The sequence below is a fragment of the Rhyacophila brunnea genome, unplaced genomic scaffold (assembly GCF_057557595.1).
Source record: "Rhyacophila brunnea isolate RB1 unplaced genomic scaffold, BYU_Rbru_1.0 scaffold_1, whole genome shotgun sequence".
Classification (NCBI taxonomy): domain Eukaryota; kingdom Metazoa; phylum Arthropoda; class Insecta; order Trichoptera; family Rhyacophilidae; genus Rhyacophila; species Rhyacophila brunnea.
In genome coordinates this window covers 23,090,154-23,234,332 of record NW_028232751.1, presented here as the reverse complement: position 1 = coordinate 23,234,332, position 144,179 = coordinate 23,090,154, and the positions used below count along the sequence as shown (strand labels likewise).

At 30.1% G+C, this 144,179-nt stretch overlaps 2 protein-coding genes across 10 annotated transcripts; both read right to left on the bottom strand.

Annotated features, from left to right (window-relative positions):
• Positions 1–1,347: 1,347 nt before the first annotated feature.
• On the bottom strand, positions 1,348–15,145 carry LOC147079583 (uncharacterized). Of its 4 annotated transcripts, XR_015069946.1 has the most exons (6): positions 15,088–15,138; positions 14,588–14,755; positions 3,609–3,731; positions 2,403–2,477; positions 2,067–2,235; positions 1,365–1,717 (listed from the first exon to the last, which is right to left on the bottom strand). XR_015069946.1 is itself a non-coding variant. In XM_085941950.1 (5 exons), the coding sequence occupies exons 2-5, from the start codon at positions 14,649–14,651 to the stop codon at positions 2,150–2,152; spliced, it is 348 nt and encodes a 115-aa protein (XP_085798076.1). In that variant the 5' UTR covers positions 14,652–14,755; positions 15,088–15,145; the 3' UTR covers positions 1,348–2,149. The 4 variants fall into 4 exon arrangements, 3 of the variants coding, with proteins under 3 accessions (XP_085798076.1, XP_085798154.1, XP_085798224.1); XM_085941950.1 differs by having other exon boundaries at positions 1,348–2,235; positions 15,088–15,145; XM_085942028.1 differs by having other exon boundaries at positions 1,348–2,235; positions 14,584–14,755; positions 15,088–15,139.
• A 17,569-nt stretch (positions 15,146–32,714) lies between these two features.
• On the bottom strand, positions 32,715–137,826 carry Rdl (Resistant to dieldrin). 6 transcript variants are annotated; one of them, XM_085942287.1, is made up of 10 exons: positions 137,521–137,826; positions 94,447–94,544; positions 89,546–89,613; positions 71,622–71,848; positions 50,072–50,154; positions 46,930–47,067; positions 43,493–43,777; positions 39,991–40,163; positions 38,507–38,641; positions 32,715–33,426 (listed from the first exon to the last, which is right to left on the bottom strand). In XM_085942287.1, the coding sequence occupies exons 1-10, from the start codon at positions 137,622–137,624 to the stop codon at positions 33,262–33,264; spliced, it is 1,476 nt and encodes a 491-aa protein (XP_085798413.1). In that variant the 5' UTR covers positions 137,625–137,826; the 3' UTR covers positions 32,715–33,261. The 6 variants fall into 6 exon arrangements, with proteins under 6 accessions (XP_085798413.1, XP_085798375.1, XP_085798397.1 ...); XM_085942249.1 differs by lacking the exon at positions 46,930–47,067 and adding an exon at positions 46,314–46,451 and having other exon boundaries at positions 38,507–38,644; XM_085942271.1 differs by lacking the exon at positions 46,930–47,067 and adding an exon at positions 46,314–46,451.
• Between the last annotated feature and the right edge of the window lie 6,353 nt (positions 137,827–144,179).

The following is a 144,179-nucleotide window of genomic DNA, read 5'->3' as shown; positions in this document are numbered from 1 at the left end:
ATAAATGGAAAACAGGTAGGTAGGGGCAGTGTTGGCTGTTACGAAACTCTTTTGACCGGACCATTCATACGGATGCGGTTGTTTTTGTTCGGGATATTTTGACGGGGTACTTAGTAAAAATGGAAAAATGCAAATTTTTCGCGTAATTCAAATGGAAAAACAATAAAAACTTCATGAAAAATCATGTAATTAAATTACTCAAAGGAATGCATTTGAAAAATGTGAAAAAAAAATGTTTGGTGTTAAAACTTGACGGCCATTCAAAATCTAATTTCTAGCTTAATATAAGAGATAAAAATTTGAAAGAACGTGAAAAAAGTTTAAATAAATATACATAATCGTATGCATTTAACAAAAAAAATTTAAGGCAAATTTATTGGTTTAAGTATCAAGTCACTAAATTAAAAAAAATAATATCTCTCACGATGTAATCTTGAAAACAATAAAAGCACGTGCACAAACGTAAGCCAATAATAGACAAAAATAATGACCTAATAAAAAGTTAAAAAAGTTTGTTGGGTGGTTCTAGTTAACGTTCATCAAATATTTCATATCAAATATCTCACGAACTATATAAGAAAAAAATTAAAAAGTATGCAGAATTTTTCACTAGTTATGCGACAAGAGAATTCACTAAAAAAATTAGGTACTGTTCGGTTATACCGGAGGCAGCGGAAAACGCATTTTGAAAATAGCCGATAAACTGGATTATTTGTTAGGTTAACCTAACCAAACCTAACCTAACCGAACCTAAACTAACAAATAATCCAGTTTATCGGCTATTTTCAAAATGCGTTTTCCGCTGCCTCCGGTATAACCGAACAGTACCAAAAATTATTTTAAACTCACGCAGTCAGGTTTTGCATACAAACTTAAAAATCAAATAGCGTGCTCAATATAGGTGAAAAGGCAAAAAAGAATCGTGCACTAACGTTTACTACCGACGCACAAGAGTTTACAATTTAAATTTTTAAAAAAATCTAAGTTTAGTGACACAAGTATCCAGCATTCAGCTGGGTCACCCAAATTGAAATGCAAATAACCCCCTTAATGTGCGTGCACAAACGAAAAAAATGCGTGCACAAACGTGCACTAACGATGCACAAACAAATGCACTCAAAAAAAGTTGGAGTTTTAACATTGGGTGACCCAACGTTTAGCTGGAACACCCAATTTGAAATTGGAATTTTTCGGTTATTATAGGTGCACAAACGAAAAAAAATCGTGCACAAACGTGCACTAACGATGCACAAACAAATGCACCCAAAAAAAGTTGGAGTTTTAACATTGGGTGATCCAGGTAAATGGACCTTGGATGAAGGTTATTATTTAATAAAAATATAGTTTAATTTTAATAAGTACATTTATATTTGAAACAATATGTAGAAATTTGATAGATAGTTAAAAATAAAACCAAAGGACATATCATTTTATTTTAATACATTTACATAATAAATCTTCTTCTTCTTTCACCCTGTCACGACCCAGCGTTGGGGGATAGGACAAGCACAAGTTCACGCCACTATACTCGATCCATCACCAACTCTTGCGCCTCCCGCCATTCCAGACCTGCAGCGCGTAGATCGCTTTTCTAGCACCGCTGCAGGGTGAGGGAGGGCCGGCCACGACGACGGAACCCTTGATGCTGTGCCACAAGGGTACGACGTGTCGTACTCTTTTGCGGCATTACATATTTAACAGCAGTTAGAAATAATACCTAGAACATATGATTTTATTTTATTAGAAATAATACTTGAGTACATACATAAAAATACTACTTGTCAATTCTTTCATGAAAACTATCCGGATTCATATATGGTTCATTTATCTGTGATTGAGAAGCAAAACCCATCTATCGATTAAATATGTAGAATACTGAGTTATTTTTTCTTCTCCTTCTTAATTTGCACTGGACCTCCGAAACATTTAGGAGGTTCAAGAAAAACATTATTTGCCTTACCTCGGCGACTAAAAAATATTGACTGGAATTGTTGCAAATCATCCAGGCTATTTTTAAAGACGATGTTACTAGCCTCGACACTTTTTTTAAATTGAAACCACTTCACCTGCTGGATGAACTCTTCAAGAGACTGGCAAAATCTAAAAAGATGTCTTGACTACAATATTATTATCTTTTTTCGTACAATTTCTAACTAGATTGTACCAGTCTCTCGGTCTCTCGAACTTTCATTAAGTAGAAGTGCTTGTGTATTGGTCGATGTACTCGCAGCATGTCTGCAATCAAAAAACGGTTTAGTTATCATAAAAAATATAATAGGAAATCTTTTATCTATCGATAGCTAATACAACGCCTTGCATCTTAAAGAACTGAATAAACGTTGTGTAGATACATTTATCTGAAATTAATACCCTGATTGTTTAATATGTATCATCAAATTTACCTTCATTTTCATCTTCTGAACTGTAATCATGTAGAAGGGCTCGTGTCTGGGTCATTATGTTCGCAGCTTGAATAACTGCAATCATAAAAAGGTTTTGTTATAATAAACACACTAAGAAATCATTTACCTATCTATTAATAGTGAATACAAATCTTCGCAACCTAAGCGATAGCGCTCACAGAACGCGTCGAGCGGGCGTGCAGTGTTTATTCATAACCATAATCACACGTCTCTTCCCGCGCATTACCCTTCACCTATGTAATATGCGGCTCAAGCAGCACAAAATAAATATTAATTACAGCGCCTCTCATAACAAAGCAATAAAAATATTATATTATTTCGCGGCTTGTAATTAAAATTTACGACGACATTATTCAACCAGCGAAATATAATGACACGAATAAAATAAAACAATGGGTCTCTGTTATTAAGTAATTGCTTTTCGCCCGTCCATCGACAACGCCACGAGCAGCGTATTTTGGTAGCCGTATTCAATGAATGGACTCTATTGTATTTTCTTTCATTCGTATCGCCGAGGAGCGGTGATTCGCGAAAAAAACGATGATTCATGCGGCGCGCGCGTATAATGCGTCGCCATATCCAGTGGGCGCTGGCGTATTCGATTACGTTGTATTTTCAATGATTTATGCGCCACTTGTAGAAATTTTGCGCGAGTGCGGCGCTTGACGCGTTCTGTGGGCACCATCGCTAAGGGCTTGCGCAGACAGAGCGCGGTCAGGCGGTCTGCGTTCCGCGTTCGGCGTTCTTTGTACTGTATGGACTTCATACCGTATGGGTACACAGCCGGCGGTCAGACCGCGCCGGTCAATTGGAACGCTAGAGTTCTATGCCCGGAATTACAAAGAACGCCGTACCTCCCGTAATTTGAGCAGTCACACAACATAGAGCGAAACCACACGGGGGAGTGAGTACGCAACAGCGGTGCTTTCTCACTTCCACTCGCAGTCGGAATATAGCGGTCTCGCATTATGCAGCGCTTGTGTCAGTACAACGTTTGTAAACAAATGGAACGCTTATTGTTGACCGCCACCTGTCTGCTGTCCCTGAACGCTAGCGGTCAACGGTCGGTTGAACGCAGAACTCCGACCGCTCTCTGTCTGCGCAAGCCCTAAACAATTGAATAATCCTCGAGTAGTCTTGATATATCTCTAAAATAGCATGGTTGTTGAATACCATTAAATTTACCTTCATTATTATCTTCTGAATCAGAAAATGGCATCATGGCTTCTATTTCTTGGGCTACTTTCCACTGTTCTTCTCTCCGAGAAGCATTCATTATAATATCATAATTAGTAGCCAATTCAGCACCTGCAATATCACATTCACAATCAATAGTAAATAAAGATATATAAAGCTATCTTCCCCGAAATACTATTACATAAGTACTTAAAAAGTCAATTCATTTCACCCATTGCATGTCGTTTACTACTAATGGAATATAATAATGTAATTTAAAAAGATATAATAATCTTTCATTATTATTATCCTAAGAGATTTTGGAAAATACACCAACGGCTCATTTAAGCGACATTTTATTGTTATTTTTACATCTTCACTTCGAAATGTGCGCTACCGATTCATCTACCGTTTGAATTGACCACATTTCAGAAATTTTCAATGATTTTACAGGTACGTGACGTTTATAACTGATATTTTCTCATACAGCGTATACAATTCGCCATACTTCTTTTAACATACAGCAGAATGACGTCTTTGTCGCTTAAGACCTTCTAATCCTTTATTTGACAAACGAATTCGATTATTTTTATTCAAATATCGTAATGTAGGCATTGGCGCACTTTTTTCCGGTGAAAAAACCATAATTTTGGTACAATTTAATACATATAATATCTTTTGACAGCGGGGTACGCCACTGACGGCCATTTCATAGATAATGTGATATTCCAAATTTGATTTTTTTTAAATACTTTGTGGCTGTTCACCCACTATTTTTGTTATTGAATAATTACCTAGGCTACTAATTTCCATACTAAAAAAGTTGCCATTGCAAACAATGAAAGAAATTAATACGAATTGTTATAGTTATCAAAATGTGTGATATTGTATAATATCTACCTATTTTTTTCGTCCCTATCATCATCAATCTTGACCTATACACTGCTGGATGAAGGCCTCCTCAGCCTTATTCTACTCCTTACTTACACATGAATTGTTATATTTATCAAAATCAGTGATTTAGACACCGGACATCTGGAGTCCTTTTTTTTTGGGACGGACTCGAATATTACAACATTTTTTAATTAAAAAATGCGTTAATAATTTATGGAACCTATGTTTTTCAGAAAAATAAGTTGTACGATGTAGTAGGTACAATGAAATATGAAATAAATGATATTGATAATATGTGCAAGAGACTTTATCGATACTTAATTATATAGAAACGCTGCTATTAGTAGATATACTATACTATTTAGAAAAATTAATGAAGCGCTTACGTAAAGAGTGGAAGAATTAGTTGTTAATAGTAATATCTATAATATTTAATAATATTCCACTTTTTATATACCTATTATTGAAATCAAAGTTTAAAATTTCTACTAAACTACTTTTATTTTCACTATCAAATAACAAATCACACTTGCTCCCATAATGAGAAGGACCTGACAGCTAGTGTATTATTAAAATCGTACCAAATCTGAATGATTTCGTATATTATGTTCATACTACGAAAATATATAATATGAAAACATATTATTATATTATATGGATTTATGGATAGGTGAAATGGGGAATATCGGACCTACGTGGTTAATGAAACCCTTTAGAAAAAGTTTCGTACGAAAGATACTTCAAATCGTACTTTTGTGTTTCAAGCAAGTGGTTGGACATATTGAGATATTCAATTTTAATATATAGGTACTGATGTTGTAATGTTTTTTTTGACATTTTTACAGGCCATTTTCAAACACTTTATATTCATCATGCAAAATATGTAAGGACATGCGTTTTCTGTTAATTGCTACTCCCTAATACTATAAATTATATATCATAGTATTATTTCAATGAAATATATAAACCCGATATAATTATTTATTTCGGAAGTTATCAAAATGATACAATCATAATTAGTCGACATTGATACATTGTGTATATATATTACCTAATACCATTGATAATAAATTATTTTATCAAGAAAATATTAGATATAAATAGGTATAACACAGTTGCAGTGCATACCATTTGCCTTAACAAGTTGACCTTGGTTCTAATAGTTCATTGCTTTATCCAATCTGGGAGTTCACACATGAAACTATAATTTGATGTTATAGTAATATGGTAGAAAAAACAAAAAAAACTTAACCTGCGCGTTTGTTAACTGATCTACGTATTTTCTTAAAATCCGAGATCACTTCAGTTTTGACGATTATGGATTATAGCTTAAAATTGTTTATTTGTTTTTAATTAGTGAGTAGGTATATTTCGTGATATTTCACATTAGCTGGTTCCATTGTTTACGGGAAATGACGTTTTAACGGGCTTACCTATTGAATGTATTAATAGTATGTAATATATTCATTACGAGTTTTCACAAACACTTCAGATAATCAAAATTTGTTTTTTACTTGATCCTTTACTAATAGGTAAGAAGGTTTTAACAATCTTTTATTATGTCAATGTGCATTTACGATCGGTGAGTGCGCATAGTGCACGAAGAAGCCAGAAGGCATAACCCGGTCGTAAATAATGACTAATAGAATACCTAGTACAAAACATAAATCAATTGGAATTTATTGATTAATATTTTTGCCACTCGTACCCGTTAGATATAGGGACCATTATACCACTTTCCTCTAGAAGGTATATAAGGTACTTTTAAACACTTTGTACATTTTGCATTTTTGTTTATTGTTATTAAATCTTAGTTGATATTATTCTTTTGACTTATTAACTTAAAAATAACAACAATGGATGAAATATAATATTCCTAAATATTATAATATGTCACATATATAATATTGTGTAAGTATATAATATATAATTATCAAGCCTCGATAGCGAAGGCTGCGTGACTAGCAAATGCACTTACGACCTATGTAAACCTGCCGTTCATATTGTTTTAAAAGCACTATAGATGGTTGCACTATTATATCTAAAATGTAAACATAAATTTATATACAATATTGGTATGTACTACAGCTGATGATGATACATACTATCGTATGGAAAATAATTCATTTTTAAGTTGTGGACTTCTTGTACGTATCATGCGACAAAAGCAATAAAATCGTTTTCAAGTTTTTGTCATTGGTCGGGAACCTTTTTTGATACATACACCTACGGTAGGTGAATTTTAAACACAGCAAATTTTTCACAGTTTTGGAGTTACGCTATTTCTTAATGTATATAAATCAGTCATTTAATAAATAAGGACAAATATCACCAACAAGTTAGTTCAAGTAAACAATCGACTCCCACGTCCTCTATACTTAATTGACTTTTTATGCAATAATATGTACCTACCTATATTTTGTACTGTTATTCAATTGAAAATGTCCATTAGGATAAAATCGGTTGAATATCAACATTATGGAATAAATGTGGAAAAAGTACGAAAGTACATATTATAAAGTGTTTTAATGAAATATGTATCTAGGTACCAGTCGTTTTATGTGATGAATAGTTCTTTACACTTTATAATATGTAAGTATTTAAATCAAATACATAATATAATCATATATCAGATAATTACTTTTTAATAACAACATTTAAATATAATGCTAATTATGTCGAATGGCCACCTAATCGGCGCGCCTTTAGCGTACAATGTATTAAATGGGACGGCGGGACTTTTTTTAACGTTACACACCTACAAACTTACCTGTAGAATGGCCAAAAATGGAACTACGAATTACCATAGGACGCCATTTTGAAAATTTCATTCGAATGTCAAATTTTGTCCAGTTACTAGTCTTGATTGGGTAGTTTTCGACAATGGCTCCATTTTTTTTGTAGTACTTATTCCACTTTTAATCAATAAATTAGGACCGGTTTCGTCCGCCTCAGAGGGACATTTTCAACTGAATCTTCCCTTGTTCGGTTGAAAATGTCCCTCTGATGCGAACGAAACCGGTCCTAATTTATTGATTAAAAGTGGAATAAGTACTACAAAAAAATGCGTTTTTTAAATTAAACAACAATAAATATTAACGTAATACAATCACTAAGTGAAAATCTGAAGTATTAAATGGGACGGCGGGACTTTTTTTTAACGTTACACACCTACAAACTTACCTGTAGAATGGCCAAAAATGGAACTACGAACTACCATAGGACGCCATTTTGAAAATTTCATTCGAATGTCAGATTTTGTCCAGTTACGAGTCTTGATTGGGTAGTTTTCGACAATGGCTCCATTTTTTTTGTAGTACTTATTCCACTTTTAATCAATAAATTAGGACCGGTTTCGTCCGCCTCAGAGGGACATTTTCAACTGAATCTTCCCTTGTTCAGTTGAAAATGTCCCTCTGATGCGAACGAAACCGGTCCTAATTTATTGATTAAAAGTGGAATAAGTACTACAAAAAAATGCGTTTTATTAAATTAAACAACAATAAATATTAACGTAATACAATGACTAAGTGAAAATCTGAAGCAATATTATATTGCAAAACCTTTAGAAGAATGCAATTACGGCTTACGCAATACATAATATTATAATAGTAGGTTCAAACGAATATTTTCAAGGATGTCTCGCATCTACAGATGTACGCCACTGGTATTTTGAAGATGAAATTTCTTACGATCGATTTGATGAAATTCTTCAATGTCAATAGTTTATAATCAAATAGACCAGTTTGGGCAGAGCATCCTCAAAATACTTAAATATCTAAAGAAATAAACAAGTAGGTATGTGACTTTTTTATCGATATGTAGGTACGGTATTGTTGCTTGATAATACTAATAGGTATCAATATGATACATTTAGAACATAAAACGGGTCAGCGGACAAAATCTTCCAATATTTGTATTTATATTAGTGGTAGGGTACGCAAAAGCTATTCGATATTTAATTATGAAAAAACATATTCTACACGCATTTTATAAAAATGGTTTACCATTACTTACCTGCAATAAAACAAACCATCAATTTTGTAATGCGACCTTTTTAATTGCATTTTGCGAATTTGAATTCGTTTGTCGTTGCCGCAAGTCGCGTTATAATATTGGCAAGACGATTATCTTAATTACATTAATTACCATCGCACCTGAGCTGCCAGAAAAAACAACTGAAAAATTGTAGAAATCCATACTAAGAATCATTTGGGCAAAAGTCTCCTTAGGATATTGGATTCGTCCACCAATTTAATGTGTTTTTTATGGGTTGACGGTTAAAAACTTCAACAGGCCGGCCTTTAGATATAATATTATTATCTACCTATCTATATATAATGCCATTATTATCACGAGCCTCAATAAATCCACTGCTGGATGAAGGCCTCTCTACGTTGATTGTATTCTTGACAGTATTTAATTTCTAATGTTATTTAACTACATATTCATATCGTCATCATAATCATCATCATCATCATCAACTAGGATCAATCCACTACTGGATGAAGGGTTCCGCAACCTGATTCTACTACTATCGGTTTAACGAATTTGTGATATTATACCTATTTCTATCATTCTTATATCATCGACCTGAACCAATCCACTGCTGGATAATGGCCTCCCTAGACCGGTTCTACTCCTTTCTGTCATATGAATTGCTGTATTTATCAAAATCGGTGATATTATATTTAAAAACATATTCATATCGTCATCATCATCATCAACCAGGATCCATCCACTGCTTAATAAAGACCTCCCTAGCCTGATTCTACTCCTTTTGTCATATGAATGTATGTATTTATCAAAATCTGTGATATTATATGTATCTACACATTCATATCGTCATCATCATCATCATCATTATCATATACCTGAACCAATCCACTGCTTAATAAAGACCCCCTTAGCCTAATTCTCCTCCTTTCTGTCATATGAATTTCTGTATTTATCAAAATCGGTGATATTATAGTTATCTACATATTCATATCGTCATCATCATCATCATCATCGACCTGAACCAATCCACTGCTTAATAAAGACCTCCCTAGCCAGATTCTACTCCTTTCTGTCATATGAATTTCTGTATTTATCAAAATCGGTGATATTATATTTATTTAAATATTAATATCGTCATCATCATCATCAACCAGGATCCATCCACTGCTTAATAAAGACCTCCCTAGCTTGATTCTACTCCTTTTGTCATATGAATGTATGTATTTATCAAAATCTGTGATATTATATGTATCTACACATTCATATCGTCATCATCATCATCATCATCATCATTATCATATACCTGAACCAATCCACTGCTTAATAAAGACCCCCTTAGCCTAATTCTCCTCCTTTCTGTCATATGAATTTCTGTATTTATCAAAATCGGTGATATTATATTTATCTACATATTCATATCGTCATCATCATCATCATCATCTACCTGAACCAATCCACTGCTTAATAAAGACCTCCCTAGCCAGATTCTACTCCTTTCTGTCATATGAATTTCTGTATTTATCAAAATCGGTGATATTATATTTATTTACATATTCATATCGTCATCATCATCATCATTGACCTGAACCAATCCACTGCTTAATAAAGACCTCCCTAGCTTGATTCTACTCCTTTCTGTCATATGAATTGCTGTATTTATCAAAATCGGTGATATTATATTTATCTACATATTCATATCGTCATTATCATCATTATCAACCTGAACCAATCCACTGCTTAATAAAGACCTCGCTAGCCTGAGTCTACTCCTTTCTGTTATATGAATTTCTGTATTTATCAAAATCGGTGATATTATATTTATTTACATATTAATATCGTTATCATCATCATCATCATCAACCTGAACCAATCCACTACTTAAAGACCTCCTTAGCCTGATTCTACTCCTTTCTGTCATATGAATTGCTGTATTTATCAAAATCGGAGATATTATATTTATTTACATATTCATATCGTCATTATCATCATTATCATCATCATCATCATCGACCTGAAACAATCCACTGCTTAATAAAGACCTCGCTAGCCTGATTCTACTCTTTTCTGTCATATGAATTTCTGTATTTATCAAAATCGGTGATATTATATTTATTTACATATTCATATCGTCATCATCATCATCATCGACCTAAACCAATCCACTACTTAAAGACCTCCTTAGCCTGATTCTACTCCTTTCTGTGATATGAATTTCTGTATTTATCAAAATCGGTGATATTACATTTATCTACATATTCATATCGTCATCATCATCAACCAGGATCAATTCACTGCTGGATGAAGAGTTCCGCAACCTGATTCTACTACTATATTATACCTATTTCTATCGTCCTTATCATCATTGACCTGAACCCATCTATTGCTGGATAAAGGCCTCCCATGCCTGATTCTACTCCTTTCTGTCATTTGAAGTGCTGTATTTATCAAAATCGGTGATAATATATTATATCTATTTATATTTCTATTATCATTATGAACCTGAATCAATCCACCGGTGGATGAAGGCCTCTCTAAGTTGTTTGAATTTCTGTCGGTCATATGAATTACTATATTTATCAAAATTGCTGATATTATATTTTCCCATTCATAATATCGTCATTATCATCATCAACCAAGATTAATCCACTGCTGGATGAAGGTTATCCCAACCTAATTCTACTCTTCTTGGTCATATAAACTGCAATATTTTTTTAAATTTGTGATTTTATATACCTACCCATTTATATCGTCATTATCGTCATCAACCTGTATCAATCCACTGCTGGATGAAGGCCTTTTTAAGCTGATTCCACATCTTTAGGTCTTATAAATTCCTATTCTTATCAGATATAATATGTATTACTTCATTATTTATCAACATTTGTCTCGATATGAATGTCCCGCACCGGGAAACTATATTGTTTAAGGTTAATTTTTAAAACAAAGTATGATTTTTAAAATATTATTCTGTGGCTCCAAGCATTTATTTTTTATAGACAATGAAACAAAATAATGTTTAAATTTATTTTTTATGCTGCTAACCTTTTTCTATTATGTAAATGGGACCCGAAAGAGATTAATATTCGCGTTATATTGGATCGCTATTTATGATAATCACGATTGAGATGTATAACTATTTATCATATTTAAATGCACATACGAGTACCTACACATATATTGTATTAAAATTAAAATGACAGTGGTAGCAATCGGCGATTGCCAGCTGTTTTGCTAGGCTTAGCAGCCTGAAATGGTGTCAGATGATATTGAGAAGGCCAGACTCCAGAATAGACTACGCACATGACTCCAAATTTGTATTTGCAGTGACGACATGCATATCGTAAAACTGACAAATCAGATAAATTTTCAATTGTCTGACGTGAATGAAAATCCATCCCGAAGGGAAAACTATGGCGCCGTCTATACACACTTTACAATTATTATATTAAAATCCAACACCAAGTCACTATGATGAAAAGCTGTCTGCAAGACCTAGCGAGACAGACTGGCGAGAGCCAGCTGGCTCAGCTAGTCTCCTATATATTATTATCCTAAGAGATTTTGGAAAATACACCAACAGCTCATTTAAGCGACATTTTATTGTTATTTTTACATCTTCACTTCGAAATGCGCGCTACCGAATTATCTACCGATTGAATTGACCAAATTTGAGAAATATCCGATGATTTTCCAGAAACGTGACGTTTATAACCGATATTTTCTCATATAGCGTATACAATTCGCCATACTTCTTTTAACGCACAACAGAATGACGTCTTCGTCGCTTAAGACCTTCTAATCCTTTATTTGACAAACAAATTCGATTATTTTTATTCAAATATCGTAATGTAGGCATTGGCGCACTTTTTTCCGGTGAAAAAACCATAATCCTGGTACAATTCACTACGTATAATATCTTTTGACAGGAGCGTGCGCCACTGTCCGCCATTTCATAGATAACATGATATTCCAAATTTGATTTTTTTAAATACTTCTTTGTGGCTGTTACGCACTATTTTTTTTATTGAATAATTACCTATGCTACTAATTTCCATAGATCACAATATAGTCATATTAAACTAACAAAGTTGCCATTGCAAACAATGAAAGAAATTAATATGAATTGTTATAGTTATCAAAATGAGTCATATTGTATAATAACTACCTATTTTTATCGTCCCTATCATCATCAATCTTGACCTATCCACTGCTGGATGAAGGCCTCCTCAGCCTTATTCGACTCCTTACTTACACATGAATTGTTATATTTATCAAAATCAGTGATATTATATTATTATCTACCTATCTATATATAATGCCATTATTATCACGAGCCTCAATAAATCCACTGCTGGATGAAGGCCTCTCTACGTTGATTGTATTATTGACAGTATTGAATTTCTAATGTTATTTATCTACATATTCATATCGTCATCATAATCATAATCATCATCATCATCAACCAGGATCAATCCACTGCTGGATAAAGGGTTCCGCAACCTGATTCTACTATTCATCATTGACCTGAACCCATCTACTGCTGGATAATGGCTTTCCAATTTCAAAATTTCTTTGGATAATTGACTCCTTTCTGTCATTTGAATTGCTGTATTTATCAAAATCGGTGATATTATATTATATCTATTTATATTTCCATTATCATTATGAGCCTGAATCAATCCACCGGTGGATGAAGGCCTCTCTAAGTTGTTTGAATTTCTGTCGGTCATATGAATTGCTATATTTATCAAAATTGCTGATATTATATTTACCCATTCTTAATATCGTCATTATCATCATCAACCAAGATTAATCCACTGCTGGATGAAGGTTATCCCAACCTAATTCTACTCTTCTTGTACATATAAACTGCAATATTTTTTTTAAATTTGTGATTTTATATACCTACCCATTTATATCGTCATTATCGTCATGAACCTGTATCAATCTACTGCTGTATGAAGGCCTCTTTAAGCTGATTTCACATTTTTAGGTCTTATAAATTCCTATTTTTATCAGATATAATATGTATTGCTTCATTATTTATCAACATTTGTTTCGATATGAATGTCCCGCACCGGGAAACTATATTGTTTAAGGTTAATTTTTAAATCAAAATATGATTTTTTAAATATTATTCTATGGTTCCGACCATTTATTTTTTATAGAAAATGAAACAAAATAATGTTTAAATTTATTTTTTATGCTGCTAACCTTTTTCTATTATGTAAATGGGACCCGAAAGAGATTAATATTCGCGTTATATTGGATCGCTATTTATGATAATCACGATTGAGATGTATAATTATTTATCATGTTTAAATGCACATACCTACACATATATTGTATTAAAATTAAAATGACAGTGGTAGCAATCGGCGATTGCCAGCTGTTCTGCTAGGCCTAGCAGCCTGAAATGGTGTCAGACGATATTGAGAAGGCCAGACTCCAGAATAGATTACGCACATGACTCCAAATTTGTATTGGCAGTGACGACATGCAGATCGTAAAACTGACAAATCAGCTAAATTTTCAATTGTCTGACGTGAATGAAAATCCATCCCGAAGGGAAAACTATGGCGCCGTCTATACACGCTTTACAATTTTTATATTAAAATCCAACACCAAGTCACTATGACGAAAAGCTGTCTGCAAGACCTAGCGAGACAGACTGGCGAGAGCCAGCTGGCTCAGCTAGTGCTAAATTATTATCTCCTGAATCAGAAAATGGCATCGTGACTTCTATTTCTTAGGCTACTTTCGACTGTTCTTCAGTAAGACTACAGATTCGAGAAGCATTCAGTATATCATAATTAGTAGCCAATTCAGTACCTGCAATAACACAAACATAATCAATAGTAAACTAAGATAAAATAAATATAAAATAATCTTCCTTGTAAGACTATCACTTCAAAAATCAATTCATTATGACTGTACTAATGGAAAATGATAATGTAATCTGAAACTATAAAATAATGCTAATGATAATATGTGCAGCACTGTTGAGTAAATTTAAATATTCGTTGAAATTGTTGGTTTAAAGAATTATCGTCACTAATTATTGTAATAATATTCAGGTTATGACATTTACTTACTTGTGTTATTTTGAGACATTTCCTTCGCACGCCTCATGATTAATTCGATTCTTTCACGAGACATAGTAATAAGATTGAATTATAGCTTATAAAGTAGTAAGAAAATATATTATTACTATCAAAAATGAACTGTAGATAGAACAATAACCAACTTTAACGTTTGACAGCCTAAAACAGTGTTGCCAAGTCAAAATTTAAAATTTCAGTAGATTTTGACAAAAAAATCAGTAGATTTCATAAAATATCAGTAGATTTTGGAAAATGTAGTATATTAGATATAATTTAAGACTACAATTTAGAAGTGTAACACATTAAAAAAGATCGTGCGTAAATCATTTCAAGTTTATTATTAAAATAATCATCAGTAAACTTACAATTATGGAGAAACACAATTAATATCAGTAGATTTCTTGAATTTCGAAAAAAAATCAAAAATTCAGTATATTGGCAAAAAATATCAGTAGATCTACTGAAATTTCAGTAGACATGGCAACACTGGCCTAAAAGCGGGAACAGCAAATAGCGATGACTCGATGACGTTTAACTCGAACTGGTGTGAACAGCGCCAATGGTCGAAAGCAATACGGCGATGGCGCGATTCAACGCTGTATTTCTTTCGGCGTGTGATAAAAACTAAAATTCCCTGCGAGATGATTACATTCAACGCATTTATTCTTTCGACATATTACGAAAAATAAATCATCATTTATTGTTAATATACAAAATTTACTTACATAGCTGCGTTAATTCGACTGGTCCCTTTTATGCTTTACGCATATATGCATTATGGTTAGTTTTGTATACGCAACTCATTTTACGAAATTTCAGACTTATCGCCCTCTTCCTTTCGCACACAGAATTAATGATCGTGAAACCCTCGTAAAAAAAACCAAGCATTTTATTTGTTTAAGAAAACAAAACATTATGCCAAATCTAATACCTACCTACTGATGTAAAGAATAATTATTCTGATTGAAAGTCGTTATTATTATCATTGCAATCAATAATTATAGGTATCTGACTTGAAATAATATCGTCCTCTATTCTTTTTACCTACCACAATTTTTTTTTTAATTAAATGAATAAGTAGGTAGGTATTTTTTGAGTTCTGACTCGCATAGTCAAAATAATTCATTGTCACGAAAATAGATGACTCATCTTATAGGGGCATAATATGCTTGTATTGAACTTACGAATCTATCGTTGATGCAATTTATACGGATAATTTAAAGGCTTTCGACCGAGTTGATCATGATTCTTTTAACTAAACTGAGTGCAGTAGGCGGATCTATTAATTTTGTATTTTTTTTCAAATCTTATTTTTCGCATCGTTGTCAATATGTCGAGTACGCTGGGTGTGCATCTGAAGTCTTTCAAACTCTTTCAGGTGTTCCCCAAGGAACAAATCTTGGACCAATTATGTTCTTCATATTAGTCAATGATATAGGTAGTCAAAGCCATGGATGGAGTATAATTTTTACTTTTTGCGGATGATTTGAAATTATTACGCACCAATTCGCAATGAGTTGGACTGTTGCATATTACAGCGAAATCTCTGTTCACTTGAAAGTTGGTCAAAAAAGAATAAATTAGAATTTAATACTAACAAATGTTTTTGTATTACTTTTTCTAGGTCAAGAACGCCGATTAAATGTAATTATATTATGTCAAAAAATTCATTAAAGCGTCAATCTGAGGCGAAAGATCTTGGGATAATTTTTGATTCTTCATTATCTTTTCACTCGCATATAACTTCTACGGCTCTACGTGCGAGTAAGCTTCTAGGATTCATCATGCGACAATCCAAACCATTCAAGAATCCAAATGTATTACGTACACTCTACGTCTCATTAGTGCGTAGCATTCTTGAATATGGGTCGATTATCTGGTGTCCTTATGAGCTTTCCTATAAGCTTATTTTAGACCGCGTCCAGAAGAAATTTCTTCGATGTCTTTATTTTAAAACTTTATCTATTTTCCTTTCAATAATTCGTCAGATGATTATTTTCAGACTGCCTTTCTACAAGGCATGCTTACTTTTCATTCTCTTGAATCTCGTCGGTCTCTTCTGCTTTTGAAACACTTTTGCCTGTTATCGCTGTTTCTAATCCTGGTGTCCTAATGAATTTTAATTTACATGCGCCTGTCAATTACCTACGTGGTCGCAGCCATGATTTATTCTGGATTGGAACCGCTTCCTCGTGTCAAGCTTATCAGGCACTATTAGCGAGGGGTGCAAGATTAGTAAATGCGCTCCCTAAAGACATAGACATTTTCAATGATGTACTTTGCATTTTGTTTTTGAAACTGTATTTTTCTGTATAAAATTGTATGTTTTTTTTTTCAAAAATTATGTTTTTCTGTATTAAATTGTACTTAATTTGGTATTATTATTATTATTATCATTGTTATTATATTTTTTTTCTATATCTCTTCTCTCTTGTGAGGATAATGTTTGACTTATAATGTAAATCTCATGTTGTGTACGTCTTGAATTTAGATTTGTTATGTCCACAATGTTTATAATATAATTTTAGAGTCTGTTATTTATGATTAGGCAATTGTTCGACTGGTTGCGGATAAGATTTCATCATCATCATCATCAGGGGCGCGACAACCCGGTGTGGGTCCTGGCCTCCTCCAACAGCTCCCTCCACCTGTCCCTATCCAGTGTGGCCGCTTTCCAATTTGGTACCCCCAGAATATGGCAGATAAAATTTAGCTCTTTCAAAATGAAAAATGGGTTTAAAGCGTGAATTAGATGAACATAAATGTGTTGTTGACCCGCAGGCAGTGTGTTATTCATAATGTGACCAGACATCCCGTTTTCAGGCAGCGTGTCCCGGTGTCGCCGAACACAGCTTTGGAACGCCAAAATGTCCCGTTTTCGAAAAGAAAGAAACTTGTGACCAAGATACAGAAATATTTAATGAATATTCACATTTTACAACGTTTTTCTTAGGTCGTATTTTTATTTGTCCGGTACAAACCTTGCAATCGATTTTTAACTAACTTTCCGAATAGCTAGACATTTGAAACTTTTATTGTCAGAACACGATGCCAATCCATTTTTTAAATTCTTTCAGCCATCTTTAAGTAGAATTAAATTAATTTTTAGTTAATTCTGTTTTGTATGAAAAGTTATTTCGATACCATTATTGGTTGCTAGGGAGTCCTAGCAACTAAATTATTAAATAATATATACGTGCGTTACCATGGAAATCAATATGAAATGACATTTCATTATTCAGTATTTCTATCAAGTACAAAATTTTTTGATTGTTTAAGCTAGTCTCGTCAAGTTTATATGATTCAAAAGAAAATTTAAAAACGTTGTATATAAAAAGTTCTTTTTATCTTGTTATTATTCCTAATTATTACATTATACCGCAAAAAGTGTCTGAATGGAACACTGGGAATGTTTCAACCGAAAGTCGTTGGGTGGAGTTGTTCAAACACTTCGCGCCAATAATTTGGATCACAAAAATTTTCGTACTTATAATTAATGAATATATTATTTTATGTCTGCCCGGCACTAATGCACCAGTAGAAAGGGTCTTCCCGCTTATGAATAATAGGCCATCCATGGACTGAAACCGTATGCGGTTTCGAACCGTGTGCCATACTAAGCTTATCTTTTCTGTTCATGGAAATATATTTTCACAAAGTATATTATAAGCATCTGATCGTATCCGTTTATACCATACACTTACACTTACAAATTTAGTGAAAATATATTTTCATGAACACAAATCATAAGTTTAGTATGGCACACGGATTTAAACCGCATACGGTTTCAGTCCATGGATGGCCTCTAAGTTGTAGACGAGTGAAAAAACACAGTTGAAATGTCATTATAAAAGTAAATGCGAAAAAATCCTGCTTAGAATTTCATTCGTTTTTGAAATCAACACCAGATATACCTACTTACTAAATTTGTTCTTCAGAAAATGTAACATCAGATAAATTTTCATGTATCATACCTGTGTGTACTTTTCATTATTTTATAAAATAATATGTAGGAATATGTAGGATAATACGTACCTACTTTTTTTTAGGTGTCCCGATTTGGGAGAAAAAATAAATGGTCACGTTAGTTATGCATCAAATAACGCAGATGTCCGCACTTATGTGAAACAAGAATTTACCGAAGATTACGGTTGCAGTTTCGAGGTAAGAATTTTTAAATTGATTAATTATTATATTATTTACAAATACGTTTATTACTAGATGTCAGCCACAATAAACACAAGAAATCTTGCACATGTGTGATTAATACGAGGGTGGGTCAATAAGTCCTTAGAAAAGCCGACAGGTGGCGCGACTAGTACTGTAAGCGGTTTGTTTTCATGCAGCGGCACTACCGATTCAGTATGCTGCGAAGTTTCAATCAGATTGGTCGGGTTGTTGTGTGTTTCTCGTACATTTAAAAAAAAATTGCTTGTGGAAAATGGAAAAATGGAAAATGGAGAAAATTGAGTTTAGAGCTGTTATTAAACATTTTAATATAAAAGGGTTAACAGCAAAGGAAATAAAAAATGAGTTGGATTTAGTTCACGGCATATCTGCTCCTTCACTTGCAACTATTTATAACTGGTTAAATTAAAATTAAACGTGGTCGTACATCAACAAAGGATGAACCACGCTCAGGACGTCCTGTAGAGGTGACTACACCAGAAATGATCAATAAAATCCACGATATGGTGTTAAGTGACCGAAGATTAAAGTTGAATGAGATAATTGAGGTTACAGGGATCTCAAAAGGTAGCGTCATTTCTATTTTACATGACAAATTGGGCATGAAAAAAATTTCTGCAAGATGGGTGCCGCGTTTGCTCACAGTCGACAATAAACGCAATAGGGTGGTGGCCTCTAAAGCCCTGTTGTCGCTCATGCAACGCAATCCGGATGAATTTTTTCATCGCTTTGTGACTGTAGGTGAAACATGGATACACCACTATACTCCCGAGACGAAAGAACAGTCAAAGCAGTGGATTGCGAAAGGCGAACCATGTCCAAAGAAGGCGAAAACCGTAAAATCAGCTGGTAAGGTTATGGCTACTGTATTTTGGGATGCACGTAGAATTATTTTCGTTGACTATTTGGAAAAAGGAAAAACAATAACAGGGGATTATTATGCATCTTTATTGGACCAGCTAAAAAACAAAATTGAAGAAAAACGGCCTCATTTAAACAGGAAAAAAATCCTCTTTCATCAGGACAATGCCCGTGTTCACACATGTTTACGATCAATGGCTAAAATTGAAGAATTGAAGTTCGAATTGGTCGACCACCCACCGTATTCGCCAGATTTAGCCCCCAGTGACTTTTTCCTTTTCCCAAACTTAAAAAAATGACTAAGTGGACAACGTTTTTTTTCAAATGAAGAAGTCATCGATCGGACAAATGCTTATTTTGAGGACCTTCCGAAAACTTATTTTTCTGACGGTTTAAAAAAAATTGAGAAACGTCTAACCAAGTGTATTGAGCTCCAAGGAGATTATGTTGAGAAATAAAAAAAAAATACAAAAATAAAAACTGTTTTAATGCTTTTTTCTAAGGAATTATTGACCCACCCTCGTATAAAAATGCACGCTCGATGGAAATGTTCGAAGCATTTCAAGAGATGCTCTGCCTACCTAAATTATGTCATTGCCAATCATTGTAGGTAGGTGCTGTCTGGCACTCCTAAAGAGTAGGTATATTAATATAAATATTACTGATTGAAAGCTACAACAAATTATAATCTTAAACAGTCTACGATAGAATATTATTCTGTTGTAGTGTGTCTGTGACGCGGTAAGATCTTTGTTTTGGCTAAAAAGTATGGCCACGGCACGCCACAAAATTAACGTAAGTATATAAATTTAGACGACTATCTCTAGGCGACTGAGTATAAAAACGGAAAAATATTCTCCTATTTATAAAATATCTAAAATTGTGTATGGTTTAATTTTAGATATTTAATAAATAAATGAAAAATGGATTTTAATTTATTATCTAATATGACTAGGATTTAGGGTTTAATTGAATTATTAAAATAAAAATAGTGCGCCTCGGGGTTTGAACTACCGACCTCTCGCTTAGGAGGTGAGCGCCATGGCTTTATGCCTCATACAGACAATAATTTATTGTAATTGTATGGTTTAATGGCATAATTTTAGATGTAATAAATAAATGAAAAATGAATGTTGACTATTATCTAATATGACTTGGATTTAAGGCGATGTCTTTGCCAAAATAACACATAAAATGTGACTTTCACGTCATTTATTTATATTTAAAGGCATCTACCATGAATTTCTAAAAATCTGTTACTAAAAACTTTGGTCAATTCCAACCAGATGGCAGTAAGTTACCATAATAAATAATTATAAATAAGTTATCAGTGGAATGGAATATTGCTAGACAAAGATTCATTTACATAATATTATTTAATAAGGAAATAATATTATATTCTACTGTAATATTATTATATATATATATGTATATTCAAATATTTATTATTTTTTTTAAATAAGTACACTATTTTATTATATCGTATTGATGATTTAATGATTAAAAAAAAATGTAAATCAATTTGTTTTTTTTTAACATACTTGCCAACTTCTTTTTTCATTTTGAAGAGAAATTTAGAATACAAAAGGCCACTATCGACCGATAAAGTGATAGTATTTATTACAATTATGTGTTGAGGCATCAGATATAATTATTATTATAATAAGTCAGTCATCTAATCAGTCAAAACTGTCTCTCGCTCGCTCTAAATTTTATCACACCCAAGAGAGGTGCTGTTAAAATATAGCACTTATTGCAACAATTACAACCTAGGTACTTATTGTAATTGTTACAATAAGTGCTAATAGTTCGAAATTTAGCTTTTAACATATATACTTATTGTAAAAATTACAACTAACTATTATTGAAGTACCAATACTTCGATACAAACCTTCCTTAGAGAGCGTCTTGCCCTTGCGTATCCTTACCCGTTGGGTATTTCCTGTGCTTAATTACTTACTTTCATAATACTACACTTTTATTCTCTCTCGTTTAGTCTTCATTAGTCTCTCCTATAAAAGTTCAGTTTTGTCCCTTCGAAGGTTTTAAAGTCTGAAAAAAATATGACATTTAAAAAAAATTGAGTGTAATATTCTATTCTAGAACCTAGAATAAATGGTAGAACTATTGCTGGGCACCAGACCTATATCAGACGATGCTACGAAGAATAATTCTGTACATATTTGACTCTCTACGTCATGTTATATAATATTATGTACAAACTTTGTTGTTGAATTAATCAGTCATGATGATTTTCATTTGTCTTGGTTAAAATTAATTTAAATAGTTAGTAAATTGTTATTCTACCCATATAAAACCTTAACTCCATATAAGATGGTTAGAATTTTATATATAAAATCTCATATATTTACAACTGGTAGTTCATTCACATAATATAATCGGTTTGGTCCACTTAGGACTTAAAAGGACATTACCAACAGTTATTTAAACAGGATTTTTTTTAATCAGAGAATTATGGTTATTATTAATTTCGTAATGTAGTATTATGAATATTTTTGAATGTAGTAAAAAATAAATAATTTTGAAAAATATTGATACCTACTAGCAATAATATTGATTAAATTATTAATAATAGTAGCCGTGCGGCTTAACCGTTGGACTATCATGTCGTGGGTCTCAGGTTAGAGTCCTGGGTCTGCCAAGTACACATATTGTTTTTCAATTTGTGTGTGAGTCAGGGTATGGACCTAATAGGTTGAGCAAGTGGCTGACATCCATTTCTCGTAAAAAACAAAAATCTGTTAATACAAACCTCTACTCTGTAGAGGCCCATATGATCCTATTAGGATCGGACATGATCGGAAAAATTATTTATATTGATTTTAGAAAAGTGTAGAGTGAAAGGAGTAAAAATGTATTTTGCCGAGTAGGAAAGTGTTATATGTAAGGGTTAGGTTAGGGGTGGGTATATAACAAAAACTAATATTGTAATTTTCCATTATTTTTATTCAGGTTAAAAATTGTCTGTATTATGTCTGATTACATTGTACATTAGGAAGAGGAAAATAAAACTAATCAATTAATTATGTAATATGGTATATTTTAACTCTTATTATTTTAATTATCATGTTCCTATAGTTTTTAATGCATTGTTTCATTTCATAATTACAACATTATAATTACAATTTTCACAGTGTCGTTACGTCACTGGGCTATGCTTTTTGTTTAAATGAATTTAGAATATTTGAATGTGTTTATCAATAAGCACCCCATGATCTTATCACGCCCCAACCATCATCACTACAAATGTCATTAAACCTGTCTGTGTTTGAATTGTTTCGCCTTAGTTCTTAACATGCTATAAGTAAAAACTTCTTTATAATTACTTTTTGGAAGAATTTGAGAAATTACTACATGAGAGTATAAAATATCGACAACTCTTTACAATAATTAAACCATTCTGGTGTTGAGCGGCGTTCAGTAAAGAAACGGTCATCAACAATCACTAGAATATTTTTCTATACAAAAATATCCACCTTTACATATCGGTTTGCACTAGTTGTCTGATTGTTGACGCCTACAACATGAAACACTGACAGCCTGTTTAATTTATTTTTTAACATAAATGTCCTTATATTTCTATAGACAATATTACATTAGTATATAAATTAGTAATCCAAAAGTGTTCGTAATATAATAATTATTTTTGATGGATGTGTTTATCTTAGAAAATATCTATAAAAACGTTAATAGTGCTGAGCATTGAGGTGTCGAAATAATAAATTATAATATAATGCTCTGTCTATATACAGTTAACAAATTATTGTATACATCTAAAAAAATCCCACAAGAATTTCACACTATCAAAATATTACACCGAGAACACAAATGGACTCATGAGTAAACTTTTATAAAAATCTGCTGTGTTTGATATTTAATATTGTGAATTTCAAGGCATTGTTGTTACATAAAACATGTGAAAAGGCAAAGCAGAAATTTGTACCTTTGCTTAGCATATCTAATATTATTGAAATTATTTCATGTCACTGACCATTAAAGGCCATTTAGAATATTAAGGTGAAACATCAGGGGGATGTTTCTGGTGTTTTTTATTTGTACAATATCGAACTGATATTTATGAGGTAAATAAAATAGCATGGGACCTATTAGAATCACTACAATAACTGAAAGGCAGTTTGATATAAACTGCATAAATAAAAATTTGATTATAACAATAATTATATATACGTATTTATTATATTAACAGATTCTATGTAGAATCTGCGTGGAAAAGGGTTGACGGATGTATTAAGATTTGTTTGTCTTTTAAACATAAGGCTATCCCTGGCTTCCTATATCTATAATTCTAATATGTTTCTGTATTTCAATATATGATATATAAATTATGTAAATTTTTTTAATCTGACGAATAAGATTACTTTACCAAGAAGACGAAGCACTGATAAAGCACTGGTATTAACGACACAACACACTTTTGATTGTTAGCAAGATAATTTATTAAGAACCATTTTATTTATTAAACATCAGCTTTATTACTCCACCCCGAACGAGAGATTTTATATATAATATTACATTTTCCATTACTATGAAACAGGTAACTACCTAACATATATTTTTGTATTATTAAAACAAACATTATTGCATGATTGTATTTGTCAAAACGTTGGTTATAGGTAATACTCATAAATCTCTCGCTAAAAGAAAATATTTCGTTATCCTTTATTAAGGGTATATCGAAGGGGAATGGGACAATTGGACGCCGCACTATCGTAGACATGTATACATAACGTAGACGAGGAATTTTAATCAGTTTCTATCTACTACTTAGTAGTTTTAATTCATTTTACTCTTAAGATATTGTTTTTTTTATTGCGGATTGAGAATTACCATGCCTAAGGCTTTATACAAAATAAAAAAAACTTTTTTTTCGTTGGAACTTAAAGATATGCACGATTAAATCATTATTTGCGTGTGCATATTTAAATTCTCACCAACTATTAAGTCATAATCTTTAATAAGTAATTATCTTTCCGACCATGTCCGATCCTAATAGGATCATAATATGGGCCTCCACAGAGTAGAGGTTTGTATTAACAGATTTGGTTTTTTACGAGAAATGGATGTCAGCCACTTGCTCAACCTATTAGGTCCATACTCTGACCCACACAAATTGAAAAACAATATGTGTACTTTCCAGACCCAGGATTCGAACCTGGGACCCACGACGTGATAGTCCAACGCTTAAGCCGCGCGGCCACCGTGGGCGTTAAATAATAATATTAAATATCTATAAGTACCTAACGTCTATTTAATTTTGAATTGCGTGGCGTCCAGTTGTCCCGGCGCCAAATCGTCCTAGACCCTATCGAAGGATGTGCACGAATTGTGTATCGCCGATTACTAAATGGTTCAACCAATTTTTTTTATGTGTCGTCTCTCTATCGTTTAATGATATTGCTCATTGAATATGGTGTGATCTCACATGTATAATACATCGGACAGTCAAATACACAACTACTGAGTACTCATTACGGAATATATATATATATATTCACTTGCTCACTTAATTGTACTAGTTATTACATATATTTTTTATTCTGAAATGAGGTTGATCGCCAGATCGGCTCACTTCAAACACAGACAATATTCCTAATAACAATTTGTACTAAGCGTCAAGAAACGATACAAAATCAGGCGATATAGTCAAGTATTTACTTAGTTCCACCTAGTTGGCAATCACTATTAATCCGCCTTACAATTATGTTACAACGTGCGTGATTGTAATTAAATGGGAATACAATAAAACTTATATGAACACATCGCATGCAGCTGGTAAGTTAAGTTTAGTATATTTTTTTTATATAAAAGAACACTGTAAGAGTGATAACTGCATCGATGTATTTATCAGGTCCACTAATAATTATTTTAACTAAAATAATGTTTATTTGATTTACCGTGATCTACAACATACATAGACTAATTGTTTTTTTTTTGGGAAAGAAATATAAAACAAACAGCGATTCAAAAAAAAAAAAAATGTTTCAGCTTTCGCGATTATCCTCGTTTGGTTAGTGTTACTTTATTAATACGCCTCGTGTTCGGAGCTATATTATCCGCCGTACGCATCATACAAATTAATTGACTCAATTCTCTGACCAAGATCGGAACCGGGCGAATTTCCGAGAGATAATTTTAATAAAGCTACTTCAGTAAGATTTGTAAAGGTGGTTAAACCTAATAAACACTTCCAGGCCACAAAAAGTGCGCAATATATTATGCCGATAATTATACCACGTAATTATTTTATTTGAATATATAAATAATTATTAGCGATTTAGTCGATTGAAAATTATTAATAAGACGTACTCGTTTACTGATTGACAATGTGACTGAGGTTTATTTATATAATTATATTGCGTTCACAAAAGGCGATAAGATTAATCTCGTAAATATTTTAATTTATTACAGATGTCACATTATCACGTACTTGATTGTTTAAAATCGTTAGTCCGTGGGAAAGTAATAATACTGCAACAATGGAATAATATGGTACCTACTAAATATATTAATAATTGTGGCTGTAAAATGCGGTGTTAGCAGTTTAAACGCACCTTCAGTCGGTTATATTATTTCATAAGATAAAAAACGTTTACGATATTAAAGGAGTGCTGAAGTAAAAAAGGGAATAACGTTGGATTAAATAAACGTTTATTATTGACCAATTCGATAATATTATTTACGTGCTTTCATGTAATTTAGTATTGCTCTATATGGTTTCTTAAAATATTAAAACTGTTATTTTTGCCGTTACTTTTATGTGCCTAAGTTTAAGTACTTAAATGCTCACTAGTACCGAATTGTAAATACATTATTTGAAACTCAATTTATATTGTACGTAAATGAGTTATCATAGGTTGGTCTCAGCTGCGCGTTTCACGTTATCAGCCAAACGTATGTCTCCCTAAACTGTCTATTTTATCTAGACATCAGTAATTAAAAGTCCTTTTCATCTAGATTTTAGTAAGAAATATTCGTGAATCACATATGTTGGCATCATAATAAAGACGAAACAGTCAGACATCGTGTTGAGCAACGAGCTGTGATATCACAGCTTTTGAATGTGTTGGAATTATTGTTTGTTTGTAGGAGTCAGATGTTTCTTTAGAAAATATCAACTATGGCTAGACTAATTATATGATTATATCCTTTATACGGTATAACGAGGTTAGGTGCATTGTATGATATCCCGAGCAACGGCTTGCATGACTTTCGCAGTGGCGTCGCGACGCCACGGGACACTGGTCAGAGTGTCCGCGAGGAGTGAGACTACCCGTTGAAGGTCTCGCTAGGGATTGTTTGCATTATAATAAGTTTAGCCGAAGACGGTCCGATAAAGCTTTGAATATAGAAAACATTAAAATTATTATCGGTTTTATTTTAATTTCTACTCCATTTACATTTTTCCAGTTAGAATGTTGACACATCCGTTCGTATCAGATCGATCAGTATGAGATGTTATTTTCTGTACACTTAAAATTAACTTGGGTACATAAGGTAAGTATATATAGAGGATAGTAATACATTTGTTTCTTCTACGTATGCCTATCTATAATACTTTTCCTTATAATAATTACCTATTCAATTTTCCTTACATATTTATATTATTTCATTTATATTAAATATCAGTTTAGAATTTCGTGTTTGTCACGTAGAAGAAGTCGACTGAGGTAGACAGTATTTGCGCGCAATTTTTGTACGTTTAGCATTTAAACTGATGAAAACGTCCAACGTATGAAAGGGATTAGAATATTGCCCGACGACATAATTAAGTGAAGTGAAATTGGAAAGTTGGGACAGTGCAAGCTTTACTGGTAAAAAAGTAGAATAGTTAAAGCATGGTTTATATGAAACGGTCGACCTGTCGACCTCTTCTTAGCGCAACCATATCCTACCTATGTTATATTTATATTAATTTATAATATGACAATGAACTCGAATTCATTTTATGCAAATTACATTACAGAGGATAGGATAATATTGTTAAAATTACTCAAAGAAAGATTTATTTTTAATTATTCAGAGTAGGGGCATTGCTGTCAAGATGGACCGTTCGTTAAAGGTTGTTTTACAAATAAAAAGATGCACCTATATCCTTCTATACAACGATGTGTTCGACACTTGAGGCTTTTTTAAAACCTTTCTAAACTTTCTGACTGTTATTAACGAATCGTATCACACTATCATAACATAATAAAACATGCTTCATCTTCATAATTGTATAAAATTTTGATTAAAAAGATTTATAGTTAAACTTAACATTACAGTTTGGCAAATAAAGTGGTTCGATAAAAATATATAGACAAACCATAAAGTGGATATTATGATGTTTAGTTGAGGCAAGTCCAAAAGCGAACCATCACTATGGCGACGGGGCCATGGTCTCTCATGGCCACTCTAAATATACATTTAGGGAAACTCATGTTGTGTTGCAAATTAATGAATTCGGTTAACGCCATCGTCCGCAATATTTTTCTATGTATTAGTGGAGACTCTAGCTAGATATAGAAATGGATATCATAGAAATGTGGTGCATTTATTTTTTTCTAATATTTCTATTCGTGATGATATACACCAGTACGTTGGTACAAACAACTATTCGTTACGTTTGTGACATAGTAATTAAGGTACTTATGTTGTATATAATAATAATAATAATAATGTGTATAAAGGGGGAGTGACTTTGAAATTAATTATTTATCTTCGACATGTTTTTGTTCCATTTCAATGAAGTTACACTTGGGTCTTTAAGTTAGGGGCGAGAGAACCGGTCCGAAGCGAGCGGCTCGCGGTCGATCGCTACACCGCACAATTTCGGAACATTTTTTTTATTTTTTCGCAATGATTTTTAATGAGATGATATTATTTACAAAAGTGAATTTTAATCATGTTATTCGCCCTAACTAGGTTTGAAATAGAATACATATGTGTGAACGCACACGCTCACACACTTATTATACGCATTATTATCAACTAAAATATTAATTTAAATATATATAATTACACAAAGTTTTATATTTGTTTTATCTAAGCCTGTGTGAATACATATATTTTCAAGAATTTTAATGTGATTTAATACATTTAATAAGTGTGTCTACATATATTTATTATTTATTCATGTATATGTATATTTATCATCATTCAGATATATAATAGTATAAAACTCTTCGTAGTATTTAAGAATATTTACAATTTTCGAGGGTATATAAACTAAACTTTAAAATCGACAATGAATAGAATGATATTCTGTATGGTTTTATAAAAAGTAAAAGTTGCTTAACAATTCAAAACTATAATTTTTTTTAAATAATTATCTACAACCTCTAGAAGTACATTCATGTAGTACACATGGAAACTAAAGGGCTCAAATTTAATAGACTCAGAATAAATAATGGTCTTGTTTTTTATTTATTTTTTTGTATTTTTACAGATACAAGGCCATTGCATATTATATTCTATACATATATTCAAAATTTCTAATTATTACAGGTACACGCAAAAAAACTTAGTTTACCGCCATTTTAAATTCATATTGATCGACTTTTTTACAATAATTATTAGTATTTTTTTTGGCGTAGTATGACAAATAAATATGACAATAATGCAAAATATTATTTTACACAATATTTCATCTCGATCGTTAGATTTCCATTATGTAATACATTCATGTACGTCAAATATATATATATATTAATATTATGTATAAAGTATAAATAGCTATAGGATGGAAGATATTATATATGATCAGTTTTTTAATTTTAATAATACGGTATACATTTTTATGCATACATTCCATCGACTTGTATTATTTTTTGTTCGAATGATATATATGCATAAGCATGTAATATATTTTCATTTTTAAATAATGATTTCTACTTATACATTTATATATAACGTGAAATATAATCATGTTGGTTTGACGTCAAACATTATTAATATTTTGTAAATAGTTCATTTATGTCTGCACGTAGACGGAGAACAGTAAAATAAACGTATTGTATGTAAATGAGCGAGTGTTCTCGACTACGAAGATATATAATATATATAATATATAAGTAACTTGTGATTTTTTGAACTTCTAATTACGCCGCAACTAAATTTGTGGTATTAATCATAAAATTTTAGTGGAAGAGTCTTGTCATATTGCATGCACATAGGAATATAAGTGTAGGTTACATCAAACACAGAAATGTTTAAGTTTTCATTAAAGGATTTTAGAATATTTTACGATACAATTTGTATCTATGCCTTATTTGCAGGGTTGTGTCACAGTGTTTCCACTAGCAGTCTTTGAGTTCGTTTTGACCTCACTGGCGATGGATAAGTGGCTTACCGGACAATGGGGCAGGCGCTGGTACACCTGCTGTTCAAAGGTTCGAGTCCAAGCTGCTGCACAAATAGTCGACAACTTGATGTCAATACCACCTGAGCAGCCCTTCCAATGCTCATGATCAACCCACGCACGACCACCATTGTCTACATGCTCCAACAGTCTGACCGACCATGCAATTACAATATAGTATAAGAGTAACAGTGCAGCTCAAAAACGCCTCCATTCTCATTACTCAAACGTAATAGAGGCGTTTCTGGGACTCACTCTACAAAAATGAATATCAAAACCACTAAAAACTCAGGGCGTAAATTTATGTAAATAAATTTAAAAATAAATCTTAAAAAATACAACTATCTATAACTTTTTAAAATATAGCTACGCGAAATATCTACATTTAATAATTTTTTTTTTTGATTAAATTGACACTTTGCTTAATTTCGCTAGATTAGTATTCTTACTGCAGTCGGTTTCAGCCGTATGGTCATCGTCAGTTTTGAGACCAAAATCGTCATCAGTAAAAATACAAAAAAAAAATGATAGTACAATATTTAAAACACAATAAAAATAATAAATGGAAGTATAAAAAACATAACACATGTAATATATTAATATTTCATGATAAATCTATAAATATTCTATGAACATAAGCAAAATCCTGTAAACCTACGATAACTTATTATAGAATTTAATATAGCAAATAAATATCTCTTAATATCACAAAAGAATGAGCCGATGAAGGCTTTGATTTAAAGCATCGGCGTCCGAGCACAGACTTAGTCTAATTAAAAAATTCAAAGTTCGATACTAGTATGAAAACTATTTATTTACAAGAACTTTTTCTCTAAAATATCGACATATTTCTGCGAGAAATAGATCGCGAGCCTGTGGTTTAGGACGCCGGCTTTTCTCGCTTGCTACTCCGCACTATATGCTAGGATAAAGGGTCTACAATAATAGGGGTGCACAACCTACTTATCGTGAGCCAATGGCAAATCACCTTTCAAAGACAGTTTTTTATTATTTCAATGGAATAACATTTAAGCCCCCCATTTCAATATTATTTTTATAAATTATCGACTTAAATATAATATGATAATATCTTAATTTAAAACTTTTAGCTAGATCTTTTATAACTAAAGTAAACAAGTAAATGTTTCCGAAAGAATTTTTTAAAAATATTTGAGACTAAATCACTCAAAATATAATAATATTTAAATGACGAGATAAATATTTTCACTTAGATTGACTAAAATGGTAATGTATTAACAACGAAATGTATCGTACTCGTATATAAGTATTATTATATTATTATACGTAGGTATGTATAAAATAAAATATCTTATGTAAAATGCACTATATATTAATAAACGGTTATATTATCAAGAACCGTCCATGCAATTGGCTTCAATGGTGCTGTATTAGAATAAACGGTTTTTAATTTAAATGATGAATGAAAATCAAACTTAAAAGCTTTCTTGCATCGAATTATTTTTTTATACTACTATCCACACAAAGAGCATTGAGCATAAAAATATTTTTAAAATAAAAAATATCTACATTACAAAATTACTTTCATAGATTGGTGCAAAAAGATTGGTATTATGGAGTTTTTTTTTTGTTATTTTGCCAGATTTATCACTAATGAAATTGTGCACCTCCTCTCCTACCTATCTACATGACAATGACAGATTTTCTCAACTTTTTGCTATGCAATTCTTATTACTGAAACATTCACGATACATTCCGCGATTTTTAACCATGCATACTTTATAAAGGTGTTAAAAACCCCCACCGATGAATATTTTTTTCCGTTTCTTTACATTTACGTCGCTATCATATACTCAGTCAAAACTGAAATGACTTAATTTAATAAAATCATTTTATTGCTTGTTAAATTGAATACAAGCACAGTGTATATATTATGAAATATTGAATACAATAATTCAGTAATTTGCACTTCTCAAAAAGTTAAGAATTTCCTTTACGCACTACAAAAATATGCCTGTCACACACGTGCTAGTGAATTTGTCGAACAGTGTTGAATTATTGATCGCATTGACTACTGGTATATATAATCGGCCACTTACAAACATGTTAATCACCATATATAGCAATAATTAAACATTGTGTAATAATAAATTATCGGTTGGTTATTTGAGAATATTTCAAAATTTAATATTATATAGTGTACAATTTACATAAAGAATATAAGTCAGAATATATTTTTATATAATACACCATTTATATAAATATAATGTATTATATTGAAACTATGTAGTAAATGTAAATGAGTAAGTTGGAGAAAAAAGACTAAAGTATTTGATGTAATAAATAATGCCAATTTTGACAAACGAGTCTTTGCATAATATACACATCACTACCCAAACAATAGTCATGCAAAAAACTTTAATAAAAGTCATTGAAGCTTTCACAAAAAAATATGAAGACATCACTTGACAAACAGATTGGCTTGTTGATAAAACATATTTAGATTACGATAATTAAAATATTTCTCAATAATCAACGGAAAATTAACGGACACATGTTAAAAATACCAGGCAAAAAAAATGATTTTAAATAAAGTTTATCGATTAATTTTTGAACTCTAGCATGTGTGTTTATGGCAAAGCATCTGTTAAATGGGGCTTTTTCTAACGCTAAGAATCTCCTTAAAAACCAAACAATGCCTTAAAAAATAATCAACACACAATACCGCTTTTTGGCTTATTGCTATTTTGTAATCGTTCATACTTGCTTGAAAAATTTAAAAGCCATTTATGTATAACTTAATATTGACCCTTAGAAATACATAATTTATTAAATTGGTTACATTATGATTAATTTTTCAATTGGAATACTTTATAAAATGTTTGTTATCATTTTTACGATACACGGTATATTATAAGTAGTGATGTTTTTGGAAAATTTGACGTCAAATCGTTCAATAGTTATAATACCCTATTGGTGAGTATGTTGATACATCTTTTTTGTATTTATAATGTTTTTTTTTTTAACTATTTGATTAATCATGAAGTCCATCCGGTGGTTCATTTTATATTACGATGGGTTAAGATTATAAAGCGATACTGTGTGTTAGTTACTTCTATACCGGTTTGTTTGAGTTACCATGATAAACTTGGCGAAGGCAAAAGACGGCCAAATAAGAGACACCTAACAATTCTACGAGCAGGCTTGCGGGTTGCGTGAGCATCAGAAGCGGTCCCCCGTTCGGGAGCCGGCGCCTCTACTTGTCCTCTTCCAGGAGTACCAGGTCGCTAGCCACCACGTCCGATACGTGGAGATAAATGATCCAGTACATCAGGTTGAAGCAGACGAAGCACACCGGGAACACAATGCGGGAATACTTGTCGATGTCCGACGGTGTGATGCCGAGTAACTTGTTGATGTCCTGAGATAAGATAAAGACTTATGACATATTTTCAAACATTTGGACAAAATATAAATGATCTAATATACTATGATAGATTTAAATTAATTAACCTCAATACAACTATATAACTTAAGTTTTGGACAGTGTACTTACTACAGTGTATAATATTAATGGAAAGTAATTAATTATTTTGTAATCACCAAAATTTAGTTATTCTCCTGATTATATTACGTATAGAAGAAAATAATGTAAGAGCATTACATCTAGTAGTAAAAAAACAATATATTATAATATCGAGTTACCTAGTTGTAAAAATGAGGTAAATCTACAGATACACAACGTGACAGTGAAGTAGGTATTCTCTAATTCAATATTACATATATGAGTGAATTTATATTTAATGAAATTTAGGTATACCGATACCTAAAGATTTACAAATTATACGTCATTTTTACGAGAATCACTGGCTTAATTTCATCCCTTATCTTATATTATCTACAAAATGATACTGACTCATGCCCATTAGTTCTTTATGTAATAATAAAAATCTTGTATATTTGACGTATTAAGTTTTTCTAAGTGTTTCTCGGGTTTTTCTCATGTGGAAAATATAATGCAGCGGACAATTATTAATATTTAAATATTGACACTGCTGATCGAAAATGTACTACGTCCCGATACGCTACGTACCTGGCAATGTGAATACTAACGAAAATAAAATCGTGTGTGTCACGTGAAATTTCTGGCATGTTAATTGTCTGTAGATATTAAACTATATTAGTGATTTTATTGAGGAATTATCGCACCCTCGCAACTAAACCGCCACAAGTTCAAATTTACGTGTTTTGAGTTAATTCCTACGTTTCATTGTTCATAGTATATGTACCGAAAATTTCATATTTCTAAGTCATCAAATTCAAGTCAAAACTTCATTCAATATCTCAATATATTTCAAAAACACAGTACAAAAATGCGAAAGGTAAAAACTTCAAAGCTGATTTTCTCTGTTTGACGATTTTGGATTGTGGCAGTTTAGTTGCGATGGTGCGTTATATCAATGCATGAAAAATCTGTAGGAAATGTTATTATTTAAAATAGTTTCATTGTTATTGTAATTATTCCAAAACTATAACTGGTATTTAAATTATATTATATTACACTGTTCTGAATTAAAACATTAAATGTTACAAATTTTGTAATAATAATTTAGAGTTATTTGTTATACGTGTAAGTTTAAATTTATCATCTATTTGTAAAATACCAGCTATTGGTGGATATTTTATGATATTGCTCAAATAACATCAACACAAACCTTTCAATGTAAAAATAACCTTCAAATTGGTCTATGATATTTTGATCAAATTATTCGAAACTTAATTTTGGAAATTTTTTTAAAAAAGTATTTATGTCTTAACGAAATCGTTCTTGTATTTATTATTGTTCGATCATGAATACGAAAATAAATATTTTTATTTGTAGATACATAGGTCCAATTATTTATAGTTATTTTTGATCAATGATCTTTTTTCTTAAGCCACTGAATTGAAACTTAGTAAAGTATATTTTATTATGAAATATGACATTTTTAGTATTTAGATTATAAAAATATATATTCCTTTAATAGTTAAATAGTTAAATATTTTAATTAATATAAAAATCGTAAACTTACCCAAAAATATGAAATAATTTTGTTGAAATCGATCGTAGTTCTAAACTAGCTTCTGATAAAATTTATTGTTTTTTTTTTTAAATATTTAATATAAAACTATTACGACTTACTAACATTGAGTATTTTGTTATTTGAATCATTTGTGAATTATTCTTTCAATTTTGAATTTATATAAGGTTTTATCGACATACATAATGTACTAGGAGTCAATAATATAACGTATGTAGATTATTACCTCACACTAGAATTTATATAGAATTTAAAAATAAAAATAACGCTATAAAGGAATTTATGAATTATTAACCAAATATTAAAAAAAAAAAAATTTTGCTGAATTAACAAATATCAATAATTGATCCAAGTTAAAGTTTAAATTATTATAAAACAGTAAATAAATTAAATCCACTTTTTATAATAAGACCATTAGTCGATTAACTTTATATTTTACGAATAGTATATTATGTATCACATCTATATAATTACGATTAGATAATACCTCCAGGTATTTCCCTTCTCCAGATAAAAGCTATTAGATTTGTAACATGACAATAATTATTATTTTCAGTCATTATTACGTAATAGAAAATAGTGGGCAAGACAGTTTAGGTTGAGACGACAAAGCAATTCACTTGCTGTTTTATTATTCCAGATTTTGCTATGGTGATATTAAATGAACTATTAAATATAAAAAGCTTAAAATTGTTTCACTTTTGCTATTATCTTATGGTATGATTGTGAAGGATTTTTTTATTTAATTTTTTATAAAATGTTAAAATAAATTACTTACCCCGATATTCCACCACGATACAGACTTTTATAGGAAGCAATCCATACTTAATAGTCCTTTAAAATCACCTCTGGATAGCTGACGTGTTTGAAGAATATTAATTTGAAATAATATTTAGAATAAATAAAAATGATGCTTTAAAAAATAATATTTAATTTTAAAATAAAACGCGCGAATAATAAATAATAATGGCAATGAAAATAACAAATGTTAAATAAAACTCAAAATCAATACTAAGATTTTGAAAATAAATTTAAATAACATGAATTTCAGGTTGGTAAATACTGATAACGCTATTTTTCTAAAAACCAATAAATTGTCGCAATTTTTTTCTTTTTCTTTCTTTTGACCATGTCCGATTCTAATAGGATTATATGGGCCTCCACTGAGTAGAGATTTTTATTGACAGATTTTGTTTTTTACGAGAAATGGATGTCAGCCACTTGTTCAACCTATTAGGTCCATACCCTGACACCGACAAATTCAAAAACAATATGTGTACTTGCCAGACCCAGGATTCGAATCTGGGACCCACGGCGTTATAGTCCAACGCTTAAGCCGCGCGGCCACCGTGGGCATTACGTATGTTGCAATTACGTAGGTAAATATTATTTGCAGAAATGTATGAAATATTGATTGAGTAAAAATAACATTTCATTAAATTGTTAGTTAGGCATAAATATAAAACACATGAATAGCCAGCCCGCAATAAGAGATATGCAAAGAATATTTAATGAGCAATAGCATGGAATTGAATACCGTATTGATCTTTTTTAGCAAAATTGCGGTCGTTGGTGAAATATTTTTTAGCAAATATTTGTTTAGTGCAATAATCAAAATATATTCATGTTCATCAAAAAAGGAAATACATACCACATTGAAGCAATAATCTCATTAAATCGACACACGTCATAGCAAAAATATATTTTTTAAATAAATAACGCGATGTAAAAAATTAAAAGCAATTTGTTGTTTAGTGTTTAGTGTTTAGTATTTAAGGAACGCATTGCAAATACTGTGAATAGAATATACAAAAAATGTAATAATAAAATAAAAATAAAATATATAGCACATTATAAAAATTAAGGTAAATATGGTTTTGAAAATATTTGCATAAAATAAAAAATATAATATACATTTAAGAATCATAAAATAATTTATATTACGTAATTATACAAACAGTTAAAAAAACAAAAAAAGCTTGCATGTAAATTATAATAATATATTATAATATAATTTGTTTATAATATTAATATACAAATACCAATTTGAAAAGACATAATAACAGCTTTGCGCAAAAGTTTCATAGCAATTAGAGGTTTAAGATGAATTCATATTTCAACATTAAAGCAATATAATGTTAAATATGAAATAAATACTTTGACCGAACCTAAAACTGCCCTGCCCACTATATTATGTGCTTGTGAGTGAATATTACAAGTTTTATCTGTGGGGAAATATAATTCATGGGGATTTTTAACCGTTTCTATTAAACGTTTCACTTTTTCAAGCAATACAATATAAAAAGAATAACGGACAATAAAAACAATAAACTATAAAAATATTAAGTGAATTTAAACTCATTCAAGAGGGTTGTATTATTTCTTATAATCCTTCCATATTTTAAAAACTGTAAAAAATGGTGACATAATAACTTCAAATAATATTTCCATTATCTACTTTACATCATAATTTATTCGTAAATTAATAGTATTATTATTGATATATTACTTATATAATATTATTATATATCAATGAAAACAAATATTTATTTATATGATATTAAATAAGTTTTATTTTACCAATGAAACCATTAAATTAATATGTTACTGTAGTAATATTATTCTTTGATATAATTTTAGAATGCACTAATACTAGCGAGTTCAACATATTTTTCTTTTAAAGGAATATAAATTTGTTAACTGAATGAAATGATTCTGAGTCATAAAATGAAAGATTTATTAAATACATATTTAAAAAAATCGATTCTTTATGGTAATAAAATACTAAGTCATTCATATTGTGAAGCATGTTTTTTCCCACTATTAAATTATTTATTGGGTACTGAACAAGACTTATAATATTTTAAACCAACTGTGTTATTTTCACAAAATGTACACATACGTAATACATAAGGAATATATCATAAAACCGTATGTTTAGTAAAAATTATAAATTTTTAACAAAAGGTTTTTGTTTTAATATTTTCTATTTGAAAAATAAAAACAAATGTTTCATTTTTATAAACTACTTACACAAAACTCTACGGTCATAAATTCTACAACTTAAAAAAATTACTGTAATTTTTAATAAAAATTACAGAAACTGATATAATTTATGAATTAAAGTTATGTATTATTATTTAAATCGATAAAATTTAGAATTTATCATCACAAAAATTTAAAGACTTGATGTGAATGTTATCATAATATTATTATAAAAAGCAATGTTCCAGATAAAAAATGAAATTGACATTGTTATAATATTTACTTTGTCAGTAATATTTTTATATGTAACGAGTCTTTAGATAAGGTTGGGTTAAGTTAGGTAAGGTAAGGTTAGGTAAGAGGATATGAAATTTTGAAGGTGTAATATTTGGATTGGTTTTAAGGTGTGAATGAGGATATGGGATTATTATTTACCTTGCCAGGATGTATGAGGTGAGCAGGCGGCGCGGGCGGATTCTCTTCGTCAGCTCCTCCGCGCCCTCCGTTGATCGTGTTCTCTAGGGTGCCGCCCTTGGAGTGCGCCTTCGGATCGTGGACCTTGAACCGCACCTCCTGGAACAAGCGTTCCCCTAACGAGTATCTGTGGATATGCGCTGCCTCATTTCACAAAGGCGCGAGTAATGGCACTATAGGGTGTCAGGTCTTTTTAACAAAAATAACCAACCATTACATTCCAGATTATGTATTTCAAAAATCGAAATCTATTGTTTTAATGGTATACAAATTAACTTTGAATGACCGCTAAAATCCATTTTTTTTTAAAATCAGAATCAAAATTTTTCAGTGATCATTTTTGAATTTCGATTTAGTACAAAAGACGTTACAAGTTTTTTATAAAATTAGATTATACACCTAAATAATGTAATCAAATAAAATTTATGAAGATTTTATTGTGTAAGTATAGTTTTGTTGACTAAAAGTTGTGACATTTTCTAAAGGAAATATTGATTCGTTTGCATATTATAAACGAATTGTAAAACAATATATTAATTCTCTAAAAGAGAAGCTGTAGTAAAAACTTACTATTTGTTATAATTAAATAGAAAATGTGTAATGGCTTTAATGCTTTTGATCAACAATAAAGCATCAATGTAAAATGAATAAAAAGGTGTTTTATACTTTTTATAGAATTAGTTGTAAAATACAAAAGTGGACTAATTATTCCTAAGTATCATAATTGAAATATTTGAAAAAAATATGTATATAAGTGGTATTTTTTGTAAAGCAAATGAAATAAAATAATAAATAATACATGTAGGTATAAGATACACATATTGTTTTTTTTTTCGAAATCATTAAAAGCATTGAATGATGTATTATTGTCAAATAATTTGAATGAATATTAAAAACTTGAAGTGAATTTTTAATAAAAAAAATGATAAAAACATTCCATTTTCAATATTAATTAATTGAAATGAGATACCAACCTGAAAAAAATGTTGTCGGGGTGAAAATGATTCCTCTCAAATAAAAAGAAATGGTAAAGAAAATTTTGATTATACTCAACTTACTCTGCTCGCCAAACCACCTTGCTAAAATAAGAATTGGACAAGGGACAAGAATATATAACAGTTTGGAATAAAAACATCTTATTTGCCACCATTTCATGGGTTTCGTTCAATGAACGCTTCGAAATATATTATAAATAATCGTGCAAAAACTACAAAGCATTGTTTAAAACAAAGATAAGTAATTACAACGACTATTGAGATGTGTGAATCTGCTCGTCCTACCGGGACCGGGTTTCAAGCCTAAGCTCCTCAGCTCCCAATTCGATCTTAAATTATCGACTGTGCTCTACAACAGTTCCAACATGCTGGCAGTAAAGATGTGCGCCTCAAATATTATTTCTGTCCGGACTTCATAATTATTGCGGTGTTTTTTTGTTATATACTTACAGACGATCTTCCTTGGGGTCCTTGCCGACTCATAGTGCCACCTTTGGACCCATGATCGCCCGGAGGAGGTCCTTCTGCTTGCATTTTCTTCTCAGCTGCTATTTTTTGAATAGCCAAAAATCGCTGCTTTCTCATCTGTATCCGTTTGGCCATATAACCGACCGTTGCATATTCTGAAAAATAACCGTTATGACGGCATCACGTATACCTAATCTAAAGACAAATTTAATCGAAAAGTCAACCAAATATATTTACAGTTTCTAATTACGGGTGGATTTACGAAAAAAAAAAATACAAAAATAGCGAGATAAAGAGTCCTGACTATTGAAGATACGTCTTCCATGACGTTTATTTAAGCAAGACTAATTTTGACAAAATTAGTTTTTTTTTTAGAATCTTCCAACACTGTGGAGAAAAGTTGAGAACGCATGTGAGTCAACGCACAGTCAATAAACATACTCTTTCTACAGCGTAATTATATCTCATGGACCCACGATATCAGAAGGAGATAGATATAATATCATACCGAGGAGATTCGTGTAACATAATTTTATCCCTTATGATCCCTAACAATTCTTAGGTATCGGTCAAAATATCTAAATCGCATTGCATTATTAAATTATTAAATCATTGATTCGAAGTATTATAATATATTCACATCACTACAAAGTGTAATTAAATTTTACGCTTATATGCAGTAATACTAATAAATATCTTGATATTTCCATTGTTGGTTGTCGAAAGCATCATCGCAAGCAGTTCACATTTTTATTATTGATAAATTCGCAAGCAATATAATTTATAATAATGATTAATATTTATTGAAAATATTAAAACACTTTTTTTTTTTTAAATAGTACTGCAAACGTATTGGATCTAGGCAAATCATGAGACCCTGATCACAAGTTCGCTTCAACAAACAAACTTTGGATGATTTCAAAGATATTTGTGATGTTAAGTGCTCTTATCAGAATAACCTTTGTTTAACAAGAAAGACTCTTGAACACTTTTGGATCGATTAGTAATTATTCAAAAACCGCTCGATAAATATTATAATCGTCCCTCTCAATCAAAGGTCCATGAGTAGCCTTAGTCCGATATGTCTGAAGATGCGCACGTAGATATCAGATGACCTAGAAAGCAGATATCCAAACTAAACTATTTTTTGACGTAATGCTATATATAATATTTGCTTTGTAAAACCAGAAAACATCGACTATCCGAAATAATTGGTGATAAAACCTGTTTTTTTTTTCTTCTATTTCTAACCACGATGAATTTATTACAATACAATAAATATAATAATTTCACATTATTTATTATATCACCGCGTTATACTAATTATGTATTTATTTATCCTTCGGATAGTTGAAGCTTAAAAGTTATTTAAAAATATTTACCACTGTTAATTATTTGTATGTTGTCAAAAGATTCAATACCGAAAAATTGCAATTAAATTAAATTATATATATTTTTCAGCAATTGTAAATTTACCTCTTTACGATACAGTAGTATGAGCAATTAATACAAAATGATAGCACTTGCTATATTACTTCTTTTTTATATTTATATTATTGTACAACGAAAATAAGAACAGATATAGTTATTACATTCCGAAAATCGTGCCAATTCTAGGTATTTTAGGTTTTATTGTGATCGTTGTGCATATTGATTGATTAAATAAAATTGTTGTTAAATTAATTTCATTTGAAAAATTCGGATAAAATATTTCCAACGGTATTTTGACAGCAAAAACTTTCAGTGTTTTAAAACTACAATGAAAAAAAATATTATGCGCAAGCCAACGCAGTTGAGTTGTGCAAATATTTATTTTCCTAATAAATGCAAAACATGGAGGATAATGTTGACAAAACTAATGCATAACCAAAATGAGAACAAATCGACCAATCAAAAGGAAATTGATTTGGGAGAATAAGTTCATTCCTTTTGAATCAAAAGGAATGAATTTATTCCATTGTTATACATGGGGGTCAAAGGACATGATGATGATAAGCATTCGCATTTAAACCTTACAATACTTTATTTTTTGCTATGGTGATAAATAATTTGAATCAATTGTTCACATAAATTATGATCACAATAAAGGTTTTGTACCATTCCACAGGTTTCGATATTAAACGATCGTGTTTTTGAATTTAGGCATCATCAGCTAGGAGCCCGATGATGCCAAAAGGGGAAAACAGGGTTGCTTAATACCTAAATATGTAGAATTGCACAACACATTTTCGTGTTCTTAATCTATTTGAAAAAGATTGTAGTCTCTAAACTGTAACAGTGACGCCGATACCCTTAGCGGGGTGGCCACGGCTTGGCAAAGCATACCCTCCAGCCCACTCTATCCTGACGGAAATCCCTTGCATATCTGAAACAAATTTATATCATCCACTCGAGGCTTTATTATTAGCCGACCGGAATCAATATATAGTTGTTTATTCTTCAAGGAACGCACTAGCATGTTTCCCATGAACAAATAAAATGTACATTTTGAAACCGGGCCGGCAATAATGGAGACTCAAATGGATGACAAAATTTATTTCAATTTAGTGTTACAATCTAATTCAATCTGACACAGTTAATGCTTCCACAGTTACAAAAAATAAAAAGAATCATACAGTTGAATAAAAGACTATTTAGGTTTTGTCGTGTAGTGGGCCCCGAGTGTCATGTTGTGGACAGTGGTGTCTTGTCTACTACACGACAGAACCGAAACTGTCGTTTATTCAACTGAGCTAGCAATGCTCGTGAAGCCAAGATATTACAAAAATATTCTCAATTGACAATTGAGCCTTATTTTTTGACAGAATTCCGAGCGCAATTAAGCGCCCGTCAAGCGGAATTCGTTGCAAATTTAAATTGGTGAACCACCCAAGTAAATTCTACCTATGTGAAGTTTCGTTATTGACAGATATTCGGCCCGTTAAGCCAGCACTATTTCAGGACAAATACTTTAGAATTTATGACAATCCCTCGAATGGAGAGATGATGGCCTTGAACGTTTCCATGAAACGCAGTATTGCATGATTTAATTTATGAAAATGTGTGGCAGTTGCCGCTCGACAACTCCCCAACATTTCGTCGCAGAGCGGGACTGGCGTCCAAACGGTGATGCGAACCGACCAACGCGATTGGACATCCCTCTCTGCTACAAACGGGGGCATGTATTCAAGTTGCATAACAAGAATATGAGAGCGTGTAGTGGGCAAGAATTGAATTATCATGCGTTGTCCCAACGACGCCACGCCACGCCACGCCACGCCCCGGTTAATTACATCATTGTAACATGTAAAACCAATTATATTATCATCATCATCATCTTCAACCAAATTCGATCCACTGCTGGATGAAGGTCTCCCCAAGCCGTTTCCAAAGATCTCTATCCCTGGTAAAGTGCATGGCAGCAATTCACCAGGGACAGAGTACAATTATTCAACTATATTATTGTAACATGTAAAACCATTGAATGTGTTTGTTGTGTTTTTACCCAGTAGACTAGCAAAAACCATCACGAAACATGTGCCCAGGTAGACGTCGATCGATTTGACGTATGATATCTTGGGTAGGGCAGCGTTGGTCGAGGACATTAGGGTAGTCATGGTGAGCACGGTGGTGACGCCAAGGGCCACCCTCGCAGGGGTTGCGTTCCTGTTCAGCCAGAACGACACCCAGGAAATGATGACGATCAAACCAGACGGGATGTAGATCTGGATGAGGTAGTAGCCCATCGAGCGGACGAATTGGATCTCGCACGCCAGCCTCGAGTAATTTCCTAAGGCGACGAAATCAATACAAACAACCAATTAGTTTCATACAAAAACCGTCTAATTTCTCCTTTATAATTGAACCAATTATAAACGCCAGGTCAAATCCTGTTAAAACCAATACCACGAACTCTAGCTATATCGGGGACGGTCCAAATTTTCTATATATTTTATATTCAATAAAGGACAATGTTGATTGACAAATAATACTTTCTACATTCGATCTTTATTATAATACTTAATATTATAGGTACTTGATTTTATTTTTGTATATGTACAATTTTTTTTCGGTGTACTAAAACGCATTTCTTAATTTCACAAAATTATTAATATAATTGGGGACCATCCAAATCCCCGACCGTCCCCCTACATACGCACTCACCACGGACAGGCAAGTCTAACGGCGTAAAATATTTAGCTTTAATTAATATTAATCGGTTATTATTCTAACGGGATTTCATCTGTATTGAACGCTTCAATATTTGATCAGTTTATTTATACAGAAGAAAATATCAAAGGGAGAGAGATATTGGAAATACTTTTAGGAACCAAAAATTTTTCAGGTACACGAAAAATAACTGAAGTAATTATAAAAAAAAACGTTTTTATTGTTAGGTACCTACGTAAAATATTATTTATTCTATTATTAAATTAGTAACCCATTTATAATACGTTTTTTTCTAATTTAAATACATATATACTATTCAAACTTTTTTCCGTAATATTTTTTTTTTGGTTTCACGTTGTATATTCAATATATTTCTCCCCTTAATTTTTTTTTTAAATTAAGTTGTAAAAATTATTCCGTGTCCCATAACTTAAAACTGTCAAATCAATACAATGCTATTTTTCATTCGCGCTTCAGACTATATATTATGTGACTAAAATATATTTTTTTAATTGTTCTAATCCAGTATTAAAATTTTTAATGTGTATACGGAAAGAAATATTTTTTTTAATAATCGCCTTAGAATCAATGCATTATTCTAATGAAAATTTATCAAACGCACTTTGAAAGTGTTGGAAATATAGACGTCACAAAAGCACATTCACTCGTGCTCCGTGTGATTAAACGTTTCTAAGTAATGAGACTAAGTAGTGAATACAGATTTAATGAAAGTGTCAACAGAAAACAGCACACAGGTGGGTACAACATTTGCTCAATATTTTATAGTTAAATATGTACACAGCTTCGCCGTCCGTTATGACATAACGCAGTGTATTTGTGATTGTCCAGCACAACAACAAGCTTAGTGCTATGTGCTGTGCAAAAGGATCCGGAATTAAGCTTTAAACTGGAATAATTGCAGCGAATCAAATTAAAAGAAAATGTAATTACACGCTGCAAAATTCCCGACACTAGATAAATAGACAACTTGAGCATACAAAAAAACATTTATTATTAATAAATGTTTACATGCGGAATATAATAACATTCATATTCCGCATTTTAATTGGAACTGATTGAAAATAAACAATCGTATTCGGTTTTGAAAAAAATACAATGCTTGTGAAATTAATATTTTAATTTTATTACAATACTACAGACAAATGAATGAGATTTGGCCATAATAATTAAATCTTCTTTAATATCTCCCAAAAAAAATACGAAAATATTCGTAAAATTAAATGTGTATTTTAATATTTTTTAATGGTTAATATTGGTCGTCCAATGTTTGAAATTAAGGGCAAACTTCCATGCGCACAGGTATGCTACGGAGATGAAATTGGATTTTAATTTGGAAAGAAATAAAACCATTCGATAGTACAAGCATAAAAACAAACACAACATTCGAGTCCCGCTGGCATTTTCTAAAAGCTCGTTACAGCGCATTACGCCTGTTTTACTTTTATCAATTAAGATAATTAATTAATTACAAAGCTGAGAATAGAGTGGCAAACGTCCTCGTTAGAGCCACTAGAGTGTGAATGTTGTTTAAAGTAGTATTCATTATTATAATAAAAATATGATCGGAGTCTGTTTCGCATGTTTTCTTCCATTGAAAAAATGTTTATAAATTGAAATAAAATAATGAAAATAAGAAACTATGCTAAAGCTACAATATGCTTGATATAATAGCATAATTTTCCCCACTGTTGCTTATGAATAGACGCAAAATGTCGACTGTTTTATATGCAAGTCTAATAAACGGCTTACATACCAAACGCTGCTTATGATGATCGTGAATCTGGCATAAAGTAATCAGATCTGATTAAAATAAACATGATGTTTTTTTTTAAAGATTTTGTTTTTTTGTGTTTGATGTATCTTCATCTATAATAATTTCTAGTGAATATCATTTTTTTAAATTTAAAACAAAAATTAATATGTTTATAATGTTAGATGAAAACTATTAGATTTTCTTATTTTCATTATGTTAAACTAATTTGGTAAATGAGAGTGATGTCGGTCAAAACTGTATATCAAAGTCGAGATTGAGATTCGGAAGGAACTTGATATATTTTTTGAACTTTGCAGATGATGAAGATAATATAAGATTCGACCAAGTAGATGGTTGTTGTTGTGTAATGACGCGGGCTTACCTGTGGTCAGACTGATTTCCATGGCGCGCTGTCGGTGGCCCAGCACCTTGAACTGCGGCAGTGACACCTCGTTGGAGACGCCTACCGAGTTGGGCCCTTCGTTCCACTTATAGCGGATATCCCTCATGGTGTAGCCGACTGTGTATATTTCAAGAAAATAAATAACCCCGGACCCATTTTAGTGGGTTTTGCGAAAGTATTATCGGGTTTGGGGGTCTACACTTACCTTCTGTACGATTTGAGTTACTCGTTTAAACCGAAATGAGAATAAAGAACAAAACAATGGAAAAAAAAATATTTATGTATGTATAATATTATATTATAAATAAATTGATAGATGTGCAATTTTTTATAATGAATCATTATGAAGCTGAAAGCCGAAGAAGCCGACTGACGAGCGTCGACGGATGAAGAGAATGCGACGCGACAGGGCGCAGTCGGCCCCGCGTCGGGTGTGGTGTGTGAGTGTGGTGTGTGGCGTGTGGATGCGGTGTGTCGATCGACACACACGTATATACATACGTGTGCCGGGGACGGGAGGGGGTCGCGTGGTAAGCTAATGTCGGCCTCCTTATATGGCGAGCGTGCACGTGCGCCGACACGCCCGCGGCTGTACCTGTGCTCAGATTAATTTCGGTCGCCCGCTGCCTGTGGCCCAGAACTCGGAATTGCGGTAGCTGCACTTCGTTGCTCATTCCCACGCTACTGAGTCCGTCCCGCCAGAAGTAGCGAATATCGCGCATTGTGTATCCGACTCCAGAGCCAAACGAGAGCAAACACACAAAATGCCGTCATTTACATTTACAACATGACACCGTTTACCTCACTACGGCTAAGTAATTAAACCACCGGACATCCGGACTTGCGCCCGCTCGCCCGGACCAATGAAAAGCTTTCCGAGGAAACCCTTTCATTGCGGCTCTACTGGTGTGGTATGTTCAATGTTCAATCCGGATCGGAAGCTCAAACTCTTCAATTGACATTAATTGGTCGTACACCTCAATTATTCAGCAATCGGTGGCAACAAAATACCTATATGACGCAGGTACGTGTCATTTTACTTCCGAACCGGATTTTAAATGGATGATAGAAATATAAAGCTACATTTGGCATGGAAATTTCAATAAAATATGAAAATTATCATAAATGATGTAGGTTTATCTAAAACTTATGCTTTTACTATAATTGACAAATCAAAACTCTGAATAATAATAATAATAATAATCAATTATCTGTAAATAAAAGTTCAAAAAAGAAATTATACGTTACTGAAATAAAATAATAAGATAAAGTACTTAATTAAGAGGAAAAGTGACCACTCACTCAGCCGTGCAAAGCTTGATAGCGATTCAAAGCCAAAATAGCTAGTCAGCAAAATCAAATTGAATATAAAATAAAACAAATCATGCGGCTTATAACAATAAAGTGATATTTGTGACAAACACGATGGGCGGTGAGAAAAAGCGTGCGAGGAAATGTGGCAGTGGTCGCCATGCATGCTCCGATGATAAACAACATGCTTCAAATGAGATTGAGGTATAATGTTGTATCTTTTCTGTTAGAAATCCACAAAATGGCGACTTCCGCCACGACCTCGGCGGCCGTTTCACGCGCGGTCTACAGCCGGGACCCTCTGGCGGATTCAATTCACTTTAGTATTACCATTTACCATTACTTCATACATTAAGGGTTTGATGCACAATGCAGCGATTTTCGTTATCTTTTCGTCAAAGTTTTCAAACGTAAATGCTAATATGTATTCTATATTCCATTGCCACTACTAAGGTAAAAATTTGGAATGAGGTGTTGTATTTTGTTTGCCTTCCCGTCTGCAAGGTACGGTTCTCCGTATGTTATGCAGACCCAGTTCCTCGGGCAAATCTCAGTGGTTCGCTCGTCGAATCAGTAGCGGGTTCGATAGTCAACTTGTCACTTGTTCTTTTCACAATGACCTCGCCTCCCAACCGTGTTTCGTCTTGTTTTGTGGAGACCAATGTTAATAAGAGATTGCCGTCAAAAGTGCATGGTATCGTTTAGCGATATATAGTAGTTAATCGATTGGCTAGGTATCACTCTAATTAGCGAAATGTATCAAGTCTCGAGGTGAGATGGAGGAAGTAAAGGACTATTGTAGCGGTATAATGTCGCAATATTGGTTCAGTGGTCACTGGTCACGTCATTATAGACACAGCTATCCTATAGACAGAGTCTGCCTTCCGCGGGTGCTGTATTCGAGAAGGAGACCGACATTTAACCAAATCAAACCAGAATATAATCAAAATTATACATAAATATGAACATATGACCATTAGAAATTAAACGATGTTAAAGAGATTTCGTTTTATTTTACCAATTCTCGACGGATACCCTGCTAGATATAATTTTGATTATTGATTACAAAATATATCATCTTTCCGGAATATAGAGATAGTATAAATATTCACAGAAAGGTATGTTAAGATTGAGTTATCTATTTCCGTTTATATTCTTTTTATAAATACATGGATTGATGAATTGATGGACACAGTTTAAATATTAAATAACAAGCTAAAAAAATTAAAAATATATATACATAATATATATTGTTAGAATACCTAAAAGGTCGACACCAGTCCAACTATATAATAGAATTAATTATTGTAACTATTGGTTCATGATATAATGCCATTTTAATAAATATATTTTAGTTATTTAATTACTTTAATTACAAAAACGTTATTGAATGTTATTTTTAAAAATTTCTTGATTGATATCTAGAAGAGTATTTTGTCACCAAAATGGTATAATAATAGCTCTTTATGGTGAAATTTTAATAAAAAATTTGAATTATGAGAGATAATATTGATTACGAAAAGATATTTTTGAATGTTGAAAATAACGAAAAAAAATATAACTCAATTTGTTGTTCTTCTCAATAGAAATATCGCAGAATCATGTGTTTTTACAAATCAGAGGAGAAATTTACAATATATTATTATTATTTTAAACAGGGTAGGTACATATAGTAAAATATTTCTGGCATATATTAAAGTAAGCATATTTTAGACATGGTTTGAATTAGTTCGGTAGTATTTTCAAAGCAATGGACACATATTTTATATTATTTAAATTTTGGCATAGTGTATATTTCTCAGAAATAGACTGTGTCCATTGGCATTATTGAGAAAGTAATTTTTAAAAATACAAATTGCACTGAAATGAAATTATAAGACATTGTTGATATGACATACAGTATCAAGCAATAGATTAATGTGTACATACAATCAAGTATATATAACAAGGTGAATAAATTTAATTGAAGAAAAACATACAAGATTAACGACAAAAAACAATTAGTGCCTACATCTCTAAATGACGATTTTACTATTTACTTAATCATTATGAGACACGGTTCCAACTATGCAACCTATCACCAATAATTATTAATCGTAAGTATAAAATGCTACATATTTTTTTGAATAATTAATTTTTTTTTAAATAAATTTTAATATTTAAAATAATTCTTGTTTAAGCTACCGATATTGATGATGTTGTTTGCAAAAATTATTTTCTCAAAAATGATTTTAAAAAATTTCGACTTTCCATGTGTTTCAAAAGTTTTTGAAAAATATACAACCGAAATAATGATTAAGGCGGGATTCGAACCCTCCATTTTTGTGCACATGTGCGACACTCAAAATTAAAATACAGCCACCATTGTGATACTAGGAGTGTTGTTTGCGAAGATTAAGGACTTTTTATATATCAAATATACTTACAACTCTCGATTTCTATGTGGCATAGCTGTCGGTCCATAGGAAAGTACTGCAAGTTCATTGGGCATGACGCTGTTATAGTCAATCTATGGATGAAATAAAATGAAAACAATTACGACAAACAGTTAATAATAATAAATAAAACCTCACACAGTTAAGTCGACATAATTATAGTCAATACGATTTTTTTTTCAATTAATAAAACTATTTTTAAATATTTCGCTATTTAAATTAATCGATTTCAATATTATCTATAATTAATTATACACGTTATTATCGAGTATACATTATATTTGAAAAAGATTTATTTTTTTAATAATTAAGTATGTATTCATAAAAAAATATAGCAATATTATACAAGTGAATTATTATAAAAATTTAGAATACACAGTATATTATTATAATATACTACATTTTTTTACTATAGTATATTAATTAAAATAAATATGTTCTGGTAATTATATTTTTAGTATTTACCCATGTATATATTCCAATTATAAACAACTAGTATATTAATGTATTAGTACTATATAATTGATTATTAATTTAATAATAAAACAAATAGTTTCTCTTTTGATACGATATATTATTATACTATGATTATTGAATAGATTTCTATATATACATAGTAATAAATTTAGTAGCATTTAATAGATATTATAATATTTTTTGTATTAATTTTAAAATTAGTAACCTATGAAAACTATTTAAAGTATATTACTAATTAATAATCTGAAAAATCTAAAAGTATAAAATCTTAAATCTTATTATACCAATATTACGGAGGACGTTTTAAGTAATTTAAGCTAGAATAAAATTATTATACTGAATTCATTTATCTAACGAACTTATTTCGTGATATTATATTATTATGAAGGTATATAATAACACATTAAATCAGCAAACATCAGAATAATGTTTCTTTTCAAATGAAAGGCTGGAATCGTATAAACTAGGTAATATAGTTTTTTTTTTTTGAATAATTGAACGCGAATAACTATTGTCTCTTTTTCAAGTTTTGATATAGATACTAAGACAATTTAGTCACATACATGTTGAAAACTTCTAAAATGTATGCGTAGAGGCTGCTAGTTTGATTTATGATGTTTTAATTCAGCAGTGCTTGGTAACACATTTATCCAGCAACGGATATGTCCAGGCTGATGATGATGAATTGTTTACAATACCTAGAAAATATATATAGTAACCATTCGTGAGGAAGCCCTCAGAGTTTAAATCAAAAAAGTCATTATAAGATGAAAAATAATATTCTCTGAAATGTGATTTCCAACAATTTTTAGTAAGTGTTTTGCCAAAATATTTCTAGTAAATAATGAGAATTTTTGTACATTATATTTTACAAATTTATCATGAATATTTATGTGAAAATTCTTCCATTATAGAAATCTTTAAAAATTTGCTTGAATTTATTATATGTACCTAGTTTAGTTTATTAATATAATACACAGAGTAAAAACGCTGCTACGGATAGCTTGCGTAGCCATACTCTACGGTGTGGCGTAGCTTTATTCTACGTCGTAGACCTGTCTTCATAATATAATTATTTGTTACATCTAAATCTAGTCAGCAATAGTTTATTATTGTATACATTAAAGCTAACGGCAACAATTAAAAAAATATTTTGAATATTATCATAATCAAGAAAATAATCGATATCATGTAGTAATGTACCCACAATTTTTTATTGTTATTATTTTGATAAAGTTCAACAAAAGGTAAATTATTATGATGAAATATGTAAATACCATTAAAAAGGTTCTTCAAGTTGCCTAAAATTTATATTATCTTTTTTTTTTGATTTTTTTTATTATGTATGTAAATGCCAACTAAATTAATAAGAAATAGATCGTTAGTCAGTAAATGTTAATGTTCCACGCATCACGCACCAGGAATGATTCACGATGCAATTTGAATATATGTATAAGTTATACTGATTTTTTTTTTAATTAAACCAATATTCTTAAAGACAAACATTTTCAACGATGTACTTTGCATTTTGTTTTTGAAACATTATTTTATCGTATAAAATTGTTTATGTTTATTTTAATTTTTATTATTTTCTTCTCTCTTGTGAGAGTAATATTTTTGTTATAAAGTAAATGTCATATTGTGAATGTTCTGAATTTTGATTTGTTATGTCCACAATGTTTTGTTTCTTAAATAAACAAATAACTTAATTTACTTTAGTACTTTCTTGACATATTACATTTATGGAACCAATTTAATTTGGTTTTACCTGGAAGGTACAACATAACCTTATTTACTTACTAAGTCATATAGTTATATGTGAAAAAGAAAAATATAATTAAATATTATTTTTCAATATTTATGTTATGGTGTAGGTAGTAATAAAACTTTATAAGCAATAATATAGATGTCAATATCACGATTAAAATGATTAAATTACTGATGGTGTTATGAATACTAATATTGACGTGAGTTCCATTAATCTAGTAATGTATCGTTGCATCATGATGTCATTAAAACTGAATTTGCTGGCGTAATATTATGGAAGGATAGTGGCAGATTGCTAAAACGGTGCAAGTGATGATACTCCCAATTATTGAGTTGCTTTGCAAGGAGGCAGATTGATTGTATTATAAATTATCTAAATCGAAATATTGCATAAACCGTACGTTGAATATCTATTTAAGTATTATAATATTATGAATGTGAATATATAATTTTGAAAAGTCTTAGAAACGTATTTTATAGGTATATATTAGAATAAGAAAAAAATAGCAATAAATGGGTTTCAAACACATATCAAGTCAGGTGAATATTCTTAACCAAATGATAACTGAATTTAAAAAAAAAATAGTGTAACAGGAAAACCGATAAAATTCTTTATAAAAAACTTACATAATATTATAGAAAAAGAGAGAGGAAAAACATCCGTTTAATATTTTATTGTTATCAGTATCAGCGTTGAAATATGCAAAAAATGTACTAAAAATTCAACATTTTTTCAAAGACAACCTCGTAAATATTCTGCAATATTTTATAAATCAAATAGTACACTTTGATCAAAGTATGAATTATTTGTATCGTGTATGATGATTTATTATTTAGGTGACTATGTATGTATGTTATATATTAGTGACATATAACAGATGTGACACGTTTTATTACCAATTATATAATTTTGTAAACTTACTTAACATGCATAACAAAGTCAAAAATACCGACTAGAGTGTCTTTATATATTATGTAAGTTATTTTTACAGATATAAATTATTATATCACACAGATTCCTAATATTATGTTGGTCAGTTTTACGTAAATATTTAAGAAAAGCATTTGTCACTTTATTTTGTTGATGTTTTTATTTAGATAGAAAATTATATAAGAGAATAAATGGTATATTGAGCGTAATGGTATATTGAGCGTGAGTAGTGACCTCGTTTCATAGCCATTTAGAAATGGAACAGTAGAGAACGGCATCTTTTGTCTGTCACTGTGCAAGTTTGTGTCTTTCAGCATTATGGATATGTACGACCAGACCTATTTGCTCTCTACTGTGTGATACGAATCAACTACTGAAATGGAAGAAATAATAACTTTAAATTAATTATAAATTAAATTATCAAAAAACAATTTGTAAATTAAATAACACAGAAAATATTATATCGCGAATTTATTTATTTGATTTATTGTTTTTTTTTAAAGGTGAAAGGTACTTGACTTTGACATTAAGAAGTGTTTCGATTTATTATTTTTTGTATGGACTGTACAATGAATCACCGTCTGACTTTTTGCAAACAATGAAAATGTCAACACGTCGGCATTATAGTCGGGAAATTTATCTATTTGAGCTTTATCCCAGAGGAGTTATTTCACGTCAAGAAATGCACCATTATTTTCATCCAATCAACTTTTACACATAATTTATGAACCTCCCTGTCTGCAGAGATTGTCTTCTCTTCGTAGGATTTATAAAATATCCGACGCCAATAATGGCGTACGTAGAAATAATGTGCCTATGTTTAAAAGCTTTATAGAAAGCTGCAGGAGGGGTAATTTTTTATCACCAACTCTACAATAAAATGTAGATATTTACTTGTTTATTTGTTTTTATAAGCAATGGATATTGGCCACTTACTCGGCATACTAGATATTATATTAAAATAACATTTGAAAAAAAATGCAAAAATTCTCATTTCAATGTTAAAAGCCTTGATTTTTGAAGTAAACGTGTTTATTTTTTATTTAGAAATCAACCAATAATTGAATTCATCATGATCATGATCAAGTTAGATATCAATATGCTCTAGATTTAAATATACATTAAAAATAAAATGTGAATTTGTCAGGCCAAAGATAATATGAACCTAATACTTACGACTGAATTAGTAAAATATTGGAAAAAAATGTGATTTATCATTTCATAATATCATATGTGAAGAACAACATTGTAAATAAAATTGATTTAGGAAATCAATAATAAAAATAATATCACGTCATTCAGTAATAATTTTATAACCTACCTCAAGTAAAGATTTAGCAATATCGACTGCATGAAGATATTTATAGAGTATTGATTATAATGGCATTTGATTCTTTGATCTAGTGATTATGCCTTCATAATATTAAAATGAGTTTTGTGGCAATACTATTTAGTTACTCTTATTATTTATAAGTAACTACGCGCCTGAACATGAGTTTTTTTTGTATCCAACGCTGTGATAGAAAAAGGCTTTTAAGATTGTTCCCAGGCTAGAAAGCGAGGAGCATCGAGTGGCATCAGGGGGAATCGAGCGGACGCGACGCCCTTTGTTTTGAATGCGTCGGAAAAAATACTACTCTCTGTGGAAAAAGATAGCGGTGAATGCATAGGATTGTAGCAAACTGTTCGACCGTTTTAAATCTGAAGTGACCAATTCTTTTGTTTCTTTACAATTCATACTTTACCCTCGATCGTACAATTGTGTGTTTGAGAATATTATTTTTAATCTCAGTAAGAGGAAGCATTTAAAATATAATATGCCCAAACGTACATATAAAAGAAAATCACTCTGTGAATTTCTTATTGCTTATTATATCCTACAACTTATGATATAAAATATCCATTTTATTAGTTTTCAAGTCTATTGAATAATTGATTTTGGCATTCTTATTAAGTAAAGTAAAATATTTTAAAGTATCCTTTGATAGAAAATGGTACGTTATTATAATATGTATATATAAAATATAATATATGCCTAGTAGTAATTAGCAGTTGGCATGAGATATTAATTTATTTTAGAAAAATATAGAATAATTTGTTATAATATATCCAAGTATTATAATATTATGTAAATCTTCATATTATCATATTTATAGCCCATCCATGGACTGAAACCGTATGCGGTTTTGAACCGTGTGCTATACTAAGCTTATCATTTCTGGTCATGGAAATATATTACCACAAAGTATATTATAAGGATCTGATCGTATCCGTTTATAACATACACTTGCACTTACAAATTTAGTGAAAATATATTTTCATGAACAAAAATCATAAGTTTAGTAAGGCACACGGATCTAAACCGCATACGGTTTCAGTCCATGGATGGCCTCTTACTCGTTACCTAAAATTTTCCATTCTGTATCAAAGTCGGCTACCTATATATTCACAAAAAAACCGTCAAACATATTTGGTACTAGAAATTTAGTATAATATTTTTTCGATCAAGTGTTCGTAAATAATAAGAAAACGCAATTTGTGAAATTAAATACTTAACATAAATTTTTATTAAATATATAAAAATGTGTTTAACGTTGGTTGAAAAATATTAAAAAAATGGTGAGTGATGAATATAACCGATTTTGCAATCAATCTCTGGTTTAAATAATCAGTGCTTGATTAGATGAAATCGGAATAACATAAGATATTAAAAAAAAAAACAAATAGAGGTAATCGATTTTAATACATGTAATCTTATTAATTCAAACCAAGTGATTTGCATTGAAGATGCCAAATTTTTCTTGATAATATGTGAATGTTGGGTGACGTATTCAATGATAAACTTTTTAATACTATTCAATTTAAAGTAAATAAGAAATCAATATTTTTTAGCATACTGGGTTAACAGTAATAATATCTTATTGGTCGTTGAGTTTATTTATATAAATAATACAAATTATTATATTATTTATACAAATAAAACATTTATTTCAAATGAAAAAAAATCTTTGTAAATAGTAAAATATTCCATCTCCCGCACTTTTATAAAATCAACTAAAAATATTTTATTATGATTAAGATTTGGATTTTAATTAACTAATATCTTGTTACCTGAACAAGCTTGAATACATTAATTCTGGTTTTCTAATCTATGGACACGCCGTCACTATTATTATTATCATGTAAAATAATTAGAAGATCAAATTAGCATATGTTATACACTTGAGTAGGTTGATGGTAGATGTAGTTAAGGCTTGTTAGCAGTTTACTGGTGAGAGGAAATCAACCAAGCTAATTATTATATTGTTTACAAGTTTATCTTAATGCTTCTATTCTCTTAAATATTAGTAGGATTAATACTAAGTAGGTCTAAATTTACATTTTTTTTAATTAATCAATCTCTTTTAGAAATATTAATAATTTATTAATGAATCGACAGTATGATCAATAATTATAATAATACCCCGTTTACACGTGCATAGATTTACTGCGCACAGTAAGAACAACATGTATTATCCTGCAGTTGGAAAGATTGCGTGCATGAATCAAATAAGTTTGGAAGGTTCCGAATTCAACGCGCAAGTAAGATTATTTTCGATCTGCGCCTATGCAGTAGAGCGTAGGGGCGAACATGCCGGTAAAAAAATGAACTACGCATTTAGAGCTTAACCGATTTTCAATACGACCTGTCAGATAGTACTATAAAATGATACCATCACGCCCCGCTTACTCTTGAAGAATGAAATTGGAGAGACAGTAAGCACTTTACGTGTAAACAGTTATTGTTATGAAAGTTTAAGATAAAAACAATCCCCGACAGTAACTCCATGCACGTGTACAGGCGTCATATAACTTAAAATTTCAATATTTATCGTGGTTGAACTATTAAAACCAAGATGTAACAATTTTGTCAAAATATTTTCTTTTCCTTTATATTCGCTTAGTTAAATAAGTTTCTTAAAGACATGTATTATAATATATTAAAAAAATTATAATATAATTTTGTATAGAGACTTTGAATGTAACCCCCTTTAATGTAAGCAATCATTGTATCAATTACAAATACTTGATATTTACAAGTAACCCTCAACCTGTGATTTAAATAATAACTCACTTTGTTGCATATAGACTAGTTTTTTTTGTCTCTCGTGTAAAATTTAATTTTGTCACATCGGAGGTTTTAACTTGATGCATGTAATGACAAAGGTAATTATATAAAGGCTATAATATAATATAATGTAAAAGGAAGACACATCTCTTAGTGAATATAATATGTATCGGAAAGAATTCAACGGATTTATTTGATAATGAGAAAAGTGTTCGAATGCCAAAATTTTCCCTATGAGTTATATAGTAGGTATGGTTCTGAGAATTTTCCATGATATATATTTTAAGTACGAATGCTACATTCTTACGTTTAATATAAGAGAACACTAAAATATGCAAACTTTATTTTAATCTGTGGTAACATTCAACATTTTGAAGGAACATACGAAGCGCCTAGTTTCAAGCCCCCCTAAAATGCTTTTGAAATTTTTTGTTGTTAGATATGTATTTAGATGGATATTTTGTTACATATATAAAGGGGTTGAACTTTAAAAAACGCCAAAAATCGTCAATACGTATGATCAAAAATTAGGGTAAATTTCAAAACCCGCTAAAATGGTTGGGTGTTCTTTTCAAGTACCCCTAAAATGGATAAGCTAAAATATTCTTTAGCATGTACGAAATAAAAAATACATACATAAAGTTCATAGATTTAATAAATATGAGTTTTTTTTCATTTTTCTCAAAACTATCTAAAATAATTTTTCTCATTTTTCTCAGAAATACCTAAAATCGTTTTAGAGGCTTTTGAAACTAGGCGCTTCATTAATAATATTCTCTGTATTATATTTTATATTATTTATTAACATAATACGTACACGTTATTCACAAAACCAATAACGCTTATGAATTAATAGAAAACTCGATTGAAAACAATGATTGATAATATTGTTTGTCATTCATTAATATTTTATATTATTTAATGACATAATACGTACATGTTATTCACAAAACCAATAACGCTTATGAATTAATAGAAAACTCGATTGAAAACAATGATTGATAATATTGTTTGCCATTCATTACTATTGCATTATATTTGAATGCAGTGTTGATTCATGAATCGTGTTGAAAATATATTAATCGCACCGTGAATATGTAGTGACACGGTAAATGGAAATTGACAATATAAGGCAATGGATTTTTTGCAGTAAATAATATATTTCTGCGATATATCATTGGATAGTACAGTTTTCAAACTAGTTTCGATAGTAGTATAAATCAGCGGTCCCCAACCGGTGGTCCGTGATAGAATTTTGGTGATCCGCAGAGTAATTTGAATATACTAGCAAAAACGTTCATCAGCAACAATGTTTGTTGATGATAAGCCCTTGGTAAAATGTTCTTATCTGATAGCACTTAAAATCGCGAGATGTAAAAAACCATATACGATTGGAGAAGATTTAATTAAGCCTGTGAAGAGGTTTTTGGGAAACAGGCTGTCCTGAAACTGAAAGGAATTTCTATGTCCGCAAGCACTGTGCAACGCAGAATTAAAGACATGACTGAAGATATTGAAAATCAATTAGTGATCGTAGGTATTTGTGAAAAATTCTACATTTTATTCGATTCAACTCGACAAAACAACATACATAACTAATAAGGCATTTCTTCTTTGTTTTTTAAGGTTTGATTGCCAAGGAAAATTAAAGAAAGAACTCATCTGTTTGCTATCCTTGCCGGGTAGAAAAACCGGCTCTGAAATCTTCAATGCAATTAATGGTTAATTCCTGGAACACAGTATAGAATGGAAGAAATGTGTAGGGATACACAGATTGTGCCGCGAGCATGACAGGTCTATTTTGTACACAAGCCTACTTTCGGTCCGCTACGGCAAATTAATAGATTAGAAAGTATCGATTTATTAAAACTTATTGTAACAATTACAATGAGATAGCCGTCTGAACTGTCAAAACTGTCTATATCGGTCTAAAATTTATCACAGGGAAGAAAGGTTTATGCACCTCTATGTCGACGTAGAATTCGTATTAATTTAAGTACTAATGATTGTATTGATTCTTTTTTAATAAAATTAAATTTAAAATGTTTTTTTTTGCATATTTAGAATGAATATCTGTGTTTATAAGTTTATTTATTATAATTCTTTTATCATAATATTGACATATCGAATGACAAAGTGTGGAAAAAATACGTGGTAGTGGTCCGCGGGATTCAAGATTTTAAGTTTAGTGGTCCGCGAGGTCCAAAAGGTTGGGGACCGCTGGTATAAATAACGTCAATTAAGCTTTTCATATTTTGGTTATAAATCACGGTCCTAAGTAATAATCTTTTACGCTCCGTTATACCCGAAGAAATTAATCAAATTGTTGGTCTTAAGGTAATTAATTGAATATAATTTTGTGATAAGTGTACGCAACTGTTGTTTTGAAACTAAACAACACTAAGATAATAGAAACTTCGGTTAGCAATCAATTATAGCAACGCACTACCGACCTGTGCATATTTAGTGGGTACCTAAAAGTTTAGGGAAGTTTAATTTATCTTCGCGTAGGACGGGGAGATGGCTTATTTCAGTCGCTCGAAATCATTGTTCTTCGTAGAATTCTCGAGTGAATACTAGAGTTAATTCTCGAGTATTCTTTAAATTACGTATCGGTTTCTTGGAAGTCTTTTTTGAGGAGCGTATTTTTTTACTTTACGCCTGAGTTGGTATACGGTCTACTTAATTTATTTGTATAGAAGTATCTATTGTTGTTTTTATTTATTAAAACGCCATTTTTTTGTAGTACTTATTCCACTTTTAATCAAGAGATTGGGACCGGTTTCATCCGCCTCAGAGGGACATTTTCAACTCTGAGGCGAACGAAACCGGTCCTAATCTCTTGATTAAAAGTGGAATAAGTACTACACAAAAAATGCGTTTTATTAAATAAAAACAACAATACAATGCAGTTCCACCATGAATTGACAGTTAACAAAATACAAGAAATTAGAAGTATCTATTTTATGATATAATATTTACTCTTTTAATGTTTTTTTTTATTTAATGCTGTTACACATTTCTTCGTTTTTCCCAAAGTCATACTGTGAGCATTTTGAATTCACATTTTATAAATTCACCATATTATACTGTAAAATAAATAAATTTGATTTAGAAATAATAACACATTATTGATTGAAGAAAATACATAATGCGAAATTTACTAAATTAGAAAGATCATAGACATTGTTTATAAATGCAGCATGTTAAAAGTTTACCCCGACGTGATATTGGTTTTAATTAACTCATTTAGTGCTAACACCGCAACTGGCGCGTTTGGAGTCGTTGGCCATTAGATATAATTAACGTGTTATTTAAATATGGTAATTAAAAGGTTAGCAGTGATTGGATTGGACAAATAAATATACCAAGTACAAAACAAAATCAACCGAAATATTACATAAAAATATTATTTAATTTTATGCACAAACAGAATTTAATAAAAAATATAATCTAGGTTTGTTTATATACAAAATAAATAATTCGAAAATTGATGACATTATAATATTCTTTCCTTTCTTTTGACCATGTCCGATCCTAATAGGATCATAAGGACCTCCACAGAGTAGAGGTTTGTGTTAACAGATTTTGTTTTTTTACGAGAAATGGATGTCAGCCACTTGCTCAACCTATTAGGTCTATACCCTGACAGAAATAAATTGAAAAACAACATGTGTACTTGCCAGACCCAGGATTCGAACTTGGGACCCACGGCGTTATAGTTCAATGTTTAATCCGCGCGGCCACCGTGGGTGACACTATAAATAAGCATTATAATATCAATAAGAAAAAAAAATATTATTCAATTATTTAAACATTATATTGAAATGATTTTTCATATACCTATACATTATTTTTGGAGTAAAATGAAGTTATCGTTATCATACAATATTTTTATATAATACGTACATTAGTTATCAAAATTTGACAATAAATATTGTTGCCGTATTGAAATCGTGTTGATTAATTATATATGATATAGGTAAAACTTTGAACGCTATGCAATAAATCGTAAAAACATTGCATTTCAAGCAATCATAATTATATAAGCTGATAATATTTGAATATTAGGATTATATTTTCTTCAATTTTATTACGTAGTTGAATAAATAATTTATTTTAGTTGTAAGCATTATATTTTATTAATTTAGTGACTCCTGAATATTATATCTAGAATAGTACTCAATTGGTTTATCATCACTGGTGTAGTTCAGTTATTATTATTAACAGGGTAGAGTCGCCTACCAGATGTGAACTTTAGTATACATTACTGATGCAAATGAATTCTAATTTCCTGTTCATTGGATTAATATTTTAATTATTAATATGAGGTAATTGAGTTTACATGCCTTATTAGTTATTAATAAACAAGTCTCTGCCTACGGTAACACTAGGTCCCTTTTCTGTTATTATATTATAAGACCGTCAGAAAACATTACCCTTTAAAGTTTACGTCAATGCCGAGTATTATACTCAAAATATAATATATAAACGATGAATATGTAGGTAATAAATAATATAATATAGAATACAAAATTAATAATTATTATGATTTTGTTTTAAGAGTTCATGTTGAAAAATTAATAAGTAATAAAATAATTTTCCGAAATTAATAGAATTTGAATTTAAATTATAATTAACAATACAATGAAAAACTTTATGAATATCAATTTTATCGACCCAGATTTTGCCTTTTGGTATCTTAAAGTTTTACATAAATATATAAGTATTTATAGTATTTATACAATATACCAAAATCACTTCCAGTTATATAGATACTATCCAGTATATAGGTCCAGATGAATAAAATCGATTCCCATATAACAATACAAATCAGTCGTCTGATGGAATTATTGAATGATCGGAGATACGGAAATACGAAGAATTCGGAGAGATCCTGATGCCTTCTTTAAATGAAAGTTAATATTATAATAGTTGTCAACAAGCCATGGATTTTGAACGTGCGATCTGCAGCTTATTATATTACAATGTCGGTCACTATATGCATTAGGCAAACGTGGGAGCCTTAGCTGGATTAAAAACTGGAATGTTGCCATTATTAGGGTTTTAGCATTGAAAGTACTTGGGTATCTTCACTGCTAAATCATTCTCTATACATCCAATTGATATGGGTGCAAGTTCCACTAAGTTCAAAATTTTTATAATAGTTATATTTCAAAGACTGTTCCGAATAATGTATCAATAATGAATGTTTTCTTATTTTTGTTATAAATTACAATAAATAAGTGATATCATGATAAATATACGATGCTAAGTATAATATACAATTATAAAAAACAATCTAGAAATCCTAAATCATAAATTATTTTGTACATATACTTATTTTTTATTTACTCGTAAGTAATTGTTATTGTTGGAACTTACATTGTTCTGGGACTTTAATAAATATACATACATACCTACTTAGACAATACGATGTAATATTATAATCTAAATGTTTTTTTTATATGATGTTACATATATATAATCTATGTGTGTCTTATTCACAATACTGTAAGTACTTAAGATATTTATTCTACCACTAAGAAAATGTTTTTAGCGGCATCATCCTCCAAAGAAATATGAAACCCCGCGGAGTTGAAGTATGCTCTCGAGCATTGTTTGTACTTGTCTCAAAACAAAAATACTCTGTCCACTGACATACCTCTTGGGTTTTTTCCTGAAACGGAAATACTCCAACATATATGGATATCATATATGCACTCATATACGACATGTATACACATATCACATAGCCTTGTTTCGGAAACATACAAAGTAGGTAAATTATTCGGTGGAAAATTTAACATCATGTAGAGCACTAGGGAATATGTTTTTCATTTGCGCTTGTTGTGTTTTTCAAATTAATAATATGGAACGAAGTAATCCCATATACGTCATGTCACATAACTTACCTACTGATTTCAAACATAATAGGTATATTGTTGTTCTATATACGATATAAATTTATTTCAATATTAAATAGAGTGGGTGAATACCTAAGTTTAATAAGCATATATCAATCCACTTATTTTTACAAATAATGATAGTTAATGATTTGATCCATTCTCTAAGTCAATGTTCTGTAATATGCAAATGCATATTATTATATGTATTGAAAATTTGTGCATAAATCGCAATGTCAGAGTTTGAATCTGTGACCTTTAAATCAGAATAACAAAATGCCCACACTATCTCTATGTGAAACTTAACATATTGTATCAATTGAAAACAATCAATAAATTATTAAGTATGAAGATTAAATTACAAATAAAAATCTATTCAATTCATTAATCAATAATTCTAGGTGCGACTGGGTAAGACGTAATTCTATAATATCCGGTATCTACCGGAAGTTAGCGATATTCATTTAAACGGAAGAAATCGGAACCTGATTATTAATAAATTATGTAGATTAACTACGAATGAAATACTTTTTTTTTCATTTAATTAAGACTAGAATAATTCACATTTTTCTTTAGTCTTTCTTTAGACAGATTTTTTTTAGCTTATAACGTTTTTTTTTTAAAGAAACGTTATTTAGAATTCTAAATACTTTACAAAGAGTCTAGAGGAAAGAATTAGAGATATATACATATTAACAATTAAAATATAATATGAATCTGATTTGTAAATTAAATCAAATTGACGTAGAAAAAATAAAACGACTAAAATGAAAGTCTTAAATGCCATTATAATAATATTATGTAGGTGAATAAATGTAAAAATTTATATATTTCATAATCTATGGTAAACATACCATTCGAGTAAATAAGTACCTACGAATATAAATTTATTTTTATTTCTACAGAAAAATAATAATATGGAGAATCTGACAAAACAAAATATGAAATAAATCAAAAACCTTTTACGGTTAATACTGTGTAACGTATATATATTCCGAGATATAAATGCCAAGTTGTAGCAAGAAGTTTATATTATACGACAAGAGATTTTGGCTTTCGGAAGTTGGAGGGCTGATAATATTGGCTCTGGTCCAAAATATTGGCGTTCTAGAAACCTCGCTGTAAGTGGGCTGTGTTGGTGATAGATATTATCAAACCGTGAATGCCACTTCTGTTTCCTTTACTAATCTTAGAGAAACACTTCGGCCGCGATGCTCGTGGCTCTGTTCAATATTTGCATTCGGAATAAAGCTCGAGAGCTTTTATGGGCTTGAATATAATTCAATAAGCGGAATTGCAAACAAAAACAATATTGAAATTGGTTCTGAAAGCTATTTACATATATAATGTTAATACGTTGTATTATAAATTGCATATTATTTTTAAAAGTTAAGGCTATACCTCAACTGAAGCATGGTCTAATAATATCGTTACTAGGCGATGCGCGGAATGCGGGTCGCGGGTGCAAATGATGGAAGCCGAATGAAATATAATTTGTCATTAAAGTTGAGCATGCGTCCTTTTTATGTTATGTTTATTATTATATTTGTAATAATAATACTATATTCATTGCCATGTTTTCTGTTTTAAGTACATACGTAAAGTTTTTTAGTCATTTTTACACGATTTAAGAATATTTTCATCCGATGCCATGACAAAACGAATCGACGTGCAGACGCCTCGACTATCGCTCTCCGAATGACAACGCGGCCGTAATTTTGTTCTACATACAGTTGACAATTATTTGCCGTTTCACTTATGTACGCTCTTAAGCAATGTTATTTTAAGATTTAGGAAAAGAATTGCAATGTCCAAGAACCATAAAAAAATACTCGATAAGACGCTAATAATTTCAACCTTCCTATACGGTGTTAGAACCTGTACTTTCAGAAAATTTGACAGGAGGATTGATGCGTTTGAGATGTGGTACTGGCTGTGGATGCTACATACTACAGTCATGTTTATAAATGTATCTGTATTGGAAGTGCTTGGCATCAAATCTCAGCCAACCGAAAGCGACGTGGTCTTCAACTCAATACCACTTGGTAAAAAGAGATCCGAACAGCCTGGAGAGAATTAATAGTAATGTTTAGTGGCGTCGAAAAGATTATTAACAATGCTTATAATTTCAGTAATACCATATTCAGTAATACGGCAAAGTATAAGAAGAAGGAACAAACGCCTCTTCAAGCTGATTATACCTTTATTGGATTTATGTACTTCCGAAGAATTGAACTACTTTGTCGATTCAGTAGCATCTATGTCTATATTTTGCACGTTTTTACTACTATGTTATTCCAGCGATATTTATTATTATTTTAATCAACTCAAGGCTTAAACTGTGTCTCAATTAAAAAAAAATATTTAGTATAAAAGTTTGAATATTTTAATTAAACAAAAGATTTATAATGGTCAGTAAATTTACAAATTTATTAAAATATAATATTTTATTGGTAGCATTAAAAATAAAAAGACTGAAATTCATGACAAGAGTTTGGAAAGTCTTTAACAACCACTATTTTTTATCATTCAGATATAAAAATTGTTGTTAAAATAGTTAAGAAATTCTAAATCTAAATGATAAATATAAAAGATAGTTAAAAATAATTATACATTTTAATCCTTGATTACGCTGATTTGTTTTAAAGCAACAAATTTTATTAAGTATTCGTTATATCTTTTTTATTTATTTATATTTGTGTGAATGGAATATAATTTAAAAACTTGCAGTTCTCTGGAGTTGATAAACGTGTTGATAATATAGTTATAGTTTTTATTCACAGATGATACTGCTAATTTATAATACTATTAAACATAAAAAGTGATCGATTAGAAAAGTAATATGTACATTAATGGGCATTTAAGAGATATCTGACTAATGAGAAAAATAATTATTGTTAGATTGATCTAAATCTATGTAGCTGTACCACATGAGCATGGTTTGTCTATGTTTTCAGTTTGCATTCGGAGTACATTTCTTAGTCCATTACTAAGGATTGACGCGCTGGCTCATAAACTTAATTATTACAGCGTATCTCCAAGAATTAGCGAAAAAATCGATTCTGAAAAGTCGAGAGTCTTGAGCCTAAACCATAAGCTTAACTTAATTGCTACAATAATTATAATTTACGCACGTCAGATCTTACGTGGCGTTGGATTGGGGGAAATGGGTATACGACCTTGTGCTTGGAAAATGATGGGGCGCAATACGTGAGAATAATAATAAGTAATCAAATGCAAATTTGGGTTATTATTCATAATTATAATTCAGGGGCTTAGGGTGACAAGGGCAAAACTACAAAACAATGGTTTTGAGATAAACACAAAAGCAGTCTTCTTTTAAGTAATTTTCTACTTAAGACTTTTAGACTTTTTTTGTCACTAAAAACACAGTTGAGAGTGTAAGGTTTTGCCTTTATAATGATTTTATTTGTATTGATGTAATAAAAGTGATTTTCGACGCCAATTCAATGCTTAATTCAAAACCGTGATTATTGGAGTTTCGCCCTTGTCACCCTAAGCCTCTGGGTTGTTAATTTAAAATCGGTGTGTAAACGTAAATAAATTTGGTGTTTAATTATATTCGATTAATAATTCGATACGATTAATTGAAAATATCGGGACGATAATATGTAGCAAAAATGCAATTTGATACACTAACATTTCTGCAATAAACTAATTAACTACGAAAGTATTAAAGCCATTGCATCGAAATATAATATCAATGGATCAAACCAATTTAATTAATTCTGAAAATCATTTATTAACTTACCAATATTTAATGAAAGCTAGAGGTGGAAATAATTATTGTACTGATATACTTTGGAATAAAACATCTGTTCATTATATTATATAAGGGTATATTTGATGTTTAGTACATAATAATTATAATAAAAAGAGACATTTTTACACGAGTACTGTGGTGGTGTGGAATAATTAATGAAATCTATGGAATTTGACAGCTTAATTTTCGACCTATCATTTGTAATTAGTTTTGCACTGAAAACCAAAATGGTAAAATAATTGCAGTATTTTTATATTTGTACGGAGTTATGAGATTAAAGGAATTTAATTCAATATGAAAAGAGTGATTGATTATGCAGTGATTGTTATTTTATTGTGCGTAAAAACAATTTTATTTTAATGGGGGAAAGGTTTTTGTAACATATTCATTGTCAATTTGATTTTAGTGTAAGACTAGTACCTAAAGTTTACTTAACTCATTTAGTGCTAACACCGCGTCTGGCGCGTTTGGAGTACTTGGCCATTATATATAAGTAACGTGTTATTTAAATGTGGTAATTAAAAGGTCAGCAGTGATTGGGTTACCAACTAAGCAACCGCATCGTCTGCTTCACGGAAAACAGTCACAACTTTCAAAAACTATAATGTTCGTATTCATTCCTTCGTTTGCCGACCCTAAGCAACGCATTGCCTACCTATATCCATGGGATATCACTTCTCAATTATAATTCATAAATTCATTGGTTGGAAATTGTAATATTGGATATTGACTTAAATAACATTCTTATTAACAATTAAGAGAGTAAAAGTTAGCCAATCATGTAAATGGGCGAACCGTATGAAAAATATAAGGCTTCTAATAAATTTTACTCGTTCTGTAGAATTATTGATAGCATACCAAAGTCCACTGATACATTTCATAATTCATTATTTTGTAAGTATTTAATTAATACAGACGAATGTGATTACCAAAATAATTTACGTAAATTTCAACAAGAGTTAATAGGTATATTATTATTTTCAAATATGCTTTCATTTGCATCTGTTTATATCAATATTTTTCGATTTTTTTAACGGTAACTTTGCAATTTCTTCTGCAAAATATGTTCAATATTGCATCCATTAAATCAATGAATTAAATACATAGTTGAAATAATAGTGGTTTTTTATCAGTAAATGCTGAAAAAAATATTGTCCACACAATGAATCTATTTGAGAAACATCGAATATTTTCGATATTAAAATATTGTACCTAATAATGAGAAAAATAATTATAGATTCAAAGCTCTTTTAAAGAAAAATATCCGTTTTTTACTTGTACCAAATTATTAAGGAGAGAGATTTTATTTAAAAACTTTCTTTTTATAACCCCAAAAAAATGTTTATTATATATTGAATTTTCTTCCAGAATAAGCTCACTTTTGTGGTTTCCTTAGAAACCACAAAATTTTGCGGTTTGATCTATGCGCTATTTTTAGATAACATTAATGTAAGAGTACTTCACCGTTTGAGATTTCGTATGAAAATTAGTGGTATTTTTTTGCCATATTTTCATAAATGTTTAAGCTCCATCTCTATACAATAAGACTTTCTTCAAAATGTTTGAGTTTCTTAGTAAATATATTATATATATTTAAATATACTGTTAAAAATAATACGGCATATATTTGTTGATTTATAAATAAACAATCAAAAGTTGTTCACAGATTCAACGCCTTCTACTATTAATAAATGCATGTTGTATTTGATTGATGTATTTGCTCGACCTGTTAATGATTCAGGTGAACCGTTTTGTATTTCATTGCATCGATTGAACGATGTTACTGACGTTAATTTCATGTCAGCACAGCGTGTAATAATTAGTAGGGAATTGAGTAATCATATGACTAAGCTTCATATCCTTGCATGTGGTGATTGCGAGAGAAATGTATCTAGTTATTTATAGCCATGATATTCTGAAAATAGATGGAATAATAATATTCGTGATTGCAATGACTATGTGATTAATGTTTGTTATTTTTAGAATTTATTATGATAAATGATCATATTTTTGAATGGCGACACTTTAAATTATTGGCCGAATTTTCTTATTGCTATTTTATTAAGCAGAGTTAAATGACTAATCACCGAATCAATCAATTCATAGTTACTATTCAAAATTCGTGTAAAACACAGTTTATTTTCTTTTCTTATTATTTCTCCAAACGTATTTATCCTTTTATATACCGACCCTTTTCAATTATCCGTAATATACAGAAGACTAAATTGTATCTAGTTTAAGCCTGGTTATTTTAATATATTTTTAGCTCAACATAATAACAAAAAATACAAAATTTTCATAACTACATAATAAAATATAGTTTATTTCTACGCTAGATAGTGCATGTATGATAAATTTATATACATTTTTACGAGATTGGCTGTAAAGAATTTACTTAGTACTTATTTTAAGGGGTGAATAAAAGAAAACTATTAAAATAAACAACTTATGGATCCTTATAAACTCTAGATACATTAAAATTGAATTTAACTCAGTGAATGGGATTTGCTCCCAGACTTTCATGATCTCTCTATACATTGAGTACTATTTATAAGGAATTTTTCATCTGAAGGCTATGGGTTTAATTCCCAATAAAGGCACAGCACATTGTATTTTTCCTCAGAGCTTGGGTATTTAATTGTTTCACGTCTATTACGCACTATTATACTATCATTGGGTATCATGGACTATTGTAGTGTTAAAAAGAATAATAGTTTATATATCATTATATATAACACAATCAACGAAAGATATATTTTTCATAATTGATTTGTCGAAAATTTTGGTTAAGTATAACGATCACTAATTATTATGAATGATCTAACCACTCAAAAATTTATTTAAAGTTAATAAAAAATATACAAAGTAAACTGTAGTCATAATAATATCCATTATAACCGCTAATAATGTTCTTACATATAAATTAAAATGGAAACTTTGAAATAACAAACAACTGCTTAATGGTTGAACAATTCCAATTCCAATTATTCGATTGGGTTGTAATAATTAATTGTGGTTTTTCAGATGTAAATGGAAAAGTTTTATTTTAGTAAACATCAATGATGAATAGGTACATCTGATACGAAGGAATTACTGATATTACGTTACGATATTCGACAAATACAATTAATCATTGTTTAATAATATAACGGGGTTTATATTTAACAGAAACAAATAAAAACACAGTGAAAATATCATTTTTTAAATGAAAAATCAAATTAATTACACATTTATAATCAAAAATAACTACTGAAACGTGGAAAATTACAATTTATTTTATTTTATACTTTTGAATAAACATCCAGTATTTATTTACTACGCAATAAAATTAAATACTATCTATATGTTACAATAGATAACATAATATTCGACAAAACGTGATTTTATTTGTATGTACATTTTATATTAATTTAATAATATGCAAGCTAAAATTTAAAGCAATTTAATATAATTTTATTATTAATTTTGATGTGCTACAGTGATATTTATAAAGGTCAAATAATTATATAAGCGTATCGTTATGTATATCATATTTACAATGTCTATATTTAACTAAAATCCATATTGAAATTTAATAATGCTAGTATTTAATATTTGAATACATTCTGAACGACGTCAATGTCTCCATAATTTAAATAGTTAATATTTTCAACGTATTTATAAAAACACCGCAATGTTATATGAATTATTAATTCTATTAGGGAACAAAATTCTACCGTGTTTTACATTTTCAAGGTTTGAATAACGTCGCTTTTTAGATCATATAATATTAAATATTTATTAGACCACTGGACATTTAATTGTCAGTTAGATATATTATATATTTAAAAAAACCGCTTTATAATTTAGTAACATACTGTTTTATTATTGACGAGAATATATTATTATAACTTATAACATAAACTTAGATAAGTATCGTTACTTAAATGCTACAACGAGGTGATTTGGTTTATAATATTACAGTACTTGGTATTATATTTTTTTTTCATTACATAGTAAATCAATCATTTATATAATATGGTTTTGAAAAGATATCAAATCTATGTGATCTAGTTGTATATTTAAAGGGTTTATTCAATTATTATTGTGTAATTCAATAAATAGCACATTGGTAATATTTAATATTTTAATAAAGATCAATTTTATTATAATCATTGATTTGAATTTTTAAATTATGTGATATGAAATGTATTGTACGTTTAAATTTGGTATAAAACTATTATTTTAAGTCAAAAGTTGTGTCAGGTTCGTAATTGCAAGAATATGTTGATGGATTTAAGAATTATAGTTTTTTGTTGTCGTACGTTATATGCAATACAATATTTTATATTTTACGATGGATTAAAAAAGATTTATTAAGTTTGGTTTCTGTTATACAACTGAGTTAGTTAAATATAATTTTTAAAATGCCATTAGCACACGTACGACAATCAGTTAGTATTACAATAATATCGTATAGTATTTAGAAAGTTTATTGCCGTTAGAAGATAATTATGTTTATAACAATCAATAATTCGACGTACGTGTGCGCCTGGTATTGGAGATGGTAGTTGGAGTTGATGTCTTACCTGATACTCCTAGTGATGGAGCCGGAATGGTGTATCCTGATGAATTCGTTGCTCGTCGTCGCGATATGGAAGTATGACTGCTTTTCGTTCACGAAAAACGTGTCCGGCACCCAAATGTTCTTGATGAATTCTGAACCGACGGATAAGGTCTCGACGCCTGGCCGCTTCTTGTATGCCAGGCGAGGGTCCGTCCAAAATTGGCGGAAGTAAAAATCCAGGGTGAAGTCCTATTTGAGATGACGAACAGACAAAAAAATCAATAAAGACATTGCCACAACTCTTAATATTTCAAATTATATCAATTTTTACAGCACTCTCTTTCAAAATGAACAATTGATTTTACAAGATGAATTTAATTAGCTGTCATTAATAATTGATATAATTTAAAAGAAAAAAATATCTATGCGGTAAACAATAAAATAGGTTCATATTTTTTTAAATTTGCAATAAAATACATTTTTAATTTAACTTTATTAAATCCTAGAATTAATTAAAAATATTACATATATTTAAATATATAATATCCAATACTGAGTTTTATATAAGCTGTTTGAATTAATAAAATTAAATTGGTACTGTAAAAGTCTTTCGTTGGATATTATGAATTTAATAGATCTATTTATTTACCTTTATATAGGTAATGGGTTTGACTTGATGAATTTACTTACGATTGATTTACAGTTGTATCATAATGAACCTATTTTTTTGTTCTGTAAGCCTTGCATAAATAAGATTTAAAAGAAATAAAAAAATAAATCTAGTTAAATGGGGTTATATTAAATCCATCTATGTATTTCGTTAAAAGTTTTGAAAAATAAAACTATTTATCTATCTATTTTTTAAAGTGAATTGTCATTTGTCATTTTCTTCGACATCAACACATTTGTGATTTTATGAAGTATTTTTGTAACGAGATATAATCAGAATAAAACGAATTTATATTGTTTTAAATAAATTTTGGCCATTTATACATCGTGTATATAGAAAGAGCACACAGTTCACAACAACAGCTCTAAGAGATTAAATTATTCCAAAGTGCAAACATATAAGCATTATTTGCATTTTCCGACCAGATACATTTATGCACAGTAAGCTAAAAGCCGTACAGTTTGCATGTTAAATACGTGTACGTGGTGGAAATTAGTTCTGCAGATTAAAAACAAGTAACGCAATGGTAAATTATAAACCAAATATTTAAACAAGAGTGCAACAGATTGTGAATTAAATAAAACATGCGACATTATAATTAAATAGATACATAAAACACAGTTTAAATAATATTTAAAATTAAATTAAATGTACTTGCCAAAATGCAGAACATATATATTTTTAAATGATACTTTTAACACCTCTTAAAACTGATAAATAATTTATAGAATTGAAACAAAGGTGAATATTTGAAAATAATTTAATATTATTTTGACGATTTTGAACAGATTTATTAATATTGTCCCCAAGTTACTAAAATATAGATATTTAAAATTTGAGTTGTAATTATATAGACATAAATAAACCGTTGACGATTGTTTTGCATGAATTGTTTTTCATATAGGTAAATAAAATTGAGGTTAATATTGAATGGTTCGTAGAACAATAAGTTATTGTTTCGTGAACGCGTTTGAGGCCGTTTGGGGTGATAATAAACATCATGAATGACTGCCGAGCTGCAGTAAAGTGAGGTCAGTAGGGGATGATTGTATGCGGGTGAAATGAGGTCTAACAAACAGTAAACGGGTGGTTGATTGTATCGTGAAAGGTCATGCAGTAAATGGCATGCACTGTTTGGTGGTTGACGGTGATATGAAATGTAAGCCAAGCCTATTGTATTAGCGCATGTTCGGCGAAGTTTATTCCCTAGTATGTCTACCACAATACGTTCCATAAATGATATATTCAGCTAACCAATTATTGCACATTGTTTGGAACTAATAATAACCTTCACTTAATATTATATAAACGTAAAAACATTAACTGGTCATGGAATAAACCAGCCACTCGTGTTGCATGTGAAAGCTCGTGACGATATCATTTAGTTTTTCATACGGTATAAGTTATAGTATCGGAGAATATTATTATATATGAAGCGCCTAGTTTCAAAAGCCCCTATAACGATTTTAGGTAGTTCTGAGAAAAATGAGAAAAACGATTTTAGGTAGTTTTGGTATAAATGAGAAAAAAATTATATTTATTAAATATGTGAACTTTATGTATTTATTTTTTAATTTGTTACATTCTAAAGAGTATTTTGGCTTTCCATTTTAGGGGTATTTGAAAAGCACACCCACCCATTTTAGCGGGTTTTGAAATTTACCCTAATTTTTGATCATACGTATTAACGGTTTTTGGCATTTTATATAGTTCAATCTTTAGCCATAATATAGGTAACAAAAATATCCATCTAAATACATATCTAATTCAAAAAATTTCAAAAACCGTTTAGGGGCTTTTGAAACTAGGCACTTCATATTTGGATGTAGTCAAAATTTAAATGAAAACTATTATCTACTTACTGAAATCTTGAAAAATTCATTGACATTCACGACGTTGCTAAATAATAATTTTACATACATCTATAAAAAAGCAATTTATTCATATTTCCATACTTTTATGTAAACTAATGTATCTTCATTTACTTTAAAATAACATTATTTCTCCTAATGTGATTACGTCCAATGCTATATTTATATATATTACGTCTATGTTAAATGATAAATAATGATGTATGAATATATATATTATCTACTAAATAAAAATGTAAAAGATATATCTACCCTATTTCATTATGTAAATGATACAAAAAATACATACTATTCTCTTCGGCTACCTAATATAAAAACTGTTTAATCTTGATAATGATTGTGTCAACAGGTATAAAGGAAATCGTTTGCGAACGTAATTCTATACTATGCACTGTTATAAAAAGTCAATTAGGTAAAAGAAAACGTCTGATCAAAGCCAAAAGATAGACGAAGCGTTAAGAAAAATTACCTTTTTTCGATTAGATTAAAAATACTCTGTTGTATATTTTTATCATAGACTTTTTAACAAGGCTAGACGGTAGAATGACTTTGTTATTTCTCAGTGGAATTTTTAATATTGATAATTATATTTTAAATATGAACATCGGAATTATAAATTTAAAAAAGTAATAAAGGGGATTTAAATAGTTATTGCAGAAACTCTGTTGGAAAGTTAATATTTATATAATAGTTTCTACTATTGATTATTTTCATATTTTTGAGAGTCATAAATATTTTTGTTTAAATAGAATATTTAAGTAAGTATTATCTTATAATGATGCAGATACTATAATAGTTATCTAATATTAGTAGTTACTCGATTGTAATAGTATTACTAATATAGCATTGATAGCTATCTTTCAGCAATATGTTGCTATGTATAATTGAAAAGTTTGTTTTGTGGACATCATAGTCCAGTACGTTAGACGCGTTTCTTTAATCTAGCGGTTCCGGATTTGATTCCTGGTGAGGTCACAATATATTTATGCGTTTTTTGGGTGCTTGTGATTGTTTTTCTTCAATTACTAACTGCAAACTTACATTGGGCCTCATGGCCTGTATAGAGAAGCCTGTTAATAAAGTATATATTTGCTTACTAAAACCAAACAACATATTATAAGATAATCAAATCAAATAAAGATACCACGAGACAAATAAGAAATTTATATTTAATTCCATATTTATAGATACTTACATACTAGTAGTTAATAATATTATTGACTCAATTATAATTATTATCAAAATTATTAATATGCGATTTTAATATAATACATGATATTATTCAATGGCCCAGTATTGAACATATTGAACCGATATTGGTATCAAAATATTCGTAAAAATGAGCTCTTGCCAGTTTTGTACAAATCAAATTCGAAAAAAATAATTTAGAAACCTTGGTAGAAAAAAAAATACAAACTTTCGAACAAAACCAGTTTTGTACAGATCCATTTCGAATTATTTCCATTTAAAACTGACGATTGACCATAATGTTTTAATTTCGACTAGATATATTCTGACATGTTTCCTTTTAAAACTTGTCAAACCTTGTGTATTGTAAAATATTAAAGCATGATTTTCTCAAAACTACGTTTTTTGAGTTGTTAATGTTCAATACTGGGTCATCGAATGACTAGTTTATTAATGACAAACTTGTTAATGTTAATTATTCTCTTTCACAATAAAAATAAAACTAACTAAAAAACCTTTCTCAAGCTGGCTGATAATAATTTTGATAACGGTATAAATTTTATTGTACTCACAAAGCTATCGCTTTGAGATTTTAACAATCGCAAATGTTCACTCTTGACATTGTTAATGTATGTATGTATTTATCGATACGAATGTTTCTTTATATGGGGCAAGGGTGCTTTGTCTTTCGTGACGCACGTCGGATATTGTGCACTGCGCTTATCGCTTTGATAATAATAAAAAATACGATATTTTGCTTTCATAGTTGCCCTACAGCAAGTCGCTAGTCACGAACACAATATGAATTATTGCATACCCGCCCTTCTGGAAAATATTCTTTCCATAAAATTGCTCGCAAGTATTTTTTAATATTGTTGAATACATACGGGAGAATAATATACATAAGAAAAATATTTTTCGATACTCCTAATATTAATACATTATAAATAACATATCTAAAGAAAATCTCCTTGAAATGACATTATTTCTCTATCTTATATTAATAATCGTCAATTTTACGTTCACAATTTTATTTTGCTACATTAAGAAAACTATTTCGATATATTTGATATTACAGTACTCTCTCAGTAATCCGCCATAACAAAAACCAGACGAGTGTCCAATTAGTGAATGTGACGGATTATAGTGCATACATACTAAATATAGTAAAAATGAAAACAGAAAATTTGGGTACAGTTCGGTTATGAGGAATACAGCGGAAAACTCATTTTGAAAATACCCGATGTACTAGATTATTTGTTAGTTTGGGTTAGTTTCGATTAGGTTAGGTGGGCTTAAGTTAGGTTAGTTAGGTTTGGTTAGGTTAACCTAACAAATAATCCAGTATATCGGCTATTTTCAAAATGCGCTGTATTCCTCATAACCGAAATGTACCCAAATTTGTACTAGCAAATTACGTTTTAATTTATAATCAAAGTCAAGTATTTACTAAATTATATATGTTTATAGACTAAGCTTATTAACTAAATAATAAACAGTAAATCACTTGACACAACCAGTTCAGTGAGACTTGAATGGCTTAGGATTCAGGAATCCATTCCCTATGAACAAAAGCTTCAGTTTGTGTGTCCCGATTGCATTGGAGCACGGCATAATTGTGATGCGGTCCTTGGGCACTTTCTTCCCTGGTACATTACTTTCTTCGCGATGAACGTACGTTTTACGAAGAAGTTTCCAAAATAAACCCGTCTCTTCTGCGTTGTGTTTTTGTACGCGGCGGACTACTGAATTTGACAATCGAATACCGGCGAATTATAGACCTTGATTTTGTGCTTTCAACTCCTAAAAATAACGTTGGATTATAGTAGTTGTCGTATAATCGAGCGGCAGATTACTGAAAGTATACTGTACATAGTTTGATCTCAGAAATATACACATTAAAAAAGATACTGACTGCAAGAAATTCGAGCCAACATTTTAACTAGGTACCGAGACAAATATGTTATATTCTACGCTGTGTCTATTATTATTTTTTTTATTTAATAGTTTCTAGTGTCAACATATTAAGTATGATAGTAAAATTAGAAATAATAATCAGAGTACCTACCTAACTAAGCTTTATTTCATCGATTTATTACTTATAAATGCTTATAAATATAAATTTAACTAACCCCATTCTCATAACTATCAATATGTGAATATAACAATGAATCTAAATATTATTATTTAAAAAAAAAAAATACAATGATTAATCAAGATTTTAATCGGTCGAGAGTATTAAGAATAATTAAGAATTATTTTATACTGTTAAAATTTTGTCTCTGGTATTATTTGAAGAGGTTATTAACAAAAACGGCAATTTCCATGTTCGTTAAATGTTGATAAGACATTAAAAATGTTTTATGAATTATCTTTCTTATGGGAATAATTTCTGAAAAAAAAACATAGTTTGAAATATTGTCTGTAAGTAAGTTTTGTAATACTTTTTTTAAAGTGAGAAATAAGATATTTTAATGGATCAGCCATCCGTTCTTCAAATGATCGTTTTTGTTTCTAGAGTGTTAATTTTTTCTTCTTATGTTTTTACCTCGTTTCTAATTTATAGTAATGATAGAATTACTTTTATTGAGTAGGCATCCGTTATTAGTGTATCACAAATAAGTGTAGTTTTGGTCTTTCTTTAGTACGTATTGAATTCATTATCTACTAAATTAATTAAATTATTTATCAATTTGATGTAGTCTTTGGTACGTGGATTCATTCTTTATAGTAACACACCCACATAGTTACAATAAAATAGAAGTAGGACGACAATATCTCAAGAGCCTTGTAAATTATCAGTCTCTCAGTTTTTTCACATTTATAAATCATATTACTGTACAAATAATGAATTCCGATTACCTTGTATAAAGTATGCCAATAAATAAGGTAAATATAGTAATTTAATACATATTCAAGTTAGTAATTACATTGATGGCATGAGATTGTATTGTAAAAGTAAACACATTGATTGAGTATCCATTACCACGATGGCTTTATGTTGTGAGTTATTCAAATTTAATATAAATGATTTTATTTATTACATACTATAGTACATAATAATATGTTAGTCCTATTAGCGTTTAATGTAAAACTGTTTACTAGAAAATAGGGGTAAAATGATAAATAGCATGAAAATTATTATACAATGACGCAACAAACTTTTTAACTACAGACCATACACGCAAGTGTATAACAAAACGATTTTACCAAGGTAATCCGATTTTGCTAAGCGACATAGTTTTTTATGCGATGATTTAGGTATAAAAATATAATGACCTATTACCTATATCATTATTCTTAAATATCATACATAAATATAAATATTATGACATAATATTTTCGCATTAAAATTATTTAGTAGTTTGCTATGTATCAAAATTTTATTATAAAACCAACTAATTATAATATATGAATTGAATAAACAACACAATTATCAATGGTTATAAATATTATATTATACTATTTTGCATCTTATTTCGGTTAATAATTACGGATAATAAATATATTTTGACACTTATTTTATATTTCGTAAGGGTTTGTCGAAAAAAATATTTATAAAAGTATTAAGAATTAACTAACAATTAATAGTATCAGTAAAGTTATAGGTGGATTTGTAAGAAATTGTATTGAATTATTGCAATTCGTATTATAGAAATATACTTAAAAATAAAACGATTTTCATTTTAAATATCCAAGAAATGTAAAGTTAACTATGAAGGTATGTTTGTGTTGGGAGATAATGTTTGGTTCTCTTGTTCTTGAGACAAAATAAACTTCACTAATTGCAGTGCAAGTGCTCGAAAAGCGAGTCCCTTTGATGAGGATAATATCAAAGACTGGACCATACCGGACCATATATCTGTGGGGATTTTGCGAAAGACGTTAAGTGTCCCCCACGTGGGGTTGGGGGGTTAAGGGAGCTAGGCAGTAGGAACGCCCCCCTCTGGCGTCGCATTGCGTCTCTGGCGCCTGGCCAGAACAGGCTCGGGCCGGGCTACGAGGCGTGCGCCTGCGCCAGGCCCGGCTGCGCAGGACCCCCGAAAACCCGCGAGATTTCAAAATCTCGGCATTATCAATTTTCGCGCGCGACAATTCTCAGCACGAAGAAACCGCCGCTGCAGATTAGTCATCTTAATTAGCCGGTCTCAAAATGGAAATAATGGCTAGATTTTCTACATGGAATCTTTTTCAAATTTTCTACACGGAATATTGGCCAAACTTATATAGGTATCTAACATTGGTATGATTGAAAAAAATATTGATAACAGCGTAAACATATATTAAATATTATACGCAATAAAAATTGTCGAGACATCGGTCCCGTTTTAAATAAACGTAATATGAAATGTCGATATACTATAACAAAATGTATATTTGATAATAAGTACCAACATAATATGAATAACAAATCTATCAATTCTATTGAAAATAATTTAAATGAATTATGAAAATAATTATTATAAGGTGGTAAAATTATTTTGTTCATCATTTAGATATATCTGGGTATATTATGTAATATATCGTCACTGTTCTGGCAGAAGACACTAATTCGAAAAAATGATATATTGAGTTGGTTATACCAAAATGTTCATTATTTCAAACTTTACTGTCTGGAAACCTTCTTAGTAAATAAAGTCTTTATTTTAAAGTCATCCTTTTTACGATTACTTAATAAACTCACATGATAGACCATTTCAAATAATTTTAACAACTTCAAAGTCAAATTACTCAAAACTAGTATTCTCCAGTTAGTGTGTTCTGCCAGAACAAAGACGATATATACTATAAATAGTAGTATATATCTTTATTTCTATTAATAGGTAGAATAATTTGATTATATCCAATTATGATAATAACAGTAATCATAAGATAGTCTTTCACACTATGAAAATCTAAATACTTTACAAAAATGTTCATTTAACTGTGTAACTTAATATTATTTTGATTTTGGTAAAAAAAAAATACTGTATTTTTCACTGATTGAAGTAGATAAAATTATTGATTCGTTAATAGTATTAATTTACAATGTATGATGTATATAAATCTTTCACTTTAATGCTTCAAATTTTAAAGGAATACTGAATATTTTTTAATGTGTCGCAATTAAAAAAAAAAGTGTTGATTTTGTGTGAGAAGTGAATCAAATATGTCTGACGACGAATAGTCCTGATAAAATCCTAAATTCCCCGAAAATAGATGCGTGCGCATCCAACAGATGTAGCAAAGCCTTCTATAAAGGCCAAACAGTCATCGCGGCAAAGCATTATCATCCTAACAGATTTTCATGTTCAAACACTTTGCCCAAAGATGGATTAGATATGGAAAACGAGAGTCATCTCACTGTGTTGGTATGTATACGTATGATTACAGAGGCATACATTATAATATTATGATAAAAAGAAAAAAATGCTTTCAATTTCATACACACACAGTAGCATTGAATGTAAATAATACATTTTGAAGAAATTTTTTCATATTGTAAAACGTGTGAAATATAATATAAATAACTACATATTGGGTTCTTATTTTTGAACAAAATAAATTTATCATTTTTCCTTGTTTCTATAATATGAATATTTATTTAATATCGACGCAATATGATTATCAGTGAAAATTTTAGTTAAGTGAAACCTAGGTATATGATTCTTTACGAAAAACTAATATGAGAATCATATACCTACCGCTAGTAAGTGTTTAAAAGACTTTAATGTTTTACACTTGGATTGTGAAAATACCCATCATTTTTAGATTTACACCGTGTATGATGAAGCAATAATTTGTATTTTAATTACATAATATTATTATTATATTAGTATTACGTAAAAAATATTAATAATGTATAGACGAAAGTTTAAAGTTATAATAAAAATATATTTTCTACGTGAAACTTAATAAAAACCTCACCTATAAAATGATACTAAAAAATTATAAGTTTTGTATTATGTAACTATCCTTATCCTACCTTATGATAATATTATGTACTATAACAATAGTACTTAAATGCATTATTGTGTTAAATCTATTATACATAGTTAGTTTCCTTATTAAAAATATAATTGTTTATGGAAAATAAAATATATATGAAAATCACTAATGTTTTCTTTAGAGTTTTTAAGAAAAATATCTTTTAAGTATTTATAAGATTTTGGTAAAACTGCGATTTAATTTATACAAAATATAAGTACTTGAAACTTATTAGAATTATCAATAAATTAATATTACCGTATATGGTAACACCATGATATTATTTTCCAAGTTTATAGTAACTACAAAGATTTATTTATAGAAAGAAAAAGATTATCGGATTTTATTTCTATAAATACAATTTGAAAATCATATTTATTTTAATATAAATATATATGATTTTATAATTAGGTAAGACGCACGTCGATTTTTATTCAGGCTACCATGGAATAATATGTACTATTCAAATTATATAACTATGACTTTTTAAATTATTGTTCTAATTGAATTCATCAGAGTGATAATAATTTTCATAATTAATTTTAGATTACTGACTTTGTAATCAAAGGTGAATTTTAAAAATAATTTACTAATTAAAATAGGCTAACGAGGCTTTTCAGCAAGAGTTTTTGTCTAAAAATGTAGCCTATTATTAAAATATGTTTTTGTAAAGAAAGATTCAGTTGGATACTAATTATAAATAATTAGTATATTATGTCATATACATACTTGTATATTTATAGTAACTATATTTACTAGTGGAAAATTCCAGCAATATTAAATTTGAACATAATAAAAGATTTCATTACCTATTTAAGTAATATATTGAAAATAACCGAAAAGATTTTGCTTTTACACAAATAAATCATTCAAGAAAAAACGTCTAAGAAGAATCAAAGCAAAGTACTTAGGTAGGTACTCAAAGTAAATACCCTCATGTATGAAACTATATATATATATATATATATATATATATATATATATATATATATATAATATATTATATGTGTGTAGATAACAACGTCTTGCAACTAAGTTTCTTACGAATCCTTGCCAAGTCTTTCCACCTATATAAAACCTCACCGATACTGTTACCAGCGAGCTCCTCCCCCATATCGGTGTAGAGATTTCCACTACCACATTAATAACTGTTTTCCTTCAACGCTACTCGTACTTATAAAGCCTGTCCAGACACATGCACAGAATATTTTTTCTCACGCTATCATATATATATATATATACGTGCACTCACACCAACAGATGTTAAAACGTTTTCTTTGCGTACTTGCGCCAGCTAAGCAGTAGCGTTACTAGGTACTTTCTTTGAAAATAAGCTGTCTACTTCAAACGTGTAATTTACACAGGGGAATAAAAACGTAAGATTAAAATATTAATTTGATTTTTTAAATGTTAGCAATTTATATTTCACTACAGATTCAACTGATAAAAATTCATTATTAACACAAAAGTATTATACCGTGTAGGTATATAACATTACGTAAAAAAAGAAAATTAATATTGTCGTTGCAGAACATATGGGCCAATAAAGAACGGTTTATTAGCCATCTGCCGAACCCATTGGGTACTTGCAGTAGATGAAATACACATTGAAAATACAACATGCATTTTTTTGATCTACGGATTCGAACCTGGGACTCACGGTTTTGTATTCAAACAAATACGAGTGTATATGGAAGTCGAATAAGACTTATTATTTAGTAAGAATTTTGGATAAATAAAACACCTAAGTATTATGTGATTTTTATTGAACATTAATTGAAGCGCCTAGTTTCAAAAGCCCCTAAAACGATTTTAGGTAGTTCTGAGAAAAATGATAAAAACTATTTTAGGTAGTTTTGAGAAAAATAAGAAAAATAATATCTATTAAATCTGTGAACTTGTATTTATTTTTTAATTTGCTACATTATAAAGAGTATTTTGGCTTTCCATTTTAGGGGTATTTGAAAAGCACACCCAACTATTTTAGCGGGTTTTGAAATTTACCCCAATTTTCGATCATACGTATTGACGGTTTTGGCGTTTTTTAAAGTTCAATCTGTAGCCAACATATAGGTAACAAAAATATCCATCTAAATATATATCTAACTCAAAATTTTTCAAAAACTGTTTTAGGGGCTTTGAAACTAGGCGCTTCAATTAATGATAATGTATAATGTAATATTTTTATAAGATTACTGTTGATCTAAGTAATTTTAAGTTTGCTAATACTACTAAGCTTTCACTATTATAATACATAGTCTTCAATATGGTAATTGTCCATTTACATTAATTATTATCTAATTTATCAACGATTTAAATGAGTTTCTAATAATATGAATAAATATAATACTTAATATTAATATTATAATAATCAAAAGAAAGTGATTACCAAAACAATAATACATTTTTATTATTAGAATGTTTTTAACGTAGCAACATCTTAGTACCGCTACTTGATATACGTAATAAACGTGGTTTTCGCTCGACTGTAAATGTGTGTAAAGATTTAACCACTTCACTCGTGTGGGTGGGTCGCTTTCAAAGTGTGCGTTTGCCTACCCCTTCCTCCGCCACTCTTGGAAAAACAAATATTATGGAGGGAAACTTTTCGCTCTGGTACCTGGGAGAATATCACTCGAATAATGAATACAGCGGGCTCCCATTTTCATTTTTTATTTTACTTGTTTTCTTCTCCGCGTGTTCGCCGTTCGTTTTCAGCGACGTGACTTTGATGGACGTTTGTGATGGTTTTAATTAATAATTGTACAGTAAAATTTGGCAATGACGTTATTGTATATATCAGTTATCGTAATATTGATTTTAATTGCATTTAATGTGCCCGCACTAGATTACATGTTACGTGTTTAATTTTTATTCCATGGCGGCTGTTTAAACTAACATTTTTTTTAAGTAAACTGAATATTATGTTTCTATGAATTGAGAGAATAGCCAACATATTATTCTCATAAATGGCTTGTAAAAATCTTCAATAACATTTATTAAGAATATAAGCATAAATTATTTTAATTATATTTAAATATTGTGTTTCAATATAAAAACGTAAGTAACTGAACATATTAGGTTAAATATTGTATTAGAAAAAAGTACACTATTAAAATGCTACATTAATTTTATGGTCTCATATTTCGTGACATAAAAATAATAAAGTTGAAAAAATGATAACATAATATAAATTATTATGTTTTTTTTTTTTAATATTTTTATCTTTAATCTTACAATATAATGAATATTGATTATGTCGTTATATGAAAATAAAAATATTTTACTATCGTAATAAGTAACTATCTTGTTATTTTTTTTTAACTAGAATTATACTAATATACGTACGTATATATTGGGAATAATTACATTATTCACCTCTGTATTCGTGATCATAGTAACAATAATATATTTCATTCAAAATATATTAAATGTACAGTCGGTTAGGTATATTCGAAAGTTCAGAGTGTGTAATTTTTATTTTAAACCATAAGAATATGGTGTTTTATACAATTTGTATAGTAAATCGATTCTAATTGTGAGCCGGCAAGTCTACATTCATCAGTGTTAACAATCGTAAAATATGCCTCGATACAATACAAATATATTCTATGAAATACTTATATGTAAGTACCTGTTATTTTTTATTATGGGACCTATTGTTAGACTTTCTGGGAATATAAACTAATTTCAGCTTTTCGAAATAACTGCTTCAGCTATTATGGGTGTAGCAAGCAAACTTTTCTAATAACGTCAAAATGAAATCTCAGCTGCTAGTTGGGAGTGGTTTTCCATGCAATACTTTTTTTATTTTCTCACTATGCCATACTTCACCATGCCTTCAAACTATGCCATAACGCTACAGAAGTCATAGGAAAAACCATTCTTTAAAATTTAGCGTATTGCTTTTTTTAACGCAACTTAAAATGTTGGACGCCGAGCATTTAATTACCGCATTTAAATAACATGATAATTATATCGAATAGAATAATTAATACAACCATCTAAAAACCACAACGCAACAAAATAATGTTTTTAAAACACCATTCATTTTACTTATCTTAAAAATATTAACCATATAAACATTGTGATAATTTTTTTTGTATCAAACTGTTTTTTATACGTTATTATCTAACTATTTAAAATATTCAGCACCAATAATATTATTGTCATATAAATATTTTTATTGCATTATCAGTAAGTTATTAATGCAATGTAATATGTAAAAACATAGGCAAGTAAGATGGATTTAACTATATTCTATGGTTGATTTATAAAAATGTTATTCAAATTTAAAAGTATTATACATGGCTTATTTTAATTATAAACGTCTAAATGTTCGTTTTAAAAAATATTAAAAATTGTTCTAAACAACGTTATATAATATATTTTTTTACTTTAAACTAGAACAACTAATATCTAATGATGTTTTTTTAATAAACGAAGATCAGTGGTAGATAAAATTATGTATGCATTACCTAAATTATAATATATTCGTGATGTAGTGAAATTTGATTATTAAATTATTTGTGAAATGCCAATAATAGGAAAATGATAGAGTGTAAAATGATATAGCATTATTAAGTGATGATATGTTGAAATATAGGTTTTTTTGATGAACACATTAAATAATATGAATTAGCAATGATAAAAAAAACATCAAAAAGCAACGTAAAAAGCAGATATTATATTATTTACATCAAAACCCATGCACTAACGCCTCAGTCGAAATGATTTTCACTAGTCGCAATAGAATAAATCGATATTATTTGATGCACCATGTACCGCCCTTTGAGAGCAGAGGTGTAGTCTATTTTTAAATTAAAAAAACCTTCCATCACCTTTGTGTAAATGCAAATAAAAAATAGTTTCACCAATTTGAAAACAAAAAACAGAAAGTGTATCGTTATAAAGGATATTTTGGGGGAGCGGTTTGGAAGTATGCATGGATTAGGGAATCACAACGAATATTTGACATGACAGTGTTGCCACTCAGAGTTTTGTATGGACTTTTTCTCAGTATTTGGTGGCACGCACCCATCATCGGTTGCTCGCTTGAAATATTTCATAAGAGTGAGGGCATTTTGTATTAATGGCGGCAGGCGGGCAATGGGTCACGTCCTGCTGTGACCTTCGTTTGACCTTGATTTGGTTTCCACTCGGGGTCCTTCACTCGGTTCCCCTAAGCGGCACATCCAGTCACAAATATATTTGAAACACCGGCGCGGACTTGGCTCCACATTCGAAAATCAATTTAAACAATCGCGACATTGCACAACAAATTAATCTAGTTCGGATATCTTCGAGTTGATTTAGTGAAAGACCGCGAGTGAGCAACCAGCAACCAAAGGTCACATGGTCCTTAACATCGACATGTCCAACACATGACAACATTTATATCAAGACCGATTCAGTGTTCCAAGTCAATTTGGAACTGAATGTACAGCGATTACAATACAATAATTATACATCCACAGCAAAACTACAAACAAATAAAATTGTATTTTAGAGGTCTCTGGCAAACAAACGTTCAACTTCTGCTTGCTTCGCACCGTGAATTTTCGTACAGCTTGGGTTACGCCCATTTATTGATCATAAAAATAAAATAGAAAACGCTCTCTTTTCTTCGTTGCAGGGCAATTTTCAACGTATTAATTTATCACACACGATACTTATCCGCGATTTATTTCGCCATTATTAAATCGGGAATTGAGATTCAAGCAAAAGTCAACATTCATTGTGGCAGAAAAGAACAGACATGATGATTTGTTATTCTGTGAGGAAAAAACAGTAAATGAACACATATTATATGGCCAGCTTAGACGAATACATTTCATTACACGAAGCAAATAAAATACAAAATAATCAAATATTAACAGCAGATTTCTATCAGTTCAAGAAAAAATATACGGTAAGACAATTATTATAAATCTGTTGATTATTTTACTTTAAATAATTGTTATTACTTAAAAAAAAAAAAATGGTAAATTTAATTAAAATTTTGTTAAAATATGTCGTAAATGAAGCATAATAAATTATAAGAAATGTAATGAAATGCAATGTCTTAGCGTTAAGTATATTTTGGGCCAAGAAGAATTGGCCATGCACACAGTCTCGTATTCAGGACTGCGACGGAGAACGCTGTAAGGTTCTCTTCTCCCCCTGCGACCGCATTCCTGAAAAGCCTTCCAACACGTATTTAGAGTTAGGCTTCTTGACAAAGCGTCTACTGATGCCAAATATTTTCATCTCTTGAAAGTCTAATTAAGTGTGTTGAAAAGACTCGGTCTTCAAATATTCAGCATAAATAGAATGTGTGTCAAATAAAACGGAGATCTGTATCCATTTTGACAGTCAACAATCACAAGACGCCGAGTACAACAATCAAAGAATAGTTTAATTAATGCGTGTCTTATAACTTGTCGCATTGGTAATGGATTAGAGAAAAGTAGATAATAATTTGAAGACAAACAGAGAGATATAGAAATCGGTCATAGCGATGTGACAAGTTATAGGTAACAACGTCGACATATTGTGAAAAACGAATGAAAATTGAAGATGAGTATTGAGAATGAGTACCATAAGCACTTCGGACACGGAACTGATACTGAGGACATACATGGTGACGCCCACCTCGACCGGAGGACCTGGAATGTATAATCGTCTCTGTATATAAAAGGAATATATCTGATAAACATCGAGGAGGCCAACAGTTTATTGTCCCGATCCAAGACCATTCGAGCCAATGAAAACCAAATCAAAGCAGAGACGTTAACGTTGCCCATCGCCTGCACTGATAAACCCTGGAATCGTACACGGATGGTCGGTATGATCTGTCAAGAATGAGGTGAGAAGGCTGGGAGGGCGATGGTCAAATGCAACAAAAAATAACTCCAATTAACAAAACAATACGACATTTATCAACAAAAGGATAAATACTGAAAGTAGATTGGATAACAATTTTGGAAATTCAATGTTTCTGTTTATAAATTTAATGTGGGAACGATCGTTTTTCTATCAATTATTGCAGACATGTGAACAATTCGCCAAGGAGAGCATAACGTTTACAGATATAATGTGATAACAGAGTTTGTAGTCACGCTACCATGTAAAACAGGCACATGCAAACACTACGCTCGAGCTGGGAAGGTGCGCGGCCCGCGGCTCGCAGCTCGCGGCTCGTGGCTCGCACGACCGCAGGGTACCGCGCTGCGCGACTTCGCACTGCGCATGTGCCAATCGAATCGTCAATCATATGGCCGGAGAGGGAAAGTACTATGAATTCAATATCAGTCAAAGAATCGAAAATGACGTATACAGTAGTACAGACCACACATTGTTATTTCCTCACTGGTGTTGCCACTACCACTGCACACACGTTTAATCTGTTACCTATCCAATTTAACCCAACATAATACCAATGCATGTAAACATTCATATTTAAATATTTGTCAGCAGAATCCAAATAAGTAGGTACCTATAAAATTTTGTATAAATATAGACAAATATGACGTGTACATAAATTACCAATAACTATTTTTTCATACAATTTTCCACTATTTCACCTACGTAATGGCGATTTGGAAGTATTATTTTTTTATATTACTGTGGATTAAAAATATTTACATTTTTATGAAAATGGAAGTGATAAATATGTATGAATATATTGAAAGTACTTTCCCAATCCGTCATAAGGTTTTCCAAATATTACTTTATAGCATTGAACAATAACTATTAATGATGATTAAGAATGACAATTCATTTAGATGGATAACAAAACTTCAATCATTGTAATGTGATTCGTTTGAGAAATAAAACTTACTTTAAATTTACTGTACTTCTACTGAGTGATTGGCGATATAAAATAAGAATCTTTATTTTTCAGTGTGTTGTATTTTGTTGTTTTTTTTTATAAAACCAATTCAACCAAAATGACTTTTTTTCTTCTAATTTGGATGTATGATTCATTGTCTATTTTTGTGTTTATTTTAAAAATAGTTTTCAGTATACAAAACATGTGTTTATGAATGAATTAATTACTTAATAGATTTACGTGTGAATTGATGAGTCATATGTTTATCGTATCGAAGCGATACCATACATCATAGTGATTGTGTGTTTTAGTATAATTAAAAAAAAAATACAATAATATTATTTAATTAATTACAAAAAAAAAAAACAAAAAAACTCGGGTTAAAAAGCGGATAACATAAGGATTATTAAGTGTTGCACTGAGTAGAGAAGTAGTACCATTTTGACTTCAGATAGCGAACTGATAGACAACACGTACATGGTTACTCCCACCTCCACCGGTGGACCTGAAAATTTACACCACACCTTATGTCCTGTTTTGTTGCTATCACCACAATATGTGCAATATACATAAAGAATTTGCTTCCAAAATATATACCCAAAAATATTGCCCTTAAAAAATATGTGCTTTTGATTATATGCCTTTCAAATTTATAAAATTTGTATAGTTAACTTTTTTTCAAGTATCACATGGTATAGTCTGTGTTGCGTACCTACGTATTCTACAGGTCTCAAGTTAATATAAATATATATATATATTGTAAAAAACGTTTGTACACAATAAATATATATATATGAAAGCTTAAAAAATATCACGAGACAATTTTGATATATTTTGGCCGCAAGATTCTCATTATATATTTCGTTTAGTTGACTCTAATAATAGAATCCAAAATCACGTTTAATAAATAACATTGTATGGCTGACATGGTATTAAATATATCTAATAACTTCAACAACATAACGAAATATAGTTAATTTATTTAAAATAATTACGCATTTGGATATTTTAAAGTATTTTATATCGGTCAATGAAGTTAAAAATAAAAATATTTTTTTATTTTAAATTAGTTCTGACTATTAGAGTTGTGGTGTTTCATTTTGAAGTAAATTGTAATAGATTAATGGCATACATTTATTATGTTTGGATTCTCTTATTGTGAGTAAAAAAAACTATGACGTCACATAATATATTCCTGATATTCATGTTTATTGAGGCGTATGACAATTTTCATGAAAAATAAACGAAGTGTATAAATAATAAAAAATACTCTTGATGTATTGAATTAATTCATAGACTTCTCAGGTAGGTATATTATTTTAAGTATTTTTCTTGTATAATAATGTTATTTAGAATTTATAAAAATAAATTTACGATATACTCAGTGAAAACGTTAAAAAAAATATTATATAAAAACATATTTTATAAGATACTTAATTGTGATTGTTTTTCGGAAAACATGTCAATAATGAAAAAGGTCTAAAGCAAGTCGTAGACACTTCATTTCTGGGCGATATTCAATACCCATAAAACCATTTCAACAGCAACCATTTGTTTTAATACAACAAAAGCAATAAAGTTCAGGATAAAAATGAGTCAATGGATACCCAATATACGGCTCGGCAATGTTTTTCTGTTGATAGGGGTTTTTATTTGGCAACCACACACCCCTGGCATAGTTCGGGCACTGGGGAAATGCGTTCTCTAACCAAAGCCGTTTATTCGCCTACCAGTAAAATCAATATTGATGGTTTCTTTTAAATACAAGCTCGTATATATATATTATATATTATTTTTACTATATTATTATGTTTCTGTTCTAAAATGAACGTAAAAAATATTGAACTAGTACCTCTATTGTATAAATGAAGTTAATCAATATTTTAAATATATTTATATAAAGAAAATTGTATCGACAGTTTGAATAAATAAATAGATATCCAAAGAAATGCGGTATTACTTAACGACTGTAGAAAGATAAACGGGCGTAATGCACAGAAATCAAATTTTACAGGAGGTACAAAAACGTTTTTGTTATGGTTTTCGGTCAAAGTTAAAATACAAAAAATACATTACCTTGAAGTGCGTGAAAATTAATAATTTGGTTCTTATAGTCTGATATTCATTATTAGATTGATTTAAAAAAAATAACAAAAATTATGGTTAGGTCGTTTTTCCCACTTCACTTCCCTATTTTTTTAAATTGTTAGCTAACTTTAGATAATAAATACATCGACATTTTCAGCTTAGATCCTTTGAACACAGCGTGTATTTAGGCGTGTACAGCATTATTATGATATAAAACCTATTTTGAAAAACTGAGGGTTACGCCCTTTTTCCTTTCTAAAGTCGATAATATTATATTTTTGTGGAAAAAAGTATAGTTGAAATTGTAAAGTAATTGTTTTTAAAAATATTTCACGAATGAAGTAGGATCTCGTCAGGTGGGCTTTTTGATATAAAATCTTGGAAAATGCGCCTTTTGTAAGATATATATTTTCGTTGGGAGTGAAGGAAGTTAATTAAACAAAATGTTCCAAGTTAATTATTGGGAATCCTGTTTTCCTTGGTGAAAATAAGTAAAGGCATATTTTTATATTAGCGAGATCAATAGAGGGGTATTAAATAGGTTTCGTGTGGCGATCCTTGATCTGGGATCTTAGTGTTGGGAGGAAATCGGCTTATGTAATGTTGATAAATGTATCGTAGATCAGTGGGGGGCGGTAGAGGTGCGCGGAATGAATCGGACGCGGGAGCTATAAATCTTTCGCGAATGACTCGAAAGAGCCAGGTGCGATCGGCTCCTCTCGGCTAACGCTCGCAGAATTTCATACCGCACAGCAGTGTTGCCATATATATTTTTTTTATTATCATACAAAATTTTAAAATGGTGTAAAAATACAGCCTTTTTTTAAATATCATCGTCTGAAAGTAATACAAGCCGTCTGACCAGTCGACCCTTATGTTTAATAAGTACGTATAACTCTTGACAACGCTGATGCATAACATGTATGAAAATCTCACAGCTTACGTTGACGAATCTAACGACCCACAGTGTGAGCTGTAGATGACAGAAGTCGGCCGCAAGGGCCATGGTAATACTTATAAATATTAAATATAGATTTCTATCATAATTATAAATGTTAGTTTATCCATTAAAATAGCGTGTAATTAAAATATCTAAATCTGTGAGAAAAACGTAGAGGTATAGAAAATGACCGTAGATAATAAGATTGGTTTGTAATTTGATATCTTGTTAGTTTTAAAACATATCTGCGGGTCGTAATTGCACCAGCTCCGCCAAGAGATTGGCGTAGTTATTTAACAGAAGGGTCGACTAAAATGGTAAGACCGCATAGTTGCGTCGCCTTATGCGGCGTCTGAAATGTCCGCTGAAGGCCAAAATTTCAGGGTTACGTCAGTACGATTGTTAAAACTGCAAATCGAGAGTATTGTTTTGTTCACATATTAAAGTCAAAGAACTTTTACAAGTTTTTGTTTAAAAATGAATCGAAATTTTTTTGTAAGTGTATGAAAGATTCAAAATTTAAAATATATATCAACAAACTTCTGAGAATAATTTATTTAGTACTTAAATGTTGGACGTATTATATATTTTGCAATTTACTGATTTATGTTTTTTTTAATGTAGTCTTGAGATGAAAAATTGTATATGGCAACACTGGCGCCCAGTAAAGATAATTCTAACGATAAACGAAAACATTCGTAGTAAGCTGCTCATTGTGGGGCGAGCGAGTGAGACGCAGGGTGCTGCGCGTGAAGTAAATGACTTGGACGAAAGAGAGAGTGTCTGACCTGGAAGCTGGGCGGTCGCTAAGCAACCCAACGTCAAACAATCGATCCGAGAGACAGCGCAGGGTCGGCTGCGATAAAGCGACCGGGAAATCCGTTTTTCGAGCTTTGCGGACGGCCGCTCGATTTGAGGGTTGCTCCGTTCGCTCGCTTCATTTGCTCGCTCGGCCCGGACTCGTGAAAAAAACACGTGAACAACTCTACCCCAGGCGCCAGATTGCGGCGCTAACACCATTATACGTTAAAAACATGAAAAATAACGAAGACTTTCATTAGACCACAGCTATATCTCCTTTATCCGATGGAACTTAGTAGCAAAGAAAATATCACTTAAAGATGATAAATTTGATTGATTTTGTGTTTTTTTTTTGTAAACACTGGAAGGAATCTCTGCATGTAATAAATTGTTATACTAAAATGATGACGTCATATTACTTGTATACAAAAAATATCCACAAATTTAATTATACTAAAACTGAGTTTATGTTTAGACGGCGACACTAACAAATTTACATATTGTCAATCATTTAAAAAAATCTCTGCTCATATACTTTCAATAAATCAAATCAAAATTTCAGATTTTAATCAGTAAATTTAGAGTTGGTAATATACCGTGTAAACTGTAGCCAGATTTTGTGAATACATACTGTATTTATATTAAAAATTACTGTGCTTTTTTAATTCACTGGTAACTTTTTTTTTTATACAAAAATAGGCTTATTTCATAATATTGAAAGTTTGAAACATTAATTTTAAATAATTTTTATTTAAATGAAGGCTATTGTATGACTAAATTAAAATTTTAATAATCCGTTATCATTATATCATGTACTTTGATCGTATCGATACCTAAGTTTAATAGGGGAACAACTCAAAAATCCTTTTTTAAAGCCTTGATTTTGACGAAAGTGTATGTTTTTTTATATTTAGTTTAGTGTAATTCAGCAATTCATGAAATTTTACAGTTTTATAAGGAATGAACTAATAAATTTCAGTATAAAACGAAATTACTGATTATCTCAGAAAGGGTTATTCGATTTTATGACACACTGAAGAAATTTTTGACTCTTCCTTTCCTTTCCTAAGACCTTTCTGCATCGAATCGCATTATTAACTCAAAACCTTTAAATTTTAAGTTGGTCCCCTATTGAACTGAGGTATCGATATTAATACTTTGTTTACATATTGTTATTAAATTTAACATCAATATAAACAGTCACATCTGATTAATTTAATTTTTTTTTCACTCTACTCTATATCCCAGTGAAATATGTATGAAATGGCTTTAATATTCAAGACTTAAAAAAATCAAAATAGAAACGTGTATATTTATTGAGCTGACTATTACCACAGATTGACAATACAAAAAATTCGCTGGATCATTTTTCTTTCAGTTGAAGGTTGACAAAATTTGAGACTCATCAGTTAAAAATATTTTACGTTAGTATATTAAAAAATTATTTTGAAAAATGATCCACCGGAAAACAGGGATTAAAAAGTATAAATAAACATCTGACAGACTCACCTCCGTAATTTGGTCTTACTCTTTTGTCGTAGCTGACGCTAAAAGAATCCAAAATGGCGGAAATGTTGACGTCACCAAACATGCCACCCCCACCAGTCCTGAAAATATACAAAAAAATGCAGTAATTAGTTATAGGACAAGAAAACAATTAATCAACTATATGATATACTCATACAATTAATTGACTCTACAATCCGAGACCAAGGAAAATTACTTTATACAATAATAATATAATAATATTGGGCTATTCGCTCACGGTATAATGTCCAAACTACATAACAAATCAATGTATGTTCAGAGCTTAGACCTAGAAAATGAAACTAATAGGTTTGAATAGTTGGATAAGAAGAATTTTCTCGTAAAAATAAAAAAAATATGGTAAGAAAACTTTTCGGCCAATATCCACATCGGATTTTAGAACTAATACTTGTAACATAAACTGTGTATGTACACGGTAGTGAAGAATTAGGGACCAAGAAGAGGGGGAGGTGCTGTGGAATGTTTTTATCCAGCAGTGGATCGACACCGGCTGATGATGATGATGATAAACTGTGAAATAGCGTGCGGTGACTTTAGTTTTTGGGGATTCTGTTGAAAATTACAAATGTATCCGGTACTTATTATTAGCTATTTCAATAATGTAGATTTAAAAAAAATACAGTTATTTAAAATTTACTATACAATTCCATAATATATATATATATAATAGTATTGCATGTTACTAGATCGATTGGTTCTATAGATGCTCCGCATATACAGCATCTATGAACCCACTACTGATAAATATATTGGTTTTAATATAAATGGGATACCAGTTTTTAATTGTGTTTCGACTTTATTACTATTCTGAACAATAGCCGAAAGTGTCACTTAATCATGATAGAAATAAGATAATATACTATCGTAAATTTAATTATACTGCCCAAAAAAAATAATAAATAAAATACAACCCTGACGATGTTATGTAATTAATTACAGCTGTTTGTTTTTAAATATATAAATGTATTTTTTATTGTGAAATCATTTTGTATTTTATTATGAATTAAAATATATACTTAAATTGTCAAAGTGTCAACTGTCGTGTCATCTTTTTTCACCGTGTCTCATAAAAAAACACAAAGAGATTCCAGATTAGCGAGGGAATTATTTTTATTTTGCTTCCTGTTTTGTCCACAAGAAGCCTCTTGACTGCGAGAAAGTGAATCGGGAATTCTCAGAAACGGAGGTTTTCAAGATTTTCTTTTTATAAAGACAGATTTGTTCAGTCTATGAGACGGGCAAGGCCACAGATAAAAAGGGCTAATCGAGTTATACTTACCTTACTACAAAAATGAACGTCAGTATTTATAAAATAAATGTCTAACGTAAATAAAATGTACAGAATAATTTTACTATACGGGTCGAGTAAATAGTATTTTTTTTATAGAATTATTCTCGGGAATTTATTATTCTTTGTAAATAATAAAAATACAAGCAAACTTTGTTTATTGTATGAAAATTATCTGTCAAGCTTGATATTGGTTTTGATTTATTATGAGTCACCGAAATTTTGATTACCGAATAGTAAGGTGTATGAAAATAATGTCGTTGATCCAGGGTTCGAGTCACGGGTCTGCCAAATTCACATGTTATTTTTTAATGTGGAACTCAAGTATGGACCTAATATGTTAAGTTCCGATCATTTCCGATCCTAATAGATCATATGGGCCTCCACAGAGTGGAGGTTTGTATTACCAGATTTTTTGTTTTTACGAGAAATGGACGTCAGCTAATTGCCCAACCCATTAAGTCCATACTCTGACTCGTACACAAATTGAAAAACAATATGTGTACTTGTCAGACCCAGGATTTGAATCTGGGACTCACGACGCTATAGGCCAACGCTTAAGGCGCGCGGCCATCGTGGGTGCCGTTAAGTATGGTGTGCTTTCTGTGATTTCCCTATAAAAGTCGCTGAAGGCAATTTTAGTTAAACGAAAACGCTGCATTCAAAGTATTATTAAAAAATCAACCTTTTTATTTCTGAATTTGCATAAAAATAAAATTAGTCGTTTCAGTTGTTATTTTTTTGTAATCAATTTGTTACGTTTAGGCTCTATTTCTGTACAATAAGATTTTTACCAACATTTTTGGCTGATACTGAACTATTTCATATTGAATTTTAAGATGTTGTCGCAGTTTATGTTACGTTAAGAACATCTTAAACGTGTAATTTGTTGTGTTAGTAATTAAAGCGTATCATAATAAATAGCCATATGGGAGTATTTGATTTTGTATTCTGATACAGAATTACTGTATATAATGTTAATATATTTTTACAAGAAGTTATATTATATTAGATTTTCTTATTTTCTTGTTTTTTGTATATATATTTTTAATGTTTCACTCGTCATTTTATAAAACTATCGTAATTATTGGTTTTGTTAGAGAGTGATATCTATGGAAAGCTTTAAATGCTCTAATATGGAAACGTTTCAATTGAGAGAACTCTAATATCAAGTAGGTGATATAAACAAATTTAAATAATAAATAAAAATTTTATTTTGAATATTTGCACACCATGATAAAACAGTATTAAAATCGACACCCACCTTGTGAGTAGTCGTTATATTAGTAATGTAAGAAATGGAGATAGATATAAGAAGATATACAAAAAGACTCAGGTATTGCTAAAGTAAAGTTATTAGGGTATCTACCTATATTATTATAGGTAGATAGTCTCAGATACGTACTCCAAATTATACATGTATACTAATAGTATTATAATTCGTCTCTGTTCTGGCAGAACACACTAATTGGAGAATACTAGTTTTGAGTAATTTGACTTTGAAGTTATTTAAATGTATGAAATGGTCTATCATGTGAGTTTATTAAGTAATCGTAAAAAGGATGACTTTAAAATAAAGACTGTTTTTTATTAAGAAGGTTTCCAGACGGTAAAATTTGAAATAAGGAACATTTTTGTATAACAACTCAATATGTAATTTTTTCGAATTAGTGTCTTCTGCCAGAATAGCGATGATATATAACTAAAAATCGTGAGAAATATCATTAAGAATGTTAATAAATGCAATTTGGAAGTTGAAGTATAATGAAAAGTTATACTGACTTTATGGGGGCAATATGAACACGTGATATATGAAAATGTAAAATGTGAGTTGGCCACGAAGATAAGTATTAGATAATCTACGAGAAAGATGCGCTGTCTATGCACAACATGGCCAGCCAAAACTGAAATGGTTTGACAGCATCAGAAAGATTTAAGGATACTTGGTAAAAAGCACTGGGTCAGGATGTAGAAAACTTCCGATCGATTTTTATCAAGTGCAACAACAATGATGACGTTATAAATAAAATATAATTTTTACAATGAATATAATAAATTGTATATAAACGCAAGAAAAACTGTAACAAAAAAGCTGTCGAAAACAAACAGTTAAAACGGTAATGTAAATATTAACCAACTGATGACAATAAATTAAAATTCGATGGCACTCGAAAGCGTTGGACCCTTGCAACGCCCTCTCGTGAAGTAAGAGGCATCAGAGGGTGACAATTAGAATGTTGACGGCGCCGCGAACGCGATACGAATCGACGCTTATGGGCGAGTGCCTCTCACCGTCTAAGTAAGTGGTCGGCGCTTCAGGAGCGTAAACACGCCGGAAAAGTCGACTTGCAGGTAGGACACTATGATTTCAAACTGTGCTGCAAACAGGGTAGATCTATACAGCATATTCTCTATTGTGAACATTTCACTTCGTTTGTCATATTGCAGTGACGCTCTACTATGATATCATTATGAATCATAATATATTATAAGAATTTAATAATAAATTTAAATTAAAAACTGTATTGATTATATTATCATTATGAATTATTTTGTTAAAATAACATACTGTAACTTTAATTTGCTTATTAAAATTTCATAATTTATAACATGTTTGTAATATGATAAAAAGATACTACTGAAATAACCAGGCAAAAGAAGAAGACACAGATTTATCTCTATCAACTATCTTCGTAACCGCAAGATATAGAAGTTAATAGAAGAGGATTGATGAGAATAATTGAAGATCATGATCCTTATTAGCCAGGATTACGATTACTATACGAATACGAATACCAATACGAAGAAAAATATATCTTTTAGAGTATAATCTTTCTATCATTCTCAGTAGGTAATATGATATTTTAATTATCAAAAACTATTATATTTTTACCTCATTATTTTATAAGATTAGTCGTTATTTTATGTTGATTCACACCAACGTAATATGCAATAAAACTGAAAACTGGTTCACAATAATTAATAATAGTTTGAAAAATATAATTTCAAGTAGAATATCTATCTACTTGAAATTATATATTTTTTTGTATAGGTATTATATAACATATTATGTTGTATTCTCAAATGTTATATTTTACGCGTTGAATTTTTTGTATATCTTATTTGTTCTGTTATTTGCGGTGGAGTAGAATATCGACAATGTTTGGATTGTTGGTTGGAAGCGATTGACGTTGAAAGAACAGATTTTTTGGTTTTACGAGAAATGGATACTAGACACTTGCTCAATCTATTAACATATCTATTTCCATATTCTGGTTCAAACACACATTTAAAAATAATATGTGAATTTTCCAGATCCGGGATTTGGACTTAAGATCCACGATGTAATTAACAAATGAGGTAAATGATCAGAAATCGAAAGCATTAAGTACATAACGATCAAAAGAATACCGTTAAATAAAACGCACAAACTTGCAAACATCCTGAAAATAACATGTTGATCCTGTGATAAAATACAGTTGACAAACACTAATTAACTCATATTCCTATCATAAGTTTATGAGACCTTAAAAACGCTACAGTGATTATAATCTATTTTTGTAAATTCAAATAAATATGAACTGAGCAATTGATATCTTATAGTTTTGTATCACTGTTCAAAGTAGAGTTAGTGTACACAATGCTAGTAAATGTTTAACTAAACCAACTTAGTAACAATGAATGTAGTACGATAATAGTATGTATTGAAGTTTAGTTACCTATTTAAAATAATTATTATGATAGAAAACTTTATAATAGCATTTTAGTCCTCCGTTCTCCGTTATTCTGCCTATTCAATTTTATCATTGTATTTAGTTAACATACATACATTTCCGTCCATTATTCAGTTATTTTGAAGCATTAGATTTGAAAACTATTAGAAGTCTATCAATACTCAGTATTTTTTATTAGGCTACAAACAGTTTCTCATAAAATAAACTAAACTTTGAGCTTTTTTGAGTTAATCGTAATATAATCGAACTGTTCTTCTATAACAGAAGTAAACGATGTCTAAATTACATTTTTTAAATAAACTTTCTTAGAAATGTATCTCTCCCTTTATCTTTTTAGAAGAGCACTTGCAATAAATTGGATGGCGTTATTGTTGGAGGTAAAAAGCTCTGTAAGTAAAGCAGACGACAAATGTATTGTTCCAACATAATCTTCACATATGATTATTATTTTACTCTACTGGGTTGAAAAAGAAAATTATTATATATGAATTTAATTCTAAATATAAACATATTCATAGATTACAATAATATAATAAAGCATTCCTGATATGTCTCAGGTCGAGTATATCTGATAAAAATAGATGTGAGACTTACCTACATCAAAGAAAGGATTTCAATGGAAAAAAATGTTATATCGAGACTGCCACAATAAAATTTTATAAAAAAAAACCTTATCAAAGTGAATTATCAAACATAATAATATTATGTCGAGTAGATTTCATTTTCATATGCCAATCATTTATATTGATACATGGACGGAAAAGGAAATTATATCATATTATACCTTCTATTTATAGTCATATTCTAAACAAAGTTAAGCAATTATTTGTACTTATATTGTATTATTTTGTAATAATTAGAAAAAAATACTGTCATCATTATTAGACGTGGCTTATGGCTCAAATAGACTCTATGACGATCGGTCATATAAATGCCGAAAAACCCGTTTCTTATGTTGGCGTCCTATGTCACAAGGTGTCACAGAGTGTAAATACGATGTCATGGCTGTCATACAATATGCATGTATAATATGTCGGAATGGCATAGATTTGATCATAGACACTAAATCGCTCTTAGAATATATGTGCCCGATCGTCATATAGTCAATTTGAACCTTTAGTTGTGCAATGTAAATTATTTTGATTAAAATTACATTTAGACTTTAGATTACTAACAAAATCGAGATATCGATGAATAGATTATATTTTTATAGATGTTGAAATTTTCAAAAATATATCATTTTCAAAATCGTGTTTTTACTACTAAAATACTTCTTTATACCTTTCCATTAATCTGTCACAAATGAATAATTGTAATGTAGTTTAATATTTTCATGATATTATTCAATATGCTAGAACTACAAAACCGTAAACATCTTTCAAGCTATAAATTTAACAGTGTCCAATCATTTATTTTATTTCACGACCCGATTAAAATAAACGATTCCTTTATGTATGTATCGGTTTATTTTTCATATTTAGAACTTGCATTTACTTAAGTATATGTTTTCTCTCATATTACTCCTTTGAATATTACTTCTCCATGACTCGCTCCACCTTCACGTTTAAATATGTTTTCTTTAATGCGTTACAGACAGACAGATAGATTAATAAAGAGCAAATAATATAATGTAGGTATTTGTTATAAAATATTTTTTTAGTTTATAAATACAGATATTTTTTATTATTATTAGTGTTCGAAACTTAAACAAGCTGGACATTTATATTAAGAAAAGTTTTTGGAGCTGAGTCTGACGTAGGTATAACTATAAACTATACGCATTGTATAGTCAATAGTGTAACCGCCTCCCGCCGTCTTATATGAAAGCTGTTCCGTCCGGCAGGCCATATCTCAAGGATGGAAGACACCTTACCATAAAAGAAAATTATCTTCATCTGGCCAGCAGCTTTATTCAAAACTGTCGCGAGTATTCCAGAAAATGATTGAATGCGCGATAAATGATATCTTTATTCAACCTATGGTCTAATCCGCAAATGATGACACCGAGCGCGATGTGAGTCGCGAGTATTATCTGCGACCTCTGTATATAGAAATCGTATTTATTACTTATCTATACTATACTTATGAAAATATATTTGGATATTTGTATGTTTGCATCATCATTCGGTTTTTCTTTATACAAATCCACACACTCAGTCGGATTTCGACAACATTTGGAGTGTAGACGGAAGCCAATGAGCCGGAGTGCGTGGCTGGGGTCTCGAATTTCAGATTTAACCCGTTACCCGGGGACAGTTTTACGAATTTTGCGGAAAAAAGCCACTTCGTACAGGGCCTTGAAACGCGGAAGTTAACGCTGCAACCCCATTTTTTTTATTATAAATGTCGCTAGAATGTGTGCATTTAAAAAATATTGGCGTTTATTTTAGCTCAATCGGAGGTCAAATGGCAAAGTTAGATGCAAATAATTGTGTTATTAGAATCGCTAATCGGCAGGTTAGCGCGGGCGATGCAATGCTGCCACATAAGATTGGAATGCTTCACTCACGGACAAATGTATGTAGTGGCATCAAGAGTGGGTAGTAGTAAAAATCTATATATTTTGACACCAAATGGAAAAACCACAAATATTGTATATCAAAAAGCCCTGGAATGATGGATTGGATATTTATATCATATAGAAAAGCCTTAAAATAATAAATTGAACATGTACTACTTTTTAAGATGTTTAAATGTAATAAATGTACAAAAATATACTATATTATGTTAAAAATCTCTAATAATATATTTTTTTACTTTTGTAAATTCAATCCTTTGCAATCTACGTATTAAATTTCGAATTTTTATTTTCAAATATTAAACCATTCCACTCTCGGGTAGCGCCGGGTAATACTGCTAGTGTATTTCGATTACGATTCCATAATATAATCAGTGTCAGAGAGGTTTCGTCTAAAATTGCGTTATTTTTGGTTTGTTTTAAAATTAGAAATGATTTGATAATGTCAATGTCAAAAGGTTAATTAAAATTAATAAAATAAAAATAAATTATTCGTAATCTCAAAATCTATTGTGAATTTATAATTTGAAGCAAATAGTTAGATTCATAGTTGCAATAGAAAATGACATTTCATTTTCTCTGGTGTGCAGGTGGATTACAAAAATATTCGCTTACGATTGACGAGGGTTTCAAACCGTTATTTTTATTCATTTCGGTTTTCATTCTGGTTCAAGTAAAATAATATATCAGTACGGTTCCGGTTTTTGTTCTGAAAAAAATAACGGTTTTTCCAGTTTTCGGTTCAACTCCGGGTGATTGAGTGAATTTTTAAAGGTTTTTATTTGAATTAAAAAATATTTTGTATCATAATTTAGAACATTTTTATGGTACTTGTAGCCATACATTTTTGAAATAATATTATTATAAATTATGAAAATTATCTCGCGATCCGTCACACGATCATACATGATTTATTTTCTTGGCGTCTTAAATTTGACACACATATTCTTTCAAATGAAAGTGAGGAGTTAAATCATAAATTAATGCGCGTATTTGAACATGTGCCAAACCGAAAAAACCGATTTTTTTTTCCGTTCCAGTTTTCGTTCAGAAAATAATAATGGTTCTGTTCCGGTTCGAAGTCATGCGATTGATTACTCGGAGTTGGGTGCAAATTGATCATTACCCGCTAATTAGTGGGTACACTGCATAAAGTTGCTGGAGGCAGTCAAGATCCATAAAAAGTTGTCGTGCCTATTATATAAAAATGATCAAGTTTCATATTCGCGTTGTTGATATTGTCTTTTGTTTAATTAAAATGAACATGAGTTTGTATTATGACTTAACATTTTCTAGAACTGAAGAAGTCTAAAATCTCACTATTTATTTAACGTCACAGACAAATATGTACCGTTAGTGGAGAAGCGTTAAATAATGCACAAACATTTTAAATGAGAAGACAATATTGTTTTATGTAATAGAACAATAAATTAGTCGGTGCATAAATACATTTAGTAGGAGAAAAGCTTTATGAAAACATGCGGTGCTAATAAGAATAACAACGTTACAAGAGCTGTAAGTATTCAACTGGAAAATGTATTCCACCTATAATAAACCAGAAGTGGTGACTACAATAAAGGATACTATTATTATGAGAGAGAGCATATTTAATCTCGCACGTTGAAATGTCAACTTGCAGCGGGAAATTAAATAAATATTATGTTTTCCAAGCAAGGGCATTTCCATTACAATAATTGCTGGAGTTATTGTAGCAGAAAAGCTTTGTTTTCATTTCATTATTACTAGAGCTTTTTCCCATACCATAAATAGCTGCATGCTTTTTAGGTGGATAATAGAAACATAGTCATTTAAATAAATGAGAGAGAATCATTTTAACTTTATTTATAAAAATAAAATAAATAAATAATATATATATATATATATGTTTTCTTAAATAATAGTCAGTTATCAAAAGTTTAGGTGCAACATAATATACAATTTTATGTATGAGTTGGGTAACAATACTTTACTATATTCTGTAAGACTATTATTTAGTACTATTTGTAAATCTCTCACTCTATCTTCACCATGTTCGATCCTGAGAGTTTCATTATAAGCCTTCACAGAGTGGAGGTTATACTAACAGATTCGTAGTGAATATTAGCCACTTGCTTGACTTATTAGGTCCAGACTTTGACTCCAAACTAAAATTGAAAAACAATATATTATTGTGTATTTTGCCAGACCCAGGATTCGAACCCAGGACTTACGAAATTATAATAAGTTGACGGTTAACCCGCTCTTAGAGAAATGAATATTAGCCACTTGCTCAACTTATTAGGTCCATTTTTTGACTCCAAACACAAATTGAAAAACAATATGTGTATTTTGCCAGACCCAGGATTCGAAACCAGGACTATAAGCTGACGGTCAAACCGCTCGGCGTAGATAGTGAAAAATAATATTATTGAGCATTTGTAGTAGAAATTTTAGATTTTGATGATCAAATATTATTATCAGATGTCACTATTGACAACTAATTTTCAAATTAATTAATAAAACCTAACTATTCCTCATTCTACGTCAATCCGTTATTCGAATGACAGAAAATGCTGTATTCATTTGATTTCAAAATCTGCTATAAAATTAATATTGTAATAATTTAAAAAATGAAGTTTGGTGTGGCAGAAAAAATACATATAAATAATATATACTTTATATCTGAAAATATTTGATAATAATACGCATATTGACACATGTTTTTGGTAAATAGTGCCGTTTGGATGAAGGTTAATGATTTTTCAATAGAAAATATGCATATAATAATACGTAAGTAAGCAAATTTGCACAGGTAAACTTTTGGGATAATAATAACATTCTTAATTAGGATTTCTGGAGAATATTTTCAAACGTTTATTATATTATTGTAATAATATTTATAGATGTCACTAGTTTATTGCGCTATTATTTCCCGAATAATATATTACTTTTTACTATTTACGTCAGTCAACAATATATAATTGTCATAATATACAATATAAATCTTAAATATTTAAATATACGCTTCAATCAATTTGTCTTGAATAAAATGTAATGAAATAAATGTATTATATATTTCAGCCATAAATGAGTGGGCTATACAAGGTCGTATCTAGGATTAACAATTATAACTGTATTTATTTGTTATTTTTCTTTTTTATTTTATCTCTGCCTACGGTTTTATTCGTGAAAATTCCGAGAACAAAAACAAGACGGTTTATTTATAAAGTATTTATTTGTGTACCTACCGAAAACTCATTACGATATAATTAACTTATTACCCACGGTGATTATTTTTAGAATTCGCCATGTTATTCTGATTCGGTTCATAACCAATTTTGATTATACGAATAAGTGTTTTTATTTTTCTTTTTGTATTATTTGTACAAGGTCAAAACTTGATAATACTATGCCGTTTTTCTTTGAAAGAAAACACAATCCTTATTTGCGAAAGCCGAGCGATGGTTTTTAATTAATATTTTTTTCAAATAATCAAAACAAGCACGTGAATATTATTCAACATAAATCGCCACAGTTTTTAACTGAAATTTAATAACGTTGATTTTGAAATTCTTTTCCTTTGCAACGTGTGGCTAAGATAATAAAATAATGTAAAGTAAACTTGACGAATAAACTCTGTCAACAATGGGAAAAAATAAGACTGAATACATAACTAAATAATATTCCAAATTTGGTACTTAACTATTACAGTAAACGTATTATATTAATAGAAAAAGGGGGCGTCGATTTAACTTAACATAATAATAGAGTCACCAAAGGCTCAACCTTCTTTCTGGGTTTCCTAAAAAGTGTCATTTTAGACATCGTTAAATAATACGGAAAAAGTCTACAGTGTAACATGTGTGGTAAACGACGTTTTAATTTGTCAAGTTGTTGATTTTGTATGCTTCCTTAGTATTGTATTTTCAAGTATTAACGATGTTTCGATTATGATTAGCTGATAAACCATATAATCTAATAAATACTATAAAACACATTGAACATTATTTATTTTTAATGTAGACGAATTGAATGAATAAGTACGTCGTATTTTTATTTGACATTATTTTGTAGATTTATTAGCTTTTGGCATTCAATATTTTTATATTTTATAGTACCTTAAATTATCCCTTTTTTCTTTTCGCACAATAACTATTATTAATAAAATGATGATGATACAGAGATGTCACGGAGACTTGAAGTTTTTGAGATGTAGCTGTATACATGCATCCTCAAAAAGCTTTAGACTGACCGGGTGACAAATGTTGAACTTCTCAATAGAAAGGGGAAGGACCGAAAAGTTCTACGTAGTATCAAAACCAGAAAACTACAGTACCTTGGCCACATTATGAGAGGACAAAAATACAGCATTCCCCAACTTTTCATTCAAGAAAAGATCGATGAGAAGCGTAGCATAGGACGGCGCCACATTTCGTGGCTTAAGAACCTCCGTGATTGGTACGAGTGCAGCTCCACTGAACTATTCCGGGTAGCAGACGACAAAGATAAGATCGCCTTGATGGTGGATGACCTCCGCTAGGGGATGGCACAATGAGAAGCATACAATGATATGAATCCAACGTAAAATACAATGAAATGAATGTGTAATGTCAATAATTTATTTTTTTCAATTATTGCAAGTCTCGTTTGTAACTTAACTTTCGTAAAGCTATTCAAATACGTTGAAGGTTATCGTTAATACTGTTGGTTAGTTCTTATTTACTTATTATATTTATTTAAAGTCATTAAAACTCAAATGTGTTGTGTGTCAATATAGGTCAACGTTCATGAAATGACTGTTGGAAAATGTATGATGTTGACATATTCGAAAGAAAAGCGGTAAGTTTGTCAATCAGGGTCGCCGAGTTGCTTTACTTTGTGACTGGAGATTTTTTTTTTGTTTATCGCGTTATTAAATGTAAAGCTGGAAATTTGTGAGTTATGATTACAAAACGATTAACAATGTGTAACCTTAAACTCTGAATGAGTTCAAGGTAATTTTTACTGTAAGTAAAATAATAAATATGATAAGACTTTACAACTATTGATATATGTTTTTGTTTTTATCTGAGTAGAATTTTAAGTTCTTACCAATATGTTCTCTAATTTTTTGTTATTGTGTAACTTAACTGAGCACAAAATTTTGTACAAAAATAAAATGTTTGCTAATATTCACCACTTTCTGCGTAGATTAATAAACTCGTCAAATACTCATCATGCAATTTGATAGAGTAACGCGGCCACCTGTATGAAACGAGTCTTTGAAATGTCTGCAAAATTCGTTAAATAAAATATTGGTACATTGTAAAGAATATTTAGGCAAACTAAAAATCCTATATTGCATACCATATTCTACAAAATCTTTAAAAAGGTTTTCTCTGGGAATTTTTTTACATGTGTGCATTTATATAATAGAAACAGTATTTTTATATTTCAATGTTATGTTGTGAACGTCTTATTGATAGTTTCTAATGTAGATACGTAATATGTTTTAGATGTATGTAGTAATACACTACAACTACTTATTTCGTTTTTCTTTAAATATAAAACCGCTGTCCAAATATTATTATTAAAAAAGCTTTGTTTGAAAATAATGTATTATTAAAAATATTATTATAGAGCATCCTCTAATATGTGACAATTTTGTCAATTTTTTACTTATATTTTCACTATTTATTTTTATATTTATTTAGTATAAAATTAAGTTCTGCAAAACCCAGAAAAATTTGATATACCACCTAAATTAAAAATATACATTATGTATAATAAATATACCTTTATTTTTACCTGCATCATTGCAAAAAAAAAGTGTAATAGGTATTTTTATTTTATCTAGTAATCCCATAGAAGCTATTATAAACACTTGACGATGATTGTAAATACTTGTGATTTAGATAAATAAATTGGTTTTTCATTCATTCTTCATTTTCACACTTCATTTTTGTGCTTATAAAGCAGTTTTTGTGTTTCTTGTAAGATGTCAATTTTATTGTATAAAAAAAGACTCATTAGAGATTTTAACAGTTCAATGATGATATATTTATATTATTACTTTAATTACTTTAATTATATTAGTGTAAAAAACGTGACACAATATTATTGTGTTGAGATGAATAAAATAAATTCATGAATGAAACGAAACAATGAATGTATCGCAATATGAGAATGAAGGTTAAAATACAATTACATTCATAATATTAATACTTCGATGTGTTGACATGGCATAAATCAAAGTGAAACTGATCACCGTAAATCAATTACTATCATAGACCAAAATTCAATTTTGGTTGAATGAAAATAGAGAGTAATCAACTGGTAAAGCACATGTAAACTCAATATTGAATGAAAATAATTTTCAGTTCCCAGAATAACGTCAGTCATCGTTACGTACAAATTGCATATACATGCGACGCGAAAACTAGTTGAGACAATACGGCGGATATAGATACACCAGTTGTAATTCATACAATATTCTGTCTACTTGTATTTTACAAATATAGTACGGCTGTTTGTAAATACAGCTTTTACTACATTGCAATGAAAGTGAAAGGGAAAATTCAGCTGAATGAAATATAAAGGAATGGCTGCATCGATTTCTGGAATCTGAGGCCGCAAGTTTTTTAATTCAATTTTCCGATTCCGACAGAACTTTTACGTTGGGTATTATTTTCAGTGTGAATGACGACTGTTGGAAAAATGAAAGTAATTTTTCCTGCAGTTTCAGTGAACTCTGCTTTTCCACTTATTATTCAAAATGAAACGCAGAGTGCTGCCGTTCCGGGAAAATGTAATTAAAGTCTTCATCTCGGAAAAGCTCCGCAGACGACACAGTTTTCATTAAGCTTTTACAATGTCAATGTTGTTTGTATTGTGAACATTTCGTGGAATGATATAATTTTATATACATTTTGTAATAATTTGAATTTTAATTTTAAAAAAAAAAATAATTGCTTTCATTCGTAATGATGTTAAAAATGCGTGAAATCGTTTTGAAATACTGTGATGGCTACATTTTATATTTTGAAAGTGAAGAAAAATAATTGAATGTTTTATTATTTTCAACGAGTGTAAACAACTGCTTTAATATTGAAAAATAAGATCTTTGCTTGACAAAAAGCTCTTCGGAGCCATACGCATACGCACAGTGACTCCCATAATTATTGTATCGTGAATGAAATTAGAGCTTCTTTATTGGGTGGCTATATCTTAAGAATGAAAGAGACTTCATATATAAAAAATACACTTAATCACCCAAAAGCTTACTGTCTTAAAATAATATATACCTAGACTAATGTAGTTGTGCTACGCAAAAAGCTACGCAGAATCCTTTAGGATAAATAAGAAGATGAAAATGGAAATTGGCAGGAGGATTAAAGATGTTTTTAGGATTTAAACAAAATCTGCATTTTTTTATAGTGTCGATGATTTCTTTATGTTATTCTCAAAACCTGCAATTAAGTTTTCGATCCCACATAAAATATTATTGTTTTTCAGTGTGTCTTTATGCTTAAATTCTTATATAAAATCTACCCCGTTGGAGGCCCATAGAAACCACTTAGTAAAGAAAAATGATAATTTACTTTAAAAATGTGAATAAGTGGAAGATACAGAATTTCATTATCAATTCTACAATATTTCTCTCATAAACATTCAATTTAGATAATAAAAAAAACTAATGCTGTGTGTTATATTAATTATCTGAAGTGTTAATGATACATCGAAAAAAATATTTTGCGATACTAATTATTCAAATAATATATTGTGTTCATTTGAGTTGATTTAACCTTGCCACAGATTTTTTTTGAAAATATTTACCGGTAATAAAGCTTGCTTATTAAAATAAGTGTTTCAAACTATCGCTATAAACATCAAACGACATAAAATTGATGGAAAAACGGATCCATTAACAATGTAAAGCTTTGCAAGTATAAAAATCCATCAGCATTATTAATTAACCTACATTACCTGGCCTTTTATTGGTAAGTAAATCTACTGAGTCACGTGAACCTTCCGCGCGGTCAAAATTACTGGCCACCATTTTACAAGCGTTCAAACTGAACTAACTTCACATCACGCAATTCGTTCTCACATGACGTGTTCGAAACCAAACTTAATACTGAAACCACCGGCTTCCAAACTAAGGGTTGGTTCTCTCTATACAAAATACTATAAATTGTGTATTAATAATTGTCCACTGGGTTTGGTATGGATAATTTATATTCTTGATGTAAATTCACAAAATAAAATTAAATACTTACTTACATTATTTAATTATGTTAAAAATAGGTTAGAATATGTTTCGTTAATTTGAAATATTTATGTTATAGATGTTTTATCTTACCCAAATGTATTTATAATATACATAGAAAAATACGAGGCGCTTATTCTCTACACGAAAATATAAATGTGTAAGAAGAATAAGAATAGGTGATAATAATATTACATTTGCGTGAGGAATGAGCTTGAGTTGACGTTTTTTATACATTCCTAAAATATGGTCCACGTATGTACTACTTTCATGTATTTTACAACGTTTTTCTTAGCTCGTATTCTTATTTGTCCGGTGATTGTTTGTCCGGTACAAATCTTGCAATCGATTTTTAACTAACTTCCCGACTAGCTAGACATTTGAAACTTTTAGAATATATCAGAACACGATGCCAATGCATTTTTTAATACTTTTAGCCATCTTTAAGTAGAATTGATTTCATTTTCAGTTAATTCTGTTTTGCATGAAAAGTTATTTCGGAAGAAATCCGTAAAAAGTAAAACTATTATTGGTTGCTAAGTGGGTCCTAGCAACTAAATTATTAATATTAACATATACGTGCGTTACTATGGAAATCAATATGACATTTCAGTATTATTCCTATCAAGTACATTTTTTTTTATCGTTTAAGCTAGTCAAGTCAAGTTTATATGATTCAACAGAAAATTTAAAAATGTTGTATATAAAAAGTTATTTTTATCTTGTAACTATTTTACGTTCATAACACTTTGAATTCATAATGATATGTGACATTTAGAAATATGAGACTATGAGAAATAAATAAATTTGTATTTAAATTTGAAAAGTGTTACTAAGGAAATTGATAACTTAGTTGGCGTCAGTATGTCTTAAAGAAGAATTAATTCGCTACTGAGAGAATTTTTTCTAACGAAAAAGATTTAAAAGTTATTAATAGTGAATAATAATTATGAAACGATTGAGACTTTAGGAACTATATTATACTTTGATTTGTTAACATTAATGACAAAATGCCAACTGTAGGTTTTGATTAACTTTTAAATAGAGATTTCTCCTTTTTTCTTAAATTAAAAAAAAAGAAAATATATTTTATTCATTATTATCATCATTATTTATATAGGCCATAATGCCTAACGTGTAGTGTATTGAAATGGTTTAGTTAGTATTAAAAGTGAAACGAAGTGTTAAGTTAAAAGTGAAGTTTAACAAAATCATAAAAATATATTGTGGCCTCACCGGGATAGAACCCGGAACCCCCTGGTGAAAGGCCAGAATCCCATACTGGATTATGAGAGCCGCTTTCACCATATTGTATTAATTTCATTTGGATTATGTATCTATATCAGTGGATCTCATGTGCGGCCACCAGCACTTTACAGAATAATATTTCAAAAATTTATTTGTAAAATTATTATTATCATTAATTGATTGAATACACGTCATGGCTTGTCTTAAATTTCTTTCTACGCTCAAATGATCCATAATGTGTTCTTCTGATGAGATCATGTGTAAAATAGTCCGTTTCTGACGAAATTTCTGCCGGTATACAATTTCACGCATTTGTTTAAATTTGCAACATTTGTTTTATTATTATTGCTGACTTTTCCTACTACTGTATACTGTGAAAGATCATTCATTGTAATGCACTTAATAAAAAACAAATATCGAAGTCAGTTGACAGATGTAAACTTAGTTAAACTGGTCGCATTGGAAAAAAGGAGTATTAAGGAATTTCCAATTGAATTATTTTTAAATAAAAAGATATGTACTAAAATGTTCAAATATCTTTTATTAAATGGACTTGTCTATAAATAATTATTGATCTATTTTTTTAGTAAATAAAATTTAGCTTTAATTTATTCAATCACAACAAAATGTGGTGCGTCCACCAGACGTTTCTATAGTACTATTAATGTCAATTGTGCAGCCACAGTTAAATTTCACGTGAGAGCCACTAATCTATATTGATATATAAATAGCACTGAAGAACATCTCCAGAGATAATTATTGATATAGTACTACTGTGTAATAACATTATGTAGGCACCAGTGGCGTGCGGTAACTTTTGCTTGTGGGGACGCAACTGTTATTTGGTATATAATAATTTTATATACATATTTAGTATTATGTAATTAATTAAATGTTGTGGAACGACCGATAAAGTAGTATGGACCGTGTTATTGTAGAGTGGTGGCTTTGATATGTTCTAAAAATATTTACTTACGAATATATATAAATAACAGAGAACAATTATTAATAATATAGAATATTTATGAGGATGCTGTGTATCCACAGCATCTATGGACCACACGCCACTGGTTGGCACGTTTATATTGTGCAATATTTTTTTATGATTCTACTGTGGCTTTGACTGAGACACGCTGTCATATTTAATATTATGTATATTTTTAGAAGACTATAACAGAGATATTAACGCTGCAATAGTAATTATCATAATACTTCATTTGCTGCTCTAAGATTCAAATAGTTACCAAACTATAAATAGATAATATGTGACAAATAGTATAAAAATATTTAGGTATGTTTTTTTTTAAATATGCCTATAAGAAAAGTCAACCTATGCTACCGAAACAACGGGTGTTTTTTAGAGGTTTGTTTTTCAAATTGGCAACACTTTTTCCAGTAACAGCTGACAGCTGATTTGTGCTCAGTTTAGTTTGCCATTTTACCATGAATAGACTTACGCCAGAGCAACAGTTGCAAATTGTGCAAATCTATTTCGAAAATCGTGGTTCAGTTCGCAAAACATACCGTGCACTACGTCCATTGTACGGTCGACATAATCGTCCATCATGAGGCTCATTTTTGGTTCAATGGCTACGTCAATAAGCAAAATTGTCACATTTGAAGTGAAGGAAATCCACAAACAATTATTAAGACGCCGTTATATCCAGAAAAAGTCACTGTTTGGTGTGTTTTATAGACTGGTGGAATCATTGATCCATATTTCTTCAAAAATGATGCCGGCCAAAATGTTACAGTCAATAGAGAGCCATGATTACTAACTTTTTTGTTCCCCAATTAAATGGAATTAATATGGAAGAGCTGTGGTTTCAACAAAACGGCACAATATGTCACACAGCGCGCGCCACAATCAATTTATTGAAGAAAACATTCGATGAATGCATAATTTCACGTTATGGACCTGTGAATTGACCTCCAAGATCGTGTGATTTAACACCTTTAGATTATTTTCTGTGGAGATAATATGTAAAGTTGTTAGTCTATGCCGATAAACCAGAGATGATACACGACTTGGAAGCCAACATTCGCCGCGTTATTGCCTATATACGGCCCCAGGTGCTCGAAAAAGTGGTCGAAAATTGGACTTCCAGATTGAGCTTTCTTCAAGTCAGCCGTGGTGTCCATATGCTAAAAATCATATTTAAATACTAATTGAATAAAATTATCTTTCGAATAAAGCCAACAATATGTCCATTACTACAATTTTTATGTGTTTTATTTCACCACTTAAGTTCTACACCTCTAAAAAAATAGATATCCTCTTAAACTACTAATGGCTATTTCACTTATATTGCATGAATCTAAAGACGTTATGTAAATTAAATTATAAACAATAGATAAAAAAGTACATAAATCGAATAAAATGTTCATAGATCGAAATATCTATACATAATGGCGCCAGAATAGTATCTTTAAAATTGACCTTCCATTGTGACTGAAGCGTAAAGTGTCCAACCAATATGTGCTACCAATGCTCAAGTATGCATATAAAACTCTGTTTCTAAATGAAATACAAAAATTACGAGAAGCGGACGTGGCATGGAACGGTGCACGTTGGGCATAACTCGTAAAGATCGCAAAAGAAACGAATAGATACGGAAGCAGACAAGAGTACACCATGTGAGAGATGTCGCTACATATATGAAATGGCAATGGGCAAGACATGTCGATCGTCGAGTGGGCAACCGCCGCCATAAAGTGGTACCCAAGGGGCACTTAACGCCACGGGGACCTCCCAATACTCATAAAATTCGGTGGATGTACGTGACAGCAAAGAACTAGGGACTCGGGCGGGAAAAAGGGAGCTAGGGGAGGCGTTCACCTAGCAGAGAATCGAATTCGACCGATGATGACATATATAATGATATTTTGTATATCATGATATCTGTGGGCTATAGAAACAAAAACTGCATATTTCATTTTTGTAAATTGTTACAAAGTTGATAAAAAAATATCGTATTTATCTATACTATAATTTCGAAAATATATTTGTTTGTACCGTCGTGTCGGTTTTTCTTTATACAAATCCACACGCGCAGTCGGATTTCGACAAAAATTGGAGGGTAGACGGAAGCCAACAAGCCGGAGTGCGTGGTTGGGGTCTCAAATTTCAAATTTAACCCGTTGCACCGGGACTGGGGAAGTTATACTTTTCCTGCACAAAGTTGCGCGCGCCGATGTAACACATAATTTTTATGATTATATTCATTTTGGTCTCAAGGGTACATGCACATGCGCATAGTGTTATTTAATTAGTCGTTCAATACAACCAAATAAAGAGCACATGTTGTAAACATAACCAATATTGTGTCATAATAAATATATATGTTTATAAACATATTTTTGGAGACTAACATTTTACACTGTTAATTTATATTCATAAAACTTTATTTATATTGGAGTGTATATTTATTTTTCATGGTTAAGATTGTGTATCAAGATTTGAGGCTATATTTATGTACCTAAGTATTATTTACGAGTAAAATTATATATCAATAAATAAAAAAAAATGTGAATGTTGAGTTGGTAAATAAATTTAATTCATCATGGGCGTTTCTGCATCGATTATAATCGCTGTATGGTAAAGATAAGTTTTCATCCAATACAATAATTAAATTACAGTTATCATGTGCTATGAAACACAGATTAAACTGTAATATTAATAGACTCAGGTAACGGCTAATTTTGTTTTGTTACGCCAAAGAAGTATAACTTCTAATGCGCGAACATAAGTACGGACACCGATTTGTTTTTTTTAATTAGTAAATGCATACGACGGCTAAGCAGCGAATATCGCGAGAATCGGGTTTAAAATCTGCGTCTGACAAATTCACGTGTGATAACTATTCGTCAAATAGGTTGAGCAAATTACTAAGATCCATTTATTTTAAAAACAACGAATCTGTTAATTAAATCTCCTCTTTGTGGATACCCATAATATTATGATCTTCTCAGTGGGACATGGTAAATTTTTTTTTTAGAAAATGTCTAGACGCAAAATATGAAGATTTCGTCAGTTTGAGAGCCGCCCATTAAAATGAAAGAATCGCGTGCCGCTGTGGTGCGATTGCTCGGCAGTGTATTAGTTGCGCTTGTTCCACGTATAATGATTTGTATCAAGAGACTTGCAATCATTTATGAGTCATTATTTTTTAATGCGATGAGCTGAAAAAGTTCACTAATGCACCGTTCAACTAATCAACCATCAGTGACCCTTCAACTCGATAGTGGCTCATCATAATATAATTAATACCCACGAGTGGTAATAGTGATATATTTTTCTTTTTCACTGCTGACTATTATTACACAGAAAAATAATGTGATATCTAGACTACAAGACTTTATAGTGTTCCATATTGAAACACAGTATGATAACATGTCATTTCATTTTATGATATTATATAAATTTATTATAAAATAATGACAAGATAAAAAGAACTTTTTATATACAACGTTTTTATATTTTTTATTGAATTATTATGCTTAATATGCTCAATCTTGTACTCGATATGAAGTAAATAAAAAAACAAACAAATATAGAATATTGAAATATCATTTTGACATTTCATTTTGATTTATATAGTAACGCACGTATATATATAAATAATTTAGTTGCTAGGACCACCCCGTTAGCAACCAATAATAGTCTTTTACTTTTTACGGATTTTTCTGAAATAACTTTCTATACAAAACAGAATTAACTGAAAATGAATTCTATTCTACTTAAAGATGACTAAAAGTATTAAAAGAATGCATTGGCATCGTGTTCTGATATATTCTAAAAGTTTCAAATGTCTAGCTAGTCGAAAAGTTAGTTAAAAATCGATTGAAAGATTTGTACTGGACAAATAACCATCGGACAAAAAAGAATACGAGCTAATAAAAACGTTGTAAAATACGTAGGTAGTTAATCTGATAAATAAACATTGTCTATGGAGGATTTTAAAGTGATATATTTGATTTTAACGTTGTGTTTATTACAGCTAATTAAATAAATAAAAAAGTAAAATTCTAGTCTTTATGGATATATTAACAGTTTTTTTTATTGTGGTATCGTTATTAACCATTAAACTAAGCTACTGCGTGAAAAATACACATTAATTGCATAATATGAAGCTATATGTTTCATAGTCGGTAACCTCCATTTCTACTTTTTTTTTTTTTTTAATATTTTTCTTGATTCTGATTCTTTAACTAAGTAATTTCCATCGTATATATATTGATATCAACCCCAGCTCTGTTTATTAGGTAAATATAATTAAACCCAAGTTTGACTACAGAGTCGTTAATATTCACAAGCCGCCATTTTGTATATTTCATGATTAACTTTAAACGTAATTTATTTTATTAATTTCAATTACGCTAAGGATATTTTATTTTCCTATTTGCATATTTTAATTATTTTCTAATCTATTTGTAAAAATAAAATATACTATTTGCAGTCCTAAATAGTGTGCTCGACTGTTTTTCGCGATTACCTTAAAAAGCAGGAATATGGAAGTTACCGTTCTCAAAACTAACAGTTTCATAATATTAAGTAGTTTTTTATGCACCTTCAGCTTCGAGAACTGGGTAATTTATTTATAGGTTCAAAAAAATTAAGAAATTTGATATAATCACTAATACATATTAAGATATCTGAATAATTGGAAAGGTTATAACTATGAAGTCGTAGATTGTGGGTAAGATCCCACGGCTGAACTTAAGTTATAGAACAGTGATGACTTATAGTATTGAAAATTAAATTAACTGTTATAATAATTACAAGATAAAAATAACTTTTTATATACAACGTTTTTAAATTTTCTGTTGAATCATATAAACTTGACTAGCTTAAACGATCAAAAAAATTGTACTTGCTAGAAATACTGAATAATGAAATGTCATTCCATATTGATTTCCATAGTAACGCACGTATATATTATTAATAATTTAGTTGCTAGGACCCCCTAGCAAACAATAATGGTAACGAAATATTTTTTCATGCATAACAGTATTACTAAAAATGAATTCAATTCTACTTAAAGATGGCTAAACGTATTAAAAAAATCATTGGCATCGTGTTCTGATGTATTCTAAAAGTTTCAAATGTCTAGTTAGTCAGGAAGTAAGTTACAAATGGATTGCAAGATTTGTACCTTTGTATTTGTATAAGAATACGACCTAAGAAAAACGTTGTAAAAATGACTCAAACTTAATACCTTCTTATGTTAAGTACATCATAGAATTTCTTATTTATTTTTATTTGATATGAAATGACATCTATTCATAGCACGCTGAGTGATTTTGTTTTCTGTGACCCATTGCAGTCAAATGTCAGAGAGGACGAAAAAGAACAAAGATGAATAAAAGAAATTAATAATAATTGTGCTATGGGGTATCCATTCTTACATGTCGCCTCGAGTGCCGTAGATGCCGGATGAGTCCTAAAGAAAACTAGTTGATGGTTGAATCATCATGATATCAAAACCGTACAATTTAACGTCTTAGCTAAGAAAAAGAATAAACAATTCTATTTTATAAATAATAATTATTTTAATATTATTATTAAATGTACGTTGCCGCTGTAACAAATATTTAACAGCACGGTGATATTGCTACGTGTGATATTCCATATAACGGGGTATTATTTCACCTTGTTAAACCAATTCTCATCAAATTGGACTGGCTATCACTATCCTGCTAATTGGACCATGTCATATAAGCTGTAACCACTCAATATCACAAAGGCTTATAATACACACCGAATACAAAGGGCCTAATGGCCCATAATAACCATTTTGGAAGCACGGAAAACCGTAGATTTTCAGTTACGTTGAGGTATCACAAAATTGATACTTAAAGTAATATAAAAAAGTAGAATTATAATATTTAGATATTATCTATAAGTTTTTTTATTGAGTATTTTTTTATATTCAAGTACACTGATAATATGAAAATTAGGTTTATTTTTGTGTTGAGCTACATTAAGGCCATTAAAATATAAAATTTAGTACCAGTCATTATTATTGTTGATACACTGAAGTACCCGGTTTCGCAAGAGGTTGCTTCGTCCGTCGATATATATTAATATCAAAATAACTATATCTAGGCATACAATATGCCAAAATGAAAATATTTCTGACAACAGTATAATATATAAGTCAAACAAAATAAAAAAAGAACACTAAATTAAAATCAAATCCAAAATAGGCAAAGCTTTTTGTAATCCGTGATAACAATTATTATTTTAAATTGGATGGAACAAATTAACATATTTTGTATAATATAATTTTTTTAATAACTTTGAAGAAAAATTTTTTTTTGGAGAAGATAAAAATGTAAAATATTATCTATTGTTGTTAAAACATAATATTTTTATCCATATAAATATCTTAACCAAAATAATAAATAATATTTGTTCTTATTTATTTTACTGGTCTATAAAAAATATAACAATTAAGAAAATTAGCTCTTTTATATATGACTCCGACTTTCAACAGATCATAGGTTTTTAAATTTTATATATTCATTTTAATTCTAATGTGTATTAAAAGTATTTAAATTATAGTGGATTCATGGAGTGGAAAATTCTTTCTTGACTGAAAGATATTGTAAATGGCAAAATTAAAAAGCAATCAATTTTAATATCACATTTTTCGAATTTCTGAGAGGTGTAATTTAAGCATCGCAAATTAAATGTAAGATTTTAACAAGTCGTTAAAATATTATACCAAAAAGTCATGCTAATTGCTCCGAAAATGCGTGACTTGAACAAGAATATATAATTTCGTTTCTGGAAATATACATTTAAAGATCTAAAACCACCTTAGCGTGGACTATAAAATGCGTATAATATTATCTTTTTATATAATCGGGTCATTTAATATTTCCTATTTAACAATCGTCGGAAAAATTAAAAAGAAAACGGTCATATATGCTTCTGTAATTTTTTTTGTAATTAGCAGATTTTTGAAATTAGCGTTTGATGTGAAAAGGTAATTTGTATTGTAAATAGCATGTTTCACAATAATTAATAATATTGCGTTTGTATGTCGGCAAAGACTTTTTTATGTTTGATTGTGGATAAATTCGATGACAAAATTTTGTTCTCATGAAATGAAAATTAAATCGACTTATTTATATCAGTTTTCACTTATTTTGGTTTTTAATTATTTGATAATGAAAGAAAAATTCTTCACCGTATTTATGAGACAATTGGGGACGACAATAACTGAAGGAGAAGACACAATCCTAAAATCTCTGATTTTCATGAAGGTTTTAGATCAATCCGATCAATTAAGATTATGATGATGTGCTGGCTACATCATGTGCAGTGTAATGTCTAGTAATCCAAAAGGGTGCAGAAGAAAAAGCAGGCTGAATAGTTGGTGGCTAGATAGAGCCACCAATGACTGATAACCCGAAAAGTATCCAGGATAAGGATACGTAGAGGGAGTTGTTGGAAGAAACCAGGAGCTACGCCGAGTTTTTGCCTTTCTGATTATATTGAATAGTTTCAATAATTTAGCCATAAAGCCGTTTCGTATGCACGCAAAATGGCACATAATTGACAAATAGTATTTTTTAATTATGTGTAAATTATCTATTAAATAATATAATCGGATGTATTAATATATCTACGATAAATTTTCTGCGATTTATATACTTAGATTGAAACTTAATCAAATAATATTATCGTAGTGTTACACGATCTTTTGTATTTCTTTTACTCGAACATGTGAAATGTTTTATGAAAAATACAATCTTTGTTGAAAACTTTTACCAAAAATGGCTGTCGTCAGCGCAAGCTTTCATGTACCACGTATTAAGCTGCACGGCGTGACTTAAGAAAAATACAGTGTGACGAAAAGATATTTTAATAATATTTTTAATTGTTTGAGTCACTGTCTTACCCACTCTCCAAAACTCGTAAAAATATTTAAATAGTTATCGAAATCATGTATACATATTACGCTAAAGAGCCAAACAAGTTGACAACAATTAAATAAGTGTGTCTAAGTCTTATGTGATACTCATTCAATAACGTTTTGATTTGTAGTTTGTGCACATTATAAGAACACTATTTGCTATCATTCAATACCAAGCTTTGCCAGATATCCGTTGTTTTACTCTTTTTAAAAAAATATATAAGTATTTCTTAATTTTTCTCTTACTCCTTTGCAAGTCAATAAATCGAATCCACACCACGGCTTCATGGACTGGTGCTTTAACTATTTAGCCACCATGACATTATTAATATTTTTGCAATATTTAAACTATTGGAAATATATTTTATTAATAATCCGTAAACTGTTATTAATAAAAGTATCCACATATTCCCATGAAATATAGAAATCAGAAATTATAATAGCGTAACGTTACATGGAAAATGATATGTAGACACAGTGAAAAAAGACCACAAACTAAGCCAATGGAGAATATTATAACATAAAATATATAAATATTATTTAACACTACAACAGGCCATGAGGTCCAATGAGAGTAGTAATAGTAGTCCATATAATAGAAAAACAATCGCAAATATCCAGGCTTTGATAAAATCACATATTGTTTGGTACATAGTTTCTCGATAAATGTAGTCACATAGTGTTAATCAAGGTATATAAACAATAATAGGATCACTCTAGCACCCATTGGAACAACGAGCTCACGAAGTTTGGTAAATTTAGGTACTTGGAAACTAAAAATTAGTGATCTACGATCTAAAAGAGTATGAAGAGGTTTGAATTCAGTAGTGGATCAATTCTGTGTGATGATGACGATATAGATACAATAAAATAATATTACGTTTAATCGATAATATTTTTGAGTGTAGCCATGCGGTCAGATTGAGCCCTCTTTATTACTCTGGGTAAGCCAAGTACCAGTCACCCTGTATTGACGTCATGGCTGATGAGCGTCGGGTGGTACGGGCGTCGAAATACCGAGTGTAGAGCAAAGTTATACATACAACGTGTAGTATTGCATGCCGGCGCTTGTAGCGACTTTGAAAACATGGCTTCAGGGAAAATTAGTTTTGGTCGAACGTTCGCTTTTGGGAAAACACTGTCACGTACCGATAGATGTTATCGATATCAGAAACTTCAGTCTGAATTTTTAAAACTAGTTTTGAAATTGAATTACCTTTCATCCAGAATCACTAGAGATTTATTGTGTGATTTATAGTTCTTGCTGTACAACAGATGAGAAATATGGTTTTTTAATATAATAACCTTGTTGTTAATTTCTGGTATTTTCTTGTAGAAAATAATGTTATTATAATTAAATTAAAACATAGTATATAATACTAAGGGATTTAAGTTTTGTACTATTCTATTTGAGTTGTTTTTGAAATTTTTAGGTAATATACGCACTCACCAATGGTAAATTCATACTAAGAACGAATACAATAAATTTTCTTTTATATAATAAATTAATCCGAAGAGCTAAAAATCTTAATACGGTAAGTTGGTGACATTATAATAATATGTCGTCAACGTGTTACTTATTTCGTGTTATATACATGTCCAAAACAGATAGATTGAACAAAAGGCAATTATTAAACAAATTTATTTATCCAGTGATACTTAAAAAAATAGATAATGTCCGAAAGGTATACCTTGATATTGACGAGATATCTTCTTTACTACCTGTTTTAATTAAACTGATGATGAGTATAAATAAAGAATTCGTAAGTATAAAAAAATATAACAATTTCATTTCTTTTGGTGTTGTTTGACATATTTTTACAAATTTCTAAAAATACAAAACCAAATCTGTGATATAATCTAAATAATAATAAATCCCCTTCCATTTATGAAAAATATCTCAGTGTTTAAAAAAATAATATTCCTTATAAACAGTCAAAATGTTTATTTTTAAATATTGTGTTTTGAATAGAAGTACTATTTTACTGTTGAAGGGATTCCATTACAAAACTTTTCAACGTAAAAACTCTGAAGAATTTGACGTAAGAATGAAAATCATTCATGGCTTAAAATATATGTATTTTAATGTGGTGAAGTATGTTAGGTATTTACTTTCAAGGTATTTCTTTATTTATAATACAATTATTATGAAATATTTAAAAAAACATATTTAAATGGATTGTTTAAGTTATTCCATAAAAAGTTTTTCTTGATATAAAATAAAAGTTAAACTATTAGAAAACTAAATAAATTATCAATGAAATGTTCTTATGATATGACTTTTTTTTAAATTTTTTGTTGTAAGTATTTCTAAAATAAAACTACATTAAACCTCAAAGTAAAAAATATGTCATTTTTGATATTGTAACTTTGTTTATGTGCGAAACGTGTGCCTATGTATTCCATCATGATCACTCATCTGGTGGATACATTTTTATATTTAAGACGATTCTATTGTATCTTCTGGTACCACTGAAAGACTAGGTTTGTCGACTGATTGCCTCATCTACAAGTTGTGTCGTAAATATTTTAATTTCAAATTTTTAAGAAACTCGGCTATTTGTTTGCACTCTTAACAAATTATTTAATTTTTCTGTGTGCGTTATGCCCAGCATGCAAATATTCATATTATGCGGTGCTAAGTACCTGCTTTTGAGTTTTAGGATTTTCCTTTTAAACTGTGTGATTTTATGTTGAATTCCGTTAATGCTTACATGCAAAAAATATACGGATTTAAAATGCCCTTCTGTGATTTATGAATTGAAACAGAAATATAAGGGCGGCGGTATCGAAACACATTAGTTCAAAATATATAACAGCAAAATATCTGTAGATTGAATAATAAAATTCATTTATTTTTATTTAAAGCATATTTTTACTGACTACAATCCGGTATAAATCTGGACTCAAATCATGAATAAGTTTGTTCGCCCAGTTATTTATGATACTTATATTAGAATAATGTAAGAAAAATAGTTTTAAACATGACTTGAAGAGTGGTAAAATAAAGGTATAAAATTGAAGTTTCTTAAAGAATAAACTTCTATGGATACTTCAAAAAGCTTCATTATGAACTTATACTAAAATGCTCTTAGTACAAATCAAATTTAGAGTGTTAAGAACATTTTCATTTTTAAATAGTTTGTGTTATCTTAGATAAACTCAAGAATCTGAATAGAAGATGAAAATCTTTTTTCGTTAAATATATAATTAGATATAACGTATTATTGTAAATTGAATTGCCGTCTTCGAGCGAGAGAAAAAAAATGCAAGAATATTACATTTACTGATATAATATGTATTTTTATTTGATCAACCCTTAATTATTATTGTATTAATACAATGTTATACAATATAGCAATAAAACAGTGGATCACAGTCAGGGGATCTAATTAGCATTAAAACGTATTAAGAATAAAAAATAAGGATGTAAGTTCGATCCTTAAGGTACGCACAAGAATGCTACATCTAAAATTATACAATTACCATTATTCTGAATCTTATTTAGATATTTTATTTATTAAAATATCTGCATAAACTTATTTATATGATCAACTTGAAAATTGATATACTCTTAAAATATTAATATTTAAGAAATTTAATTTAAAAGTCCGTTGTCTTAAAAACAATTAGTTAATATCGGATATTTACAATAAATTACTTGTGAAGTGTCTTTGTTGTGTTAAATTTTAGTTTAATATTACGTTCCAAGGGGTTCGAAAGAACCCCTCTCTTATAGAGTGCTCAAGTGCGCACCACTTACCCTTTTTTTCAAGGGTTCGCAGCGCACACACTTACATGTTGTCTTTCTCTTGTTTACAAATTATACTGTAAAGATTTCCTTTGCATAATGTCAGAAAAATATGAGAAAAATCAAAGAGTTGGAAACGATTTCTTTAATAATTCATGTATTTTTTTTTTATATTAGCAATTTTTTTAAAAAATATTTTGTAAAAATAGGGTTTCTATTAATCAAACAAAAGATTTCCTTCGCATAATGTAAAAAATACGCAAAAATCAAAGAGTTGCAAACGATTTCTTAAATAATTCATGTAGTTTTCTTTATATTGGCATTTTTTTAATAATATTTTGTAGAAATGTAGAAATAGGGTTTCTATTATTCAAACAACCAAACGCAAAAATGTGTTATATAAAAATATCCATTATCAAAGAATTTTAGTTCGCATAAATTTTGTTTTGGTGGCATTCCTCAAACGAAAATAATATAGGTACCCACTAATGAAGAAGAAAAAACTATTTATATAGTAAGTTATAATATGTAACTTTAATAAAATTAAGAAAATATTTTTTATTTAATCTGTTTTTTATGTTATATTATAAAAGTAAAATTGATATTCTTATTACTTATTTTATATTTATTACATTTAAGAGTTTATCGGCTGAAACAAATTGCCATTTGGTTCAAATTTTGACATATAATACAACGGAAAAAATAATCTCACGTTAAAACAAATAATTGAAGCTTGAAACATAAAAACGTTGTTTCCCGAAAATTTTGAATTGTAGACTTGTCGCTTTTTGTAATTAGACGCCTCATTTATAAAAATTGTGTACTTAAATTAGTGGTATTATTATTTTTTTTGTATAATTATTATAGTGTATTAATTTGAAAAACTGCTCATCGCTACATTATTTTTACTTAATGATTTTTTAATTGATTTAGAAACGAACTTTATTCTATACACGGTGTGTAAACTTTATATTGAATTGGTTTATCGTGGTTAATCTATATTTCTGTACTAATTTTAGAATTTATGAAGTTTTTTGATAATGGAGAACGTAAATATTATATTGTTGTTATAAATTGGCTATCTGCTATTAATAGAATATATATCTATAGATAATAATGGTCTTGGGTAAATTAGTAAAACTGTAGAATAATAAATTCACATAAAAGTTATTTTATATTATTATAAAATGTTTATTATTTCTAATTAGTATCTAATATTAAAATGAAATTATATAACAATAAACCATGTTTGATTCCATGAGAATCATATTGATCTCCACAGATAAGATATTGTTTTTACGAGAAATGATTGTTAGCCATTTGCTCAATCTATTTATTAGGTCTGTATTCTATGTTTAACCATATTTTAAATAAAACAAGTACATTAAAAGACTAGGCATTTGAAGCCGAGACTCACGACATTATAAACTGAACATCGTTTATGAAAAAAAATCTTTAAAAATCAAAATCAAAAAATGAAAACCCCGAGTTTAGATGAAGTTTCATTGATTTTCAATACTTAGGAGTTACGTGAAATACGTCATGTTAACATTTCTTTAAAGTAAATAAAATAGGAATATAACACAACTACATTTTATAAAAAAGAACTATGCAATGGATGTTCTGAAAATATCTTTTTGTGGTTGTTAACATTATTATTCATGTTTTCAAATAATTGGATTTCGTTGCCACAAATTTTCTTATCCAAAAATGTTGCGCCAAAAATATTTTCGCTTGGTCAAGTGGAAAATGGCTGTCACTGCCAAGAGAGAGCTCTAAATATGTATAACATATACATTTTACTATATATATATATATATACGTATTGGATGTTGTATATATCGGTATTAAGTACTGTTTACAGGTTTCTGATTTTTTGGCAGCAACACCGAGTGGGAGCTTCCTCAATGCTCACAAAATAGCAATGTTACGACTGGAAAATTGCAATTGCGGATAAGATAAAAAAAAATATCGTACGTTTTGTATGTACATATTCTTATATTAAATAATATATTATGTAATAGTGAGTATATTAATTTACTTACGTACAAAGATATTCTGAAGACTATTAATTTAACTAGGGATTTTTGGTAAGTAATATTTTGTTATAAAAATAGCATTTATTCAATAATCAATCAATATTTTATTGTATTATAATTCAATTTCATTAACTATGCTAACTATGCTACAAATAAAATGATATAGACATTGGTCGTGTTCAGAGGATTTTTAATAGATTTTTTTTCAAGGAATTGTTGTATTTGCTCAACTTATTACATTCATTATTATTTTTACTGTAATATGTATGCATTCCCCGGAGAAATTACAGCAATACACCAGGCAAACCGGAAGCCTGTTATAACTAGTTAAGTGATTTTTTTTTCCTAATGCCTTTTTCGATTTGAACATAATTTTTTACTTAAGTATATATTTTTATTACTATCGCCATATTGTACTTATATATATATAATATCGCACCCGGGGAATAATAGTGGCACAACTCGAAACACTCGTTTTTGCAGGAGAGTAGTTTGAATATTTTATTTTGGTGTGTTAAATTAGTTTATTTTTTTAAATTTACGTTATAATAGCGTGAAGTTGGCACACTTGAGTCATCTCATTTTGAATATTATACGCAATAGTAGCACAATGATGACAAACTCAAAAACGACAAATTTGGACTTGTGCCACTATTATACCTCGGGTGCGATATTGTCTGTTTGGAATAACACTAAAAAAATATTATTTGAATTAACAATTAGTCACAAAACTTAATTCCTTCGACGGCAGATATTTGATAGAATTTGAATTAAAATTTATCGAAATTTTGTACGGGTTTTGCCTTTCAGTAACTTCAATCGCTTTGTGCATTCTCCAATAGTAAATGTACACTGGCAACGAATGCAATTAACTGTATTTGTTTGTCAAATATATTTGTTGTTAGTGTGCATTGCCGATTGGTGAGTACGCATAGTGCTTGAAGATTCCAAAAGGCGATACCGGGTCTCCAATAACGACTTAAATCGAATAGTACAAAACGTTATTTACTAAAAGTTATTTAAAATACTAAAATATTTGTCTATTCATTAAAATTATCATTTTATAATAGCGGTCTGCGGTTTTTGAAGACATTTCTTTATATTAACTAAACCAGAGTCTTTCAGATATTATGATGTTTGTTATAATGAGAAAAATACAGTAAGACGTATTTAATTCTTATTTTATATGGTTCTCAGAATGATATGTGTTATGTATGTCCTTGATGCAAGGTTTCATTTCTTAGTTTGATAAAATGTGTTTCATACTGTAAACAATTCAGTACCAGCAATTTCTATGTTATAATGTCAGAATATAGTATTAAAACTAGCACTATCCCATTTTTATTCTTCTACTTGGACAAAAGTATCATACTTGGTTGAGAAAACTCAGTTTTGACTCACTCATTGCACTTCTAAAGTGCAAATAGCATATCATAAGAATAACAGTAAAGGAAAATTACGCTCCAGTTTTATGCGCAGAGATGCAAATTTTCTCATTCGCTCACTCTTGTGGCAAATCGTGAGCCTACGCATATAAATCGAGTGTAACGACATGACATTTCACGCGAATTTTCTCGTATTTTATTTGAAAACGACTTTCGCATAAGCTAGTTTAGGAAATAAAAATAAGAATGGAAGAATGAAAAATCTAAATAAAATCACATAACAATACAACTCAATATACCAACACGCAATATTTATATTTACTTATACCTTTCCTGGATCATGACAGATGCTTTAGAGATGCCTATTGTTCAATAATATAGTATATTGCGTTTTATTTTTTTCTCTTTAAAAATTTATTACACAGTCATAATTTATTCAAGTACCTACCTATAAATTAGAATAAAAAATAAAATATAAAACAGTAAATATATAAAATGTGTATTTTTTAGCTGAATACTGTCATAATTTAGTATAGGTAATATAGGTACGCGAATAACTTGATTCAAAAAAGTGACAAACAGGAATTTCGTTTAAATCCAATAAACTAATATTTGAACCGTATTCGCGACTTAGTTTGACTATGGTTTGTAGTTGGCCTAAGATTTGTTGAAAGTATTAAGTAAGTATATACTTGTAATTAAAGATATTATATCATTTTCTGTTTTAGTTATAGATCTAATAAGGTGCCAATTTCAAAATGTTCATGTAATTTCATAATGTATTATGTTATATTGTATTATATTGTAATGATTTATAATTTGTAAGATCCGCTCAAAGAGTACAAAAAAATGTTATACAAGTTTATTGAACATTCCTACATAATTTTAAAAACACTTCTTAGAACTCAACTAGAATCGAACCTGCATCTCTCGGGGTTTGCATGTCCATGGGCGCAATTTTTTCTATTGGTTATAATATATTTACTCAGAAGTGTTTTCAAAATTATGTATGTTCAATAATTAGAATGTTATATTCGTAAATCTTTTGAATAATTCGTTGAATAAAAAAAATGTTAATTAAAATGGCTAACAATATTGAGTAGGTACTTATATTATTTTGATTTGAAAATAAAATACAATAGAAAAAAATAAACATGTTACGCTTGAAACATAAAAACGTCTTTTAAGTATTTGAAATTAAGACGCCTTATATATGTAACCGATGGGTGAATGCGTTTGATATGCTGGAAATGTGAGAACGTAACTAATAATTATATTATGATCTTAAATAATATATTATATCGAATGGCAAAATATGCACATACAAATGTTGCTAGGTAGTTTTATCTAAACTTGTATAGCACGTAGAAGGGTTTTGCAGGGCCGGACCGGGCTGAAGGATGTTTTTTATGGCTGCCCGTTTAGCTTAGTTATTACCGTGGTCGCAGCTCGGATCACACTTATTTATGAGGGGAGAGCTTTACCACGCTAAGGTTCCTGCCGCCTTTTCTCTATAAAATTTATTATTTATGGAATAAAGGATGAACCCTCCTCTCAACCGAGTCAAGGCAAGACTGATGAAAAAAATTCCGGGCTTTTTGACTGACATGTTTGTTTGTATTGCGTCAAACCCGGAACACATCCGTTCCACATTCGCATTGATATAAATTCTGTTTACTTACTTTTATTTACTGGTAGGGTTGCTGCTTCTGATATATTCAACCCCTAATACTGTCGTATTTTGACAACCACCGAATTCGGAAATAAATAACTATTTTTTATCCCTCGTTAAATATGAATACTATTGCAAAGATTGACATAGAAATTTATTTCAGTATGCTAATCGGACAATTTACTTTCTACGTTATTTTTATTATTTGTTTTTTGAAATAACGATAAGTATATTTTTGTGCTATTAGAAGTAAATATTTTATTAAAAATGTTGAATATTTTATTTCCCTAATAAGTATCAAAATGTAATAACATATCAACATTAAATTTCTTCTATAAAATATCGAGGGCGTTTGTGACTATTTTCCACTATATATTATGAGACCAATCTGAAATTAAAAAATATACTTATTGGTTTTGTCATAATAATTCACTAACTAACTTGCAAAAAAAAATTGCAAATAAAAATTATTACCTACCTACTTCGTCACAAAATTAATACTGGCATAATTTTTAGACCTTGATGATAGCATTCTAATAATAATAGTATTTCCTTGGTTTTCGAAAAATTGCCTCTTACACATATTTGCCTTAGCATCCTCAATATTTTCACCTCAAATATAATGACATCTGAAGTATGCAGATACAACTTACTTTATAAGAATCTAATACATCTGTAATTAATATTACTTCACTACTTTAGGCCTTACTAGTAACATCAGATATTACGATTTTACAGTATTACGATTTTTTGTGTTACCTGCTGTAAATTTACGGTTAAATCAAAGCTGTATTCAAAGAATAATTGTTAAATAGCACCTAAAGAATAATACTAGGTATATAATAACTTTCTTTATATATTAAGAATCCTCTCACGATAAATGATGTTAACATATTATATAATATTTGAAATAATCAACAATAATAACGACTATTTAAAGTGATATAAATAATTAAACTGTTGATATACTATATTGTTGGGGTTTATCAGCTAATAGAAATGCTTATATTATTTTAATTAACAAAAACGTAATCTACCACTAATATTTAATTGAACTTATCGGGTTTTGTAAATTGACGCCTCAATAATTATCGTAGTATAATAAATAATAGTTTAATGCAGCGAAGTTCGCATGATATGCATAAAGCTAATTGGATTCGGGATGTCAAAACTATAGAGCTGTGTATTTTCAACTAAAATCGCACGGAATAGATTCCACGAAATGCAATTATGCAATATGACCGTCGGCTATTACATTTTGGTTCTGCGTCAGAAACATTACCTTAGTAATAAACGCATCATTTGATAAATATACAGTCCTTTCGTAAACTACTCTGCTCGTTGTCATCATAGGAGACGTATAGTTTAGTAGTCAGTGCACATGCTCGTTGTCATCTGAATCTATTACAAATATTATTCTCATCATCAGATAAATATGAAAACGATATGAAATGGCTGAAAAATAATTGAAACTATATTAAAATAAACGCAAGTTGATTGAAAACGTTTAGTATTTTAAAATACTATACCACTTGTAATAATCCAAAATCACACTAAGTCATTTTATATTTTCTCATAATTTCATTGTGTTAAAAAAAATTATAATATTCTTTTTCCTCCAGTGTCGTTGTAAAATAATGTGAAATTTTACGTACTCGTATGATTTTTAAATTATCAAAAAAATATTTGGTGTTAAATGTCAATATCGCAAAAAGTCACCATATATCAGGCAACTTTGCTAGAACCTGACCCCTGGTTTAGTATTTGATAATAATATTTGACAGTAATATATCTAATACTATATTTTACATAGTAATTACTAGTACGGATAAAATGTGGATATTTTAACATCATAAAAATGTTACCTACTTAAAATATGTATCGAAATTTACTTCTTTCCACGAATAAGTTTGCAATATCACATATCTGATACATAATCATGTGTATATTATATTCAATAAACTATGTTTTTATTCAACGATTAATTCTCAAGACTTGGAAATATAACATTCTTTATTGATCATCCATAATTTGAAAATACCTCAGAGAAGTAAATTAGTATTAGTACTAGAAAAAACTTTTAGAAATAATACGATACAAAGCGGGACCAATATTCTCTATCAAATAATGATGCGTAGTTGGTAAGACTCATTAGCGCGAATTCAGTGAGTGCAGGTTCGAGTTCCGCTGGGAGTAGTATTTTTTTGCTAGTACATTTTAATATAGTCAAATTATGTATTATTATACTTTCAAAATCTGATTTCTCCTAATAGATACAACAAATTTACTTGTCATAAGTATTTATCGCAAAAATTTCCGTTTAGGTATTTTATTGGTGTGTAAATTTTAAATAGATAAAATTAAATACGATTTATACATCACAGCCCACAATGGCCGCGCAGCTTAAGCGTCGGCCTATAGCGTTGTGGTTCTCAGGTTCGAATCCTGAGTCTGGGGAGTACATATATTATTTTTATAATAAATTGAGCAAATAGATGGCTGACATCCATTTCTCGTAAAAATAATATATTATGTTAATACAAACCTCCACTCTGTGGAGGCTCATAATAATTATGATCTTATTAGGATCGGACATGGTCGAAAAAAAATATTAAATTTATTTACTTATTAGAATTTCATATAAAATAAATAGTTAAATCAGTAAAAAAAATAAAAATGCCTACGATTTGTAATAAATTTTTGGTATTTTTATTTATATTAATTATTATAACGACCTTAGGAAATTTTCTAATGGTTCAATCAAAATGTCTTTAAAATGATTTCAGTACTTATTTCGATATACAACTGAGCAAATTCTTGTTCCCTGAGCGTTATTTAAGTGTACCTATTTTCAAATGAACTGTAATTTACCGTGCAACCTGCAATACATCGTCCATATTATAATAATAAACATGTTAAAAAATAAAATGTTGGACATGCGACCATTTGCACTTAATGAGAAGCTATTGGCCCAGCCGCGTGTGACGTCACGGGGACGATTTAGCATCATTGGGGTTGGTCACTCCTCCGTGCTATATTGATGAGTCGAAGGTGTGTCTCTCGGCGCTCTTTTATTGCACGCTGTATACATTATTTTTATTTTATTACCGAATGACACGGCTTTCCGTGTTCGCTTATCAACGTTTGTCATAAAAAATGGAGGCGAGAATTTTATAACGAAAATTGAAGTGTTGAATAAGTTTTATGCTGCATATAAACTATATGCTTCACGGTGCAGTAATACTCGAGTGATCGTTTCTGAAACCGTATGGGTGGATTTGAATCTATGTATTTTTGATCAAGAGCAAGAAATATTGAATAAAATCTATCTTTAAAATTTGTTTTTTAATAAAAAATCTTGCATTGTACGAACGCATGTGAATAACTTTATTTAGGCACGTCCGTGCCTAATAATAAATTACTTTATTTATTTTAATCAACGAATAAGATACCTACAAAATTTGAGATGTAGCATTCGTTGCTATTACATAATTTGGAATCATTCGACAGTATTGATAGAAGTTGTTATAATGAAGTACTTATCAAATTGCGTTATACTGTTGGCTATCGGTTTTAGTAAATTAAATTAAGGTAAGAATCAATTATTTCTCAATAATTACTAACCGACGTCGCGTCTAATAATATTGTCTTTTAGAAATATTTTACCACAATTTTCAGATACAATTACCGCAATATTTTTTTAGTTTCTTATCAAAATCAATCTAAGTATTTATTATTTATGTACCTTTGGTTTCTCTTCAATATTTATATAATAGGCGTAATTCTCTCTATCTACTGAGTTAGAATATTACGATAAGTTAAAATTGACTCCGGTTGAATTGTAATAATGCCTAAAATATAAGAATAATAATAATACGATTTGACAGTGGGCGTTATAATATGTTACGCTCAGGCATACATTAAGTTGTGCAAAAAAAATCTTCTACGACTTCTTAAAAGAGTTTTTTTAATGCTAAAAGCCTAGAAAAGCCTAGTAACTTAGAGTGAAGAGAACTGTATTTTTGTACCTACACGTAATACTTTCTAGGTAAAACATTTAAGAAGACCTTGTCAAGAGATGTTTTCACAATAAATTTTCACAACTTAGTGTTGACACAGGACTAATAGAGAAAAAAAGCGAATCTGACACATAACACGATGAATGTCAAAAAATGCGTCGTATTTAATTTCATACGCTATTTCCAATATGTAAAAAAAATATAAGTATTTTGTTTATGTTTATTTCAAAATAATATTTTAGTCTATAAAACGATATATTTGTACCGTGAATAAGGAAATATTTTTTTACTGTTAAAAAATGTGTGATCTTATTAAATTTATACATTACTGAAAACATTTTATTCGTAATATGAGAAAAGTGGAATGAAATTTTTAGCAGTAGGTACTCCATAATATTGTCACCATATTTACCATTAGTTATTGAAATGTGTTTGTTTTGATCTTTCTTCATCATGCATGGGATTGGGAATAATTTTTAACCGGATTTCCGGTATTCTAGTATTTAAATTAAGTCGATTAATTGAAGATTAATAAATTATAATTGGAATGAGTTAGTTGTGACGAATATTGAATGAGAGAGAATGCCTTGTGAGTATAATATCTTCATATTATGTATATTTAGTAACAACATTACTAACGCGTATAGTTATCTGATAGAGTGACATAATGTTAATCTATTTAAATGGATAATAAACGACTGAGAAGTTCTGACTAGTACAAAAAATATGAAACCAGATAACCTTGAGTTTAGTTTATCTTAATATTCAAAGTAAAATCAATGGTGTATTACGTAGCAGAACGGAGACGCCGAATTTCGTGGTGAAAAACATTTTTGGATTGAATGTTTTTCATTCGGTGATGTTAGTTATTGCTTACTTTTTAATATTTACAACATAACTGAATATTGCAACGATGGAATTACAAGAAAACCTATATATTATTTTCAGTTAATTTTTTTCTTGTAATTTAAAAAAATGTAAAAATCGCCCACGGTGACCGCGCGGCATAAGCGTTGGACTATCATGCCGTGGGTCCCAGGTTCGAATTCTGGGTCTGGCAAGTACACATATTGTTTTTCAATATGTGTGTGAGTCAGGGTATGGATCTAATAGGTTGAGCAAGTGGCTGACATTTCTCGTAAAAAAAATCTGTTAATACAAACTTCTACTCTGTGGAGGCCCATATGATCCTATTAGGATCGGACATGGTCGGAAAAAATGTAAAAATAAAAGTTATATATTTGTTTAATTAATTGAATTAGAATTGACTTGGTATAATTTCAATTTAGAATGTGATAATAAGAAAAAAAAATGATATTTTCGACAAAATGTTGACTCATGAACTCATGGAATGAAAAGTTAGTGATTTTGTTCCATCGCTTTTTTAAAATAAGTATGTAAAAAAATAAGTAACAAAAAATAAAAAAGTCACGGCTTGCAAAATTGTATGCTCGCATTAACTTTGTGTGAAAAAAACATTCGGCAAAATCTTCGTCTATTGAAAAATGATTGTGAGTTTGTATAGGATTCCCATATAAGCCCTCTGAGTACGTGACAATCGTTTGAGATTTCGACTGTGGGGCGTCGATTCAGATTTCTCTCGCGAAGTTTTCTAAATCCACTTCCTGCGTTGATGGAATACGATAGCGAAAACACCCGAAGTGTACGCCCACCACGATCGGCAAAAGTCGGCCACCGATTCTGTATTGACAATGTGATTTTCCAAAAAGAAAATATCGCATCGGATCCTGCAAAAATTTTCCATTTCAACCATAAATAAACAACTTACTTTTTATTTGTTTGAGCCCGCTAAAAAATGTTTACTTAATACAGTGAATGATATGAAAATTTTATTTGTATATATCGTTAAAAGATAAGGCCTATTTGAGTTAGAGGTCTAGATAGAGCCTTTATTTGACGCTTGCGCATTTCTCTTTTGAGATACAGCGTACGCTCGGATGAAAAATTGAAAGTGGGCGGAGGCCCAAATTTTCGGCTGCCAAATTTTATGTGGTATTTTGGCTACAGAATGCTTACCTAGATATAAACATAAAACGATTATTATTTCATAGTAGATTAAAATGGAATAAATTAATTGCTTTTATGAATATTTGAACTGTCGTGATTTGAATGGAAGCAAAATAATATTTTTAATTTATGATTTGCGTGCGCTAACTCTGTATCGAATGCGATGAAGACAAATAAAGAAAATGGGCGGCTTGGATAGAATAAACAAATATATAATATTTTAAGGCAATTGCGAAATACATTGGGATTTAAGTATTGTTATTGGTCGCCTTAATGTTAACTATAATAGGTAATTTTGAATAAAATCGAAAACATTTAAAATAGGTAATAAAATATTGTAATGAAGGAATAGTAAATAAATTAACCCTAATATATAACTTTGCTGTAGTTATTAGTATTAAATAATTTAAATATTCATTTGTTTTTATTGCTACGATGGTTGTAATGCTCTAATGGTATTACGTCATGACTACCATCCCCTGTTTTAATAAAAACATTATGTAGGTATAAAATGGCGCCAAATTTGTAGCATATAAAATAAACATGACATTTACAATATAATATAATAAAACAATTTGCATAGAAAGTAGAACGAATAATAAATTATAAAAACACATTATATAAAAAAAAAACTTATTATAACAATATGCAGTTTCTAAATAAACCGAATTTAATAATTTATTGATATCTTGGATTGATGGAATTAAAATATTTTTATGATATAATAAAACCTATGTACAGTTAATTGTAATTATTTGAAAATTATATAGGAAAGCATTAATTTTATTATTCATGCTGAAGGCAAATTAATAAAATATAACTGCAAAGAATATATTTTTTTTTGTATTATAGTTTTATGAAATAAACTTTGAAGTGCATGTATGAAAGTTTATTAACACACAAATGTTTATGGACTTTATTGAAAGTTGACAAAAGTTATAGTGTTTATTTATGTAATTCAATGGATTATTTCAATCACTGGCTACAAATGACGTTATTAAAAGCAAAACATTAGTGAGTATCACAACTATTACATTGTTTTTGGATTTTAATATTATCGAACTGTGTAGTAGGTATTAGTATTATCGTATTGTTTATAAGATAAGTATATTTTGCCTCCAAGTTAGAAAGCTATTTTTTTCGGAAGATAAAACAGTGAGGTAATTAAATACTTAATGTTTTTATAAAAAATAGTAAAAGCCTTCCGTATCAAAGTTTTTTATTATTATATAATATATTAATACTGAGTTACTTTATTGTTGTCATTAATTATATATTATATTTTTTTCAGTTGTGCAACGATTAAAATATCTCGATATAAAGTCGTTCACAGTAAATAAAAGGAGACTTGAACGAATGGGCAATACTAATGCCGACTGCTAACCACAATAAAATAATGTAATGTTTTATTACTTGATAAACTTATAATACTAAAGTAAGATAAAATTATTGTGATTTTTAAAACTTTATTGGTTAAATTAACAATTATTTTTTTAATAATCCTGTTAATCTTTCGCGTGAATGTCAGTTGTTTTTTTGAAATATGTTTGCAGCTACCTCTATTTTAAAACGTTCTTGACACATAATAATATGAAATGGCGGAGTGTTTACGCACAAATTTAAAAAAATCATATTTCGTGAAAAGGGAAAGTTATTATGGCCGAGGCCGTACAAAAACACAGTTCATATTATTATTGTAGTTGTAATAAGATACGATAATAAATTGAAATCATGAATTGACAATGCGTAAAAATGGGCGTTGCAGATTTGGGGGTGGACGACTCAAGAATAAGATTGCGTTGGAAATAAAATGTTAGTGGCTATAGAGAAAATCACGTAAAAATTACTTTTGGGTTAAATAGATTTAAAAATAATAACACAAACGAATTATTTCACATTATGCGATAGAATGAGATAATATAAAATTCACTAGTTATTTGATTTATGTATGGTATAAGTATGGTATGATATGTATAGAATGTATGGAATTTTTGCGAACTTCAAGGTAAACTTCATCGAAGTTTGAAGATGCAAATGAATCTTTTATGGCACTGAGGAGTCATGGGGTTGGAGTTGAGGGTTTTGAATGGGGCACTGGTGGCTGAAGGAGTTGATGACAGTTGAGGATTTGGGTGTGTGCGTGGTAAGGGGGCGGGGTTGGTCGATGGTCAGTGTGATAAATTGAAGGTAGGTACTCACCCGGCGTGCACGAAGGGCGAAGGTCCCCTGTGGGCGTGCGGCAGGAGGGCCACGGTGAGCGCGAGCAGCGCGGCCGTGCAGGCCGGCGCCCGCGCCGCTGCCATCGTCTCCTCACGCGCCGCGCCGCATCTCACCGCGACCTCTCACGCGACCTGCCCCGCACTCGCCCTGACATAAGTCTCCAGCGGCCCAGCCTCGGATCGTCCGAAAATTCGATTCGATCGACGACGAAAAAAAATTTTGTCAAACGAAAAAAAATCCGTAAAAAATGCGTCCGATCCGATGGAGATCCGTTTTTGTTATGGCAGCGTTACACCCAGGCGCTCGACGTAGTCGGCACGCTGCGGGGAACGAAACGAAAGAGAAGAGGGGGAAAACTGCCCCCGGTTTCCCTTCGCCGCCCTCCGAAAAGCTACGACGCGCGTCCGTTATCAAAAGCTCGCGAGCGAGATCGTGTTCGCGAGCGGAGCTCAGACTGTGAGCCTTCACTGGCGTCGGGGAGGTCGCGGGTCAACCTGACGAGTTAAAGCTCATTCTAAGAGGGCGAGGATGCTTTGTGGCGCGTCTGCGCGGCCCGGGAATCCGCGTAGCGCTATCGATCGTCTTTCGCGAGAGAACGCGGCGAGCCTCGGGCTGCAGTCGGCCGCGGGGCGCTGCAGCGGACGGCCGCACTTTGCGACTCCTATCGACCCCCGATCATTTGCATACGACGCCAGCCGCATACCGACGCTCTAAGGGTGCGTAAACTCGCTCACCTGGAGATTGCTATAATTAGCCACATTAGCCGGTGGCGCTGCACACCTAATGATACTTCGGAAAGGTTCTGACCGGAAAAAGCTTTGATAAAGTCGCTCTTGGCGCCTGACTCTCGTCTGCTATCTTCACCACTCTCTACATCTACTGCTATGATAGCAACGCTACTCACCGCTACTCAACAAGCCCTATTCAATCGACAGAGTATACATTATGCTCGGCGCTTGCTCTAAGAGCACTTTACTTCTACCAGATAATATCAAACTTTAATAAATATTTATATTTATAAAATACAAAACATTTGAGAATAAAATAATATTTGTCAATACAAAAAAAAACTATACAGTTTACTCTTTAATATCTACCAAATTTATCCATAATCAAATTTTGTTTCAAATAAATTAATTGACAGGGAATTATTCTCCACAGCAATATTAATATGTGTAATTGCAAAACCTCATTTGCTGTCAATTGTGTTTTACAAATTAGTTTTCAGAATCGGCGGCTAACCGCCGGCGGCAATTGCAATAATCGTCAAAGCCAACACTAATAATTATTCCCTTGAAATAATATTTAAACCATGCGTTTTGCATAATAAAAGATAATTCAAATTCATGTTTAAATTGATCTCAATTGTATTTAACATTATAGGTTTTTTTTTTAAATAATCGTTGTAATCAAAAAATATACACAACAAAGAATTACATTTAGTATAAAAATGAAACAAATTTTATTCATTGTGGTATTTTTGGCTTAGGTCAATTATTAAAATAAGAAACTACATTTATGACGATTATTAAAAATTTGTTTCTCAAGATTATTTACAAATAACAATGGCATACAATTAATGATCTTCGACAACCCATATATTTTTTTAATAAATCTATAATTCTAGGTGAATTTTCACCGTCCTAAACATTTTTTTCGAGTTATGGATGTTGATCACTTACTTGGCCTGTAACCCATGACTTCATTAAAGAAAATTTTACCACTCACCTCTTCGACGATCTGTCATTCAGTTTTAATCTAAATCAAAATGTTCTTATTTTTTTTTTTAAATTTGTTGAGATCAAATAAATTAAGCAATATAGGTACTTCAATTTTATTTTTATTTAATTTAGAAGTAAACGCTTGATTCATTGATATCTTCATTAATTGAAATTAACATTTGATACTAATATGTTTAAAAACATAATATTTTATTTCAGTTTTTTTATTGGTATAATATATATTATGTTAATAACACATATTATTATGTGAAGATAAACTGTATATTTACTAGCATCAAGAACATTTTTTATATTCATCTGAAATATGAGATGAAATTGAATACTTAAATGAATAGCATTCCACGAATATCGATGTCAACGTTGAATTGCTTATGTGCATTTCACTGTTTTTCTATTTCACCTTTTGCTTTCATAGCCAGAGAGGCGTCTATAACGAACGCTGCACTGTATAGTGCCTTTGAATACCGAGATGAAATATTTTCTCACATAAAATAAGATTTTATATGCGTCGGGAAACTCGAGACTTTTTTCAAGTTGCAAAAATATAAACTCACAGACTTCCAGGCGTTTTATTAACTTACTATAAATTAATTGAAAATACTCCTAACTTATGGATAGTAGTTTTATTACATACTAATATTTCATTTTCAAGTTCAATGAATAATAATATCGTTACTACTAGAAATTTAAATAAATAAACAACAGTATTTTTAACATTTTACATTAAGTCGACAGTATTAGATTACTCTACAAATAACTAACGTAGACTTAGTGACGTAACTTTTTTTAAATTTATGTTTAATTCAAAACAATGACCCAATTATTGTACTTCGAAAATTTTAAATTATTACTCTTCGTAAAGAGTACTTATATTAAGATAACGTTCACTCTACGAATGTCAAATTACTATTCTTAATGTTCTTCTTCTTCGGCCCTATCCGCCTCTTAGTTGGAGCATATGGACATAACGCGGCGCCTCCAAGAATCCTTGTTGCTCGCCAGTCTTCTTGCATCATAACAGGTCATACCAGCATCTCGAGGCTCCACCGTAGATACTCTATAAATAGTATTTAGCTGTCTTCCAGGGTGCCGGAATCCGGTTGGCTTAAAGAACAAGCAAGCCAAGTTGAGGTTTTCTTCTGAGATCTGCGGCACGTGGCTGAGTCATGTTCAACGTAACCTCTTTACTCTCAGCGTGATGAGAGGCTGCTTGGTGCGTTCTCTTATCTCCTCGTTACTTCTAAAGCATACCGCACAACCAGTACCCGTCGCAAAGAAAGTTTTAATTTATTTTTTACCTTAATATTTATATTACGTTTATATGTGTAAAATAATTACAAGATAAAAAGAACTTTTTATAATATACAACGTTTTTAAATTTTCTGTTGAATCATATAAATTTGACTTGACTAGCTTAAACGATCAAAAAAAATTGTATTTGATAGAAATAATACTGAAATGTCATTTTGACACTCATATTGATTTTCATAGTAACGCACGTATATACCTATTAATAAGTTAGTTGTTAGGACCCTACCAACCAATAATAGTGGATTGGATTGGAATATGAATGCGACCTAATAAAAACGTTGTAAAATACTGCAACACGTTTGCCTAGTATTTTTGGGAAATCTTGTAGTATTTTAAAAGATAAGTTAAGCACAGATGTAGATTAACGCTTGAACGGGGCTTGGGTTACTACAATATAAGGCCCAGAGAAAAATATTTATTAAAACAGCAATTTATAAAACGAGAATGTTTAATAATCTTCGTGCTCGGGTTACTAATGATTTTTTTCGGAAAGCATCTGAAGGTAAATACTACACTGGCTTCTGATATGTAAATTCATTCTGATAGGTTTATAGTTAGGTTTACCATACGTCCCGGTTTCAAACATTGGTCCCGGTCGGTTTAGGATTTTGTCCCGGATGTTATTCCGCGTATGAATGATTGTCAATTATAAAATATTGGCATGATTGACCGTAGACAGAAGATGCATTTTGTAAGTGTTACTAACGATACTTCAAATAGAAAAGAAGTCGGTAAAACTAGCGCCTGTTGTTGTTGGATACTTTTTACCATTGGAAGGTGTGCACTTAAAACTGTTGGATGATGAGTTTATTCACGTTTTCAATTTCAATATTGTGTCGTCATAAGATTGAGAAAAAGATGGCTGCATTTTGTGGTGATAATAATTTGTAATACAAATTTTGGAGGTGTACATAGAAGAGGGCAAAATAACGTTTACAGCCGACTCAAAGTGTATCAGTGAAACGGCAAATAATTTTTAATTATAGGCGCGACGAAATTTTGGACTCGCTGGCATTCGGAGAGAAAACGTCGAGCTGGAAACTTTGTTTCGTGATGGCGACGGGGGTATTAATTCTTATATTGTGTAAAGATGACTAAAAACGTTACCCATTTACTTGAAAAAGAAAACTTGTCAATGAATATATTATTATTGTTACTAATAGAAAATTAAATGGACGCATGTTGGATTTATATGACATATTTCGTTCAGCATGCGTCATTTGCACCCGCGACCCGCAATCCGCGCATCGCCTAGCCACGATCTTTTTAGACCATGCCTCAACCGAGGTATAGCCTTAATATCGTCGGCATTGGATGTGGCGCACATAGTGTGCACAATACAATTCAATCTGCTGGGGATGGTCTGCCAATCGAAATTGAAGCTCTTGCAAAAATATATAAACATGTCCATTTATCTACAAGTTCAAATAACTCAATTGGCCACTTCGGCATTACATGCAACTTCTTTTATGAGAAAATTAAAAAAAAAAACAAAAAGTGCTGAAAAAAGTTCATTCCAGCGAGAAGTAGGACTAGTAAAATAAATAAATAAAATAATTTTAATTTCTGCTGCAGCTGACTTTCTGTATTCTTTTTTGTACATATTATGTACTTACTTTTTATAATAAAACAATTTTTGGTGGTTAAATTTGTTTCTTTGACCAATCTCCAGTTCCTGTGCCAGCTTAGAGTTTCATAATTATGGTAAGCTTATTAATTTATAGTAAACATTTCTTCTGGTGGCATATTTATATATTATATATTTATATTTTTACCTAGTTTTGTCAAGCTTTTGGATATTATTTGAGTGAGGGCAGCAGGATGGTCTGCGGCAAGGTTTCTTCTTGTGTTTTTAAATTTTATTTTTCAAACCTCATGGTTTCTAAGTTACGGGAAACCGGACTATAGTTCCTTTAACTCGTGACACTCAGTTTGCGGATATTCAGGGCGCTTAACGTCAGCGGATAGCAGAGGCAGTTAAATGTTTTTTTCTTACTTAAATTCCTTCTTTAAGCACCACGGTGCATGGTTGCATCATCAGTCCCATGCGGCTCCGACTCGGGACAGAATGAGCACTTACAATCACTTCTTTCAGACACGTGCATATCCACGAATAAATCTGGACCTTGTTAAATACATAGTATAAAATAAATATAACTTTATTTACATCTTTCCAAAATTATGTCATTATTCTGAATTTCAAGTTTTACTAGACGTTCGAATTTTAATTATAGGTGGAGTTTGAATTTAATTGGATAGGTATTTATTTATTTGGAAAATTGAATGTAAAAAAAAGTTATGTTGTATATTAAAAAAGTATTTGTAGAATGTAGTTTTACAATTTAATTAATATCAATTGATCAAACCAGCATACGTTATGTCGAACTATGTCATATTTTTCTATTGTGATTGATGAGTTTCGAATACTGATATCAAAGAGAATAAACTGGAATAAAATAATAAAAAAAACGTCCCATTCGATTCAATGCTGGTAATTTGGAATATTGTTTAATGACAGTTGGACATTGTCGTTTAAAGCTTTCGGAATAAAACAAAATAAATTGTTGGCATGTTGTCACAATAATATTTTTTCCAGGTATTCAATAATTACAATCCCGGAAAGCTTAATTCCGAGATTTTGAGGTAACATTTTTCATCCGTGAAACATGATATTTTAATGAAAAATAATTTTTAACAAAGTAAATATTTGATTATAAAATAAATCATTCAAGAAGACTAACATGACGATATTTGCCATGATATTGGTGACAAGGACGTACATTTATATTTGTATAGCTCAATACTTGATATATTGTTAAAAATATATACTACTTACTACTTCACCATGTTCGATCCTAAGAGGATCATATCGGCCTCCATAGAGTGGTTGGTGGTTGTAATAAAAGATTCTGCTTTTACGAGAAATTGATGTTAGCCACTTGTTCATCCTATTAGGTGCATACGCTTGACTTCAAACATAAATTTAAAAACAAATGTGTATTTGCCAGACCCAGAATTCAAGCCTGGGACCCACGATATTACAAGCTGACGCTTAAGCCGCCGGCCATCGTATCGTAAAGTACATCGGTATATAAAAATAAAAAGGTACTCGTACCTAATTATTGATAATGCTAAATTATAGATATTCCATATAAAACAGAATTAACTGAAAATGAATTATATTCTACTTAAAGATGGCTAAAAAGATTGCATTGGCATCGTGTTCTGATATATTCTAAAAATTTGAAATGTCTAGCTAGTCGGGAAGTTAGTAAAAATTCGATTGCAAGATTTATACTGGATAAACAACCACTGGACAAATAAGTGTACGAGCTAATAAAAACGTTGTAAAATGCTTGAGTTGGACTTTCAGGACTTTGACGTTCGAGTGCAGTACTATATAAAATTGTAAGGTGCCACTCCTAACTAACTTTATAAGTAGACATGGGTCTTTTGACGGCTTTATTTTCAAATAATTAGCCTCCATCTCTACTGAATTGTATTAGTAGATTTTATAACTACTTAAATATATATTTTTTTAATACGAAGAAACTTTCTTGAGGTCATTCTACTATTATGACCTTG

What these genes read in the sequence shown, in the direction of transcription:
- LOC147079583 (XM_085941950.1), bottom strand. Translation starts at nt 14,651, where the DNA reads ATGTCTCGTGAAAGAATCGAATTAATCATGAGGCGTGCGAAGGAAATG. An exon ending in AATGTCTCAAAATAACACAA is followed by an intron (nt 3,732 to 14,587) that starts GTAAGTAAATGT and finishes GTGATATTGCAG; the next exon opens with GTGCTGAATTGGCTACTAAT. An exon ending in TTCAGAAGATGAAAATGAAG is followed by an intron (nt 2,236 to 2,402) that starts GTAAATTTGATG and finishes TTTTGATTGCAG; the next exon opens with ACATGCTGCGAGTACATCGA.
- Rdl (XM_085942249.1), bottom strand. Translation starts at nt 137,624, where the DNA reads ATGGCAGCGGCGCGGGCGCCGGCCTGCACGGCCGCGCTGCTCGCGCTC. An exon ending in GGAAATCAGTCTGACCACAG is followed by an intron (nt 43,778 to 46,313) that starts GTAAGCCCGCGT and finishes TCGTCGCCTTAG; the next exon opens with GAAATTACTCGAGGCTGGCG. An exon ending in GACCCCAAGGAAGATCGTCT is followed by an intron (nt 38,645 to 39,990) that starts GTAAGTATATAA and finishes CGCTTGTTCCAG; the next exon opens with GAGGTGCGGTTCAAGGTCCA.